The 115,000-nt window shown below is 28.2% G+C and overlaps 5 protein-coding genes, 1 long non-coding RNA gene and 2 other non-coding genes across 10 annotated transcripts; 5 read left to right on the forward strand and 3 right to left on the reverse strand.

Moving 5' to 3' along the window:
- Positions 1–10,916: 10,916 nt before the first annotated feature.
- LOC136086990 (uncharacterized) lies at positions 10,917–12,137 on the forward strand. Its single transcript, XM_065809492.1, has one exon. It carries the CDS (start codon positions 10,917–10,919, stop codon positions 12,135–12,137), a length of 1,221 nt encoding a protein of 406 aa, XP_065665564.1.
- Positions 12,138–16,524: 4,387 nt separating this feature from the next.
- Positions 16,525–54,153, forward strand: LOC100203159 (cilia- and flagella- associated protein 210). 2 transcript variants are annotated; one of them, XM_065810916.1, is made up of 15 exons: positions 16,526–16,679; positions 17,410–17,453; positions 20,012–20,167; positions 22,444–22,497; positions 22,828–22,947; positions 26,569–26,685; positions 27,614–27,702; positions 30,156–30,333; positions 30,815–30,889; positions 34,938–34,981; positions 39,426–39,546; positions 40,804–40,875; positions 47,526–47,609; positions 53,417–53,497; positions 53,648–54,153. In XM_065810916.1, exons 1-15 carry the CDS (start codon positions 16,634–16,636, stop codon positions 53,999–54,001), a joined length of 1,635 nt encoding a protein of 544 aa, XP_065666988.1. In that variant the 5' UTR covers positions 16,526–16,633; the 3' UTR covers positions 54,002–54,153. The 2 variants fall into 2 exon arrangements, with proteins under 2 accessions (XP_065666989.1, XP_065666988.1); XM_065810917.1 differs by lacking the exon at positions 53,417–53,497 and having other exon boundaries at positions 16,525–16,679; positions 53,648–54,119.
- A 5,322-nt stretch (positions 54,154–59,475) lies between these two features.
- Positions 59,476–62,469, reverse strand: LOC136087605 (alpha-crystallin A chain-like). Its single transcript, XM_065810919.1, has 3 exons — positions 62,315–62,469; positions 60,509–60,737; positions 59,476–60,100 (listed from the first exon to the last, which is right to left on the reverse strand). Exons 2-3 carry the CDS (start codon positions 60,723–60,725, stop codon positions 59,613–59,615), a joined length of 705 nt encoding a protein of 234 aa, XP_065666991.1. The 5' UTR covers positions 60,726–60,737; positions 62,315–62,469; the 3' UTR covers positions 59,476–59,612.
- A 2,925-nt stretch (positions 62,470–65,394) lies between these two features.
- LOC136087606 (uncharacterized) lies at positions 65,395–69,599 on the reverse strand. Its single transcript, XR_010641929.1, has 6 exons — positions 69,248–69,599; positions 69,033–69,162; positions 68,227–68,325; positions 66,168–66,326; positions 65,793–65,855; positions 65,395–65,707 (listed from the first exon to the last, which is right to left on the reverse strand). It is a non-coding gene; the product is annotated as an uncharacterized LOC136087606 (long non-coding RNA).
- A 930-nt stretch (positions 69,600–70,529) lies between these two features.
- On the forward strand, positions 70,530–82,790 carry LOC124813591 (alpha-crystallin B chain-like). 2 transcript variants are annotated; one of them, XM_065810921.1, is made up of 3 exons: positions 70,530–70,669; positions 81,530–81,757; positions 82,166–82,790. In XM_065810921.1, the coding sequence occupies exons 2-3, from the start codon at positions 81,541–81,543 to the stop codon at positions 82,651–82,653; spliced, it is 705 nt and encodes a 234-aa protein (XP_065666993.1). In that variant the 5' UTR covers positions 70,530–70,669; positions 81,530–81,540; the 3' UTR covers positions 82,654–82,790. The 2 variants fall into 2 exon arrangements, with proteins under 2 accessions (XP_065666993.1, XP_065666992.1); XM_065810920.1 differs by lacking the exon at positions 70,530–70,669 and adding an exon at positions 80,755–80,917.
- Positions 82,791–102,412: 19,622 nt separating this feature from the next.
- trnas-gcu (transfer RNA serine (anticodon GCU)) lies at positions 102,413–102,494 on the forward strand. Its single transcript has one exon. It is a non-coding gene; the product is annotated as a tRNA-Ser (tRNA).
- A 3,444-nt stretch (positions 102,495–105,938) lies between these two features.
- Positions 105,939–107,264, reverse strand: LOC136086991 (piggyBac transposable element-derived protein 4-like). The gene has a single exon (XM_065809493.1). The coding sequence runs from the start codon at positions 107,262–107,264 to the stop codon at positions 105,939–105,941; it is 1,326 nt and encodes a 441-aa protein (XP_065665565.1).
- A 1,331-nt stretch (positions 107,265–108,595) lies between these two features.
- Positions 108,596–108,667, forward strand: trnaq-uug (transfer RNA glutamine (anticodon UUG)). Its single transcript has one exon. It is a non-coding gene; the product is annotated as a tRNA-Gln (tRNA).
- Positions 108,668–115,000: the final 6,333 nt, after the last annotated feature.

The following is a 115,000-nucleotide window of genomic DNA, read 5'->3' on the forward strand; positions in this document are numbered from 1 at the left end:
CTACGATTTATTTTCTTTTCACTATCAAGCTCGCAAAAACACATCTGCTCATGAAGAAAGCATGCGGCAAAAAAAGTCTTGAAATAACGAAAGTTTAATGATAGATTTCACAAAATTGGAGAGAATTTTATCAAAACTTTTATTTTAGTAAAGACATTTTATAATTTACTTTTTTTTAAGATTTGATTTGTCCACATGCGTATTCAATCTTTTCAAATAAAAATCAAACCTTGTTATGCTCTATGGAACTTTTTAGCTAAGTTCGACCACGTATTAACAAAGAAGCTGACAAGTGAAGTTTATAAGTTTATACGCATATTAACAAAGAAGCTGGCCCTATACTTTTTTTATTTTACTCTATGATCTCTCTAGCCCTAGCAGTACATTTATTTGAAAATATTAAAGTGTAGTCTTAAAGAGTATGAATTAGGGTAACTTATAAATTTTGCATTCATTTGCAAAAAAAATCTTGGGGCCTTTCTGGGCCCTCAAGAAAAAAAAAAAATTTTTTTTTTTTTTTTGAGGGCTCGGAAATTTACTTACCACGGGGTAAATTTCCACGGGGTAAGATGGTACAAACTATAAAAATGATTATTGATGCACTATTAAGTGCAAAATGAATTGAAATTTTTTTACTATTAATTTTTGCAACAATTTTATCCCAAAATTTAATATTACTTTTACCTGGTACCAAATATTAGTCCGTATAAAAGCCAAAACATCAGCCCACATTTTATCTGTGAAAAAAAATACTAAAAAATTTTTTTTTTTAATTGTAAGAATAAATTTTTTCAATATTGTTAAAAATTGAAAAAAAAAAAACATAATTTTATAAAAATATTTTTTTCCATAGTAAATGTTAACTTACCCGTGGAAATTTTGCCAACTTACCCCGAAAACATTTTTTTCAATAAACAGTCTATAGATCCTGAAAAACGGCAACTTTGAAAAAAGTCTGACTGTATGTAGTAAAACAATTGTGACTGGAACTTTTACAATAATTTTTTTTCATACGACTTACTATTTTCTTTGTAAAGTAAAAAGGAAGCGATGTTCTAAAAGTTACGTGTTTGTTCAAAAAACGCATAAATCTCGATGTCTCCCATGCGCATGCGTGAATCCAGGCAATACTACAGTGAATGATGAAATGGTCAATAATGAAGTTTCTGTGTAATTTTTGTCACTTTCTAATGAAAGGCTCTGAAGATAAACGCAGTTCGTCAACTTACCCCTGTGGCCAGTTAGCCCCGGTCTCCCCTACATGATTTTTTTTAAACATATTTGAAAATATAGATAAGATAGAGATAAGGCAATAACTACTTATTGCCCTATCTCTATCTTATCTATAAACTTGTCACCATCTTTGAATAGTGGAATAACTTTAGCAATTTTCAATTAATCAGGAAAGACTTAATCAATTGATGATTGAAGGACTTTAAAAAGAATGTACTTTATTTATTCAAAGCAATCTATAGTTATGTTACCAGGTCCAACTAATTTTTTCTTTTAGAGTTTTGAAGGCTTTTTTGAACTCATCAAATAGTAATTCTTTAGATAACTCATCTGAGTGAATGCAATTATCCATCGGGACTAAGAAATCTTTATATGAGGCTTCAGTATTATGAATTAATTTAGATAGTTTACTGCCAATTTCAATAAAGTATTTATTAAATTCGTGGAATATTGTTTGAGAATTTTTTATATTATTGTAATCCACTTTAATCATGTGTGGCAGGGAACCTGAGCATAATTTTGATTTACTGGTAATTTATTTTATTATTTCTCAGGAGCGTTTACAATTATTTTTCTTAATTTTTAGCAAAAACAAAATTCACTGGACAATAGCTTTCAATTTCTCTTGGTAAATTGACTTTAGATGGAACTAGAGAGTATTAGTGTTTTAATGTACATTGAAAAAAATGAACGAGAAATGGGTATTACCAATCAACTTTTGCAATGGAATTCATTTTGCGGTATGTTATAAGAATAAAGGTTTAACAATTTAATGACGAAATAAATAAAAATGAAGAATCTTGTTTTAATCCTGATGGTGATAATGACAATGAAGAACAAAAGAATGAGAAAAGTATTAGTTCTGTTAATGAAGAAAAGTTTAATGAAGAATGTGTATAAGCATTATTATATCAAAGATTCATAAAACTGCTAAGCCGTTTAAAAAATTTTCGGCAGGAATATAATTTTGAAACCCCTTCAAAAGGCACCTAAAAATATTTATTTATTGGGATATTAAAACAATATTTGAGTATTGTAGCAAGATAAATAGTTAAACATTACACGTTTATTTATGATTATAAGCTTTTTCTTAACATTTTTAACTTTTTTAAATATGTAGTATAAATGATTTTTTCTTGTGAATTTTTACCAAAAATTATTTAGTTTATTCAAAAATATGAACTGAATAAAATGTGAGCAACAATAATATGAAGCTCAAAGTATGCTACGAGATATAAAAGTTTCCCCAATGACTGATCAAGGGAGATAATTTCGGCTAATAAATTGTTTTTATTTGACAGCATGTGCTTTCTCCGAAACTAATATGGAAATAAGCGTTTGGGATATTATGCAGGGGTGTGGAGTCGTAAAAAAAAAGTACCAACTCCAACTCCAATCATTGAAATTTTCAGAGTACGACTCCGACTCAAGAGCTAAACAAATATGGAACATATGAATATATGTAAAAATTTTTGAAAGTTAAATATTTTGTAGATGCATGTGTAATACCAAGAAGTTTTACAATTGGATTTGGAGTCGTGATTTTGTTTAGCGACTCCGACTCCGCTCAAAATGTCGTGACTACAACTCCACGACTCCGTCTCCGACTTCACAGCCCTGATATTATGTATAAAAGAAATTGATATTTGTAAATTGTTTATTTTCATTCAGTGCAAATAAACCATTTTTAGTTAACTATTATGGTAATACAATAATAACGAAATAGTAAAAAAGTGAACTCTGTGAAACTAAATAAAATAATAGCTCCCCACAATATAAATCACAAATGTTACATTTAACAAGATGTAAAATAAATGATATTCCTGTTTTGTCAAGAAAACGAGAGTATTCACAAGTTTAATTGTGCAACAGGGCGAGCAGAATAAGAATGGTTGGAGGGTTTTTTGAAACGTCATAATAAACTCTCTGTAAGTGTTTTTGAGTAAAACGTCATTGCATCGAGCCATTTGTTTTAATGGAATAAAAATTAATCGTTTTTATGATAAACTAGAAAAAAATAATGTTTAATGCCAATGAAAGGCAAATTATTCCACCATTAAAATTATTCAACGTAGACAAATCTGGACTATATATATGTCATAAACTAGGAAAAGTTATTGCCCTGAAGGGCAAACACAATGTTTGTCACAACATTGGTGGCAACAAGCTCCAAAAGAGGTAAAACAATTACTATAGTTTTTTGCCAATTAGCAAGCGGATTATTTGTCCCACCAATGTTGATTTATCCACGTATTCGAATGAGACCAAATTTTAGGATAAAGTTCAAATAGGTTCTATTTCTGGTAAAGCAAAAATGGCTGGGTAACAACTAAGTTGTTAAAAAATGGCTTGCTCATTGTTACTAGCAGTCCATCCACAGTCAAAAAACGAACCAGCTCTTTTAATTTTATATGGACATAAAATTTTTTTTTAATTTTATTAAAAAAGCTCGCCAGACAAATGTTACTATTTTATCACTTCCAACCCACTGCACGCACAAACTGCAACCGCTTGATGTTTCATTCTTTAAAAGCCTCAAAATATTCTATGATCAAGAAGTTGGTACTTGGCTTCTTCACCATCCAGTTTGCCCTGTAACTAAATTAGAGGTCAGTGAATTATTTAGAATAGCTTATGGGAAAACTGCAACTGTTTAAAATTGTCATTCAGAGTTAAAAAAAATGTAGAATATATCCATTTGATAGAAATGTGTTCAAAGAAGAAGATTTTGGCACAGCTAAGACTATTGATTACTTATATGCAGTATCGAATATTTTAAAATCAAATGTTACCTGTGAAGTACACCCTACACTTAACAAAGGTTTAAGCTTTTAATCAGATCATACTGATTTTGTCACAGATTGTGTTATTGTTATTCAAAAAGGTAAGTAATTTTAAAAGTTGAGTTATTTTACCATCTTTCACAATATATTTCAAACATAAATATTATTTCTTTTTTTACACTTCAGAAGTCATTAATTTTAACCACCCCTGATGAAACCTCACAAAAAAAACTGATAACCACATAAAAACTGTATTTAAAAAAATATACCTACATATCAAAGACGTGTTTGAATAACACTGGTGCTAAAGATGTGGTTGATAAACAACCAATACGTCAATACGTCAATACGTGCAATACGTCAATACAGCTACGGTGATCCTGCCGATCCTTATTAAAAGTATAATTGATAAAGCTGTAGATAGTGGCATGTGCTAAATGTGGTGTTTATGTTAAAAAAGCATTTACTTGTAATGTCTGTATAAAACACTAATGCTTTTAAAAACTATATTTCATATATTGATATACTGTTTTTGAACTTTCTAAAATAAATCTCTTGTTTAAAGTTTACTTTGAAATTTGTATTTGGTTTTTTAATATTTAATTTTCGAAGTTATGTAAAATAGTATTTTATGAATTACTTATGAGTTTATAAACATGAATTCTTATTTAGACAGAATTTAAAAATAATAATCATTGAAATCATAGAAATTAGCCTCATTTTATTTACAATTTTACTTTGGAAGCAAACTAAGGTTTTTGATTTATTAAAGTTATTGACCAAGTTGTTTGCAACATCCTTACTATGCCAATTAGGTGTAATAAATTCCATTTAAGAGACAATTACTTTATAGGATGCAGATTTATAGTTGTTTATGATATTTTAAATGCGTTTTTAATAAACGTCTGTCGAATTTACGCGTCATTGTGCCGAAATTACCATACTAGTTTCTGATTTTGTCATTTTTGAGTATTTTGTAAAACAAATTTTACATAAAACTTTAAAAGTTTGAAACAATTTAACTGTTATGTTATAGATATATCTGCAGGGCATCGATATGCATGATTTATAAACGGTATAAAAGCAATTATTGTCTATAAACAACAAAAAAGCTTAATACCCTTCAAAAAATTTGTAAATTAGAATTAGAGTGATATTAATAGTCTTTCTAACATTATTATCCTTGATGAAGTCTTTTGAAGATTAAATTTTTCTTTATCTGCATCAAGTGATCTTGTTTCTAATTATCGAACACTTGGCATGCTTCCACATATTTCAAGCTATTAGCATAGCAACCCATTTTTATACTTAGCTTTTTCCAATCTCAAACTCCTAAGTACTTCCTAATAACTTCTCTCACGCAAGTTTTTATTGAGTCCAAATTGTTGGAGAATAGAAATAGAAAAATAGCTATAGATAATCTATAGCTGTATACCCAGTTAACACGCGTTGTCCAGAAGACATCCGTCGTACGTTTTACGGACGTGCAGACGTCCCTAAAACGTCCGAAAGACGTGTTCCTGACGATGCATGACTACTGGTAGGTATGTTACATCCCGCGTTTTACGGAACCGATTTTTGTGCTAAAAAACTGTTCCACGTTTTTCAAACTTGGCGTTTAGGCAGTATGGTAGGATGATGTTTTGTAGCATATTTTTTTAGAATTTTATATTAACTTAGAAGTTTTTTTAAAAGTAGAATGGTTGAACTTTTTTAAAGAGTATTTTTTTATTATATTGACGAAAGTTAAAGTGTTATTTATTGATATCAAAAAGTGTGTTCTACTTCTTGTACTTAGTAAATGTTGAAGATATTATCTTTTTTTTTTCTATCCCATTCTTTTTTTTAAGTTTATACGTTTTCTATGCACATGCCAAATTTCAAGAATTTATTTTAACTAGCAGATACCCTATTTTTACCCTCACTTTTGGTACCTAAATTTTGTTTTTCCGTCTTCTGTTTGGGGGAGAAGGGGGGGTGGTACTGAAGGATATTGAATATTCCTTTTTAAAAGCCAATAATAATAATTATTAAAAAAATTTATGTGATTTTTCTATAAAGTGATTTTGTGATATAAGTACTAATATTACATTTATAAAGTATCAATGTCAAAATAGCATTTATTATATATTAAATCAATAATACATGTTTTTTGCTCAGTCCAATCATACTATTGCATTTTTAAAAAGCTTTATATCATATAATAATATAATATATTGCTTTTTTACGTATTTAGAATATATCATATATTAGTAATATACTAATATTTGTCTAAAAATATATAGACATATATAATATATTTATAGTATATTAAATTTAATATACTATTTATAGTATATTATATTTATACTATATTATATACTTAATATATACTATATTATAGTATATATTAAATATATACTATAATATAATATATATATATATATATATATATATATATATATATATATATATATATATATATATATATATATATATTTAATACATACTATATCAATAATAATTATGAATGATATGATTCCGATAGAGCAATGACAGTCTTGCACAATAGCAGAATACTAAAACTTAAAAAAAAACATAGAAAGGCTATTACTATTTCTTACTGGACTAGAAAAGAAAATGATTCTGAAACTGTTGATTATTATATGAAAAAGTTCCAGCTGGTTGCTGACATTGTAGTTGATGTTTTCATTGAGTTGATGTTTTCCTTATGTGAATATTTTGCCATTATTTTTTGATAATTGGACATGCATTTTATTATCTTACTACATGATTTTACTATTTTTCGACTATATATATATATATATATATATATATATATATATATATATATATATATATATATATATATATATATATATATATATATATATATATATATATATATATATATATATATATATATATATATATATATATATATATATATATATATATATATATATATATATATATATATATATATATATATATATATATATATATATATATATATATATATATATGTAAATTATGTTAGTGTATTTTACAAATAGAGTGTTCTTAAAGAGCAGAGCAATAATAAATTAGTAAAAAATACTTGTCTAAATTTTTCTTTAACTTGAAGCTTCACCAACTCCTCCTGATGATCCAGCAATGGTGAAACTTCAAGTTGAAGAAAAAGTTAGATAAGTGTTTTTTACTAATTTATATATATATATATATATATATATGTATATATATATATATATATATATATATATATATATATATATATATATATATATATATATATATATATGTATATATATATATATATATATATATATATATATATATATATATATATATATATATATATATATATATATATATATATATATATATATATATATATATATATATATATATATAGTATGCAGCAAGTAGTGGAACTTGCAAAAAAAATATACAGCGAGTATTCAAACTTGCAAAAAAAATTTACAGCGAGTAGTGGAACTTGCAAATAAAGTTACAGCGAGTAGTGGAACTTGCAAAAAAAATTATAGCGAGTAGTAGAACTTGCAAAAAAAATGTACAGTGAGTAGTGGAACTTGCAAAGATATGTACACGGAGTCGTGGAACTTGCAAAAAATATGTACAGCGGCTCGTGGAACTAGCAAAAAAAATTTACAGCGACTCGTGGAACTAGCACAAAAAAAATTACTGCGAGTAGTGGAACTTGTAAAAATATAAAGTGAGTAGTGGAACTTTTTTTTGATAGATGGATCTAGCTTACATTCACGTCGTGTCTATTGTTAACAATGATTATTATATAGTTTCATTAATGGAATTTAATATCTTAATCATTAACTAAAAGCCAAGATGTAAACTAATTAAAATAATATTATAAAATATTTTTTGTTTTTAAAAATTTTTTCAGGTCAGAGGGGGAACCATCTATAACTATCACTAAGCATTATGTGATGTATTTTGAATTTTGGTAAAAGATGTTTTTATATTAAAGTTTATTATTTTAATTACATTTAAATATTTTTTCGAATCTCATTAAAAATATAATTTTTTTTTAGGTTGTAAAAGAGGGGGGGGAGGGGGCGATGATACGTTCCTTCCCCATCTACACCCCTTGAAACAAAGGGTGCACTGCTAGTGATGTGAAGTAGTAAAATATAATTTTTGATTTAATACTAGATTTCTTTTTAATTATAAAGATTAATATTTATTAAAAAAAAGAGTCATTTTTGACAATAGGGTGTTTAAAACCATCACCCTTACATCCACCCAAAGACAATGATAAAACTTCTATATTTGACTGTGGTCGGATAGCTAATTACAAAACATCTTGTATATAAAAATTTATATTTTCATTAAAAAAAAACCACTTTTTTACGAATACTGTTAGTTTTTATTGCCGGTATTGATGGTGGTTTTGTGCCCCCTCTTGCCCCCGGATGCACCCGTAATCTAGAAACCTCTATAAATTTGTAGATAACTCTTGTATCCATCTTTTGATACCAAGATGTAAACTTTTGGATAAGAATTGATTAAGTTATAATAGTTTTAGTTAATAAAAACTTTATTTTGACCACAGTTTCTTCAACAAATCCTAATATCAAAAAATCGGTACTTAAAACGTCATAACTTTTTGTAGGGTGGTTTGATTTTGAAAATTTTTTCACTTTTGGAATAATGAAATAAAGCTCTTTTTAATGATATATAACAACCTAGAACTTTATGAATTTAAAAATTTCATGTAACATACCTACTACTGGGTAGGTACTTTTTCTAATAAAATAATGAATAAAATGTAATATATATAATAATGTATAAAATGTAACATATAATAATAAAAGAATAAATATGAAATAAATTATAGAGATATATAGATTTATATTTTATAAACAATTGATATACTCGTCAAACTTTTTATAGGTGAAAAGTAAACAATAAACTTAAACAGTACAATCTCTCTAATTCGAACTTTATGGAAAAAATGAAAGTTCTAATTAAAAAGATTTCCGAGTTGCTGAAAGTTGACTTTTTATGGTGTGATTTCACTTTGACTTTTAATCGAAATATGGAGGTGATATTTAATTGAAATATGGAGGCTTTCGAAATAAGGAGACTTGAACTGGAAAGATTTTACTGTATAGTGAAAGATAAAATTAGTTAAATAATTTCAGAAATAGTTTTACATATGTGTTGTATAATAATATATAACATATCGCAACGTTTAGTTATCTTGTCTATCTATATATCTCCACTTTTTGAAAAAATTAAGTTATTGATAGCAGAGCCGCCAAGAGAGGGGGACAATTGAAGTAATTTGCCACGGACATCACAGTGCATGGGGTATCACATATTCTTAAAAAAGAAAGAAGTTATAAATAGCTGATTAAAATTAAAAACTAACTATTTCGCAAACATTAGTAAAATTGTAAGTTTATGGTAAAACTATTTTACAAATAAAAAGTTTAGAAGATAACTTGATAATTAGGGGAGAACTTGCACCCTTGATCCGTAAGCACCTTTGATCCTATAGCCTTATCTCCTTACTTACATAACTTATTAAAGAGGGCTGATAACCAGCGTGTTATAAATATTGCATCTTCAAAATTAATTGTGTTTTGGTTAGAGAGTAGACCACTATTAAATTTATTTCTAAAGAGTTTGATTTTGACGATAAAAAGAATTTTTTTACTTTTACAAGGAACCCCACATCTTTAATATTATTTTGAGTTGAATAATTTTGCTTATGTCATTTTGTAACTAAATTATTCACCTCTTGTATGGTTGCTTTTGGTAAGCTATGGAAGCATCTAATATGACAAAAAAAGAATTTTTGTAAAAACTGAGCGGGTTAGCACCCTTGATCCTGATGCGTTTATGCACCTTTGATCCTATGATCAAAGGTGCATACACACACAAACAAAATGTTTAACCAATAAAGTAACATGTACAATATGTCATATTGTTTTTAAATAAATTTTTTTCTTCCAAAATGTAGCCTTAAAAGTAGATTTTATACTATTTTGTGTTTTTTTTGTCCTCCTAATACTCTTATATAATATAATTGTATTCATATATATATATGTATATATATATATATATATATATATATATATATATATATATATATATATATATATATATATATATATATATATATATTTACATATATATATATACATATATATATATATACATATATATATATATATATATATATATATATATATATATATATATATATATATATATATATGTATATATGTATATATATATATATATATATATATATATATATATATATATATATATATATATATATATCTGTGTGTGTGTGTGTGTGTGTGTGTGTGTTTGTTAATAAGGTAGATTCTAATAATTAAAAATCTTTATAAATGTTCTTCCAAAAATTAGGAATATAGCAAAACTATATAAATATTTTTCATTTTTTTACAGTTAAATATGGTGTATCATGAAAAAAGAAAAACCGATAGACCACCAAGAGGTAAAGTTAATGAAAATGAAATGCGAGCAGCTGTTAATGCAGTTCTTAATGGTTGTACAGTTTATCGTGTATCTAAAGAGAGGGGAATCAATTTAATGACACTTAAGAGATATGTAAGGAAATGTCAATTAAATCCAAGTACAGTCTGCAAACCTAACTTCATTACCATGCAAATCTTTACCAACGAAGAAGAAACATCTTTATCAGACTATCTTTTAAGGGCTTCAAAACTTCACTATGGATTGTCAACCAAAACAACACGAAAACTTGCCTATGAATTTGCAATGACTCTTTCTAAGCGCATTCCTAAATCCTAGAAAATTTTACAAATTGCTGGGAAACAGTGGCTTCGTGGTTTTATGTTACGTAGGAATGAGTTATCTTTACGAAATCCAGAAGCTACTAGTATGGCACGAGCAACTGCTTTTAATCGTTATACAGTCGGAGAATTTTTCACCAATCTAAAAGATGTTCGTCTGCGACACAAATTTCAGCCACAAAACATATATAATGTTGATGAGACAGGTCTTACAACCGTTCAAAAACCAGTTAAAGTAATTGCTGAAAAAGGAGATAAACAAGTTGGAAGGATAACTTCAGCAGAAAGAGGGACATTGGTAACAGTTTGTTGTGCAGTTAATGCAATAGGAAACTCAATCCCCCCATTTTTTATTTTTCCAAGAGTTCATTTCAAAGGAAGTATGTTAAATGGTGGTCCACCTGGATGTGTTGGGGTTGCAAACCCATCTGGCTGGATGAATTGTGCAATGTTTTTCGAGTGGATGAAACATTTTATTCAAAATGTGAAAAGTTCACCAGCTAATCCAGTGCTTTTACTTCTTGACAACCATGAGAGCCATGTTTCAATTGTGTGTTTAGATTTAGCTAAAAAAAACGGCATAACTATGCTGTCCTTTCCACCACATTGTAGTCACAAGCTGCAGCCATTAGATCGGTCAGTTTATGGGCCTTTGAAACGTTATTACAATACAGCCTGTGATGATTGGGTTGTATCTAATCCAAGACCGATGATCATATATGATATAGCTGCAGTTGTAAGGAAAGCTTATGCACAAGCTTTTACTTTGTCTAACATTTCTGCAGGATTTGCTGTGGCAGGAATTGAACCCTTTAATCCTAACATATTTTCTGATAATGAGTTTTTGGCTTCATATGTAACAGATCGTCCAGAACCTATTACTGCTAACCCATCTCCAGGTATTATTGATCCAGTTTCTGCTATTGTTCATGCCCCAGCTTTTAATCAATCATTGATGTCAAGTCTGTCATCAAGGCCAGCTTGTAGTGTATTGCCAATTCAGCCTATATCTGACCCTGTAAGTCAACTATCCAGTGTTTCTATTAATATCTCTCATCAAGCAAGTCTAGAAAAAATTAGGCCATTTCCGAAAGCTGGATCAAGGAAGTTCATTAAAGGACGTAAGCGTCAGCGTACCCGAATACTCACAGACACCCCTGTTCGAAATGAACTAAATAGGCTTCAGGAAATGAAAAAAAAGTCTCAGTCAAAAAAGAAAAAATATGAAAAGCAAAATAAGATCTTCATGACAAGGAAAAGAAAACTTGATCTTAAAAGTAATGAAAAAAAAAACGTTGAGTCTCAGTAAAAAACAACATTTTTTCCATTGATTTTTTCTTTTAAGAAAGATAAATTTGTAGTAAAATTAATAATAACTTTATTGGTATTTATTATAGACATACTTTTGAAGACTTAAAAATAATTCTTACACATTTATGGTATAAGTTTGATCTCAGAACATGTATACACACATAGGATCAAGGGTGCATATAGATAGGATCATGGGAGCATACTGGTATGCACCCAATCCCACATGATCCCAATTGAGGGTTCTTAGTTTTTATAATTTTAAATCTACTTAAAATATTCTGGTAAAAAAATGATTATTGAATTATAATAGGGTATAAAATTTGCTATTATGTACTGTTACTTTAGAGATCGAAATGAAAACATATATTCAGTAAATTGGCCTGATAGATTTTTAGGATCATGGGTGCATACTCTCCCCTACCAAGCTTTGGTGTAAATATTTTTTTTGATCGTTTAATTTAGCTAATCCTAGTCTTCAATCCAGCTTGTTGTTGTGTAATGGAGGCTTATATGGTTATAATAAATTATTGTTTGTAAATTGTAAGTCTTACTTTTTTCATTTTTGTTTGTTTTTTTTGTACAAAAATAGGAAGGGATACAACCTTATTGCGTTTGAATTAATTCCTCGCTACAAAAAAACATTAAAATATCATTTGCATCTAACTGCCAAGCACTAAGAAAAAGAAAAATGAGTATTAGCTCATTACTTTTCGAGAAAATGACATAATGAGTTTATCAAGAAGTGTGGCAAATTGGTGGTTCAAAAAGTTATTCGAGAAATTCAGAAATTGATATATTTTACCATCATTACATACGGCACTCCCGGTTTGTCCCACAGCAAATAAATTACTTTTATTTTTCGTTTTTTTACATTGCGAAAATAAACAGCTATGGGAGGTCAGAGAAAGTGCTATTATAAAATTGATACTAATTGTGTTAGAAGAGAATAAGCTTTACATTAAAAATTGTTGTGGTCAAACCTAAGACAACTGCACTAAGGAGGAGACATGCCTACCATCACATTTTTCTTTTACAGGATGTACCTCAAGGATTGACGCATTCAAGCCGCTTACAAAAAAGTTGAGAGGGATCATGAAAGCGTTACATCGTCTAAAAGATTTAAACCATCCAAATGCAAGTAATTATGAAGTGTATTATCTGATTAATTGGACGAATTTCTTTGAGTTATTTATTTATATATGCTATTATTACAACTTTTTGGTTAACGCTTGTTAACGTGTTAAGGACGGGAGTCTTCTTCAATCTATTCAATTCATTTTTCATGATTAAATAAAAAAAATTTGCAATTTAACGAAATCATGTTTGTTGAAAAGAGAATGCAAAAAAAATAAAGATAACTCCCTAATGAAACTGCGTGCTAAAACCACAATAAAGCATACAAAAGCTGTTAATGTATTGTGTTTAGTGTTGCACCGGTCATCTTACTTGTCAAATGAGAACAAGATTTTTAGTAATTCAGAAATATTTGACAGCAAATAAACTACGTTTAAAAGCTGAGAATCTTGCTAAATTTTACCCAGCAGATAAAGTAGAATTGAGTTTTCTGAGAAAGTTCGTTATTTTTTTTCCCGTTAGAAAAAAACATTCTAGCAATAGAAAACCTTGTTGAACTTTTAAATGAAATTTATGAAAAAGGACTACACTCAAAAATTCACAATGTTTGGTTTCACTTTAAATCTTTCTAAACTTTCCTGTTTCAACCACTGAAGGCAAAAGTTCTTTTAGCTGGCTTTTGTGAAAGACTATCTTTATTCTACAATTTTTCTGGAGCGATTATGCTATTCGATGATCCTTTGCATTGAATCAGATTTAGTTATTAGCTTGTAATACGAAAAAATTATTTCAAATTTTGCCTCTAAGAAGACCCTGAAAATGACAGTTACAGTAACGTCAATAAGATGTTAGATTTTTATAAAAAAAAAAAAAATAAGTATACTAATTTGTATGCTATTTATCATTTTAAGACTCTGAATATCATATGGCATCACAATAGCTTTGTGCCTGATTGATAGTATTATATACCTCAGAACAATGTTTTTCTATTTGTTTGAAACTTAAGTTATAAGTAAAAAAGTTGCCGAGAAAACACAAGTTATAAAAATGTTTATATATGCCGTCTCCTAAAGTTTTTATTTTATAAATCGTTTCATCCAAAACTCAAAAATGAATAAAATTAGTTTGATCTCCACCGGGCCCCTGACCTTTGTACCCTCTTTTCTGCCTAACTGGGTTGTGATTTTATTTAGTTACGCTCACTGAATAATTAGCGCGTACTCTAAAAGTAACCACATTCGCTTGCGAAGAAATAAAAAACAAATTAAATTTTACAACCCGGAGGTAACTTAGTGAAATATTTTATTTTCACCATCAATCGTCCACCTTGATATCTGGATAATGAAGTTTATAAATATTATTTCGCAACAGAAAGCAACTATCAGTTTGCAAGCCAACTAAATAAAAAAATCGAACATAAAAAAGTAGTTATAGAAAATAATTTCTACTCTCGATCAGGCTCTTAAGCAAGTTTAAATAAACGATTCTGGAGTAATGTTGTCAAAAACAAACCAACTTTGTCGCCAGAAATTGGTCAAGTCCTATTTGAGTTAAAGCAAACAATCACGCTTGAGAAAAATATAGAAATATTGGGTGCCCCTGAATCAGCTTATGCAGCAGATGTTGGTCAACAACTGCCAGCAGCGTTAAACAGCATCACAGAGGTCCTAAAAGTACTAAGCCTCAACAATGACAATCGTAATTTCTCCACACGTCTCAAGACAAAAAAAAATATCAAAATAGCTGACCTATTGAGGTAGAATTTAAGGATGTTGCCAAAAAAAAAATTAGATTCGCATACTCTTGCAAACTTACTGCACATGAAATCTTCAAAAAATATACAGCCTTTTCTGATTTATTGTCAGCTGAAAGAGAGCTTGAGTATCAACTTCGCAAAGACCACAAAGCTCGTAAAAACAAGCTTTACATCAACAACCCCAGTGCACCTTTTCAATAAGGTATCCGCTCAATCGCTACAAAACATCAAAACATCTGCTAACCATTAAGAACAACAATGCTTGTCAAACCCAAGCATTGGATAACGCTGTTTAATCAGAGTCTTATAAAAGAACGTCAGCTATTTTACATAGTCATTAAGCAGAGTGGAAAGTACTTGCATTTTGAAAAATCAAACTGATCCCCAAAAGAATACGTATATTGGTTATGTATAACTAACATTCTTCATAGCTGGCCTACATCCTGGACTGCAGCTTATTTAGTTAACTGTTGCCAAAAAGTAAAAAAAATTAATCACACTACTTCAGTTGAGTGATCACTTATTTTTACTCTTCGGCGATGTGTATATATTTCCAATCAGTGCACTGATTGGAGATAAAGTTCCATTCACCTTATCTCAATTCATTGTTGACAGTGTCGTACAGGTTAATGGTATAAAACTCAATAACTCAAACGTTAAGTCAGCAGAATTATTTCTTAGTGCTCTAATAACCATACTCTACCACGACCCATTCTCAATAGTACTGAGCTCGAAACTGTCAACAGCTACAAATACCTTGATATCCTGACTCAATGAGAATCTTGATTGGGATAAATAATAGATAAAAGTGCACAACACCATAAAATCAGTTTCATTTTTACTTAAGCGCCTTAAGCTAATGGATCTCAGATCAACCTTTTACTAGTTTACAGGACGTACCCTATAAGCCACATGATATATAGCGCTCCAGTTCTTACTTCATGTAGTCTTGCAGTAAAAAAAGAAGTTCAACATTTCCATAAAAATGTCTTACACATCATTCGAATCAACGCAACCAACTTGAGTCACTTCAATATTTGGTTTGATATTGAACTACTAGACAGAATCTGTATTCATAAACTACAAAGGATTCTTCCTTAAAAAAATCATCCAATAACCATCAAATTAACTCGCACCAATAGTTAAAACCCTGACACCACTACTATATATCAACAATCTTTTATTTAAAAATATCTCTGCATTTTTTGTAATGGTGTTAGTGACCTTAATATCCCTCGCAATGGTGAGAACTCTGCTGCTTTCTTAATGCGCAAATGAACTGTTTATTTACGTTACTTTTACATTTTTGCGGTTTTAGCTAATTAGAAACATATTTAGCATTAGAAGAAATTGTACAATTTATAATTTGTAGCATCAGTTTAAATAAAGATTTTTATATTTAAAATTAGAAAAATCAGAAAATAAAAAACAAAAAAAAGTTTTATTAAAATTTTTTATTAATAGAAACTGTTGGAGCTAGGTCTCATTTGTTGAGACGACCACTTGTTTTTATTGAAAACAAATGATTTGTTTCAGCTCAAAATTGTAACCTTGACGACGATAATATTTAAAAACCGTAAATATAATATGGCGAAAAAAATATGCGCAGTTGGTTACTATGTCGCTGAGTTTTTCTAAGCTAAGATGTGTTTATAATTAATATCATGTCATCTGTATTGTGTAGACAACGAAATTTGCCAGAATATACACGTAAGAATAAAATTAGGTTTGTCACATGCTAAGGGGTGTTAAATCTCCAAGAGTTGTTTTTAGTACTTTTTAAAGTTCTTCTTCAGATTTTTGCATATGTTGTTTTATTCATTTGAACAAATTTTCAATTTTTTGACATTTATTTTTTAAAACAAAAAGTCTTTTTTTACTTATAGACATTTTTATCTTCAAAATCTTTTTATCAAAATTTTTTGATAAATTTATATGTACACAAAAAGTACTACCAACTTAATTTTGTTTAAATAAAATAATTTTAAAATTGTATATAAAAAAAAATCCAAGACTAATAATAAAGTTACAGTCTTTATGAAACATCCAACATAAAATACAGCTTTTAAAAATGCCGCAAACATAAAAAATATAAAAAAGTAAAAAATGTAGTTATAGAGATTTTTAGGTCCTAAATTTTCTAATAGTAAAACATATGAAGGTTAAAGTCATGCTTATGTTTTATTCTAGTGGATAAAATAGCAAAAAAAAGTTGAAATTTTCATATTTTTATTAGGTTCATTTAGGCGATTTATTTTGTTGTCGTAGTTATGCTAATGTGCTAATGTGATCTAACTATGACAAAAAATTATGGACATTTTGTTGATATATATATATACTTTTTACCATAATTTAAATTTAGCCTGTGAAGTACTAAATTAGATAAAATAAAATGTCTGATTTATTCTAAATTTATAAATGAAGTTTTTTTAATATTTAGAGTTTTATAATCTTCCAAAATTAAGTGAAAATGGTTCCGAAAAGGTTAGTATTCATCTATTTGATTTTGGAAAGATCATATTGAATGTTTAATTTCCTTTTATTTACATTAAATTTATGAAAGGTTTTATTTAAAAAAAAAAGTTATTTGCCTGTTAAAAACACATGTTTTTTTGTGATAAACTATTTTGAAATAAAAAAGTTTATTATTTAAATTTTGAAATAGATTGGGTTTCAGACTAATGCAACCATTTTATTTGAAACAAATTAATTTAACAATTTTAAACTTATTAGATTTTTTGTTTATAAATTTTTTTTAAAACAAGACAGGATAACCAAAATCCAATTATTGTTTAGTAAGTTTTTATGTCGACAGTGTAAGCTTTTTCTGAATTCGTTTTTACCAGAGTAAAAATGTTTAATTTTTTTATTTTTAATAAAGTTATTTTTATCTTTATACATGTATGTATAAAAAGATATATAAGTTTTTATTTTTATTCCTAATAGGCAGAATAACAGATATATTAATCTATTTTTATCCAAAACACTTTTAATATTGTGTTAAATCTGTTACTACTAAATACTTAAATCTGTTAGATTTAAGTAATTTAAAAATCATTATCTGTTGAATTAAATTTTTATGAAACTAAAAGATTTTTGGTAGAGTGTTTGGTTGTTTTTTTTGGTAACATTGTGCTGGTAATATTTGTGTGGATGTGTTGGTGATATGGTATTTTTGTGTTTTGTCAACAACTTAATTGCATAGTAATTATTTAAATAATTTTATTATAAGAGTCATGAAGTTTATGATCGCAACAAAATAGATAAGCTAGAAATTTTTGTATATGCTTTTTTTACATGCTGTTTTTATAAACAAGTCTTTGCTTGTTATTATATTAAATTAAAATGATATAATAGTTAATTGAAGACATAAGTGCTGAAGGTATTAAGTTACTTTAATTAGGAGATATCTGGAGTTAAAGTTTTGATTACATTTTGTTCTAGATATTTTTCTGTATCAAAGTAATCAAAATAATATTACTGATAAATAAATATATGAAAGTCCTTTAGCACTTTTATCCATGTTATGTGTTGTTGTGGATGAATTAATGTGTAGTATAACTCCTTCACTGTGAAAATGGTATTTTAGCACATTTTTGTGCGGTGTTATTAAGTTGATGTGAAAGAACATTACTAAAAACATTTATCTGTGTAAAAAAGCAGAAACTTGTATATTTGCGATCTAACACCTTCAGCAATTTATGAAAGGAAATTAGCGTAGATTGTACATACATCAACTGAGATATGTAGAATATGTGAGAAGTGTACATCCATAGCCTAAAATATAAAGAACATACAAGTAGTGCACATACATAGAATTAAATAGGTAGAACATGCAAGGAGTGCTGCTACATTGACTGAGGGTTTTGGTTCGGACAGGCGATCTATCAATTATAAATAATTTATAATTGATAGATTGATATAGAAATGTTTTTAATCCCGATTTTCTAAATAAATTAGTTGATACAACAAAAATGAGTAACAATTAAAGAAAACAAATTAAATATTAAAAAAACAGTGAAAAAATAAGAATAAAAATATTTGATTTGATTAAAAAACAAAAAAACATTCTATTCTATTATATATAGCTGTGTTTTTGTGGTTTTTTAAAAAAAAAAAAAAGTTTTATTACTTTTGTCAATTCATTTAATGATTTTTACATAAACTTTACTTGATTTTGTCAACTTTAAACACAAAGAGTTGTTAAGAGCCTTATTATTTATATTGAAACAAATAAAATGTACTTTAAGTAAATGTTTACTTACTTAAGATTACTGAATTCAAACTATTGCTATAAATTGAGTAAGAAATTTTAGCTTTGAAGTAATCTAATTTTGTTATATAATATCAAAACTTTTTTAATTTAATTTATTTTGTAATATTATAGTATTCCATTTGTTTGTTAATTTAGTATATATTTTTTACTTTTAAAGTTAGCTACAGCTAATAACCCTTGTATAAACATTGCTTTTCTTAGCAAATTTAAAAAAAATGTAACTGAGCAAGATATAAAATCAACTTTTCATTCAAAGCTGTTTCATACAGTAAAAAAATTCACCCTACTCTCTTGTATTGTGACCAAAAAAAATCTGTATAATTCAGTCAGATCATCATGAAATGGGTTGAGGAGGATTAGTTAAATGTTAAAAATTAAAATCTAGTTACTGAAAAAAAAACATTATAAAATTAATTTTTAAGAGTTATTGCTTCAATCGTTATGTTGATAATCATACATTGGCGGTTGTTGCTTAATTTCTATATTTCTTGTAGTTTCTTAATTCTGCTATGTTTTGATTCTCATATTTACAGTCTGACATAATTTTTATAGTTTTTTAATTCTGCTATGGTTTAATTATCATGCTTATATTTTGTAAACAGATTCTTTTGTTGTTCTTTTATGACTGATGTAACATAGTTGCTGTTATTGATTAGTTAGAGGTGTGCTGTATAATATGTTTGTAATTAGTGATATGATATTATTATATATAATGTTTGCGCTATGCGACTTTATTGATTTACAATGTTTATACTGTATAATGTAGGTTGCAATAATCCAACAAAATGAATGGCAGAGAATAAGAGATAATGCATTAAATTTGAATACAGATAATGAAGTTTTTGCTAGACAGCAGAAAGAGAGAGAGGAGTTATATGCAAAATCTAAAGAGCTTGCAAAAAATTGGAACCATACTATTCAGGTGTTTTAAAAATTAATCTTGTGTTAATATAGCTTATATATGTGTATAAATTGAATTAATGAATTCAAATAAAAAGCATTGAATTAATGGGTTTAAATAAAATATAAATGGTAAAATTAATGCTATAAAAAATTAGTTAACAAAAATTATTAAATAATAACCTATACCATTCATAAAATTTGCAAACATAAAAAATTATAATACAAAATATAAGTTAATCATTCCTATTTACTTTTTATAGTTTTTTCCTTTTCAATAAGCCATAAAAGTGCATTTTAAATATTTTAAGAGACGTTATTAACTATGCAAACCTCTATGATGTCATCATATTCCATTTTCAATTTTTCAAAAACTGTTAAAGGTTTTATTCTAAAAAGCTTGCGTACTTATTTTATCACCGAAAGTTTTTTTGTTTTTTGAACACCTGATTCATATTAATTTAATAATGATCATATAAATTTGATTTGACATAAATTTTTATTCTATAACTTTTATTTTAGTATTTTAAGCTCTAAAACTGTTATCTTAGTATTTTAACTGTTATATCAGTATTCTTCTGTCATTATTTTAGTAACTACTGGCTTAGTGATTACTTGCAGTAGTTGATGTTGGTGAATAAGTTTTATATTGCCAATAAGTGATAAAAACTTCTTATTGACCTGAGAACAATCAGTTTAATGATAATGAATCAGTTATCAGATTTATATAAACCAGAAAATGAATTTGATAGAAGTATGATGTCTTTCCTGGTCACTGGCTAATGTGATATATGCGGTAAATTTGAGCTGATGTAGCTACTGATGTGCTTACAAGTAATAAAGGAACACATTGTTTTTAGTAAAATTGAATAAGAGTTTAAGTCTTATTTTGATTTTCTACAAAAGGATATTTAAAGTAGGGTTGTCCAATGCAAAGTCTGTGGGCCACAAAGTTGCCCTTAATGTCCTCAGACATGGCAGAACACATTCCAACATTTTGAAATTTTTTTATACATAGCTTTCAGCGTACCTAACTACTGTTATCCATATATTTTAATTTAAGTTAAAAGTTCGCATTTGGATATAAAAAAATGCACGTTATAAAACATTATATATTTCTATATTTTAAGTAGCAGTCAATAATGTTTATTTATGTGTCTCATTTGTCTGGAGAAAATTGCTGTGTGCAAATGTAAACAGAAACTATACTACAAAACATACCGCAAGTTGTGATAAATTTAAAGGTCAATTTTGTATTGACAAGATGGAGTTAATAAAAGATATTCTTAGGCAACAATCAGTGAAGAAAAGTTTTTTATTCCTAGCAAATATTGTAAAGAGTGGTAAACTTTTTTACTGGAAATTTGATTAAAAAAACTGTGTAAAGCTATTTGGTCTCAAAAAAACAAGTATGCTAAAACAGACTAGAGAAATATATTAAAAGATGTGCACCTTACTGATACTCTTTCAATTTTGTCATCCAGTATAAATACAATAAAATTTTATGCAAAAAAAAAAAAAATTTACAAGTTTAACATGAAATAATTTTTTGTAGTATGTTTAAATTTAAATAAAAGCTTAAAAGTCTAATTAATTAAATGTTTTGGAATATATATATTCTTGGCTTTCGTGTTGATGTCAGAATAAAATAATGTCTGTAAAAAGGTTGAACATCTCTTGTTTAAAGGGAAGTGCTAAGAATGTTTAGTTTTAAAGGAATAATCAATTTTTAATTAATAGATATTAGTTAACTTTTTAGGCTGGATGCATAAAAAAAGCAACTGCTTTTACTCAGCATTTCTGGAGTAATTGTTCAGCTTTCCATGAATAAAAATTTAAGCAAAATCGCTCAAATTTTTATTCATGTAAAGTTAAGCAATTTACTCTGAAAGTAAGCGCTGAGTAATTGCTCAGCTTTACGTGAATAAAAATTTGAACAAAATTGCTAAGGCTTTTATTCCCATAAAGCTGACCAATTACTGAGAAAAAGCAATTGCTTTTTTTTATTCACCCGGCTTATTGAATTTATTTCTCATTTGATTTGTTTTTCATTTTCAAAGTACTTAAATTTATTTAACACTTCAGTAACAACTTCAAAAACAAAAATTTACTTTATGTATGTAAATAATATGTATATAATTATCTCAAACACCCAGTTTTCAAGTGCAACGGTTAAGATAAATACTAAAAAATGTATATCATGCATGTCGGTATGGTATGGTAGTAAATGTAATTTATTTCCATCACAGCATGTATGATAACACCAAAAATCTAAAAGTGAATGTTTTTTATTGACAGGGCCAGCGATTTAAAAAGCTAGAAGAAAAAAAGTTCAGAGATGAGCAGGACGAGGTAATAAACATCAAACTACTTAACTCACCAAGCTACTTTTTATAAACAGCAAAAAAAGTTTCTTTTTTGTAATCAAAAAAAATCTCGATTACTATTCGTCAGTTTACAAAATTGATTTTTTTAACCAAACAAAAATTATATGCAAAATAAAAACTTCTTTACTCTTAACAACTTAATGAAATGAATAAAAAAGCTCTTGTGAGGTTTTAGAACAAAATTCAAAATTAATGTGACACTTGATTAAGGTTTTATTAAATATAAAATGTTTACTTAAATTGCTTGTTTTATGTTTTGTTTTTTTTTAATCCATACTTTTTTTCTATTGGTTAGATAAAAAAACAGCAGATAGATATTGAAGAAGAACAACTAAAGTCTCAGCAGAGGAAAGAAGCTATTGCACTTGCAAAACAACAGCAGTATTTTCAAACTGATAGAGTAAAGAAGTTTCATGTATGTTTTATATTATGATTTTACAACTTAAAAAAATATATATTCCATTTTATATGATAGTAAAGTTTAAATGATAGTAAAGAAACAAAAAAAACTTATGTGTTAAAATTAAGCACAGTATTGTATTAGAATAAAGAAAAAAATGAAAGTTTTGTATAATTATTATTTTAAAGTCTAGTTTAAATTTTATAAGCCTAAAATTAAGTTTTACAGTTGTAACTTTCGAAAATTTCCAAAAGTCACTGTTGTAATTACCCAAAAGTAACAAGTTCTGTTTTGCAGTAACATTTGATACCAATGGTTGAGTAGATTTTTTAAAGCATTTGTTAATGTGAATTAGACAAGCTTACTTTTGCTATGTATTAATTTATGTTTATGATTTATTTATGTTTATTAGATAAGATTTTTTATGCTATGTAATAATTGACATTGTTTGCTTCCAATTTTCTTGTTGAAAAAATTCAGATAGTAGTTGGCCAAGTACATATTGTTCTGGAAATTATTTATTGAGATAAAAAAAATTCTTGAAAAATTTATTTAATGTTTCAAAAAGTAAAGTGTAAAGTTTCAAAAAGTAGTGTGTAAACTGCCTATTTAATCTCTACCTAAGTACCTACTCTCTAATCCTGATATATGTCTAAGCTAATTACTTAAATCTGTTTTAATGCATAACACCACATACTCACATGACCATTTATTTTGTCTCCTTTATTCAAACAATGGCCACTGTCATACATAATCACATACATGATGTGATTAAGCACATGAATAGATATTTTTTTAAAATCAGATTCCTTTTTTAAGTAATGAAACAAGCATCGCCTTTATAACTGAAATAGATTACCTGGATACTTTTAACATTGCATGCTGGGTTCTATTTATAAAAAAAAATATAATTTAATAATGACTTCAAAGCAAAATCAATTTTTTAAAATTTTAATTTTTGTAAAAAGAATATTGGTTTGTGTGCAAGTTGTGAAATTCTCTATTATTACTGTTATTAATAAAACACGTTTGGTATTTCTAATTTCTATAATAATTTTTGTTGTCATTACTATTGCTTATTGTTATTTTTATAAATATTTACATTACTATTATTAAATACTTTTAACTATTATAACTAATATTAGTATTGTTATTATTATTATAGTAATTATTGTTGTTATTATTAGTGTATTGTTGTTATAATAATAATTATTTTTATTACTGTCATTATTGTTGTTGTTATATTATTATTCTTATATTTTTATATTATAACTTTTTATAATTACTTCTATTATTGATATCTATATTATATTTATTGTTGTTATTATTTGACAGGTATTTACTTAATAATAGTACTCATTACTATTTGTAAATATCCTTGATGTACAAAATTTTATTCAGAAATGTATTTGATTTGATTTGAAAATGACTTTTAACTTTAACTTAAATCTGTTTTTTAAATAATAAATTGAAAATATTGTTTTTTTCTCAATGCCATTATTATTTTTAAAATCTACAGCATGCAATAAAGGGTTGTGATGAAAAATGCCAAAATGCATGTTTTAAATTTTTAAATCTATCTATTTCAATATATGCAAAAAAATTTTTGCATAAAGTTGAAAATCTTAATTTTCATCAAATTTACCTTTTTTTAAAAAAACTGTTTAGTTCTGGCTTCATAGCAATACCCACAAAAATTGTTCTCAAAATAAAGATCCTGAATGACAGTAATTAATTTTTTGTCAGTCCTTCCTTCAGTTTAAATGAGTTATAATTAAAGATTTGTTAGTGTTCTTATTTGAGATGGGTTCATTGCAAAATGGTGTTGTGACACTGATTTTGAAAGGCAAATGCAATAACTGAGGTTTTATCTTTTATAGGTTAAATGATGAGATATCTTTTGATGAGATATCAAAATCTGATCCTTATCCAGGTTACAAAATTATCAAAGGAGAATACGTATGTGGGACATGTTCAAAAATGTCTTCACACAATTAAAGCTAACTATAAGGGAAAAAACTTGCTGATGGTAAAAGAATTGGAGGTGGGAAAGGAAGGCTAACTGAAAAAGTGATGAATACCTTGCAAAATCATTATAGTATGGCTATCAGGCAAAATACCAACAATTTATATGCTATGAAAAGCAATTGCTGCAGTTTTACACCATTTAAATGAGCATGATGATTCTGAAAAATGTTATCAGTATTGCCCTTGTACAGCTGAAACCTTGTGTATTAAAATTTAAAAGAAACAAAATTACTTGTAAAGCTTGTAAAGATAATATTAGTATTGACACAGCTGTCTCTGACATAGTCGAACCAGTATTTTCTTTTAAAGATCTTGGTTGTGATGAACTTTTGAAAAAATGTATGCATTGTAAATCTTAGAACGTTACTGCAACTCTCAATAATCCGATTTGGACAAAATGCTAGAAACAAGTTTATGTTGGGAACAGTACTTTAAAAATGTCTGTAGTTCTTGCTGTCATTAACTATAATGATGGTGCTGCAGGACTACTTCCTTTGTTTATCAAACTAGGTGTAAATTGTGGTTTTTATACTGCAGAGAGAAGTCACAATAGGACCAAATTAGAGAAGGTTGTGTTAAAAAAAAGACATAAAAAGCTCAGAATCATGAGAAAAGGGTATATGATAAAGATAAACTTGAAGGAGAGACATGGTTATGACCAATATTAAATAGTTACCAAATAATTACAATATTTTACTTTTTAAAACTTGTTTTAGCTTGTTTACTACTTTTTTTTTCTCACAAAATCTCAATTTTTAAAAAAAAATAACTTTTGATAGAAATAGATGAACTGAAATTTTGCAGGTTTTAAGATGAAAGTATTAGGAATGCGGTCTATAGATCAGAATTTTTTTTTTAAAAAAAAAGCTTTTAAAAATTTTTTAAATTTTTATCATGTTTCGGTCCTTAACTTCTCTTAATTTTTATATCTTAAAGTTTGAATGTCAACTTGGTAAATTTAAAAAAATTTAAAAAAATTCTATTCAATTGAAAATGTTCTAAACACATGTAAAAAAAATAATTCATGTTCAAATTTTCAAATAGTTTTGACAATTTTGGGAATAAAGTAACACTGATTATGTGCATAATTAATGATGTCATTACTAAAAAATTAATATTTTTTACTTTTTTTACTTTTTTTGTTCATTAATAGAAAAGCCAAAGATATATTAACAGTTTTAAATTTTTTGTTAAAAAAGTTGCCTTTACCCTGGTATAAACTTAACTGATATGTGTCAAAATAAAAGTGAACAGTTGGAGTAACATTAGCTAAATTGACGGTAATAATTAATACCAGCAGTAAAACTATAAAGCAATGTCAAATATAAGTTATATTAATAAATAAAATTAAAATTAAAGTACCAAAACAAAACTCATCACAAATCAGGTATAAATCATAAAGATTTTTATGCAAACAATTAAGACATATTTGTACATAAGATTATGATATGTATTATATGCAGTTATGTACTTGGACATATATGTACTGAGTTTCATGTCGAATGATAATTATTTTAGGTTTAGTTATAGTTCCATGTTTCTTTTTTGTTTTAATGAAAAAATGATAAAAGTATTTTTGAAAAGTATAATTTACATATTTTTAATTAGGGAGCCTTACAACTAACTGAAGTTTTGAAGGAAAGAGATGCTCAGTGCAAATTTAAACTTCAAAAACAAGAATGGGAAAAAAAAAGAAATGAGCATCTTTTGGAAATGGAAAAAAAGGTAGACTTAATTTTGTTTATGTCAATATAAATACTAATTTTTTGTAAGATAATGTGTCATTATTATCTAATTTGATTCTCAAGTAAAAGTAAAAACTATACAACGAGTAAAAGATTGTTTCCATGAGGTCCAATATATATAATGTGGTAGTGGTGTAGTGGTAGAGCGCTTGCTTCATAAACGAGAGATTCCAAGTTTGATCCCAGCCACGTCCCTGATAGTACCGCGCTCAACTCTATTTGTTAACTATTTGTCGTTATGAATAATAAATTTGTTAGTTGTTTATAAAAACTTTAATTTGAAATTTTTACAATTTAGCACTCTGAATAATTTTAAGCAAGTTTTCTGAACATTTCAAGTAAGAGTTTTTAACCAAGTATTCTGAATTTTTTTGTTTTTAGGCTTTTAACATGTGGAACTAGAAAATTCTATAAAAAAATTGTGTATTTCAAACTTAAGAATGTTTTATATATTTATTTAAAAAACTTAAGGGCTTAGGGTTTTTTGTAAAAAAAAAAAAAGATTTTGTGCATGGTTACAGTTCAATGAATATTACAAATTTAAATTAAAAAAAAATTATAGCAAATACAAAAATTTTTATTATTAAGTTCACCTCATGAATCTTGGAGCATGAGTTTCATTTAAACTAGGTAGTTAAGCTTTGCTTGCAGAGAGAATAGGTTAGTACAATATTTTCAGAAGTGTAGGTTGGATTTGAACCTCAAACCTCTTGATTGTCAAATGCTCAACCACTAGTCCAATTATAGAGATATCAAGGTTTTAAAACAATGATAAAATTTTTTTTTACATTATTTCATAAACATTTATAAACTGTTATGTATATTTCATATTTTTTTATATTTAACATAATATTCATAATTTCTATTACATTATTTTTAAAATATAAATCTTATTTGTTGTATTATAGAGTATTGAAGAAGCTGCTAAAAATGAAGAGAAAAAATTGGCTATTAAATTAAAGAAAGAACTTAATGTTGCTGACTTTCTTTTACTTCAGTAAGAATACACTTAAACTCATTAGTAAAGTTTCAGTTTTCTAAAACAATTTTCATTGTTTATTTGGACATTTTCTTGTTAGATAACAACTAAATAAATAAAATGAGATTATCAAAGTCATTTTTTTAAAACTGCTTTATTAAAGTCATCTTTGAAAGCTAGTCTTCTTAAATTTTAATAACTTCTTGGGTACCTCAATGTTCTATCCTCGATCCTGTTTTATTTCTTATCTACATTAATCATATTCCTGGAATACTGTTGTCATATTTGGGCTGTTTCTTTTAATGATATTCTTTCTCTTCTTGACAAGTTTTAAAAACGCATTTTAAACATAGTTGGACCTGCTCTATCTGCCAAGCTTGGCCTCTCTTCAATTGCCATAAAGTTGTGTTTCTGTCTCTTTTCTGCGAGTACTATCATGGTCGCTGCTCATATGAGCTATCATCTTTTGTTTCCCCAACCAAAACTAATTCACGCTTACTCTTCATTCAGCAAAGTCTCATTCATTTATTGTATCTGTCCCTGCATGTTCTAAAAACTTGGTCTTATTGGTCTAGTTTTTTTCCATGCACTTCAACCCTTTTGAATTCTCTTCATGTTTTCTTGACTCATACAACGTACAACTTTTCAAGTCTTCTTGCAACTGTTTCCTTGCTTTTTAACTCTATTCTTTGTTTTCTAGTAACTCTCGACTTAATAGTGGTTGGTTGCAGCCTTGTTGAAAGTAAATCAGAATTAGAAAAAAAAAAATGCTATTTAAATAAATCTAAGTTTTATGTTGTTTTCATTTTTGATGTATCATACTTGTTATAATTTTATTATTGATGTATCATGCTTTTTATAATTTCATTGTCATTCTATCATACTTGCTATAATTTCATTGTTGTTGTATCATACTTGCTATAATTTCATTGTTGTTATATCATACTTATTATAATTTCATTGTTGACTAATCATACTTTGTATAATTTCATCGTTGCTATATTGTGTTTTTTTGTAATTTCATTGTTGACATATCATAATGGGTGATGCGGAAGTTATCGGACAAATCTTAATTTCATTATTTGAGCATAATAATTAGTTTTTGTGGTTTTATGCGTAGGCATAAACGTTCTATAAAATATAAACTTTATTATTTGAAACACAATTATTTAAAATGAGGTTAAATGCAGCTGAACGAGAATATTTTCAAAAGCGACTAAAAATGTTTTTTGTAAATAAACCTAATATTAAAAAAAAGAAAATCATAAATCATTTTGAAAAGGAAGGATTTGCTCGAAGTACAATATATGATAACCTAAAAAGACTTGAAACTGTTCAATCGTTTTTTGATAGAAAGCACCCTGGTCGTCCGACTTCCTGGACTAGAGAAAAGAAAGCCGAATTAACGAGACTTGTCAACAATCGAAAAGGGGTCAGTCAGAAAAAAATAGGTATTAAATTCGGTGTAAATCAATCGGCAATTGGTCGTCAGTTAAAAAAAATGAATATTAAATATAGAAAACGTGAAAAGACTCCAAAATACACTATAGAACAACAAATAAAGGCAAAGAAAAGAAGCAGGAAACTAGTTAACCAACTCTATAACACAAAATCGCTTCTAGTCATTGATGACAAAAAATACTTTTGTTTTGCAGGGGACAACATGCCTGGAAATTCTGGATACTACACAAACAACAAAAAGACATGCCCAGAAAGTATTCGTTTTATAGAAAAAAAGAAATTTCCAAAAAAATTATTAATGTGGATAGCCATATCTGACCGTGGTATGCCCGAGCCATTTTTTTGCACTTCCAAGGCTGTAGCGATCAATTCATCAATCTATATTAATGAATGTTTAGAAAAATGACTTCTTCCATTTATTCACAAGTATCATGGAGACTTTGAATATTTATTTTGGCCAGATTTAGCAAGTTCTCATTATTCTAAAGATTCTCTAAATTGGATGGACCAATATGTCTATTACGTTGATAAAGAATCCAATCCCCCAAATGTACCTCAAGCACGACCAATTGAAAATTTTTGGGGACATTTGGCACAGAAGGTTTACGAGGGAGATTGGCAAGCTTCAACAGAGCAAGTTTTGATTGATCGCATTAAACTAAAACTACAAGAAATTGATTTAAACTTTTTACAGTCGCATATGAAAGGCGTCAGAGCAAAATTGAGATCAATTGCAGATGGTGGTGTTTTTTCATATAAAAAATAATATATTTTTATTAAAAGATAAATGCTTTATTTAAAAAAAATATAATAGTAGTTTGTTTTTTTATTTATAAATAAGTTATTGACGTTTTTATTTTGTCCGATAACTTTCGCATCACCCGTTACTTGTTTTAATATTATTGTTCAAATCATACTTGGTAGAACTAATTACAATTCCAAACTGTTCTAAAACAATCTGTATGTTAATTATTGGCATATTTTGAAACTTTTTGTGATCTTTTTTTAAGAATGAAAGATAAACATGAGAATCTCAAACAAGAAAAAGAAGTAGGTCTACAGGAAAGAAATACTCTCAAACAACAGTTTGACGAGTTTGAATCTGCTAATAAATCAAAAGAGTTATCTCAGTTTCACTCTAAGACTCAGTTAATTGATGAATATAAAAATGAAATCATTTTAAAAAAGGTGAGTGAATACTCTTGAAAGTTGTAGGATTTTTTTTTTTTCTTTAAACTTTCTCCCACATGTTTATCTTATGCATATACATTTTTAAAGATGTATAAGAAACTAAGCATGATAAGCAGGTAGGTCTTAAAATTTGCATATTTATGTAACAACTTCTAAAACAGTTTTTTTTTTATTGATAATGAAAACATTTTGTTAAAATATATTCTCATATGCCAAATATGGTTTAGTGCTACACATAACATATTTGACATCATAATAAAAAGGGTGTAGGAGAATAGTGTAAATGTATTGACTGATGTGCTTTGGTTAGTGTTGTATGTCTTATTAAAGTACATACATGTCATTTTTAATAAGAACATTTTATTTTAATAAAACTTGAAAATGACATATATTAAGATATTTTTGAAATATTTTCAAATATATTGAAAGATTTTTTTACAATATTTGGATATTAGTTGTTTGTTTTTTATTTTTGAAGATGCAACAAGAAAAAGAAAGATTAAGAAATGAAGTTGAAGATAGCAAAATTGAAAACTATGTTAAAGCTAAAAAGGTAAAACATTTGTTGTGTATCCTTGAAAATCATTTGTTATATATCTTTGAAAATCATTTGTTGTGTCTCCTTATGTCGTGTATCTTTATGTCATAAATCTTTAACAATGAAAAATGGAAGTCACCTTTTTTTCATTTGCTTATTGAAAAGTTGATGGTTTCTTAAAAAATTGTACAATTTAAAATAAAAAATTGTAAAGTGCACAATTTTTGTGGATTTAATAATTTTAAGTATAATTATTTTTGTTTACATCAAATTTATTAAAATATTACAACATTCAAGTTATTTATTTTTTTGTAAATTTCATGTCATCACTTCCTCAATTGATTTTTTCAGCACTACAGTTATTTATCGATAACTCAAACCTCCAAGGGACTAAGGAAAAAGGTTTGACTTAGCGAATGTCCAACTAACTTGGGTAATATGAGAAGTTACTTTAAGTTATCTGATTTTTCTTTATTCAATGCTAAAAGTATAAACATTTAGTATATACCATTATACTAAAAAAAATGTTTTAGTGAAAATTTTAAAATTAAAAAAAAATGTTCTAGTAAAAAAATATTTTAGGGAGAGAAGTTATATGTATTGTATTCATTCTGTATACTCAAAAAATAATTATATTTTTATAACTTTTTTCAATGTTATAACAACACAATGACTTTCTAATTGTTTGGTGATGAAATTGTGTGTAAAAGGTTATAGAATGTGTTATTTATTCATGAATAGCATGGAAATATTCAGGTTCTAAATTAATGCATTGTTTTTGGATTGACTCAATAACAGGTGCAATTTTGAACAACTTTCCATTATCTTCAGAAAAAGTCATGTTGTCTATAAATTTGTCTGCAAATAGAGGATATTGAAGAGAAGTGGATCAATAGCTACTGTAGGCAGGTAGTTTAACTAACCCCGTCAACATTTGCATCCCAATCAGCATATAAATTTTATCAAGAGTGGTATTGATGCACTTCCCTGATTTTTGTGTGCTGTACAAGTTTTTGCTTTCAACCATTAACTGCAATAACTCATTGGTAAGGAATTGTTTGAAATATTGAAGAAGTCAGCTTTTTTTATTTGATCCTTAAACTGATGTTCATTTCAACTCTCAAGATCTCTGAATTCAAGTCTTTTTTTTCCATTGCTACTCATGTTTTGCTTTTTTTAGAACAGCTAGCAGTATATGATTATCATCTTCATCATTATCATCATCGTCATTATTAACATCATCATCAACAGAAGTATAATTGTGTTGTCGTTCTCATTGACTAAAAACTCATCATCATCTGATAAATCTGATATATCTCCATTAGTTACAAAGTCACATAAGCAACTAAATATTTCTTTCGCTATGCCATATATATGTTTTAATATCTGTATAAAATCTTTTTTTTTTTCAAACTTATAAATTATATATGTATCTATAGTAATCATTGAAAAAAAATATTTACATATATTAACTAGTCAAATTAAAAAGAAAATATCACATTAAATAAAACTAATAAGTTCCAGTACATAGATTAAAATTGCAACTCGTTTGGGTCAATGATGCCATATTGCTTCATATATATTTAAAAATTTGTAATATATAAAATACTGATCACTTCTCAACTAAAATACCCTCAAATAAATCTTTATAATTTGTATTTTTAAATCATTTAATAAATCAATGTATAAATATGTTATATTGACACAAATTAAAAAAATACAAGTGAGATGTTTGATTTTTTACATCTTTCCTCCAATGCAACAATAAACCTCGTTTTTACTTCTTACAAAGTTTGTTTTACCATTATGAATAATTTTAGCGTTTATAGACCATGGTGATGAATAACAGCTCAAAGCCTTATCCTTCTTATAGGCTTTAGCAAGCTATAGAGGAACTCTTAAAATCAATGATGCCTTATTGCATCACTGGCCCATAAAGGGTTAACCAAAGTTCGACTTAACCAGAGAATTTTTATGGTAAACAATTCGACGATTTCAAGGGACCAAATAAAACAGTTTGAGATTCAATCTGACTGTTGTTCGACTTACCAGGAATTAATTCAATTTTCAAATTTGCCTCCTTTTTCTTATAACTCTCTATTACCTTTATCATCTCTATTATTTATTCTTATCGCCTTTTTCTTATTACTCTTATCAAAATTGGCCATTCAGATTCAACAACTTGCTGCTCAGTTAGATTCTATGACTTGCTGCTGGGATAAATCTATTGATTAGGATCTTTGGATGTTGACTTCATTTTTATTATAATACTCCAATTATTTTATTAGAATAGTATTATTGGAACAGTGGATTGATAATTAATGATGACAAAAATAATGTTGGTTGTTTGTGTTTTTTAATTAATGTGTAAAGAAATGTTTTCTTTTAGTATGCTTTCAAATTTTCCATTTTAATACTTATATATACGTGCATTTAAAGTTTATACTCAATTTCGTTATAACAATGTTGGATCTTAATGAGTTAAGTCGACCTGAAACTGATACTAAGAAGTGGACATCTTTCTTGTATTAGTCAGAATTTTTTTTTTTAAACATCTTCGCTTCCAACAAGGCTGCAAGCATCCACTAATTAAAGTTGGAAGTTACTGAAAGAGAAAAGATGAAGATTGTAGAGCAAGATAAGGATTGACGGACAACTTAAAAGATTGCAAATTATATGAATCAGGAAAGCAAGATGAAGGAAGAGAATTCCAAAGAACTGATGTTCGAGGAAAAAAGCTAGACAAATAAGCGTTTTTGGAGCACCTAGGAACAGTCACAGAAAAAGGATGACACTTTATTGAATGACGAGTAACACGAGAATGAATTTTAGTAGATGGCACAAGAGGCGCTAGCTCTTTAGAGCAGTGTCCATTATAGTATTTATAGAAAAGAGAAAGAGAAGCAACATTACGACGATGTGATAATGGTTAGAGGTTGGCTGCAAGAGCAGGTCCAACTATGTTTAAAATGCGTTTTTGCACCTTGTCTAAAAGAGAAAGGGCATCATTAGAAGATCCGCCCCAGATATGGCAACAGTATTCCATACAAGGCCGGATTTGAGATTTATAGAGATAGAGAATAGAATCCGAAGTAAGAAAGTGACGAGCTCTATAAAGAGATGCAACCTTAGCAGATGCTAATTTTGCAACAGATTTGATGTATGGTTTCCAAGAAAGATTGGAAGTAAAAGTTAATTAATAAATATAGGAAGATCTAAATTATTGCGATAACGATAATAGGGGGATTCAGGTGATGAAGAAGAATTAGATATTAGTTTTAAAGGGATCAAACTGTAATCAGAAGAACCTAAGGGTGAATGTGGAACCCTAAGCCGTAACAAAGGGCTCCGCAATGCACACCAAAAGTACAAACAGGGACACCATCCATGCGCAACATGGCACTGTTAATACTTTGATATTTTTCAGCTGTTGATGGAATCAGCCTCTCTGAGAGCTACCACAGAGTTCGAGAAACCTGACTACCAGCCGGCCTCAGAACCATAAAACTGAGTTTTGAAGCTGTACCCTCATTAGGAGATAATAGAATGAGTTGCCTAGTCATAAAAACAGAGACACAAGCAAAACCCATGCATTGAGTCAAGAAGATCCAGCATTCAACATCCTAAACTGGAAACAATGTATTAAAAATACATCTGCGCCAGCCTAATAGATGAAGAAGGGGTGCGAAACTGGTCAACAGATAGAATCTGTTTACCCCTTTAATTGAGTTAAGGCAAACAGTTGTAACATGATTATTTCAACAGTTGATTTCAGAGCTTTACATGCTTTCTAAGTTGTTTATCATTATCAATTATTTTCATTTAAAATTCAACTGATCATGGTAGTATAATGCTTTGCAGTTGTTTTACTTTGCTTAACTTGAACATTTTTTAATCAAACCGTTTTCCTTATTTCTTTTATGAGGTTTGAGTTTCCAGAATTTTACTGTAGATTTATAAAAAATCAAAAAGTTTAGAGAGCTTTTTAGTTTTGGGTTAGGTAATGTTTGCTGCTCAGTAAGGTGGTGAGAATAATTTTTTAAATATACTTTTATTATTTTAGAAATTGTCAAATGTTCGAAGACAAAAAGAAAAAGAATTATTTGAGTAATTATATTTATTTTGTATTAAAACTCAACAATGTAAAATAAAATTAATTTTATAAATTTTAGTAAATTTTTAATTTAATTACAACCGCTTCATCAACAATATTAGTTTTTTTTTTTTTTAATTAAATTTCTTTATACAAGTTTTTCATTGGTAATATTCTTGATTTCAGTACTTTTGCTTGCTCAATCTTTTATTTATTTTTATGAATCTTTTTTTTTTCTGTACATAATAATGTTGACATATCTGCACTAACTCTCATAAGAATATTTTTTCATTAGTATTATGACATTGTAAATTTTTTTCAACTTGTTTCTCCTTGTTTGCCAAGGTTTTTCCTTAGAGAGGGTTGTAACCACAATTAAAATTATCTCGATGTGGTCTTGGGTAGATGTATTAACATAAAACTTCTAGCTTTTTTTTGTGTTTTTTTTGACCTCCAAATTAATATTATGTTGGGTATCATGCATGATAAAGTAAAAATAACATCAGTATATGTACATTTTTTTTTAGAACAGATTTATGCTTAATCAGACTTTATTCTACTAGATAGATCTAGGACTAAATAGAATTAAAAAAAACTATTAACTAATCACCCAGATTGCTTAGATATTTTATTTCTATTGTATTTTCTTTATGTGAAGTTAGTAAGTCTGATATAGTTTATACTATACAGTCTTTTGAAAACAAAATTATTTTTAACTTGATATTTTTTTGAGTCATCATATGTTTGTCAGTATGTATTACACTTACTGCCTATTTTGTTTACTTTCTAATTTTCTTTAAATTCTCTGCATACTTATGTAGCATTCATTTTTCATTTAATAAATCATTTTTTACTTATTGTATACTGAGTTTTCTGGTTATCTCAAGTTATCGAATGATAATAACCTTACACTTTTTTTTTTGAAAGAAATTGTCCTTTAGATTTAACATGTCGCATTTTTGTACACATTAAAAACATGTGAACTATTTCATCTTTTAATAAAAGATGAAATTTATAATTTACTCATAATATAAGAGAATTTCAAATGTAAAAAAACACATGTTTAATTTTAAAACTTTCACTCGTCTTAAATAATCATATCTTTATTAATTCCTTGTTTATAAGTCTGTAACCAACTAATGTAAACTGTAACCAACTAAAGTAAACTCTATAAATGGTAAGTTATCTTAAATAACTATTTGCTATTAGCTTTTTTAGCTATATATATATGCTTTAGCTCTTTTTAACTATATATATATATATATATATATATATATATATATATATATATATATATATATATATATATATATATATATATAGATATATATATATATATATATATGCTGTATATATATATATGCTGTGTATATATATATATATATATATGCTGTATATATATATATATGCTGTATATAAATATATGCTGTATATATATATATATATATATATATATATATATATATATATATATATATATATATATATATATATATATATATATATATATATATAAACATCTATAAATTTATATACATATAAACTGTATATATATGCAGTTCTTGAAATTAGGATCAGCGTTCCACAATGTTGACAAATCAGCAAAAAATTGCGAACCTCAAATTTGTGTCAAATGTTTTCACTAACCTGATGCTGACCTGCTGACCTAATGGCAACCTCTAAAAGTTTAAGTTGGGCAATTTTTTGATGAACTAATTGTTCCTAATTCTGAGGGCTGTATATGTGTGTATATACTTATGTGTGAGTGTAGATATGTATAGTTGGGGTTATGACTTTTTGGTACCCTAAGTTGGCCCTATTAAAAAATAAATAAACTTTGGTTTGAAGGTAACTCAAAAATCATTGTTTTTATTTACTTTTTGAAAAAGATCACCCACCAGGGCACTTTATTTATACATATTTTACCCCCTCCCCCCTCCCTCATATTTTGCCATACACCTATTTATGTACCTTCCCTCTCCCTAAAAGTACCTTTGCTTTTAACCTACCTACCCAACATTTTTAATATTTTTTTTAGTTTATTGTCTCCATACTTTTATAATTAACCCACAGCCCCACATCTCATATACACCATTTGCAAACGCTTCTTTCACTCTGAGCATACATACTTTATGGACGATCTCTAAATAATACTCTTTGAATTTTGGTGTATTTGACAGAGACATACTGAATGCACTGCTGCACTATATACTCTTACACACCATTTTGGACAATGCTGAAAAAACTTTATAAACTTGGTTTTCTCTCCTGTTTTTAGAGTTTTTCATCAGAGCATAACTTCAATTATATAGCCATTTCTTTATTGATTAATCGAAGTGATTCTTAAAAAAACAAAAAACTTATAAAATCATTTAAAAAAAAAATATATATCTTTTGTAAATACAAAACATAGAAATCATGGACATTACAGCATAAACACAAAAGTTACACAAAACAGTAACAAAAAAATGAATAAATATATTTTGAATGATTATTTAAAAATATTTGCGGAAAAAAATGATTTTAGTGAGAATTTCAACTAACACTTACTAAATGCTGTAGTTTTATTAACTTTATATGGGTCACAACAATACCTTTGTGTAGTTGCATAACTTGTAGGGAACACCATAAAAATATATAGAGAAATGATCATTCAAAGCTCTATGCTATATCTAAGGAAAAAAAAAATTTTGTTCTTCAGGAAAGCTTTGAATAACTCTTTTGCAAACCATTTGAGTAAACAAAGTTTTATGACAACCATGACTTAGTGAAGCACCAATATTCTTTTTTTGTTTTTAGGTATTTAATATTAATTTATCTATGCATAAAAATGTTTATCATTTTATTTATCCTAATTAATGAAATATATTTGTATTATCTGTATTCAATAGCTAAAATGAAGATTGCATTATTCTTAAAAAAAATAATACTTGCCCAGGTCTTTTTTTAGCCACACTTAAAAATTATAAACTTTGAATTTCCTTGTTTAAATCAATTTCAAAAAGAAAAAAAAATCAAATTAAATTAAATGTTAATCCTTTTTAGAGATATTACCTATATAGCAAATTCAAAATGGCAGATTTTGCATTCTGAAAACCTATTTTGTTAGAAATGTTAATACATCTTAGCAATTAAAAGACCTCTTAAAACTATTTTTGCTGTATTTCTTTATCTTATATTAAAGATGCATTTAAAAAATTTCTTATATCGAAGATACAGATTAAAAATTTCAGGTTTTAAATTCACTATATGCCCAGTCAATTTTCAGTCCTTAAATAAACCTAATATTAATGTCTTAGGCTGGAAGCTTAAATTCTATAATTTTGAATCAAATGTCACAAAATTAATCAAAAATGATGCCTGCCTCTTTTTCACATATTTTCACAAAATGATATAGTTTTCTCATTCTCTTTTGCATTCAACTTTTATTTGCTGTAACAACATTGAAATTTTATCTTCAAATTGTTTTTGTTTTTTTCCAAAATGGTCAAAAAATATTTTTTTTTTTAAATAACTTTAACTTTACTGAATTTTAAGGTAGATTACTACTATCATATTGATTTTAAGGTATAATTAATAATGGATTTATTATTTTATTTATACGGCTTTAAGAATAAGACATTTTTGAATAAAATAATAAATTGCACAAAATAGTCTTAAATTTTTCATAGTGCCATAAATTTAGAATGTTTATAGATATAGAGTTGAAATTTAGAGGAAATCTATTTTTCCATCAAAACTACATGAGGTGTTAATTTCAAGAAAATATGAGATGGTTATCAAAAAAGGTTCAGTTCATTTTGTATGGAATAATACTCAATTCTAATTAACTACTATTACTATATAATACAATTGTTAAAGATAAGCGATTCAAGGTTCATATAATGCAACTATTATTTTCAAATTTTTATTTTTTTAGTTCAAAAAGCACCCATTTTTTCCGGCTAAAAAATGTAGATAAATCTTTACATGCGTTATAGTATTAACGTTTGAGTAAGATGCCATTAGCGCTTGTTTTGCTTAGCTCCTTATCATTTCTCAATTTAAAGCGAGTCTCACTACTCTTCTGAATATTGATTCTTATAGATTTTTACTTAATAACTACTCTAGGCTAGCATTAACTAAAGTGGCAAAAAAAAAAAACTTTTCGGGTGGCATCTAAAAATGATTAAAGATTGTTTTCAACTGCTGGGGATATATAATCTATACAAAAAACTGACTGCTTTCAAAAAATTCAGAATTTTTTTTAGAGAAAATATTCCTGTTTATGAGTTTTGTTATTACATTAAAAGTTGTTAGCTTATTGTTTTATTTTTGGAAGAAAAGTAATTAGAAATTTAAAAAGAAATTAGTTATCTAAAATTGTAATCTAGTATACATATAGTAATATGGATGGTGTTACTTTGTATATAATAATATGATTGCATATTATATTTTGCATCTATTAATGTACTTTAGTGCAAATGAACAGCGCAAGGAAAAAATACAAACCAAACTAAAGGAAATTTTAAAAAACAGAGTTGATAACGAAGATATCAGGCTTCTTAGTGCTGTGAATGAAAGAGAACGTCAGCGTCTGGTACAAAAATATTTTACACTATGTTTTTTTGAGCTAATAATATTTTCAGTTTTTCTATTTATCTATGATAAAAATTATTATTTGTTTTAAAGGTATGTTTTGAATAAATATGTATACACATATATATGTGTGTGTGTGTGTGTGTGTGTATCGAGCATTGTCCGGCACTTGTCTGCTAAAAAGCAACATCTATCAGTCATTTTATGTACATTTATTTAAAACCATTTTAATTGTTCCAAAATTAATAATAAATTCCGTATATAAACTTCATTTTTTGAATTTTTTATTTTTTATACAAAACAAAAATTGATGTTAAACACAGAACTACGTTCCTAAAATACGTCACTTTTTTGAGTTAATTCATTTTTTTTAAGACGCCAAAACATTACATTTTTTTGAATTAAGTAGCCCGGTTTTTTATCATTTATATTAAAATATTGCAATTATTTATTAATTTAAATTTATGGTTCAGTATTTATTTTGTTTTTTGTCCGAGTTTTTATAAATTTCAAACGATTATTTTAAAAACCCCTGTTAAAACACTTTTTAAATTTATTTTATAAAAATTTTAATCTAATAGTTATTTTAATGCATATAACTTTACTTACTTTTATGTACTTTTTCTTACACTATTAAATTTGAGTTGTTACGTAACATTTGTTTTCGTGCTAAAGTTTTTTGCTAATAAAATTTTGCTATTAATTTTGTGTTTATAAAATTAATCATAGAAAAAGTTTGAAAAGATTTACAAAAAAATACGACTATCTTATAGCCTGACTGTGTTTCATCGATAAAGACTCATCAGAAATCAATCAGATTTCTTATAAGTCTTCATTCATTAAACACAGTGTTAAATGAAAAAAAATTTTGTTAAGTGATTTTCTACTAATTTTTAATTGCTCGGTTTTTTTAAGAATATTGAGCACTCTATTTTGTAGAAACGATTTTAAAGTTATTTAAATATATATATATATATATATATATGTATATATATATATATATATATGTATATATATATATATATATATATATATATATATATATATATATATATATATATATATATATATATATATATATATATATATATGTTTTCATACTTCTTTATTTAGTTTGTTTTTTTGTTCTCAATATTCTTTATAGTTTTTCGTTTGTTTGTTTTTTTTAATTTTTATTGGTATGCTTATTTATTTTGCATGTTCTTTCTGTTTTTAACTGCACGTTTTATTATTCTCTTTTTCTTTTTCTTTTTATTAGGAAAAAGAGGAGAATGAAAGAATTAAAAGCAAAGAAATAGTTCAATCAATTAATCTTCATCGTGAGCATGTGGTATTGTTTATGAACTTTACTATTTTTTTTTTATATAGCTTATTAGTTCTATTAGTTTAAGTTATTATATAACTTATATTCAGATAGTATGTATCTTTGCTTTGTATCATATGTTCATACATAAATATATATACATACATACATACATACATACATACTTATCTCTCTCTCTCTCTCTCTCTCTCTCTCTCTCTCTCTATATATATATATATATATATATATATATATATATATATATATATATATATATATATATATATATATATATATATATATATATATATATATATATATATATATATATATATATATATATATATATATATATATTAGTAGTAGAAAATCACTTAACAAAATTTTTTTTTTTTTTTTCTGGAAATGGAAAAAAATTTTGTTAAGCGATTTTCTACTACTAATATAATTGCTCTGTTCTTTTAAGAACATTGAGCACTCTATTGTGTAGAATACTTCTTAAAGTTGTTTAAATATATATATATATATATATATATATATATATATATATATATATATATATATATATATATATATATATATATATATAGTTCTATAGTTTGTTGGCTTTAGGAAGAGCGGAAGGAAAAAAGTGATTCTTACGCCAACACATACGTCACTTTTAATTACTTTTGACTTTCGTCCAACATTTCCGTGTTGGACGAAAGTAAAAACCATTTATTTAATTACAAATTAATCGTTTTTTAAAAAAACCACAAAAACGCAAATTTAATTGACCAGAATGTTTTTAAAAACATTCTTAATGTTTTTATAACATTTTGAATGTTTTTAACAATATAAACAATGTTTTTATTTTTATTTTTTTTAATAAAATGTTTTTATTTTTATTTTTTTTAATAAAATGTTTTTTTTTTTATTTTTTTTACTGTAAATCATGCGCGGAGTGTTGCTACATCGACTATCTTATAGCCTGACTCGCAAGGGAGTGCTGCTACATTGACTGACAAATAGCCTGACTCGCAAGGGAGTGCTGCTACATCGACTGACAAATAGCCTGACTCGCAAGGGAGTGCTGCTACATCGACTGACAAATAGCCTGACCCGCAAGGGAGTGCTGCTACATCGACTGAGGGTTTGGTTGGGGCAGGCAGTCTATCATTATTAAAAAAAAAAAATTCCGGTCTTGCATTTTAATTTTTACTTTTTGTCAACAAAATATCGAAAAAACTCTCGCACAACATCTAAGGGTTATTTATATATCTATATATATATATATATATATCTATATATATATATATATATCTATATATATATATATCTATATATATATATATCTATATATATATATATATATCTATATCTATATATATATATGTATATATATATATGTATACATATATATATATATATATATATATATATATATATATATATATATATATATATATATATATATATATATATATATATATATTTATATATCACAATGACCTGTTGCCACATTTAAAAAACAAATCGGCAATTTCAAACAAATAACATATTATAAATTTAATGTATATGAAAAATTAATTTTCAGAAACATAGTTATCCTTTTAAATAAGTGCATTCACTCTAAGTATTTACATAAAAGATATAGTTCTGTTTGTAAACATAATCCTCTTTACTTTTGTTGCATTTATATTCGTAAGAATTCACCCATTTGTCGTGAAACTAGGTTTGAATCCACAGACTATTCTTTCATGTGCTTTCGTTTAGCACCACTTCACTCTATTGCCTTTCTCTTTGTTCTATATCGCTCTCCTTCAGCTGAAGACTGCACTCTTTTCAACGTTATTTCTGATCATATTGACCAAGCCCTCTCTCTTTATCCATCAGCTAATATAGTTTTTGTCGGTGACTTTAATGCTCACCACTCTGAATGGCTTGGTTCTAGTGTCAGTGACTCTGCAGGCATTAAAGCCCACAACTTTTGCCTTTCTCAATCCCTAACTCAAATAGTCAACTTTCCAACTCGCTTTCCTGACAACCCGAATCATCTACCTTCTCTACTCGACTTATGTCTTGTTTCTGATCCTAGTCAGTGCTCAGTTTCTCCGCATTCACCCTTAATTCTTCTGATCACAGTTTGATCTCTCTAAAACTAATATCTCTTCATCACCTGAATCCCCCTATTATCGAACCTCTTACAACTACAGTAAAGCTGACTGGGATTCTTTCCATGATTTTCTTCGTGATGGCCCTTGGGTAGAAATCTTTCGTCTTCCTGTCGACAAATGTGCTTCTTACATAACTTTGTGGATTCAGGCTGGAATGGAATCTTTTATTCCCTCTCGACGATTCCAGGTCAAGCCTCACTCTCCTCCATGGTTTTCCTCACACTGTGCTGCTGCGATTGCCAATCGAAACCGTTACTTCCATATTTATCAGCAAAACAATTCTTTAGAAAACAGGCGTCTGTTTATTACTGCTAGAAACAATTGTAAAAAGGTTTTGTCTAACGCCAAAACCTGCTATTCTTAAGTCATGAAATCTTGTATCTCTTCTCAAAAATTAGGCTCTTGTGACTTCTGGAGAATCTTTAATAATATCAATAATAAGGGCAAATCTATAATTCCACCTCTCTTGTATGGTTCAGACTTTGTCACCTCACCTAAAGACAAAGCTGAATTGTTTGCTTAAAACTTTTCATCAATATCATCTCTTGATTCCACTAGTTGCGTTCTACGTGATATTGCCAACAAACAGGTTGATCCATTGCTTGACATTCATATCACTCCAGCATCTGTATCTAAAGTGATTTCCTGCCTAGACTCTTCTACAGAAGAGTCTTTAAGAGTTTTTTTTTACTTTAGATACAGATGCTTTAGATACACTTGCAGAAGTGTTCTCCGGAGCTGTCGTCTATACTCTCAAAACTATTCAACAAGTGCTTATCAGAGTCTTGTTTTCCAGCCTGCTGAAAAGCGGCATCTGTTATCCCTATCTTCAAAAATTCTGGAGAGCAATCTGATTCGTCTAAATACCGTCCCATAAGTCTTCTTCCTATCTTAAGCAAGGTTTTTGAATCTTTAATTAACAAAAACTTAATTTCTCTTCTTGAATCTAATAACTTACTTTCTGACCATCAATATGGATTTCGATCTTCTCGTTCTACAGATGATTTGCTAACAGTAATAACTGACAGGTTTTATTGTGCATTAGATGAAGGTGGAGAGGTAAAGGTCATCGCTCTTGACATTTCTAAAGCTTTTGATAAAGTTTGGCATGCTGGTCTTCTCCATAAGCTTTCTTCTTATGGTGTATCCGGCAACATCTTTAAGATGATTGAATCCTTCCTTTCCAATCGTAGCATAAAAGTTGTCCTCGATGGACAACACTCTTCTTCTTATTCTGTAACTTTAGGGTTTCCTCAAGGTTCTATCCTTGGCCCTATACTCTTTTTAATTTACATTAACGATCTTCAAGATATTTTCACATCTAAGGTGGCATTATTTGCTAATGATACTACCATTTATTCTTGTCGTGATAAGAAACCAACACCCTCTGATTGCTTGGAGGGAGCATTTGAGCTTGAAAAAGATCTCACTTCTGCTACAGCATGGGGCTCACAGTGGCTGATGAACTTTAATTCAGATAAAACTCAATTTTTTCAGCCAATCGTTATCGCAATAATTTAGATCTTCCTATATTTATGAACGGTGATGTACTCGATGTGTCACCTACTCTTCATCTTCTAGGATTAACTTTTACTTCCAATCTTTCTTGGAAACCATATATCAAATCAGTTGCAAAATTAGCATCTGCTAAGGTTGCATCTCTTTATCGAACTCGTCACTTTCTTACTTCGGATTCTATTCTCTAACTCTATAAATCTCAAATCCAGCTTTGTATGGAATACTGATGCCATATCTGGGGCGGATCTTCTAATGATGCCCTTCTCTTTTAGACAAGGTGCAAAAACGCATTGTAAACATAGTTGGACCTGCTCTTGCAGCCAACCTCTAACCATTATCACATCGTCGTAATGTTGCTTCTCTTTCTCTTTTCTACAAATACTATAATGGGCACTGCTCTAAAGAGCTAGAGTCTCTTGTGCCATCTACTAAAATTCATTTTCGTGTTACTCATCATTCAATTAAGTGTCATCCTTTTTCTGTGACTGTTCCTAGGTGCTCCAAAAACGCTTATTTGTCTAGTTTTTTTCCTCAAACATCAGTTCTTTGGAATTCTCTTCCTTCATCTTGCTTTCCTGATTCATATAATTTGCAATCTTTTAAGTCGTCCGTCAATCCTTATCTTGCTCTACAATCTTAATCTTTTCTCTTTCAATAACTTCCAACTTTAATTAGTGGCTGCTTGCAGCCTTGTTGGAAGCAAAGATGTTTAAAAAAAAAAATGTTATATTGTCTTCCACAGGAAGACGTGCGATCCCACGTCATTATTTGACCAGGCAAATCACATTTTGCTTTGACAATTTGGCCGCGGTTATTTCAAAAAAAATTTTAAAATCATGCTGAATTAAAAATATTATGAATTATACCTTAGGTGAAATAAATTGTATCAAAACTTTTTTACAAACGTTTTTATATTAGCGAAACGCTTTTAAATAAAGTAAAGATTTACTGTTATTGATTTTTTTTAAAAGTATAATTGACAGTTGTATATAATTTTTTACATTTAAGTTAATACATTTAAAAAAAAAAGACAGATGTTTTAGAAAGCCGTTACAATTAAATAAGTTTGATCTTTAATGCTTTTTCATTATTGAAACTCTTGTTAATGAAGTAGCAAAACTCTCCTAATAAATTTATAATAAGTATTAATAAACTGTTGTTGTTTTATTTATACATCTATGTTTTTTTTATGATAAATGTTAATATTTTTAAACAAACAAACAAAAAAACAAAGTACAAATGTTAAAACAAAGAATGAAATAGTTTTTTAATGCGTAATAATTTACTTGTTTATATTTACATAGAAACTGATATATTTAAATTAATAAAAAAAACACAATAATTTAAATCAAGTGTGATTATATTTTAAACAATCATTAAAAGTAAATTGTTCTTTGTTCATTAATGTTTATTAATGTTCTAAACATTAATAAAGATTGAAAATTTTTCCGAATTTGATTAAAAACATGATTTATATAAACTAAGCATTTTAGTTATTTGAGTTTTGTTTCAGTAACTTCCAAAGCAGTTACTTTTAGTTACCAGTAACTGCGATAATTTGGGCATAACTTAGGGTAATTTGAGGGTAACTTATGGTAATATTGGTAAGTTATAATTTAAAAAAGGTAACTTTAATTTAAAAAATTGACTACTATTATTGATAGAATATGAGAAGAATTCTTACATTATCATTAACACTTGCGTAGATTTTATTTAAGTTGTTTGCGTACAAATATTTAAAAGTATTTTCAGTAAAAAAAATGGGACAAAATTAAAAGTTAGTCCCTTGCTAGAAATATATTTATTTTTTTACAAATTCAGTTAATTTTTGAAATTTCATGCAAAAACGTTTTGTTGGAACTATTAAGTTATTGAATGCCACATTTAGTTTTCATTTCAATTATTTTATTTCATTATTCTATTTAAAACCTCATTCTTATATTTTTCCTTAATTATTTTACAAAGTTAGCTCAGACTCTTTGAAAAATCTTTTTATACAAACATACTACAAACATTTTTTTTTAGATTTATTTAACAGTTTAACAAGAATTTTATTTGAGATTTTTAAGAACATGGGGCTGCATAAACTGTGTCACGCATATTTTTATTTTGTTTTATCACGATTCCTTAGGCGAAATAAAACTTAAAACTTAGAAGATTATTCTGGAATTAAAGCTGCCTGAAAAATAAACTTTTCCTGTAACTTTTGTTAATTTTTATTATAATTAATTATTAAGTATAAAAGAAATTAATAACAGTTATCGGTAACTAGAATTAAGTTACCGGTAAGTTATCAGTAACTTACCGTCAGTGACGTTACTGGTAATTAACTTGCCGAACCCTAAATCCATCCAAACTAGACTTAAAAATATATAGAATATTTTTGAGTTTTATATAGAAATATATAAAATATTTTTATTTATGAGCTGGGATAAAGTTAATCTATGTGTTGAATATCTTGCTAATAAAAATATCAAAATTAATGATTCAAAGTTGTTTGTATCAGCAAGTAGTTGATGAAAATCAATTTTATAACAAGTTGCTGGTTAATGAAAAAGGTACTAAAGATTTTGAAAGTTGCAAAACAACAGAATTTTTACTGCTAATTATTAAAATTGCTTAGTTTTACTTTATTATTATGTCCCATAATGCTAATATAGAATGTATTTTTTCATTGATGCAACCACAATGGTCAAAAAAAAGAGTTTACTTGGTGAATGCTATATTAACTAAACAATGCAATTATAATTATCTTTGATTTAGATAATTTCATAAAATAATTATGGATGATATTGCATTTTTTTTCTTTTAAATTTTATCAAAGCATGAGTCAAAAACCCCACATTAAGAATGGGTAATGGGACAAGTGAAAAGTAATTTTAAAAGTTAAAAGAAATGTCTGCAGTTTGGGTCCTGATCTTTGTGATCAACCTTTTACTCTAATGTAAGGTTTGTATATTTTTTATAAAATAATATTCAGTAAAGTTAAATTGTTCATTCTAGCTTGCAGAAGCCGATAAAGTTGCAAAAGAAACCAAACTGATAGACAAATTTGATCTTCAAAAGCGGGTAGAAGAAGACATAAGTGTATGTTGTTTTATCACTGCTTATTTCAAATATTAGTTAAACGTTAAAAAGGTATTTAACCAAATAATGTTGATTGATTTTCTTTGGGTGTATTTTCTTCCCTACATTATATATAAATATGTTTATAATGTAAGTTGATTTCAATAAAAAGACAGCATATAACTATTTTTAAGTATGATATAATAATATATTAATGATATTTCGCTGACCTATTGTGGTCATCAGGTAAAAATAAAACGTTACAAAATAACTTAAAACAAACCGTTTAAAAAGAAGACATTAAAAAGCGTCAAATATAAAAACGAATTAAATAATATAATAATGACGTCAGTTAAATTTTTGTCAATACTACATCTAATCAATTAGATAAACAGTTTATTAAACTACCTTGGATACCTGTTGTTGGCCCAAAACTTCAAAGAGAATTTGGAAAACAAAACATCAGAGTTGTATTTACATACCATTTTAAATAACATATTATGCAACAACAAAACAAAACTACTTCTAAACTCAAGTCTGGGAGTTTACCAACTTAAATGCTCATGCAGAAATATATATATATATATATATATTTGTGAGACCAAAAAGAAAATCATTTCAAGAAGTGCAGAACACCAAGGAGTTTGTAAAAATCAAAAATGGTCAAGTTCAGGAGCCACAGAACATTCTAGAACATGCCATGGTAACTTTGAGTTGGTTATTATCAGCCGTAAAATAATGCTATAAAAAAACTGTTGCAGAAGAAACCATCATAAAGTATTCTTAAAAAAGCAACTATTTTATAGTTTTTATAAATATTTTAATAAATGATTGCTAGCTTTTAGATGCAATTTTATTACGAAATAATAAGGAAGTCATTGTGTTGCTAAACTTTTTCAGTGTTATCTATGCTATCATGCTGTACAGTCAGTACATTGCGAATACAATTGTAACATATTTCACTGAAACATTTTTCAAACTTTTATTGATATAGTAGGCCGTGTGAATAAAAATGAGCATATATATATATATATATATATATATATACATATATACAAGGTGGCCCAAAAGTCACTTTATATTTTAGAAATTAAATAACTTTTTCTTAAATAACTTTTTTTTTTTTTTATTAAATTAATTGAAAGTCCAGTGGTTGTAAAGAATGCACTAATTTAACCTTGTAAGGATACATGCGCAAGTCTCTTTGAATGCGCTGCAGAGAACTCCGTGAGATGCCAAGCTCTTGAGAATGCCTTTGAGTGGATGTGTTTAGGTTCTCTTCAATGCTACAGCTCGTAGCTTCAGTATTTTCATGTGAACGTACTGAACAACCTCATCCACCTCTAGACCTATCACTTACAGAGCTATGCTCTTGAAAATGCATCACTAGATTCAATATTGCAGGCCTACTAGGGGGATGTTGAACATTGAAATGGCGCATATACGATCTTTGCGTTGCAACAATTGACCGTCTATTTTCAAAGTAAAATTCAGTGATCTTTATTTGTTGTTCTGTTGTAAACTTATCCATACCAAAGATCTCCAAGATTATATTTTTTAATTCTGAAAAGAGAAATAGAAATATATTAATAGAAAAAAGTTATTTATTTTTTAAAATGTAAAGTGACTTATGGGACACCTTGTATAAATGGCTGTCGACACCAGGAGCCAGAGGGCCATGGGGCTATGCCTCCTCTAACCCCACCTTACTATTATTCAAGGTAATGTTTTTCTTAAAAGCAATAAAACATCGACAATAGAAAAAGTGCACAAAAACATATTATTTGCTGCTGGTCTTAATTGTACTAAAGGCAGCTAGAGTAAGAATAAAATCTCAAATAAAATCTCTCACTATCCAAAAAAAACTTTGAAATATTTTTTTATGTTACAAAGTATTAGTTTATGCTATATAATTTGAAAGCCAGTTTAAAATTATTAGTATGCAAGTTAATTGAAATTAATAATACTGTAAAGGATATTATTTTCAAACACGTTTGAAAAGAAATAAAAAGATTTGTAATAAAGTTAAAGCAAGTATAAAGTTTTTTGAAATATTCACAAAAATTAAAAGAACTTTATTATTACTTTTTATTTTGATATTTGCCTTTGGAATTTACTTTTACTTAGAAAAATCATGGATTTTTGAATAATTTTTTTTAGGGGGGGGGGGGGGGAGGGGCAGGGGTATAGCCTGAAAAAGTTCTAGAATTTTGTAACCAAATATCCTTAATAAAAAGAAAAATGGTCCTGGAAAGATAGTAGTGCAAAATTATTCCTGTCAGTATAACTAGTTTGAAAATTACTCTTGGTTACATTATGACAATTAAAAGGATTATGTATTTTGTTTCTACTGTACGACACAAAAATTAAAATTAACAGCATATAAGAATAAAGAGCCAGCATACATATCAGTTGGCTTCAGAAATTAAAAAAAGCGCCAGATCTGAGATCACCAAAATAATAAATGCAACATGGGTGCATCTATATTTGAAATTGTTGTTCCTTCTTGTGGACTCATTAAGTCAAGATTCAAAGATCAACAATATCTTAAGGCAGTAATGGAGTGCATCAAATATCTTGTTTGCCAAGGGCTTTCTTTATGAGAATCTGATCATGTTAATGATAACCGCACGTTGTTGTTGATGTTGATAAATAAAGATAAACCATTGATATTTGAAAGATTTTTTTAAATGGCAACAAAAAAAGTTCAACCATCAAGCCTACCAAAATGAGCTTCTTACACGAATGGTAAATGAGGTCTCAAGGAATAAATTAAATTTTATAAAAGTTAATAAATTTTTTAGTGTAGTTTGCGATGAGTTACTGACAAATAAAGAATAGTTATCTTTTTGCATACGTTGGATAAACAAAAATCTTTGTGTAAGTAAAGATTTTTTAGGGTATTATGAGCTTCCAAACATTTAAAGCAATACGATTGTCTCAGTGATAAAGGGTTCCTTGGTCAGATTTGAGTTACTGATTCAAAGCCTCCGAGGACAATGATGGAGCAAGTAATATAATGGGGAAAATGAATGGAGTAGCACAACAGATTTTAAAAGAACATCCAAAAGCCCTTGCTATTTACTGTCAAGTTTATTGATAAAAGATGCAAATAAACTATGCAGAATTTTCAATGAAGTCATGGGAACCGTATGGGAGATTATAGTTCTCATTAAATTTTCCCCTAATGAGAAAGAATGCTTGGAGAAATCAATGAAAATATGAGTATTAAATGATGACAATAATGATGTTTTGGATAAAGCAAGTTCTCTATCAAAACTATCAGTTACTTGTTGAACATTTCGTGCAACTGTTTGTAGCAAAGTGTTTTTATTTTTACAAATCCAATTAACAAGGAAAGTGTAAAATTTAAATAAAGAAAATTAAGCACTTGAATTTATAATAAATAGAAAAGACATATTAGCTCATATTATGATTTCTTAAATTAGGTATGCTTAATTTTGAATAAGTTCTTGTATAGGCTTTACAGAACTACATGCAACTGATAGAAGTTTGGGGTAGCTGTCTTGACGAAAACGTAGAAGTTGATGTAAAATCTAGAATAATATAATGTAATGCTCAAATGGAGTCATTTAAATTCTTTTATGGTATCAAAATAGGACACAATTTATTTAGTTACAGACAACTTATCAAGAACAATCTAAGCAGAAAATATTTCAGCAATTGAAAGCCATAAAGTAGCTCAACTGACCATCAATATGTTTGAACAAATGAGAAAATCAAGATCTACTCGTTTATCTAATACGGTTGAACAAATAAGATCAAAAAGTCAAGCTGCGCTTTATAAAGCAAAATTTAAAGCTGAAAAATGCCACTATTTTAATTTACCATCTATTTCAAGAAAACTAAAAATGCTAAACTACAAAACGTGGAAGCTATATTTTAGTAGATTGATCAAAAGCTAATGCACATCACCAATTATGCCTAAAGGAACATTATTTTGTGATATTTTGAGATTTTTGATTCCATTAAGAGCAATCAAGGATAGATTTCACCAAACTAGTTTTGAAGCTTATCTGACGATGGAGTCATTTTTACTTATAGTGTTAAAAGTTAAAATATAAAAAACAATTTTCTCTAACTCGAAACCAACTTGTTTTAAAGACATATTTAAAGAGATTCAATCACTTTCAGAATGCAAAAAAAACATGATTCCGAATTTCTTTGTTATTTGTGACCTTTTCATTGTCATTCCTGTGAGCTGTGACTGTACAACTGAAGGATCTTTTTTACGGACACGACGGTTATAATCTTGGTTAAGAGGTACATTGACAAACATCATAAAACATTTACTGGCTAACTAGACATGTAAAATTGGTAACAAATTTGTGTCTAATCACGACAAACGCTTCTTCAAGTTTAAATGGTTTGTTAAAAAAGATTTAATATTTTTGAAATTAAAAGTAGTTTAAATTTATTTATTTTTTAAAGATTTTTAAATGTATATATTTTTTACGTTAAAATAAAACAATAGGTTTTTTATTTTATTAGGTTTTATTTTAACGTAAAAAATATGCACCTGTATTATACATTTATATTTAAAAACTAATTTTTATAATAAATAAAAGCAAAGGGTTTACATCACTAAACAACATTTTAAAAAATTTAGATTTAAAAATAATTCGCTTTTATTAAAAAAAATAACTGTTTTTCCAGTGTGATAAAATTATAAGACATTCTTGAAAAATATAAATATTCTTTTATAAAAAAAGACGTCTCAATTTGAAAAAATCAATAGAAGGTACTTTTACTATTTTTTTAACCATTGTAGAAGGTAAAGAATCGTACAACTTTTTTATGTACGAGATGGCAATTGCATCCCATGCATATGCGATGAAAGATTTCAAGCCAGCTAGTGAACTATATTGTTTACCACCTTTGAACACTATATGTGACAGCTGTCCCCAAGCATTCTCAATAATATTCAGGTCTAGGGATCTAGCTGGCAATTCAGTATTGCAATTACACTGTTGAAATAATCCTTTACTATCTTAGCTGTATGAACGCTACCATTATATTGCTCAAAAGCGAAGTTTTCACCACCAATGACAAATGCTTCACGTAGTAAAAATTCTTGAACAATTAAAGAGAGCTTTTAGTCTTCATTTTTCCGTGATATCCAATTTTGCAATTTACCTTAATACCATATTACGGTCACTTAATGTTAATGGATGTCCGGGACTTTTTTTTATTTCATACGTATCAGAACTATTAATGTAGTTTCTAATCACAGTTCAGCTGCGTCTAATGTCTCTAGCCATATAACTAATGGTATGACCTATTTTTGCTTAATTAGAGAGTATATTTTTTTCTAATTCGGATTCAACTGTGCAGAACGACCCATCATTATTTAATTTGTTATTATATACTTAATAAAAAAAACCTCAATTTTTTACAATTCAAACAGTTCACAGTTAAATAATTGTCTGTGGTGTTTGCATAAAAGTTTAGGTAAATTAAAAATGAATTTTTTAAAACTTCATTATTCCTGTATGGTCATAATGTATGGCTTCATTTGTATGGTCCAAGCGTTGTTATAACATTAAAATTATTTTATAAGTTCTCGTGAACAATTGCGTTTTTTAAAGTTTTGGGGGAACGCCTTATCATTTTGTCGCGCAGTGTGCATATATATATATATATATATATATATATATATATATATATATATATATATATATATATATATATATATATATATATATATACATATATGTATATATAAATATATATATATAAATATATATATATATATATATTATTTTTTTAATATATATGTATATTATTTTTATTTTTTTAATGTTTAGTTTCATAAAAAAATAGAGTTGGACAAACTTAATCGCCGTTCTCAGCTATTTAATATTCAATGTTACCAGAAATGCCAAATGGTATTGAGGCTTACTTTCCGAGTGTTATATCATTTATAAAATAAATTTTTATGTTGAAGTAGATTACTGTTTTAAAGAAGTTTTTTAAGAACTTTTTTAAACATTAACAAATGTTGTTTTTAATTTGTTTTGATTTATATATATTCACAGAACACTAAAGCATCTAATAACGAACGTGATATCGAAAATAACTTAAACCTCGACAAACAGTACGTAGAATCTTTTATCAAAGAAGAAGAATTATTTCAGGACTACGCTCAAAAAGTTATCGAAGGTGCTAAAAATGCTGGTAGAAATCCGATTAATCTTATAAAAGCTGCAAATGAAGGGTCAGGAGGTGGAAGAGGTCCAAAATTTGACAGCAAATCTGGCTTAAGACCTAGTTACATAGTTGCTGATGCTACTGGTGTTCAACTACCGCATTACTTTAAAGATCCCGCTGTTTATAATCTTTCTCACGGGCACGTTGGCACTTCTGGTAAACGTTTAGGGTTTACTTGGTAATTTTTGAGTTGCATAATTTTTATTATTGTATTAAATTAATGCTTAGATGCGTTATATAATGTGAGATACGCGTTATGAAATATGTGACGTGATTTTTTTTATCTAAATATTTTAAAGTTATTTATAGGTAATAATATATAAAGTATTTTATATATACAAAACCTTTTTTTCTTTCTAAAAAAGTATTTTATATATACAAAACCTTTTTTTCTTTCTAAAAAAGTATTTTATAAGAGCTGAAATGTTATATAAGAAACACGAGAAACATCTATTTTCATTCTGTTTTATATTTAGCTTCAAAAGCTTTGAAATTTTTTTAATTTTTATTAACTTATTGTTGTGAAATTTTTTAAAAATTTATCAGCTTATGACAAACACAATTACAAAATCCTAAACACGTTATAATTTCGAGATAATGCACACATAAACTATTTTTGCATCGTGCTTCATTATTTTTATGAACAAAGACATCTATTCTTTAAAAAGCAATCCTTAAGAAATTTAAAGCTTTCTAAATTACATATAATTTTTCTTTTTTTGTTTGTTTAAGAAAAACAGAATATTTTTTATTCTTGACACTTGTTTCGTAGTTTTATTCTACATGTTAAGAAGATTTAATTTACAACTAAAACTCTGGTATATAAAATTTTATTGAAATACTAACGAACAAATAAACTTGTAACAAAAAAAAAATTTCTTCAAATAATTTTTTAAATAGAACTAATTACGATTGTTTTAATATTTTGCATACTGTTCCTACAAAAAAACAAACAAATAAAATGCTTTATATTAAATGGGCAAATCCGTCTTTAAAAAAAAAAACATCAAATATATATATATATATTTATTTATTTAATAACTATATATAATAGCGCAGTGGTTAGTGCGCTTGCCTTTAGAAGCTAGAGATTCGCGATTCAACGCTGCACAAGTTTTATATCATCGGTAAAGAAGGAGGGGTGAACTTCCTTTCAAATGCTCTTCCGCGGTGCTCTGTGATAAGACAGTAAAGACTTCTTCAGGCTTCTAAAATAAAACATATATATTTTTCCAAAGTTTTTATTCAGCACAAAATGGGCAAACATTCTAATAAAAAAGACAATTTTTTTGATTTTTGTTAAAAATCATTTTATTTTCAAACTTATATTCGAAAATCACGCCGATGCATTCTTTGAGTATATCAACAATAAACATAGTTCTATTACTTTTACAATGGAAGAAGAAGTTAAATCAAAAACATCTTTTATGGACCTAACTCTAAATAAAACAAACAATTACCACTGTTTCACAATGTTATGTTTATTTGACAGTAATTTTGTATTGTAATATTTATTTAACTAAGTTTTATTTTTTTCAGATTTCTATTTATTAATATGTAATTAAAATCTGTCATAATGGAAACTAACATAATGATCGATATATACAAATGATATTAAAGAATACTCCTGGTATAAACGACAAGGAAATTAAGGCCAATAAAAAAGCAAGTAGTTTTTTGTCTGCTTGCAACCCCTGAGCATTTAACCTTTAATAATGCATCTCTTACAACTAAAAATGTTCATTATACAAAGATAAATATCCTTTACTATGTGGAAAAAACATGATGAATTTATGAATTTAATGAAATGCAACAATAACCGAAGAATTTTTTATCCCAGGAATCTAGAAATTTATGTCAACATTAAACTGAGGCTTAAACTTGAGTCTGAGCTGCTGGACACAGCTCAGTTCGCTTTGAAATTGAAAAGTGATGCAGAAGACAAATTAAATCTGGTGAACACATATTTGAGCCCCTGAGGTGCAAAGTGGTATAAGTCACTCATATCTAGTTTGGTATAAGTCTGACTAATATCACTATGGCTGTGAACAAAAACAGCTGTTTAGTGAGGAGCATAACAAAAAACAGTTCCAGCATCATTATCGATATCATTAGACTTATACCATTCTGCCATGTAATAGAATAAACAAAATGCTAACCATAGGTGACAATAACTCAAAATATTGAAAAAAGTGACTTATACCACTATGCATCTCATGAACTCATTTGTTCCTCATGATATTCTCAAGAATCCAAATGTTGTCGCCTGAAGCGTGAGAAATAACGTTAGTATTACTAAGATGAACCTATCCGTCATGATGTTTTTTATCTACCTCTTTTGGTATCTGGGGTCAATGGAGCTAAGTTTCTTGGTGTATTATTCCTTCCGAGTTTAACCTCAAAAACTTGTCTGAAACATTGTCGCTGTTGCTACATAAAATTTACTCTTAGATTGGAAATGTTACAAAAACATCAAAGGCATAGTCTTTGACAAAACATTCACGAATACAGGCTTCAACAAAGCAATTGTTAATTACATTTTGTGGTATATTATTAAAATTTTTTTTGCGTAAAATCTAGGATTAGAATTGAGGGGAAGACTTCAAGTAATGGCCTAAGTGTTATAATGCTATAAACTATAGGTTTTTCAAAGAATTAATTTATTAACTCTTTACACCACAGGACAGCACACTCCTGCAGTTGTCTGCCTTCAGAGGGAGCTAGTCACTTGTTGTAGTTTGCGTGTCTCAGGCATGTAGTAAAAGTCATTCTTAGCGACTGTTAGGATTAAAAATAACTTTTTTTCACACATTTTTTTAATAGAGATTTAATAAGTTAGGCAAATGTTGCAAAGGCAATAGTTCCTTGTTTTAAATCACTTCATATTCTAGAAACACCCGGTTAAAGCTAAATCATACTACAATGCATTTATGAAACTAAATCAAAATACAGACACACAACAAAAATACAGTTGTAAAAATAGGAACGTCGTCACACTTCAACCAAACATGAATACGGACAATTAAAATTGTTAAAAGCATGGCCTACATAAAGTATACAGTCTAATATTCCGCATACTTGCCGAAAAAATAGAAGGCCAGTTTAGTAAGCAGTTAAAGTTATTGAGTGTATACAAGTTGACGAGAGTTTCCACGTAAAAAACTATTTTTGTAATGGTCATAATTGTATATTAACTCGTAAAAGTATGTTTGAAAACTTTCCTGCCTATTTAAGAAGTCAAGCGGAATAAAATTTCTCAGTTTTCGAAGAACTTAAAAAATAAGATATCTAAAAAAACCAATGTACTCTGATAACCTAATTCGATATGCATTATTATTGTGCTATACATTAATGCAATCCTACAAAGTACTTTTGGAAGAATTTCAATTACCATCACTTTCTTTATTAAATAAAATTTGTTCTGGTAACATTGATGCTCTAAAAGCTGCAAAATTAATACTTGAAAATGGCAAAATGTCACAAGATTAAGGAAAACATCCCATACATTATAAAAGCTATTCCAGTTGTAAAAATTGATAGTGATTGGTTAAAAAATGAGATTCTTGAAACTTTGAATCTTTTGCTTAATAGTGGGTTTGTTGTGCGAGCTATTGTGCGATAATCATGCAAGCAATGTTTCTGCATTAAATTGTTATCAGAATACGAAAATGGCTTTGATAGCTTCTCAATTTTATATAACTGCAGAAAAGTTTATTTATTCTATGATGCAGTACATTTAATTAAAAATGTGAGAAACAACTTGTTAAATCGAAAAAGGTTTTTGTTTTCCCCATTTGACCAATTGAGTTTATTGGGTTTAAAGATGATATTGCAATTAAAGGTGGAGAAGTGTCTTGGAAACTGTTTCATGACGTCCATGAAAAAGATCTTGCTTTAGATGCAGATTTACATAAAGCTCCAAAACTAACAAATAAAGTGCTACACCCAGGAAAATATAAACAAAATGTTCAAATAGCTCTTGACTTGTTTAATGAAAGTATAATAGCTGGTTTGAAATTATACTTTCCTTTACGTGAGGATGCTGTTGGCTTTTTACGATTGTTTTATAAATGGTGGATTATTGCTAATAGTTAAAACCAGTTTTGTTCCAATAGCTATTTAGAAAATGCTGCTATCTTGCATGATTGATAATTGGGAAAAACAAATAATCTTGAACTGTGAGAAAATTTTTATGTCCACTCAAACTAGTTCAGCGTTTAAACAAACACTTAATTGTCATGCTTCTTTAATTGAAGATCTTTTAAACGATGGTTATAAATTTGTCATGGCTGCAAGATTTCAAAGTGATCCAATAAAAAGGTTTGGACAGTACAGACAGATAAGTGGTGGTACGTTTTTGGTGAGCTTAAAAGATGCTTTGTGTTCCGAGCGAATTATCAAATTTAAAAGTTTAGTTAATGAAAGCATTGACATCAACAATAGTGATTTCAAAATGACTAACGATCAAAAAAATATTTTAAACAATGTTTTGGAAACACTTCAGTGCACTTCTTTAAATAATTTGTCTTTGTCAGAAGATAGCAGAAAAGTTGCCTTTCATATTGCAGGTTATATTGCAAAAAAAATTTCAAAAAGATTTGGTAAATGCTATAATGAACTAATGATTAGAATAGATAAAATGATTCTCCAGATAAACAACATATTAAAATTTTATCAAGGGGAGGACTGACTATAACATCTACCGATCTGGGTAATTATACTTGTGGTGCTTTTGCAATTTTAGACTTTACTTTTGATCAACAACACCGATTTGCCATTAAAAACAACTGCTCAGTTTATTTTAAAAACATTTTTGTTCAAAAAAAATATCCTTTGTTCTGATCACCAAAAACTTGGGATAAATCTCATAAACAAAACAATCAGTAATATATTCTTCAATAATAAAAGAAAAATAATTACTAATGGAAATATTATGGACAATATAGTTAGTTTTAAAAAAAGGCAACGAAAAAAGCAAGATTAAACATAAATAAATGAAATTAACAAGTTTTTAATGAACAATATTTCTTTTTTTATTTCTCTAGAAAAATGTAAGAAATTATAAAAAATTCTTAAAAAAAAATTTTGTTGTTTTTGAAAATATTTTTGAGAATAAATGCATTTTGTTTGTTTATTTGCTTTGCTTTTTATAGCGCAATAATTATTTTTTAATAGCCTTCTATTTTTTCGGCAAATACGCGGAACAAACGGCCGTACACTTTATGTAGGACATGTTAAAATTATCAATTAGTTTCTTTTTCAACTGCATTTAATCACTGCAGTTACTTCAAAAGCATGTTTTAGACAACTTATATTTGTCACAGATTACATTCTGAAATGAACATATGTTATATGTCCAAGTATACTGCCCCACCGAGAGACTGAGAAACGCAATTTTTCAAAGAACTTAAAACTAATTTCCCTTTGAAACCTTTCTGGTTTCATTGCAATTATATGAGCAAATATAATTTAAAGCTCACAAATAATGACGCCGCGTGATACAATGCTCTAATTGCTATCGACTAAACGACCATCATGTGGGACTCGCTTCCTGCATTTCAACAGACAACTACTCTTATTTTAAGCCAAAAGTGGGCTTGCTTACTTTTGCCGTGACAGGGCAGTGCAACAATACTCGTCAATAAATAGAAATAAGTTAATAATTTACAGCGTTCATTTAAATAAATTACAAACAATTTACAGCATCTATTAAAATGCAAAAAAATATAAAAAGAATATAATTACATTTTACAATTTATAAAAATCTTTTTAACAAAAACGATTAAAAAAAGTTTACTCTTCCATTTTGATTTCAAGTTGGAGTGGAGCCTGAACTTGACTTCGCGGGGCTTCTATTGCTAACTTAAAGTCTTTAGTATAGCGAGAACTTAATTGAGACGGATCGACATCATCTGGTAAAGAGATGTTTCTGGTAAACTGCTTGTGGTGGAAACTCAAACCGTGTTCGCCACTGTTTTCAGTTTTGGTTTCACCATGAACAATTAAATCTCTACCTTTTACTTGAATCGAAATTTCTTCTGGCTTGAAACCTTTTACATCTAAAGTGCATTTAAATGTCTCTTTTGTTGATTCTCCAGAACCAGACGTTATATGTAGCTTTTTAGGAGCTTCTATATGCAAAATACCATCTTGACTAATGTTTGAAGTAAGTGCCGTAAGATCTACGTCATCTGGGATAGTATATTTTCGATGGAATTCACTGCAATCAAATCCATTTTCATTTTCGTTACGATGCTTTCCACTTACTTCAAGAGTTTGTCCTAAACATCGAGAAATAAAAATGAGAACAGAATAATAATGGGATGAAATACGTATTTAAGTAAATGGATGAAATACGTATTAAAGTATATATAAATAGCAAGTGCTAATTTATAAAAGCTATTTGATTTCATATTACTTTCTTTGAAAGCAGCATTTTTAACTGTTGTTTTGTAACAACAGTTAAAAATGCTGACAACATTCTCAAGTTACGCATAACTTGACAACATTCTCAAGTTAGGTATAATCTCTCATAATCAAAATCTCTCAGTTCTTATAACAATTATTATGGTAAGAGTGACATAAAATAAACAAACAAATAGAAAAAAAATAACGGAAGATCCAAAATGGATTTTGATGCAATATTATAACTTTTCACACTTGTATTAAATAGTTTTAGATTTAAATACCTTCTACTTTTAGAGTTACTTCCTCTGGCTTGTAGTGCTTTACATTAAGATTTACAACGAATCCGTTTTCCTTGTTAAAAGTCTTTTTCGTAAGAGCGCCCGCTCCAACATTAAATAATGGATAATATCTTAGGGGAGGAAAAGTAGTTTCCATTATATCTTCCAAAGATGGGTAGGAAGTAAAATGTTTATGAACAGGAATGTGCCACAAAGACATTTTTTTTTTCTTCTTAATAAAAAAGTAAAGAAACTTTGAATAAAAACTTTAAAAATAAGCTTAATATAAATTTAATAAAATAAACTTAATAAAAAAAAATAAATATTAAATACATTTGTTAAACCCTTTTGCATTATAAACAAGTTATTTCAGATCTAATCGTCGCATTTGTAGATAAAGGACGAAATGCAACAGTGCCCTCCCACTCCACGAAAAAAACCAGGCAATGATTCGCTCTACTCTCTAATCACATAAATCATATACAATTAGTGTAAAAATTTTACTTTATGAATACAATTAAAATGTTCTGGCCATTTTAATGCGTAAAAAAAAATCTTTCAAAAATAATCTTTGATTTTATATTGTTAAACAAAACAGAAGTCTTGAACTCTAACATAACCCTAAGCGTTGCGCCTCAAAAAACATTTGGTTAACGGGGTTTCTGAAATAACTGATTCAAGTACAATAATATGTTCATTGATACTAATCTAAACAAGAACAGCAGTAGATATGTAATAAATGTAACTTAAAATCCTTGAAAAGATATTAAGTTTTGCAAAAACAACAAACAAAAGCTATGTAAAAAAAATAATAATAAAAATAATAAATAATAATTATAAACAAGTTATTTCAGATCTGATCGTCGCATTTGTAGATAAAGGACGAAATGCAACAGTGCCTTCCCACTCCACGAAAAAAACCAGGCAATGATTCGCTCTACTCTCTAATCACATAAATCATATACAATTAGTGTAAAAATTTTACTTTATGAATACAATTAAAATGTTCTGGCCATTTTAATGCGTAAAAAAAAATCTTTCAAAAATAATCTTTGATTTTATATTGTTAAACAAAACAGAAGTCTTGAACTCTAACATAACCCTAAGCGTTGCGCCTCAAAAAACATTTGGTTAACGGGGTTTCTGAAATAACTGATTCAAGTACAATAATATGTTCATTGATACTAATCTAAACAAGAACAGCAGTAGATATGTAATAAATGTAACTTAAAATCCTTGAAAAGATATTAAGTTTTGCAAAAACAACAAACAAAAGCTATGTAAAAAAAATAATAATAAAAATAATAAATAATAATTATAAACAAGTTATTTCAGATCTGATCGTCGCATTTGTAGATAAAGGACGAAATGCAACAGTGCCTTCCCACTCCACGAAAAAAACCAGGCAATGATTCGCTCTACTCTCTAATCACATAAATCATATACAATTAGTGTAAAAATTTTACTTTATGAATACAATTAAAATGTTCTGGCCATTTTAATGCGTAAAAAAAAATCTTTCAAAAATAATCTTTGATTTTATATTGTTAAACAAAACAGAAGTCTTGAACTCTAACATAACCCTAAGCGTTGCGCCTCAAAAAACATTTGGTTAACGGGGTTTCTGAAATAACTGATTCAAGTACAATAATATGTTCATTGATACTAATCTAAACAAGAACAGCAGTAGATATGTAATAAATGTAACTTAAAATCCTTGAAAAGATATTAAGTTTTGCAAAAACAACAAACAAAAGCTATGTAAAAAAAATAATAATAATAATCACCGTGCTGCATAATGGTTCTTACCTATTCTGTATATTTATCTCTTCTTGAACACTGTTTATCTGCTTGCATGCGTTTTATAATCATCAACGCCAAATGTTGAAATTTATATCTTTTTTTAAATAACGTCTTTAAGTATCCTGCTATTTTAAGAAACATCCAGAAAGATTGGCAGCATTCTGCAATTTTCTAAGAATTTCTTACTCCGTCGTTGTGCTATTTAAACGCGGGAGCCTGAGACTAGTCAAAACCTGAGTGCGGAAAAATATTCATAAGGGCTGCTTTGTTTAGAAAAATTAAATTAACTTTGGGAACTTTTTCTACATTTTATATATTACTAGATTCTTATTTATTATAAGCCATACTGTTTAACTTATAACCAATAATATAAATAGCCATATGATGTTTTTTTTTTTTTTTGTTCAATACTTAAAGGTTGCGCTCTTGCGAATTATGTTTTGAAAATCTCAAAGGACAAACATAAGGTATCGTTTACCTCAAAATAGCATCACTTAAAATCAATATATCAATATCAGTTTTTGCAGATTGACATCTTTTGTTGGAAATTATCAAAAATAATTTACAATCAATAATAATTCTATGCTTCATTAACAAGCAGCATTTTGTAGTATATTTTAATTGTAGTGAAAATGTTTTGAATGGCTGTGTAAGAAATATTTATTCTTTACTGTTACAGAGGCACTCAAAAACTGGACTTTATAATATCGGCAAAGAAATATGAAATATTGGAAATTAAAGATGGAAGTGCTCCCCCAATAATTTCTAAAAAATCTGGTTATGTCAGGGGAACAGAGATACTAGAACCAGGTTCAAAATATGTTTTGGTGACTTACGCTAAGCAAAATTATTGTTTAAAACATTCTGCAGTTTGTTTTTTTGTTTTTTTAAAGTTCATTGTCGTATACAAGTAGGGGCTCGGGAGGATAGATATAGCCCCCATTCCTTTCACTTTTTGTTTTTGTTGCCTTTATTTTTGTTTTTGGTACTTTTGTTTTTTTACTTTTTGTGTGGTTGTTCTAGACCCAGTGGTTTAAAAAAAACACACATAAAAGTTATGCATATACAATTTTTGAAATCCATTTCGAAATCCATTTTGATTTATTTTAATTTACAATAAAAGATGGAAACAAACATATTCTTTTAAGGTAACAATTTTTGATTTGGATTTGTTTGATCCGAGGCTCCAATAACAGTAGCATTTTTTTAAGAACATCATTTGATACAAATATGAAGAAAAATAGCAAAGTTTGCATTTGAAATGACCTCATAGAGCAACAAAAATTACTTCACAATAACGTAAGTGTTAGCTTATCTATCGCAATCAGTAAAAAAATGATTAATATATTTCCAAAGTTAAAAATAAGTACTATATTTCTTAAATTAAAATAAGTACTATATTTCTTAAATTAAAAAGCCCAGTGTAAAAATTACCAATACTCTATTTGTACCAATGCTTAAAAATTTGTTTTGACCATGTTACTACAAAGGTAGCCAGTTTTTTATTTTATATAAGTTTGATTCTAAGCGTGGTTTGAAAATTGTTTTAAAATAATTTCTTCCAATCTTAGAACTCTTTTCGCTAATGATTTTTCTCCAAGACATATTTTCACAAGTAAAAATGTTTCTGCATGTACCATATTTTCGCAGTCCAAGTTTTTATCTTTTTATGCTGGTTGCACAGTGATTTTCAACATTTCCGAAAGTCTGGTATTTAATTTAATAATACAAATTTATTAAGTATGGAAAAAGAAAAAAGTTGTTTCTTACTAAATATAAAATTTTTTGGTTCAAAATCAACAATGCAAATATCTTTTTTGAGTATAATATATTCTATATTAATTTGTTATTATTTAATAAGTTATGAATTTTGTATTATAATATATATATATATATATATATATATATATATATATATATATATATATATATATATATATATATATATATATATATATATATATATATTACAATACAATATATAATACTTGTGTGGGTAGATTAGAAAAAGGTCTTGAAAAAGAGATTAGAACATATGAGGAAGGACTTTTATTAATTAGAAGAGGTGAAAATCTGTTTAAACAGGGTAATCAACTTATCCAGCAGGGTGAGCACAAATAAAAGAAGGTAAATTACTGCTTCATACTATACTGTACTGTATGCGGCAAAACCAATACAGATAATGTTGCTCGCAAAAAATTTTTAATAATCCGATTGTGACAGGGAGAATTTGAAACTTAGGTATCAGAATGATTAAGTTGTTTCGAGACTTACTAATGATACATTTTTAAAAACCAAAACCTTATCAAAATCTGTGCAAAGAATGATAGTTTATGGTAATTATTTTTTGAGGTATTTTTGGTATCTGATAGGTTCATCGTCTTAAAACCAGAAATAGAAAACCATAACTATACGAATTGTTCATGCGTTTCAAACCTTTTGTAGAAAACAAAGCATATTGAATCGGCGCAAATACTTTTAATAAGAAAAAACAAAAAAAATTTTTTTTTTATAAATAAATATGACCTCTACACCGCCACGTATAAAAATTGATCATAAAGAAAAAAAAATTATAGGAGGGGCATAAACTATTAAATAGCATAAGCTATTAAAAATATCTGTTAGAATAGAACGTTGAGAATATTATAAATACGATAACATAAATTAAATAGTGTTTCGAACCTTTCTATATAAGTTAAGTTACTAAACGGATTGGTAATACCCATTCCTTTTTTTCTCATAATTTCATGTATAGTTTCTATAAAACTTTATTATTTGAAAATGTTTGTTATGGTATGATCCCAGTAGGCACAGCGACGTGACAAAAACGTGACTTTCACGTTATTTTGGCACGTGACAATTAGGTGACTTTTTGGTCCCCATGAAATGACCAATTCACGTGATTTATGGACGTGTTTTTCACGTTACTTTTGGCACGTGATATTTAGGTGACTTTTTGGTCCCCATAAACTGTCCAAAAGACGTGCTTTTTACGTTAATTTTGGCACGTAATATTTAAGCAATAAGTATGCTTTATAATTACAATTATAAGTGTTTGGATTCGTGTAAAGAAAAAAAACTAATCGTCGAGGAAATATTTAATACGTATTAAATTACATGGTTTTATTAGTCAGTATATTAGTTCTCGACATAAAAATTTTTAATTTGTAATAAAAGCTGCACTTTTGTTAAAATATCCTCCTTATATCCAATAAGTAATAAGTACAAAGTCGTAGATCTGCAACTTACGAAGAGCACGCTTCAATCCACAAAGAGAACACTCCAAACTTATATATCTATTCTCCCATAAAAGCACGCTTCAAACATAATCTAACGAATCAGTCGATATTTTCTTCTATAAGAGCACGCATCAAACTTTATCTAATGAATCAGATTTAGCTGAAAAGAAACGAATAAAATCTTAAATAATAATATGATTATTTAATAATTATCTTAAATCACAAACTTTCAAAACAAATCTTACTTTGAGAGTTGCTACCTACTTTTGGCAACTAGATTTTTTAGGGTGTTATTTGTTTTCTTTTATCTAAATCATTAAATAATTTTAAGAAAACAATACTACATACAGTGTAAAAAAATAAAAGTCATTTGCCTTCTAATTTTATACTCTGATTGGTAAAAAAGTAAATAAGTATTTAATAAAAAAAGATGTAACAAAAAAGTCGACAAATGATTAAAAAAAAGAAGTACAAAATAAAAAATACAAGTTTAAAAAAATATTTTTTATCTATATATATATATATATATATCTAATATCTATCTATAGATTTATCTATATCTGTATCTATATATAAAGTTAATAACTGATATGCGTGATTAGAAAAAGACCTGTACTCACCTTATGTGATAACATCTGTGTACTATGTGATAACATGATAACTTGTTTTCTTTGTTTTCCATCTTCTTATATTTGCATCTGTTTCTGCATTAACTTGTTCATACATTAACTCACTAGATGCAAAGGTGACAGCCCACAAAGTTGCTTTAAATGAGTAATCTACAAAGTTTTGAACAGCATTAAATGTCATTTTAGAATGCACACAAAAATTAAAACAATTTATAAAAATGTAATAGTTATCACATAACCACACAGCATTATAGTGGGGATTTTATATCATGATTTTCCTTAGCCATGGTGAGATTTTCACCTTGAGGCTCCTTTTGCTGTGGAAACATTTACCACGGCTAAGGAGCCTCATCTATTAAGTATAAAACTAAAAATATGTATAATAAAGTATTGTCAAATTAGGTCACCAATAAATACAGAGTGCTGAAAATTCAACTCAGAATCAAGTTGCATTCTCCAACAAATATGAATTAAATCAAATTCTTACTACAGAGTGCGATCACAAAAGAAGACAAAGAGAGGGAAAAGTAAAATTTCTCAAACTTTAAAAGTTAAAAGGTTATTGGGTTTTACTACAGAATGATATTCCTAGGCAATAACATAACAATACCATTGGGTCTTCCTAGTCAATAATATTTTATGCAGAACTTATCATTTGTCATGTAGCTTAATAAATTTAATATTAAATAAGTTATAATAACTTATTTATTATCAAATTAATTACATCGACAAATTTGACAGTCTAAAATAATATACAATATCAGGGCTTGTGATGAAGAAAATCGTCAAGCGTGTTAAATCGCGCTTGTAAAATTAGAAAATGTTTTCATCGAGCGTGATTATGTGCGCTCGAAATAACGTCGGCGAGCGCGATCATGAAAATTGCTGAAGGCGATGCTCATAAAAAGCTTTTTATTTTTTTATATCTTTTTTTATTTGTTACATAATTCTTTCGTCAAAAAATGTTTGAATTAGTATTACACTCATGAAACTACTTCAACGAAGTAGATTTTTACACTTCCAAACTTCTTGTATATTGTCAGATCGCGATTTTATTTTTAACTATTTATATTAATAAAAAAATAATATCAAACAAAAACGCAACTTCTTATTGATTTAGTATTGAAGTACAATTTAGTGTTTTGATTCGTTGTTTTGATATATGCATTTTAAAATGTTACGCGGTAAACTTAATTAACGGTTAATGGTTTTTATATTTTTTGATATTTTTTATTCAAATTAATTATTTAATTTTTTTCTAAAATTTCTTTTTTAAATTACGTTTTTTTAACCTTAAAAAAATAACACAAGAATAGTTTGAAATAATAATAAATTAGAATAATAACTTTCCATTTAATAAATGTTGACGTTATTACTTTGTTTACTTTTCGAATGCGATTGCGAACATTCTAAACAACAGAATCGTTTTAAATTTGAGTTAAAATAAATAATAGTTAATAAAAAAACCTATACTATAAACAAAAACTAATTTTAAAAATTACTCTATTATTAATATTTATTTTTATTATAAACGACGTGTGGAATATTACAAACAATAAATCAAATAAATCTTACTTGATATTTTCACAAGATTAAAAATACTCTAAATAGATTAAAAATAAAGTTTTAATTTTCTTATAGTGGTTTTCTAATTTTCTATTCTTATTTTATTTGCGCATTTTTGTATTCACATTGTGTTTCCACGTGCACATTCCATAATAGAAATTAGTGACTATTAACGACTTCAAACTGCTCATTCATTACGTTAGTGCAAAAGAGAACGACGTAGTGCTTTTTATATTTTATATTAGTGCTTTGATAATAGTATATCTTTAATAAAAAATCTTTTTTAAATATTTTATGAAAATAAAAACTATTAAACCGAACTATTGGACGAGCGTTATTTTATACGCTCGTTATAAGCTGAACGAGCGTTGTTTATCGCGCCTAGAACGTTTGAAAATACCGTTTACGAGCGCGTTTTACGAGCGGAGCGCGATCGCGCTCGCTTCATCACAAGCCCTGCAATATGGTAGAAAAAAAAGTATACCTTGTAGTAGGGTTTTATCTTTTGCGTGTTGCAATATGTGAATTATCTGCCATAACGTTACACAATTTTGAAATAAGCTTTATAATATATTTATTAAACCTAAATTGATAAAACTTAGTTATAAGATAATATAATATGTTTGGATAAAATATTATATATGTGACATTTTATTTTTGTCAAAAATGCATTGCGACGTTATAAAATATCTTACGCCCTACTTTTTTAATTAATTATTACAATAAAATTACAATGCAAAGTAATTACATTATTATAAAAGTAAAATAAAAAGGAATTACAATAATGAATATATAAACTACATATTTCATTATATTTAAAATGTCTGGAAAATTGTTTACGGAAAATATCCTGAAAAAATTCAGAATATTTCCCCCCTCATTTTCCCCTTAATTTTGCATTCAGCCAAGTTGTTTCTCAATTTTTTAAAAACTTTTCTTAATTTTTGTATGAATGATGACTAAAACAACATAAAAACAAATAGATGAATAATATATACTTGTTATATATTGTAATATAAGTTGTATGTATGGAACTTGTAATATAAGTTGTATGTATGGAAAACTTTTCGGATATTTGGAAAAAGATAAATTTCAGAAAAATATCTGGTATTCTGGGAATATCCCGAATAAGATAATCCCTGAAACTAAATTATAAAAAAATAGTAAATAAAATAAAGAATATCTTTCCAAGTTTCTAATCACAGGTTTTTATTATGAATAAAAAAAGTTCCAAAATACACAATATTTTAACAATGTAACTTTCACGTTTTAATCAAGTAAAATTGTCACCTGGACAAGGTCACCTAAAATATACATGATTGAAACGTGAAGAAGGAAACGGGGTAAGAGCACGCATCAAACTTTATCTAATGAATAAGTCTATATTTTCTCCAATAATAGCTCACAACACCAAATTTAGCTAATAAGAAACAAATAAAAACTTAAATAATAATATGATTATTAAATAATCATCTTAAATCACAAATTTTTAACACAAATCTTACATGGTGAGTCACCAACTGTTTTGGCAACAAGATTTTCTGGTGTTGCTATTTCTTTGATCTAAATCATTAAACAATTTTTAAAAAAGCAATGCTATACTTGAGAGAAACTTGCTTTACATATTGGAAAGTCGTCAACATTGAAAGATAAGTAAAATGCAGTTTCAAATACAATAGCATCATAATCATCTTTTTGTGGGGAAAACATTGAACAAATCCGCGTTAATAACCTGTTTTATATTGTACATAATAACAATAGTAATAAAAGTCATATAATATATATAATAATAATTTCATATAGCTCGAATATGTATATATATATTAATCATATAACATTTAAATAATATAAAAAAAGGAAATAAATAAGTATTAACCTTTTTTAACAAGTAAAGCACGAGATCAAGATGTCATATATTATAAAAAAATAAAGTATTTAATAATAATATATGCATATATCAATAATAAATAACATAACACATTTATTTATTGATATTATCTTGGATAAATTCTTTAACCTTGTTGATAAAAACCAAATAAAGAAAGAAAATCTATTTTGGGTTTTTATCTAAACGACTCTTAAGTAATAATATATGCAGAAGTTCTAGAGACATTATTATTGCTCAAGAATCAAGAATAAGTTCTGCTAGAACTAATAATTTGTCCATGTAGCTTACTTAATTTAATATTAAATCGTTATAACATAACTTATTTCGTACTAAATTAAGTAAGCAAAATGGACAAATTCGCCAGTCTAAAATATTATATCATAAAGTAGAAAAAAAGCATACCTTGTATTTGAGTTTAATCTTATTTGTGTGGCAAATAGGGACGCTTGGTACTAATTTATTTAACTTAATTTGATATAATTTGGATATTAGATATTACAACTTAAAATATGTTGTTCTTTTTAGTTCTGTTTTAAATGCATTGCGTTATAAGATATTATATAGACCAATTTTTTTTTTTTAATTATGATAATACTACAATAAAAATTAATAATATTATCATAGCAGTAAATAATTATAACTAATATAATGAATACAAAAACTATACCATTAAAAAATAATTAATATAATAAAAAATATTATTTCACATATCTTATGCCAGGTTTTTTTGAGAATAAAAAAAGTTTCGAAAGACGAGATATTTTGGCACGTAACTTTCACGTGACTTTCACGTAAAATAGTAACCTGGACGAAGTCACCTAAAATACACGTGATTCAAACGTGAATAAAACGTTGCGTGCCTACTGGGATGTATGGTATGATGTATGATGTGATGTATGGTATGATGTATGGTTTGATGTATGGTATGATGTAAAATATGGCCTTCGAATATAATATTTTTAAATGCGTACGTGATGCGGAAAGTTGAAGAAAATAAGAAAAGAAAGCTTCTTGAGAACTTCACGGCCGTATAAAAGAGGTAATTCGTGGGGCAAGGGGAGCTATAGCCCCCTATCCCTTTCACTTTTATTTTTTTGTGTGCCTCATCAAATATATTTTTAACAATTTAAAAATGTTTAAAAAAACTTCCGTTTTTTTTAATATGCTAATAAAAATATTTCGTGATTAAACTAATAACCAAATTAAAAATAACGAAAATAATTGTAAATAACCGCAAATAAAAGTAAACGCATCGATTCTACACTATATTTACTATATAAAAAAAAATTTTTAAATTAGTTTGTATTTTTGTTTCTTGTTTTGAAGTTTATATCAAATTGCTTTTGGCTTAATAAAATTTCTTTGAAGAATTTATTATTTAAAATTATATATTATTGGATAATATTTATTAATCAGTTTGCATAAAAATATCGATGGCGGATTTGTTTTAGATACCTTTGTATTCATCATTTGAAGTTATTTAAATGCTATTTATGCGTTTCTAGTTTTAAATTTGATTTAAAAAAATATGACTAAAGGAAAGGCTGGAAGGAGTAGATACAAACCACACTTTATCACTTTTTTTTCATGTAAGAGCTGTTCTTTCATCAATTTCTTTTAGCACGGCATCTACTGTTAAGAATATACCTTATAGGATACTATTTAGATACTATTTAGATACTACTACACCTTTTTATGATTATATTTTTATGATTATGTTTTTTATGATTATGTCTTTACTAGTGCACCTCTTGCTGATTCTGTCACTTCTGCAACTAATTATTTTTCTGTTGGTATTGCATGTACTCGACAATTTTGAGTTTGCTATAATGTGTTATAAAGGTCTCATAATTAAGTGCACTGTCAAAAAAAAAATTAAATCTGATTTAGGCAATTAAATGCACAAGGATTTCAGAAATTTCAGAAATTATGATAGTTTTAACTACAAAGTTATATAAATATCGATAAATAAATGTAAATATAAATAGTCTAACTGACATCTTCGATACATCGAGCATATCTTTTCACAAAGTTGAAGCAGTCATTAGTTCAACACAACTAAAAAACACCAATATTAAAAACAAAGACGTGACAGGATATAGAACTATTGATTGTTCAACTTTGTCTGATGTTATTTAAGTTTTGAGCTGTCTAACTTGTCTCCAAACAACTTTAGCATAATTGAAAACAAAAGCAAAAAACAAGGAATTGCTTTTGAACTTTCTATTGTTTGTTCAAAGTGTAAAAATCAAAATGACTTTTATACTTCTAAATTAATTATTAAAAAAGAAAACTATGATATAAACACTATTAAACGAAATTAAAAGGTTTACAACCCAATGAACATACCAAAGCTAATGACGCAAAATAAGGGCTGATGCTGTATCTGATTTAAGAATACAGTGTCAAGACGATAATGATATTCTGGATATTGGTGTACTATGCGATGGCACTTGGCAGCGTAGGGTTTTTCCTCACTGAACGGTGTGTTTGCAGCACTTTCAACAGCCAATTTTAACATCGAAATGAAGTCTTCAATCTTAATTTATGAAAACTAAACATAGATCCAGGGTGTTACACAGTATATGGTTGTAACGCACAAATAAAACACATATTAAATGGTCGGTCCATAAATTAAACTTTTATAACAAGTTACATCGTCAAAAGTTAAGGGCTAAGAGACTAAAGAAAAATGACAAGTCCTCTAAAAAAGAAAGTAAAACATATAAAGCAGGAGGTTTTTAACTTTAAATATAGTCTAATATATATTGTTACGTATATTTGTAAATTTTTTATTATTTTGTTGCAGTTTTTATGCGGTTTCTCAGTTTGAAGTTTTTCAATATGCCGGCTAAAATTCCAAAGAACCGCTTCACAGTGGGCCAGTAGGTGGACAAAATGGGAAAAATTTTAGTTGTCTAATCTTGAAAACCTATTTAATTTTAGTATCTACATATATTAGGAGAAATCTATTCATAATTTATTTATATTAAATCCCTTAGTTACCAGGACTCTAAGCATTTGAATATTGAGATAAAATAAAAAAGTAAAAAAGTTATAAATAAGTAATTAACGGTGACATCAACGTTGTGTTATATTTCAATTACATCTACGTTTTTGAAACAAAAAATTAGTACATGTTATTCTAGAGTATTTAGAGATAAGAAAAACCAATGTGTGAAATAAATTTGTCATAGCATGTTATCTCAGTTATACTTTGAAAATCACAGATTAAAAAAAAAAATTTCTTAAGAAACTTATTTTTTGCCGCACAATAACTAATAATTACCACAATTTGCCATGTGTTGTCTTATATTTATTTGAGCTATATGATGCTTCAATCGAGTTTTAATTGATTGCTCGTCCCCTTAAATCCCCGTTCAGATTTTATGTATGTTTTAACTTGGTTGCTATGGTACTAAATTTTGCATAGCAACAACTCATTTTTACATTAACGTTGTTTTAACAGTATTTTACTTGCGCTAAATACACAATATTGGGGGTATGTATTAAAATGAGATTCAGAATTCTTATGAGGTTAACTTTTTTTGGTTACTATGGATACCTTACTTTGCATAACATAGCAACAACATATTTTCGGTAGTTGTTAGTAATTTAATTACTAACACTGACAGTAATTTAATTACTTTTAATTTTAATTACTAACACTTGTAGTAACTTAATTACTAACAAGTATTAGTAGTCCAGGCGGCATATATATTATAACATTTTACTTTTAAATACAAAATACTTGTTACAATAATTATTTAGATATCTTAGTATTTCAAAACAAAATATTACTGAAGATATATTAAAATTTATTCAGCCAAAATTTGCTGATTTTAAAGACGTTGATTTTAGACATGCTGTTCAACGATTTGTTTACTTGTATAAAAAAAAGTGGAAATCTGCAAACTATACTGTGAAAAATTTTGAAAAGAAGTTTGTGAACTGGCTTAATGAATATTTAATTGTCAGAAAAAAAGACAATAAACCAACTGCAAGTAGACGTGGTCGAAAACCAGTTGCATTTGATAATAGTTCTAATAAAACTAAAAAACGGCGTGTATCTTGTTTAATTGAATCTCATTCATCCAATGAATTATTTTTTGCTGCTAATAAAAAATTTAGAGATGAATCTGTTGTTATTGCTGCCAAGAATGTTTTAAATATATCAAATACAGATAAAGCAACTAAATATTCAGCAGACGAAGCACTGGCTTTAATAATTGATGCAAGTCTGACAAAAGCTTCCTATCAATTGATTAGAAGCGGAGCCTTGGAGAAAGAATATAACATCTACCCCGCTTACAATGATGTCAGAGATGCAAAATTGAAATGTTATCCTGCAAACATAACAGTGGAGGACTATTCAGCTTCAGTTCCTTTAAAAGATTTAATGACTCATACTTTGCAAAGAATCTGTGCAGTTCAGGAACCTGTGCTAAGGCACTTGATATTAAACGACAAAGCAATAAAAACAATGACACTAACGTGTAAGGCTGGTTTTGATGGTGCTACTGGCCAAAGCATTTATAAACAAGTTTTATCAGAACCCGACATTAACAGAGATTTAAAGCGTGAAGAATCATTATTTATTACTTGTCTTGTCCCATTGGATTTGACTGGATTTAACAACAGCAACGAAAAGGTGCCTATTTGGAGAAATCAAAAGTCGTCCTCCACAGCCTATTGTAGACCCATAAGATTTGCATACAAAATGGAATCCAAGGAATCTGTGATTGAAGAAAATCAGTACATTAAAAGTGAGATAGAAAGCTTGGGTATGATTTTATTAGAGGTTTGCGGATCTTCTATTGAAGTGAATTGTATTATTGAACTTACAATGATTGATGGGAAGGTTCAAACAATATTATCTGAAAAAAATAACTCATACCAATGCTGTTCAGTGTGTGGTGTCTCTCCAAAAAATATGAATAGTCTTGATATCCTTAATATAGATTATACTGTGATATCCTTAATATAGATTATACTGTAGCTAAACAAAAGATTCAGACTGATTTTATGAACAAAATGGGACTTGTTGTTGATTTCCCTAAAAGTGGTGGTTCTGGAACAAGTAATGATGGCAATACCTCAAGGCGTGCTTTTGCAGCATATGAACAAACAGCTGAAATTCTGGGTATTGACCAAAACCTTATATTCAGATTTTACATTATCTTGGTAACGCTCTCTTCAGGATATGAAATAGACTGCTTAAAGTTCAAGGATTATTGTTTTGACACTTTTAGACTATATGTGTCCCTTTATCCATGGTATTACATGGCTCAATCAGTTCACAAAATATTGATACATGGACATGACATAATTAAAAGCCTTACATTACCCATCGGACTTATGTCAGAGGAAGCTCAAGAGGCTAGAAATAAAGACTTTAAATCTTATCGCGAAAATTTCAGCCGAAAAACATCCAGAAAAGCAACAAATACTGATCTTATCAATAGACTCCTAGTTTCCAGTGATCCTGTTATTTCATCATTGCGTAAATCAACATCACACCAAACAAATCATAAAGCATTTCCTTCAGATGTTTTACAATTACTTAAACAATCTTCAAACGATATTATTGTTTTATAATTTTTTGATGTAATTTAAAATTGATAACGTTTTCTTGCACTATTTTTTGCTTTTGTTATTCCTAAAACATTATTTACCTAAATACTCAATTTTTATTCAATATAGGTGGGTCAAAAATCCGATAAGATATTCAAATATCAATTTACCACTTTGTAACTAAGGAAAGTATCCGGTAACTAAGCAATATAAGTATCCATAACAACTAAATTTAAAAAATTATCACTTTTGTAAGAAGTGTGATCTCATATTGGTACTCATGCCAAATTTAGTGAATATAGCACTTATAAAATACCTGCAGATAACAAAAGTAGGTTGTTGCTAAGCAAAATAAAGGTATCCATAGCAACGAAATAAAAAAATATTACCTTCATAAAAAGCGCAGACATCATATTAGTACTCATACTAATTTTAGTGAATATAGCTCTAATATTAAATTAGTTATGAATTTTGTCCAGTAAAAGTGCATTCTGGCCCACTGTGCGCTTGAGCGTTTTATTTGAAATTTTCAACAAATTTTTCTTATCATAAGAGCTGTGTTTTAAATGAAACAAAATTTTGAAATACAACAGTATGACCAATTTAATTTTTCAAAAAATGCACTTTTTTCTATTGTCAACTTTAGAGCACGAGTCTTCAGACCCAGAACTTAGAAAAAAAAGAAGTCGGTTTCGTTTTAAACACACATACATCTATTCTTAATGTGTTTTCAAAGTTTTATTTTGCCTTTTTTATTAGTTTTTGCTATGACTGGGCCAGCGCAAATCTTATTTTCTGCTTATTTTGGGTGTGTTTTGCGGTTACTGCAGCAGTCTTTAAGCTTCTCAAAAGCAAGCTTCGCTCACCGCTTTTTACTTATTTATTAACTTTCTTTAAACTTTTCTCTTCAAGTTTTCTTTACTTACTCGCTTTAACTTTCCACATCACGTTTGCATTTGAAAATATTTTATTTAAAGGCCATATTTTACCATAAAAAATATTTTTAAATTAAAAAGTTTTATAGAAAACATACGTGAAATAACGTGAAAAAAAGGAATCGGTACTAGCAATCCGTTAAATAACCTAACTTACATGGAAACGTTCCAAATACTATTCAATTAATGTTATCGTATTTATAATATTCTCAACGTTACATTCTAATAAATGTTTTTAATAGCTTATGCTACTTAATAGCTTACGCCCCTCCCATAACTTTTTTTTAACGACCGATTTTTATGCGGAGTGGCTAATGAGAGAGGTAGAGATCACATTTATATGTAAGGTTGTTTTTTTTAACTTTTTTTTTGTTAGAAGTATTTGCGCCGATTGCTTGAAATTACGTTTTTCGACCAAATTTAGACAAGCATTGGCGCAAAAAGATTCTAATGTCGAATTTATTTAATTCTTTCAACGACATTTTTTTTCTGTGTTCTTGTAAGAAAAAAACATTGGGCTTTTTAATTTAAGAAATATATTACTTATTTTTTGATTTAGGAAATATAGCACTTATTTTTAATTTAAGAAATATAGTACATAGTTTCTTCATATTTGTATCAAATGATGTTCTTAAAAAAAAGCTAGGGGAGAGTGAGGCACCATGACACATGGGGCACCATGAAACAAAGTAGTTATACAGCGATATAAAAGTATAGTGAAAAAATCCTATTGATTTGTAATCGGTTTCTACTAGATGTATTGTTCAACGTATAATTCAAATCAGAATATGTCAATAATATCGAAAGAAGTTCAAATTAGTGTTTTTTCCGTTGCAAAGTAATATTAAATTTTTTGGAGTTGTTGCGTTTTACGATGTTATAATTCACTGTATTCTTCTGAAACTGCTTATATTTTGTTAGCTATATTTCATGAGCTCTTCAGTGTGACAAAGAAATTTAATAAAATAATTTTTTGAAAAACAAAAACCAGTCATCTTATTCTATCAGAATGTATGGCGTACCATGAAACAGTGTTAGTGGGAAACCATGAAACTAAACAAATGTACCGTTTTGTAAATTACTCTATAGTCAAGCATACTAAAATTAATTGCCGGCGGGAAATATTGACTTCTATACTTTAATGTTTCACCTAACTTGGTAAAAAAAATTGGTGAACCATTAAATCAAGTTTATGTAGTAAAAATAAATGTTATGTTATTCAGTATTTATGCATGTAGTATGATGATGTACTTATATTGTAATAAAATTAATTTTGTCACATAAACAGTTACACAAGTTTATATAAACATAAGTTTGCTTTATTATACTTATATCAAGGTATTTATGAACACTTTTTTGATGAGGATTAACATTAATTTATTTTATGTTTTTATACTGGTTTCTGTTAATATATAAAATTTATAGATGTAAATTAAAGCTTAGCGTGGTATGAAATTATGATATGACCATGAAATGAATTTTTAAACAATGTAAAGCCTCTTTGTTATTGAAATAGTATTAAAGGAACCTTCTCGAGTAGTTTAATGAAGGTAGCTGTTGATTTAGTTCTAACAGGAGGGTGTTCATTTAACAATAAACAGAAGGGTGTTCATCAAATGCTGCAGAAAAATTTGATCTTAATCACAGCACCTTTTGCTGGTAATTTATGCTCGTTTATTCTGCACCAATAAGTATTTGTCCTACTTAGTAAATGAAATTTGTATAATTTTGTGACTAAAAGCAAATTCTAAATGTGTGTTTTAATGTATACAGATATGTTAAAAAGAAAAAAGGAATAAAAGAAGGACAATTCATTACTATGAAATGCAATTTTTTTACAAGAAGAGCATTTACTAAAGAGCAAGAAAATCTTTTGAAGCAGTAAATTGTCACCTGCGCTCAAATGTATTATGGATACATGTTGTAAATTTAAGATCTATAAGCAACATATACTTAATTATACACCATTTGGATCTCTTGGTCTTGCAAATCTAACTGGATGGATGAATACAGAGTTATTTGTAGAAGTAGTTCAACATTTTATATAAAAAAATTCTCGTTAAAGAAAAATCTCAACTTATATTTGATAATTACGAGAGCCACTTATCTAAAAATGCTCTTGATCTTGCTAAATGTAACAGTGTTACTAATCTTACTATACTACCACATAGAAGTCACAAAGTTGAGCCCCTAGATGTTTCTGTATTTGCTCCATTTAAAGTTTATTATAATGAAACAGTAAAACCTTGGCTTCTAAATTATCCTGGAGTGTCACTGTGAGTGTTCTAAATCATCCATGGAGAATCACTATTTACAAAATTGCATCTTGTGTTAGTATAGCATATGAAAAAAGTTTTACTATCACAAAAATTCAAAATGGATTTAGGAAAACTGGAATATTTCCTTTTGACAAGAATGTATATTCAGAAGCAAATTTTTTATGTGTTGTTACTGATAGAAACAATCCAAATATATATCAAACAAACACTGGAAAAACTCTGATCACCAACAACTTGTTACTCTCACCAGATAAACTTTAGAAGACTTTTGTCAGTTCCGAGTCAAGTACAAGTCAAGCCAATGACTCTGAAAATATTAACTTTTTTAAGCCCTTCTCAATTTAAAGAATTTCTGAAGGCCGCTAAGAGAAAAAAGAAAAGAAAACCTCGTGAGAAAGCTAGAAGTATAACAGCAACAGATGAACCAACAATGTAATGAAGTAAAGAAAAGAAAAGGAAAATAAAGAAACAAGTATTTCATCAGAAAAATAAAAATAAAAATTTTGTTTCCGAAAGTGATTTATTAAGTGATGATCATAATTCTTATTCTTAATTTTAAAAATTTATGAGTTTTTAGGAAACATTGCTTCTTTTTTTTTATATAATTTTTTGGATTGTTTTCCTACCTTTTATAACTTTTTTGTTATCCTGTTTCATGGTGCCCCATAGACTGTATCAAGGTACCCCAAGGGTGGAGTACCTTGATACAAAATTCAACTTTTTCTCAATAAGTTTTTACTCTTCGACCTCTTTTATTTTGGTAATTTAAGAATTTAATTTTGAAGTTATGTTTATCTACAAATTGCACTAATCGCTAAAAATTTAAGTGTTTAACTAGTAAATCAAAAAAAAAAATCTTTTTTCAAATCCATGCTTTATGCAAGCAGAATCCTATTGGGCCTAGAAATTCTTTTAAAGCATGGAAAAAACAATAGGTTTTGAATCGCTGCGCTTTAATGTCTTCGAAACTGCAAATAATTTGCAAATCAATGATTTTTGTGACGTAATACGCAATTCATATCAAATAAATAAAATGTATGGGGAAATACAAATTAAATTTTTATTAACTTAATTAACTTTTTTTGGTCAAATTTTTCCATTTCCTTGTATTGTCATCGAAAATGATTAAGTGTGCAAAATTTGAGCAAAATTGGTTGAGAAAAAAGCTTTCAAAAATTGATTTCAAATTTTGTGACACACAAACATATATATATATAGAAAAGAACCTTATATAAAGCATAGAAAAAATTAGTTACAAAGCAAAAATCAAAAGTGTATCATGGTGTCCCACTCTTCCCTACATTTATTGGAGCCTCGGATCAAACAAATCCAAATCAAAAATTGTTACCTTAAAAGAATATGTTTGTTTCCATCTTTTATTGTAAATTAAAATAAATCAAAATGGATTTCAAAATGGATTTCAAAAATTGTATATACATAACTTTTATGTGTGTTTTTTTTTAAACCACTGGGTCTAGAACAACCACACAAAAAACAAAAAGTAAAAAAACAAAAGTACCAAAACAAAAATAAAGGCAACAAAAACAAAAAGTGAAAGGAATGGGGGCTATATCTATCCTCCCGAGCCCCTACTTGTATACGACAATGAACTTTAAAAAAAAGAAACAAACAAACAGCAGAATGTTTTAAATAATAATTTTACTTAGCGTAAGTCACCAAAACATATTTTGAACCTGGTTCTAGTATCACTGTTCCCCTGACATAACCAGATTTTTTAGAAATTATTGGGGGAGCACTTTCATCTTTAATTTCCAATATTTCATATTTCTTTGCCGATATTATAAAGTCCAGTTTTTGAGTGCCTCTGTAACAGTAAAGAATAAATATTTCTTACACAGCCATTCAAAACATTTTCACTACAATTAAAATTTACTACAAAATGCTGCTTGTTAATGAAGGATAAAATTAATATTGATTGTAAATTATTTTTGATAATTTCCAACAAAAGATGTCAATCTGCAAAAACTGATATTGATATATTGATTTTAAGTGACGCTATTTTGAGGTAAACGATACCTTATGTTTGTCCTTTGAGATTTTCAAAACATAATTCAGAAGAGCGCAACCTTTAAGTATTAAAAAAAAACAAAAAAAAACATCATTTGGCTATTTATATTATTGGCTATAAGTTAAACAGTATGGCTTATAATAAATAAGAATCTAGTAATATATAAAACGTAGAAATAGTTTCCCAAAGTTAATTTAACTTTTCTAAACAAAGCAGCCCTTATGAATATTTTTCCGCACTCAGGTTTTGACTAGTCTCAGCCTCCCGCGTTTAAATAGCACAACGACGGAGTGAGAAATTCTTAGAAAATTGCAGAATGCTGCCAATCTTTCTGGATGTTTCTTAAAATAGCAGGATACTTATAGACGTTATTTAAAAAAAGATATAAATTTCAACATTTGGCGTTGATGATTATAAAACGAAAGCAAGCAGATAAACAGTGTTCAAGAAGAGATAAATATACAGAATAGGTAAGAACCATTATGCAGCACGGTGATTATTATTATTTTTTTTACATAGCTTTTGTTTGTTGTTTTTGCAAAACTTAATATCTTTTCAAGGATTTTAAGTTACATTTATTACATATCTACTGCTGTTCTTGTTTAGATTAGTATCAATGAACATATTATTGTACTTGAATCAGTTATTTCAGAAACCCCGTTAACCAAATGTTTTTTGAGGCGCAACGCTTAGGGTTATGTTAGAGTTCAAGACTTCTGTTTTGTTTAACAATCTAAAATCAAAGATTATTTTTTAAAGATTTTTTTTTACGCATTAAAATGGCCAGAACATTTTAATTGTATTCATAAAGTAAAATTTTTACACTAATTGTATATGATTTATGTGATTAGAGAGTAGAGCGAATCATTGCCTGGTTTTTTTCGTGGAGTGGGAGGGCACTGTTGCATTTCGTCCTTTATCTACAAATGCGACGATCAGATCTGAAATAACTTGTTTATAATGCAAAAGGGTTTAACAAATGTATTTAATATTTTTTTTTTTTTATTAAGTTTATTTTATTAAATTTATATTAAGCTTATTTTTAAAGTTTTTATTCAAAGTTTCTTTACTTTTTTATTAAGAAGAAAAAAAAATGTCTTTGTGGCACATTCCTGTTCATAAACATTTTACTTCCTACCCATCTTTGGAAGATATAATGGAAACTACTTTTCCTCCCCTAAGATATTATCCATTATTTAATGTTGGAGCGGGCGCTCTTACGAAAAAGACTTTTAACAAGGAAAACGGATTCGTTGTAAATCTTAATGTAAAGCACTACAAGCCAGAGGAAGTAACTCTAAAAGTAGAAGGTATTTAAATCTAAAACTATTTAATACAAATGTGAAAAGTTATAATGTTGCATCAAAATCCATTTTGGATCTTCCGTTATTTATTTGCTATTTGTTTGTTTATTTTATGTTACTCTTACCATAATAATTGTTATAAGAACTGAGAGATTATGATTATGAGAGATTATACCTAACTTGAGAATGTTGTCAAGTTATGCGTAACTTGAGAATGTTGTCAGCATTTTTAACTGTTGTTACAAAACAACAGTTAAAAATGCTGCTTTCAAAGAAAGTAATATGAAATCAAATAGCTTTTATAAATTAGCACTTGCTATTTATATATACTTAAATACGTATTTCATCCATTTACTTAAATACGTATTTCATCCCATTATTGTTCTGTTCTCATTTTTATTTCTCGATGTTTAGGACAAACTCTTGAAGTAAGTGGAAAGCATCGTAACGAAAATGAAAATGGATTTGATTGCAGTGAATTCCATCGAAAATATACTATCCCAGATGACGTAGATCTTACGGCTCTTACTTCAAACATTAGTCAAGATGGTATTTTGCATATAGAAGCTCCTAAAAAGCTACATATAACGTCTGGTTCTGGAGAATCAACAAAAGAGACATTTAAATGCACTTTAGATGTAAAAGGTTTCAAGCCAGAAGAAATTTCGATTCAAGTAAAAGGTAGAGATTTAATTGTTCATGGTGAAACTAAAACTGAAAACAGTGGCGAACACGGTTTGAGTTTCCACCACAAGCAGTTTACCAGAAACATCTCTTTACCAGATGATGTCGATCTGTCTCAATTAAGTTCTCGCTATACTAAAGACTTTAAGTTAGCAATAGAAGCCCCGCGAAGTCAAGTTCAGGCTCCACTCCAACTTGAAATCAAAATGGAAGAATAAACTTTTTTCAATCGTTTTTGTTAAAAAGATTTTTATAAATTGTAAAATGTAATTATATTCTTTTTATATTTTTTTGCATTTTAATAGATGCTGTAAATTGTTTGTAATTTATTTAAATAAACGCTGTAAATTATTAACTTATTTCTATTTATTGACGAGTATTGTTGCACTGCCCTGTCACGGCAAAAGTAAGCAAGCCCACTTTTGGCTTAAAATAAGAGTAGTTGTCTGTTGAAATGCAGGAAGCGAGTCCCACATGATATAATATAAATATATATACATATAAATAGTTTGGTTTTACTCTGCATAGTTTCTACGTATAACCAATAGCAACAGAAATCATGTTCCAGCACTAATAGCAAAAAATAAGGCTAAAAAGAAAATGTCGTTTAGTCGAAATTTTTTGAAAAATTGCGTTTCTCGGTCTCTCGGTGGGGCAGTATACTTGGACATATAACTTATGCTCTTATGTTCTTACATATATCGTTTTCTAAAACATGCTCTATATTTAATTAATAGAATGTATGCGAAATTATTGACTAAAACATACAGAATGTATTAATGGTCGAGTTAGATCTGAATAACGAAATCTCACGTTTTAATACCGCGTAGATTTAGTAAACTTGTTAAAAGCGTAGGTTTTAATTAGTTTTCAAGTATACTTGCTTAACAGGTGAGCTACACTCAGAACAGCGTGAGAACTCCTCAAATTAATCTTTCATAATGCCAAAATGTATAAATATAAAAAATTTAAGGTCGTTAGATGTCTGTTTGTTTTTAGCTGAACTGCCAATATAATTAACTGCTTTGTTCAACTTTTTAGCACTTGTACTATTAGTACTACTAAACATATTTGAATAAGAAGCACTTTCAGGTGAAATGCTTTGTTGATCAGACATTTTATGTTGATTTCCATGAAAATAATTTTTTTTTATTCTTTTGCTATTTTTTTTATTTCACATTTAAGAATAAAGCAATAAAATGTGAAAAATAAATGCAATAAGTTCAATAAAATAATCATAACAAGCTGTTATTGATACACTGTTATAAATTCACTTCCTTCTTACTATACAATTTAATTTAATATTATTAATGGAATTAACGTATTTGCAAAGTTGATATAAAGCAAAGGAGATATTGTTTGATGAAATTTATGGAAAGTTAGCCTAAAAAAAAGCATTGTTCATTGTTGCTATGCGGTCGCTGAGGGCTTCTTTTTGAGATCATATTACCAAATTAACATTTTCTGTCACTAAATTACTTAAAAACATAGTAAAACTATACATTTTTGAAATCTACAATAATTCTATTTTTCAAATTTAGAAAAAAAAAATTTGAAAATTTTGAAATTTATCGGGCTAGTACCACCTTAAGCAAGTTTTTTATACACAAATTAAACCAAATTTGGCAAAGTTAAGATAATGAAGCTTTTTCGTTATTTATCATAACTTTTTGTTTCAAACAATTTTAATACAAATTTCTGAGCAGTTTACATAAAACTTTAACAAATGATTCCAAACCTCTTTTAAATAAAGTTTTTTTCTCAAAGTTGCTCGATTAATACGTATCATGATGGTATATCAAAAATAAAAGCATCACCGATGCACGTGTGGGGATATAGGGTAGGGTGGGGCAAGATGCCCCCCTTAACAAACTTTAGCGTATATAACAAATACTTTTACATTTTCTTGTAATTTTTCTTTTTAATATCAAAGTCTACTTATAAGAGAAGACATTGGTAAGATAAAATAACTACTTTATTACTGGTGATAAACTTTAAAATTAAAAAAACTAATAATTGTGCAAGGAGACATCTTGCCCCAGCCGTGGGGCAAGATGCTCCAAAGAGTGCATCTTGCCCCAAACCTTTTAACAGTTGTTAAAAATAACTATCAGTTAAAAAAAAAGCTATTAATAGTTCTTTATTAAAACTCTTTACATTTTATTAAAATAAATGAAATATAAACACTGCAATTATTCTATGCAATTGTCTTGAAGATAAATAACTTTTTTTAATTTTTATCACTAACATAAATGTTCAAATAACATATACATGATTATGATTCACAGTAGTAGCATAAGTCTGAATCATCTGGACCACATGAAAAGTGGTACCATGATGTACATTTACTACATTGTGTCCAATCATCAAATGGTGGCACATTGTATGGACAAGAGCATATGGTGCATAGAGTTGTATCAGTGATAAAAATTTCAGAGGCAGAAACCATATCTTTCTTCTTTTTCATTTGTTTCTTTATGCCATTAGGTCTTTCTGCTTTCTGCTTTTCAGGCTTTTTCACCTTTTTTGTCTTCAAATTTATTGATTTCATTTTTTGCTTGATCACCTTATTAAGTGCAGCTTTTTCTTTACGCAATATGATTGCTTGTTGCTTTTTTTTTACATTGTTTTCATGCTCTTCTAGTCGCTTCTTGAAAGGTGAAGAAGTAAGGTTTTCAGCTGACTCTGTCTTTCTCTTTCGTTGTCTTAAAACAGGAATTTTGGGACGTGGAGAAATCTTTTCCAAAATGTTTAAGGGAGAATTAAGGCCAAGATACTCATCAACAATTGGCAAAACTGCATCATCAACAACCTTCAATTTTGCAGCAGTAGTTGTTGTGCTCATGACATTTGCCAACTGTATAGGTGCAACAAGAGGCAAATTAGGCAATTCACTAGATTGCTGACAGATTTTCAATGGCTCAGCTTCATTAGTGAGCAAAGTTGCTTCAAAGGCTTCATCATTAAAAATAAGGTCATTTATTGGGTACAAACCAGAGCATCTAAAACCATTGATTGCTTTGTCAATGTTTGCAGTAAAGTTGTAGGCAGTTGCAAAAATACCTGCCATGTCAAAAAATGAAATTCTACGCCCCTGATGTGATAACATCCAGTTGCTTGCTGCTGTATTGTAGCCAACTTTTAATGGTTTAAAAAATGTGTTAACCATTCAATGAATAAAGATGAATCAGTCCATCCACTGGAGCTAACTCTAATAATTGAGCCTGAAGGTGCACCAACAGCCAGCCTATCAGTCATTCGCTTACGGGGAAATATAAATAAGGGTGGGACATAAGTGCCACTTGCACTCATTGCACACACAACTGTCACAGTAGCACCTCTTTCTCCACTAGTTATTTTCGAAACTTGTCGTTTGCCTTTCGTTGTAATTATTTTTCCTGGCTTATGGACATTTGTGATTCCAGTTTCATCCATATGCCAGAGCTGTTTGGCTGAAAACTTATGTTCCTCAAATAATGACTTGTATACTGAAAAAAACTGATTTACTTTTGGTTTATTGAAGCCAATGGCTCTGCTTATACTGGTGGCTTGTGGAGTTCGAATAGAAAGTTGTGGATTGCGAGACATGAATCCTCGCAGCCAATCCACTCCTGCCATTTTTGACTCTTTATTAAAAGGATTATCGATTCCCATTTGCTTAGCAAAATCATATGCTAGGCGACGCACATCTATTGTTGTCAAGCCAAATGATGCTGTTTCCATAATCTGAACTTGTGTAACAATCTTTAATTCAAATTCTTTACTAAAAACAGGAAATTTTCCACCCAGAGACAAACCACCAGCTACTTTTACTTTTCCATCTCGATTGTAATGTTTTTTTATTAATACTAAATTCTGATGCAACATTCTTTAGACTGCAGCCCATCTTTTTACATCTAATGCTGACTTTATTCTATCATTTGTTGCACCTCTCTGTGTTTTTCGCACAAAATTTCTCACCATTATTTGTAATATTTAAATATGTATCTAAAGAAATATTAAAACCTTAAAATTTTAATTATATAAACATACCAACACATACACAGTATTATATAATTATTCAATACATTATTATTTTATAGATTACATAACATCTATAAATTAACTCTCTTTGAGTTAAATAAGAACTTACTAAAGTTACATGTACATACAAAATTACTCAAGATTATTAACAATAACACGATGTTGCAATTATTAATGATGTTGCATGCTAAACACAGCTCCTTTTAGTAGAAATTGTATTATGCGCATGTAATAATATATGAAGTTGTATTAATACAACTTCATTCAACTGAATGCAATGCATATTTGTAAAACTTTTACAAATATGTATTGAATTGCAGCAATAGCATGTGATACAGCTTCAATTTACTTAGCATATACATTATAACATTTACTTAATATATAAAATTATTTTAAAAAGCTATTTATAAATATGTATAATAGTTATCAACATATAAACCAACATATAAACATTGTCAATAACTAAATTAGTAAACGTTTTTATGTTCTAAGAGTCATTTTTTGTAAGAATCAGGCAGTCAATGGAAGTGACCTCCTCCAAATTGCTTGAATTTTTTATATATTGATCAGAATATAGAAAAAACCTGTTGGGGAAAAAAAAAATTTTCAAAAATGTTTCGTTCACTCGGAATCTGGGCTTAAATTTTTGAGATTTTTTAAAAAATTTTTAGAAATTTAGTTTTTGCCACCTTTGAACCCATTTTTTTGGCAAGGCAAAAAGTTGCACATTGCTTTTGTAGTTAATATCAGACGTAACCCAAAAGCTCTCTCCAAAAAATATAAAAAAGTTGCGTGACACTGTGCGGTTGGCTAATTATCATAGTTCAAAAGTACAAAATCAATCACTTTTGTCAATTCTTAATCGGAGTTAATTCTAGCGGCGAAGTGTTGCACACAATTTTTCTTTTAGGATTTGAAATTATCAAAGGTATTGAGTCTAAAAATGCAAAGAAAGTTATGTGATACCTAAGGCCTATTAATATATTAAGGCTTGAAATTGGAAAAAAATGTTTTAGTATACTTACAAAATGAACCATTACGGCAGAGGCGCTTAGTTTTGTAAAAATGTAAACATATCCAACTGTCAATACAAAAAGGTCCTAACATAATAATAAAAAAAATTCGTGTGATCTTTAGATATTAAGTTAAAAATAAAGGTACAAATTGTTAAAAATGATTAAGTACGAAGAGATATTTTTTTGGACACACAGATGAGGTTTTCGCTCACAATAAAATTTCTATCATCCAAAATTAGCATTTAGCATTACACAAAACATTGCACGTAATGTTAAGAAAAAATTTAAGCGTCTCTGACTATGATATAGAAATCATAACAATTGAAATAAATAATAATAAAAAACAATACATGATCAGAAGTGAATTATTTAAATTTACGTCATAACCAAATAACTTGTGGTGATCGAATGGAAGAAGAATCGCTGATATCACGATTGTGGAGAAACAAGTTAGTGGGCGGTTGTTTACTTTACCATAAAAATTTCTTAACTTTATTTTAACGATCTTTAAAGTTTGCATAAATAGAGTAGATATTTTATCATTGCTATTGAGAAATAGGTACTGCATAAATAGAACTTGTTTTTAGTTGAGTATGAAACAAAACAAATATTTTTATGAAAACTGTTGTTGCTTTTCAAAAGGAAATTGTGGATCATTCAAAAAACATAAAATTATAAACAAAATGTTTTACATTCATCAGCTGGGAGATGTTGATGTTAAGAAACACCTCATCAACTTAAAGGTAATTATGTATTTTAAATTTACGCAGACTGTAATATAATTTTTATAATTACATACTTTATAACTTCTCTGCAATAAGATTTTGAGACAAAGTTCTTTAAACAAAAAAAATAGCTCTTTTAATTAATTCCTCACTCTTTTAATAAATAATCACTAAATTAATCACACTCTTGCAATATTGTATTTTAATAATAACAACAATGTATTTCAAACTTGTAAACATTTTTCGTGAAGAGTCAGATTATAAACAATGCTTTAAATGACACACTTAATAATTGTTTAAAAAATTGTTTTTAGGTCATGCGATTAAACGATAATAATATTTGGGAAGAAAATGGACTTATTGCAAATAGACTTAAAAGAAATCTTGAAAAGGATGAACAAATATGTGCTTTTCACCGGTACACGTTTGGTATTGCATGGAGTCCTCCAAAAACATGCTTTCATCTTCACCATCTAAATATAAAAGGAAAAAAATCTCCCGCTTTAAGGGCGTCACCAATGCATGTCGTCATATCAATGTCAAAGCGATACAATGAAGTATTTTCAGTTCGTGCAATGCTGTGTTTTACCCATTTAAAGCAAGAAACTGCTTTATCTAGAGTCAACGAAAACACCAATTTATGTACAGAAACACAAACACAACAAGAACAAACATATATGACACCTGCTACTCCAGATGAAGAATTTGATCCCGGTGAAATTAATGTTTCACAGGAGATTTTGGACGAATCTCTAAGAAGCCGTGAGAGTGTAACTGAGGTTCTTAATGCAAGTCCAATAAAATTTAGATTAAAAAGGAAGTTCGAATATCTGGAAGATACTACTAAAGATAAGTTAAAACGCAAGTATGTTCGCCTAGAAAACTTATTAAAGAAAAAATTTGCGGAAGCTGTTGCTCCTGGACAAGAGGAAATACTTATAGATTTTCTTAACAGTAAAAATGTTGATGAAATAAATAGCCCTCTCCCAATTGAAATTATTCGTGCTCAGAAAGTATATAAGCAAAGTGATTCCATGAGAAAGTTAGTTATCCTCTCATTATTAGACCATACCAAGTATACCAAAAAGTTTATAATGAACACATTTGAGTGTACCAAACATCGTATAGAAACAGCAAGAAAATGGCATGCATCTCATAAAGGGTTGGCATTTCCAGAGAAGAAAGTATTCGTCCGATCTAGTCTTGATCAAACAAAGTGTGAACATTTCTTAGACTTTATATTTACAAGCGGTATTTTGCATGATGTTGCTTATGGAATAACCAAATTAAAATACGACAGCGGTGAAGAACAAAAGATAGTGCATGCAATACTGACGACAAAATATAGCCACGCTATCATGTTCTATCGAAAAAGTTGTAGTGAAAACAATTATATACCATTATCTGATTCAAGTTTGTGGAAAGTCTTGCATGCAATAAAACCTTCAAGTCAAAAAAGCTTAGCTGGATTAGATGATGTTACTGCTTCAGGCATGAATGGTTTTCAAGCATTACAAAAATTGGCACAAAGATTTAGTTCTAAATCTCTCGAAGCTGCCCTTGAAAAAGGAAAAAGGTATTTGAAAACAAGTTATCAAACCAATTGTAGTGTCAATGACTCAAACATTTCTTCTCATAGCTCAAAACATGCCTTATCAGATCCATCTGAAAAAAATCTTCAATCCAACACAGAGATATCAGAAGTGGTATGTGCCGATTGCTATGATTTGTGCAAAGCTATCGAGATGATCAAAGAACTAACAATTCAAAATTCTGACGATGCTGATTCTATTTATGATTTGGAAATTGCTGTAAAGGATGTATTCAACTACATAAAACACCTGATGAGAGATTCTCAACAGAAAAAGGCAAAAATCGAAGCTTTTAAGCAATTAAACGATGAAACTGCTTTCTGGCTTAAAGATTTTTGTCAAAAAATTCTTCCGGTTCGATACAGAGAGGGCCAAAGAGAGTATTTTGGCAAGAAAGGAATGAGTTTACATGTGGATATGTTCTTCATAAAAATAGCAGGAAAGTTATTCAAACGTGTTTACTTTACTTCAATGTATAGGTGTGATCAGGGAATAGGTGATGTTGTTTCGTTAGCCACTGCAGTTTTAGACCAATACAGAATTGATCAACCGCATATCAAGAAAATGTTTACCAAATCTGATAATGCCGGCTGCTATCAGGGAAATCTTTCAGCTGAAGCAATCTACAATGTATGCAAAGAGAGAGATATAAAGTTGCTGAGATATGATTATAATGAACCCTGTTGTGGAAAAGATCAATGTGACAGGGAGAGTGCAGTTGTAAAGACAATTTTAAGGAGTTACGTTGACTCTGGTAATAATCTTTTGACTGCTGAAGATATACACAAGGCTATGCATTATAGTTTTGGCGCTAAAGATGCAAAAGTAGCAGTTGCTCAAATTAGCAATGATAAAACTGTAGTTACTGGACCAAAGATTAAGAACATTAGCAACTATCACTCATTTGAGTTTGGTGAGAAAAGTATGAAGATGTGGCGTTATTTCAATATCGGTGAGGGAATTGAACAAGAGTATGGAAATCTTAAAATTCAACCCTCGATTAAGTTGTTGTTGCCATATAGCAAAACAGATAATTCAATTAAGCGTAACAAGTCACTTAAGGAAAAACAGAAAAGAAGTGACAGGCAATTATAATCATTAAGATTTTGCACTGAAATGAATTGTACTTTATCATTTGAAAGCGATGCTGAGTTAGAAGAACACATGCTATCCGGTCTTCATACAGTTCCGAAATCATTAACATCATTGGATAAAGTTCGCAACTCGTTTGTTCATAAGATGAAAATTACTTCACAACTAAATATGCCAATTTCTTCATCCTCTAACAGTGCTTCCGTAAAAGACAAACCACATTGCATGAACATTTTTCTATTGCAAGGTTGGGCATTACCAGTTCGAAGTTCTTTTAGATTTTCAAATCAGCAGAAAGAACTGTTGTATAAATACTTTATTCGTGGAGAAGAATCAGGTAATAAAATGAGCCCTGAGCAGGTTCACATGCAGCTGAGGAGAGAACTTCCGCCTGATCAATATGTAACTAGCCAACAGATAAGATCTTTATTTTCAAGGTAGGCATTGTTGCTATCAAAACTTTTGCAAATTAGATTATGTTTCTGACTGTTAAATAGTTCTTTTACAAATATGAAATTAAAATTTAGGTGAAAGTTATAATTTTGTGTGTTTGTTTACATATGTTTAAAAATATGTACAATTGATATTGTTATAGATTTAGTAACCTGAAAAGAAAAGGTAAGCTGGTAGAACCGACAACAGAAAATAATGAAAATAGTCAGGTTAACGATAACAAAGAAGTTTATGGCGAAAATGATGACTTTAATCTGGCAGGAGACAATGAAGATGATAATAAATATGAGGAAGACATCGCCAATCTTGCAAAAGAAATTTGTCTTGTATGGAAAGTGAATGATTGGGTTGCTGTTGCATATGAAAAACAATGGAATATTGGATATATTGTGGAGGTAATATTATTCAAAGTATATATTAGTTTCAAGTTTTTATTTTGTTTTACAAGACAGTGCTCTAAAATAAAAGGAATATAAATAAAATGTAAAAATAATTTCAGAATGACATTATATAAGACTTTACAAGTTTTATTGAATGTAAGCAAAATTAAACAAATCATAAACTCTTTATTATATTATTTTAAATGTTGCGCTAATACTTTTAGGTATCTATAACTGGGATCAGAGTTAATTGTATGATTAACGGGCAAGAGAAGAATACTTTTCGCTGGCCAGTTACTACCGAGGAGATAAATAACCAAACTGATAAAATTATCTGTTTAGTAAATGCTCCTTTTCTAATCAGTGGTTGTGGCGATTATTCATTATCCGAAGAAGACTATAATACAGTCATATCATTATTCTTAGAGAAACTTACTGCAGCAGAGTAGAAATTATGTGTGATGTGGTGGAAAATGTGTGTAAATGACTCTAATAATAAATGAAAAACTAATTTTTAAATGGAAAAACATTTAAATGTTTGATTTATGTTTTATTTAATTAGCAATATAGTTATCTTGATGTTAGATTTTTGTTCAGTTTTTAATTCATGTTATATCATGCGTGTGACAAAATTACACGAATTTTTTTTATTATTATGTTAGGACCTTTTTGTATTGACAGTTGGAAATGTTTACATTTTTACAAAACTAAGCGCCTCTGCCGTAATGGTTCATTTTGTAAGTATACTAAAACATTTTTTTCCAATTTCAAGCCTTAATATATTAATAGGCCTTAGGTATCACATAACTTTCTTTGCATTTTTAGACTCAATACCTAAATTTGATAATTTCATATCCTAAAAAAAAAATTGTGTGCAACACTTCGCCGCTAGAATTAACTCCGAATAAAAGTTGACAAAACTGATTGATTTTGTACTTTTAAACTATGATAATTAGCCAACCGCACAGTGTCACGCAACTTTTTTATATTTTTTGGAGAGAGCTTTTGGGTTACGTCTGATATTAACTATAAAAGCTATGTGCAACTTTTTGCCTTGCCAAAAAAATGGGTTCAAAGGTGGCAAAAACTAAATTTCTAAAAAATTTTAAAAAAATCTTAAAAATTTAAGCCCAGATTCCGAGTGAACGAAACATTTTTGAAATTTTTTTTTTTCCCTAACAGGTTTTCTCTATATTCTGATCAATATATAAAAAATTCAAGCAATTTGGAGGAGGTCACTTCCACAGTTTCAGGAATTTGCCTGATTCTTAGAAAAAACGGCTCCTAAACACACTTTAAAAATGGTAGAAATTCCGTAAAACCACGACGCAAGAAGCCCTTTGAGGGCATCTTACCCCACGTCACCGAGGACATCTTGCCATATCTGTAGTGAGTGCAAGTTTAATACAAATAAAATTAATTTTATTGCTAAGTTATAAAATTTCTTGACTATATATTATTGTGGGATAAATTCTCTATAAAACAACACATTTCTTACCTTAATCGCATAAGTATTGCCAATCCAATAAACATTCAAAATTAGAAGCAACTTACTAACAAAATACTCCAAAAAGTAATAAACAATTTAAACCTCACCTACCAGCAATATTAAAAACATTTTTTATTCCACGATTTTATTTTTAACTTTATGAATAGTATTATAGAGGGATAAAACATTACCGTCTTATGATACTCTCACATAAGCAAAAAGACTTCTTGCCCCACGGGTCATCTTGCCCCACCCTACCCTACAGCGCATATTTATGTAAAATAAAAAATTCAATAACTGTTTTCCCAGAATTTTGATTTTTTTTGATTTAGTGTTTCTAATTTTTAAATCAATTAAATATTTTAATGAAAAGTCAACTTTTTTTCTTCAATAGCAATTGCCTTTTGTTTTGGAGGTTTATTGCTATTGAATTTTTTAAAAACTAACAATTTGTTGCATTCATATTTTAAAAATACAAATTTTGAGATCACAAATTTTATTAGCTTTATATAACTAAGTACCTATACGATTCATGAATCTTTTTGCTTTTTTAATTTTAAGAGATTCGGGTGGAGTAAAACAGTCCGCGTATTTACTCTTAAACAATTATATATTTATAAGTTACCATATGTTTAAAAATCTTTATAATCAACACTTTTTAACTCCATTCCATTTTTTTTTAACTTCATTCCGTTTTCGACACATTTACAACTTACCCTAAAAGGTAAGTTTCTTTTTGATTTTTTAAACAAACACCGCTATATTGTTACTTTAATTCAAGATATTGCTGTTTTAATAATATAAAAACGGTTCTAACAAAAATAGTTATTCCAGCTCGTTCCTAGAAAACTTTCCCGCAACTTTGACGAGAAATAACGATAAAAACTGTAAGCCTCCCAGTGGGCACAGTACGTTTTTAAAACGTTCTTTGGACGTTTTTATTAGGTTTAAACCTTATAAAAACGTCTGAAAAACGTTTTAAAAACGTTTTAAAACGTACCGTGCCCACTGGGCTGGACAGTTTTTACAACCCGTCAGTCACAACCCGTCAGTCACAGCTCATCAGTTTTTACAACCCGATTGTTTTTAAACTGAACAACCTACCTGGTAGTATATCAAAATAAAAGCAAGTGTACATTAAATTAATAAAAAAAATCAAGTATAATAATTAAATTATAAGACTAAAAAATTTGAAAATATTCAAATAAAACGAATAACAATGAAAACAATTAGTAAAAACAACACAAATAACAGCATAAATAATAACAAATTTTAAGCAAACAAAAAGGCAAACTTGACCTTCAAGAAAAAAATAATAAGTTTTTGTTATTTTTGGCAGGAAAAAGAGAGGTGCAAAAATAAGGTTCTGATTAATTTTTATGTTTTAACTAGTTTTTTTTTATTATTTATTCAAACATTTTTAGAACTTTTTTTATTTGAATACTAAACTTTTTTTTTAAATTTATCTATCACAGACGGATGCTAAGAGCAGTAAGTCTTTCTAGTTACAAAAAATTTGTAGCACTAAGTCAACTTATAAACTTTTTTCAGAAATTTTATCGATAAATTTAAATTATTTTAATATCGATAAATTTAATTATTTTAACATCGATAAAGTAAAATCGATATGATAAAATTATTTATCAATTTAATATTATTTTCGATATAAAATTATTTTATCGATATGATAAAACTATTTTAATATCGATAAATTTAAATTATTTAAATTTAATAAATTAGAAAGATGTTGCGTAAGCAATAGTTCTTTGTTTTAAATCACTTTTTGTTCTAGAAACAGCCGATTATATCATACTACATCGCATTTATGATTGTAAATCAAAATACGAAAACAAAACAAAAATACGGTTGTAAAATTATAAGACCTTTCCTACTTTTCTGCAAACTCAACTACGGACGGATAATTATATTTGTTAATAAAATTGGTTAGTTACTTTTTCAACTAGTTGTAAGCTCTATAGAGCTTACAACTAGTTGAAAGATTTATTTGAGGAGTTCTCACGCTGTTCTGAGTGTAGCTCACCTGTTAAGCTTACACATAATAAAAATGAACACAAAGGGTTTTCACTTAAATTATGTATAAAATATAGTGTTTGTTCAGCATGCAGATTTTCTTATTCTTCTCCTCAATATATACCTTTACAAAAAAGTAAAACTGTAAAAAAAGCACATAAAATTAACTATCGCACAGTTATGGCTTTTCGCGAGATAGGCAAAGGTCATGCTGGAATTGAAACATTTACAACAATGATGAATATGCCATTTTCTATTGCATTTACTACTTATAAAAAAATTAATAAGACTCTTTATTGTGCATATGAAAAATCTGCTGAAAAAAGTACCCAAAAAGCTGCTCATGAAGTGCGTCAAATGATTAACATCAATGCGTGTAGCAATGATATTGTTGACTGTCATATTTCTATTGATGGAACATGGAAAAAAAGGGGTTATTCATCCCTGAATGGCGTGGTATCTGCAATTTCAAAGGATAATAAAAAGGTCTTAGACTATTACCCTATGTCAAAATTTTGTAAATCTTGTGAGATTTGGTAAAAAAAAAAAGGATCAGCTGGTTATGAACTATGGAAAACAAGACATAAGTGTGCAATTAATCATCACGAATCATCTGGTGCTATGGAGTCCGCTGGTGCTATTTCAATTTTTTGTTCTTCGTTAAGTAAGTTTAACTTAAGGTACAGTCATTACATAGGAGATGGGGACACTAAAGCATACAGCAAAGTAAGGGAAGCAAGACCTTATGGAGAAACGTTGGTACTAGAAAAACTAGAGTGTCTCGGTCATGTTCAAAAGAGACTTGGAACAAGACTTCGGAATTTACGTGCAATAAAAAAAAAAGAAAAGTTGAATGACAGTAAAACTTTCTCAGGTAAAGAAAGACTAACTGATGCAAGTATTAACTTAATGCAGAATTACTTTGGTATGGCTATTCGTCATGAATGAACTCTACCCTATGAAAAAAGCTGTACTTGCAGTTTTATGGCACTGCTGCGAAGGTGATGCAGCTACGCATCATCAATTTTGTCCCAGAACCAATACTAGCTGGTGCAAATGGCAAAGGGATAAGATTACAGGACAATGCACTTATAAAAACAAGTTAAACTTACCAGTTGCTATAAAAGACCTATTACACCCAATATTTATGGAACTTAGTTCGGACAATCTTTTGTCAAAATGTTTACACAGCTATACCCAAAATCCTAATGAGTCTTTTAATCAAATAATCTGGGAAAAATGCCCCAAAACACATTTTGTTTCAAAAAATGTTTTAGAGTTAGCTGTTTTCTCTGCAGTTATATCTTTTAATGGAGGTTACGTTTCCCATAAAGAAACATTTAAGCAACTTGGATTTCATTGTGGAAAATATTTCCTTCTCGGTGCAATTAAAAAAGACAAAAACCGCGTCATTCATATGGAAAGGAAGAAAAAAGAAGTGACAAAATCAAGAAGGAAAAAATTAAGAGGTATAAAAAAAGAATTTAGCAAGGATGACTCCTATGTGTCTGGAAATTTTTAAAGATATATATTGTTAAAGTTGATTTATTTTGTTTTCTTGCGTTTTCTATGTTAACAGATTTTTTTAACTTTGAACAAGAATATCTTTTGAACTACTTGGAGATTATGGCTAAAATTTTCACTGATTGTTCATCAGGTTATTGTGAAGGGATTTGACCAAAAAGAGACTTTTATAGTTAACTGTTGTCGAGATATTGACATTAGCAGCACAAATTTTACATAAAAATTAAAAATTATTTTTTAAAGTGCAGCCATTTTGATTCTGTAAAAGTTCTGATGGTGATTCTGATCAAATCAGCATGTTGTTAACCTTTTTGCAAAATTTTAGCTTCACACGCCGACTATTTCATGAGAAATCCTTGTTTAAAAATGTAGTTAAAATTGTATATTTTTTCCTGACTCAGCATGTTTTCGAGTATACTAATACTTTTTATTATATTTACTCTAAATAATTTTTTAATGCACATAGTTTAAAAAAAAAATTGCATCAAAGTTAGATAAATTGACTGTTTTAATTTGGGCTAGTACCATCTTAAATACGTCACAACACGTATGTTTGCTTTTTTTTATCGCAATTAACACGACTTAGAAACACGCCTCAAACCCACCCAGTGGGCACGCGTTGTCTGAAGGACGTCCGCTGGACGTCACAAGGACTTCCATACGTCCGTAAGACATCCGACGGATGTAACATACCAAATATGTTTGTGACATACCAAATATGTTTGATCTGTCACAAACCGTTCAAACATATTTTAAAACTAGCTCAAAACTAGCTTGAAAGCAGGTAAAAAGTAGCTGACAAATTAATAATTAGATGAATAAAATTTCAAGAATACTGTTGTTTTTTTGAGATTATTTCAAATATTCTTTTTTGTTTAAATTTGGTAAATTATTTTGTTATCAATAATGTCGGCCGATGGCTTAGATTGGTATGAGCTCTTAAATCTTAATCATATACAGTTTGCTAATTATAGATTTAATAATCATAGATCATTTATAATTATAGATTTCATATCAATAATCGATATCATATCAATAATTATAGATTTAAAAACTATAGATCATTTCATAATTTTAACGACGTCGCCAAATTTCATAATTGATGGTATAGGTAAACCTTCCCATTGTGATGTGGGCACCGTGTGGGACCCGTACAGGATGTCAAACGGGAACCGTACGAGATTTGTCCCCGGATCTATATGGGCCAAATAAAAAAAGACAAGAGTTTATCCGCTGCTTTTTTTTTGCGTATTGACACCATAATTTTACCGGATATACTTTTTTATTTTTTACTATGCATAACTTTTTTTTATACCTTAAATTAACGACAATTTGTTTAAAGCAATTTTTTTCATTTTAAACAAATTAAATGATTAATTTATTTATGATAATTTTTTATAAAAGTTTGAAAAGCTAAATGTTTTATATGCCAATTAAAAACAGAAGGACCTATAAATGTATGTTTTATTAAATAGAATAAACTGTTATTATATATGTATCATAAAATGGAAAAAATTGCTTTAAACAAATTGTCGTTATTTTAAGGTATAAAATATCTAAGTTATACTTAATAAAAAATAAAAATATATATCTGGAAAGTTCTGGGGTCAATACGAGAAAAATAAAAGCAGCCGATAAATTTTTCGTTTTTTTATTTGTCACGTATGGTACCCATGGTACCATACGTGATGTGTACCATACGACTTCCAACGACGGACCTCTTGGTTCTGAGCCAGAAATCTAACCACGGCTGCACTAGTAATATTTGCAGAATCACATCCAATTTTTTCTAAACACATCTTAGCTTTTGCATGATTTTCTTTAGAAAAATATTTATCATCTTTAATATCATTAAGTCAAAATGTTGCATTTCATATTGGTCTGATGCAGCTAAAATTTCATATTGTTCTGTGTTTGTTATTATCATGCCAAAAAATAAACAAAATGAAAGCACGGTATGCTTTGCAATTATACGAAAATGGACTCTTTAGATTCATTTAATCATTTCATCATTTTATTGGATTCATTCATAATCATTTCATCATTTCATTGGATTCATTGGATTTTCAGGGTGATTTTTATTGTAATTCTCAATAAAATTGTTTCATATTTTGCAAAGCTTAACAAAAAATAATTGACACAAAATTTGCTTTTTACACATAAAACTGGCTTTTATTCCTCATGTTCAATATGTAAGCCCAAATTTAGCAAACATACATGTACTGTGTACAATTTACTCATTGTGCCTATTTTTCAGTATTTGGTTGCACCACCTTTGGCTTTCATAAGCGCTGCAATTCTATTTGGCATACTTGCATAGTATTTGAAAATTAACTGTGGTAATTTCCAAATACTAATACGGGTAATTTCCAAATACTAATACGGGTTGTGAAACCCGGATATTACGCTCTAAACCATCACTTTAGTCGGATGTTTGACCTTCTGCACCAGACAATGCGGAAGAAATTCTTTTCCTAGTCTTCTTCTTACATAGCGGCAAATTTTGTTCAATATTTCCAGTGTTGATTCATCAGAAAAACATACCTTAAACACACACATACACATATACTGTGGATTACACAGACTGTGTATGTGTGTTGTAGACATACAGTTTTTACAATTAATCTTATTCTAGTAACTTAAATTAAGTTTAATTTAATTTATTTGTCGCTAATTAAATTTAAAAACTATTTTTCTGGACAGTATAGAAGTAATCAAAGATTTAGACAACTCACAATTTTCCAGTCCTCCACTGTCCACGTGGCAAATTGTTCGGCCCATAATAATCTTTTCTTCATCATTGCAGTGGTCAATTTCGGTTTCTTACTTGTTCGATATGCCCTAAAACCAGCTTCTATTAATCTTCGTCGCACAGTCCTACAACTCATTTGAATACCTAAAATGTTCATTTCAACAATCAATTTTGCGGTTAAATTTAGAGAGTCTCGCCAAAACTTGGTCACCTTGTTGCGAAGATATCTGCTTTCTTCCGCATTTTCCTTTACGTTTTGGAGCATCAGTTGAGCTATGCTGAATATTTTTTTTTTATGCTCTTAGTCACCCCACATTTGAAGGCTATCTGGCATTGAGTAAGCTCTGTATTCTACAAGAAAACCTTAATCTGACCCCTTTTACAGGAAGATGTCACTTTTTTCACATTGCTACTAAAGTGAATAAATAAAACAATTAAACAATGAAAACAATGTTAATTTTGTACATGAAATTGATGGTCTGGTTTCAGGACCTCAAATTGAGTTATTTTTGGTGGCCTGACTGCTTGCAAAATAATCCCTATTTTTTAAATTTTCAACGTTCAAAATCTAACATGCAGGCACTAAAATCCCTCAGACATGTCCCAGGAATGATATAAAGTATAATACTTGTTTACTATAATGCATTGTAATGACAAAAAGTACAAGTAAAGTCTAATTTTGGAATTTTTTTCAAATATCGTAACAATTTGGCTAGTACTGTACTCGATACAATTGTAATATGTTTACAATGTTATCAAATATGTTACTAAAATAATTAGTATATTAAATATTTTAAGTTGCAACTTGTTGACATTTTGGATTTTAATTAAAAAACTAAAACTTATTAAAATATAAAAATTACAATTTTTAAATTTCTTTTTCACAGCTACACAGTTTTGAGATCATATAAAAAAAAAGATACTGTTAATCATATTTTTTGGTCTTAAAAAAAAATTATTACTCAAAATCTGAACATCGTGTGAACTTGAAATTTGGAAAAAATAATAGATTAAAAGAAAATTAATAAGAACAAAATTACATTTTAGAAATATGCATAAATTAAATATACTAAAAAAAACAAAAAAAAAAACTTAATTAACAATAACAAAAAGGTTAGCAGTGTGTAGTGCATTATTAAGTAACAATATTTAAAAAGAACTTTAGAGTTAACAGATTTTTTAATGTGTTTACTCATGACGATGTTGTAGTTATTCTATAGAGTGAGTTATATTTATGCTTTTCTACATGCCATCTATTATACAACAATGGTACAAGGGACTATCCAGTTTATTACTTATGCATTCTTGAAGATCGTCTATTATACTATTTATTGCACCACTCATGTAAATTTATCTTTTTGCATGGTACTTTTGAAATTACGTCAACTATTGGACTTAATTAATTAAGTCCAATAAAACATTGCAAAGTGTGCTTGAATGATCTTCAAATCGAAAAGAATAACTAACTTAAATAAATTATCTTGAATAAAAAATAAAGTTTTTTGAAAACGCTTAACAAAAACGTAAACGTGATACTTCAATTTGAAACCAAAAGAATGACAAAAAAAAAAAAAATTGACTTTTTAAATCTAAATTGACAAAATATTGTTATAAAAATCACCAAAAGATGATTTTTATAAACATATGAAGATATTTTAAAATGTACGCTGAATGTAACGTTAATAACGATTATTATGACAGTTATTATATACAATTAATTCATTACTATTTATATAATTTATAAGGGTCTGCGTCTAGTAAAAAAATTTATTTCAATACCAATACCAAGACAATTCCATTACAGTCTTGAAATGTTTCAAGACATACTAATACTTTTTCAAAGTGGTCTTGTTACATAAAAATAATTTCAAGAAAATCAAGACTTGACAAGACTTTTTAAGACCAAAAATTAAGTCTTGAAATTGCTTTCTAAATTACAAGACTTCAAGTGCATTTTTTTTTTTAAATTTGGAAAGGAACTATTTTTTTCTCAAAAAATTTATTTATCATAATTTTTCACAAAAAAATCATAAAACTGTTTTCAGTATGTTAATGTTCAGTTTTAACTTGAACTGATTAACATTCCATATCACCGGTTAATGCTTGATGAATCAGTACTTTACCCAGGGATGACATTATCTTCATTTATTTGATATTTGCTCCCACAAAATTCCAGTGAGTTGTAAACAAACTAATTATAATGTATAGATATTTTACGCAGCGGTTCTTGATGACAAGACCTGAAGTCTTCTGCAAGTCTTCGCGCTCCTTTTTTTGATTCGTTTTATAAAATACTTGTATATTTTTATTACTTTTTACTTATCTCTTTTTCAATTATCTCTTTTTTATTGTATCTTTTATCTTAATATTTTAATTTATCGAACAGAATTAAAATAAAAAATTCTTTGTTTATTACGGCGTAAAATAATATCTCTTTGCTTTTTTGTTCTCGTCCGTAGAGACTTTTTTGATTTCTTTTTTGTTTTTAAAATGTTTATAGGATGTTTAGAAAACGTTTCTTTTAATAGTATTTTAAGTTCTATGTTTACTTAAGAAATAACAATGTTTACTATTTAATTCGTATAAATTAAAATGTTTTCAAATTTCACTTCATCACCTTAGAGCTATTCAAATTAATAAACTAAACTGTTTTACGCATTATGAACTAGTTACGACAAAAATTATCACTGTTTTATTCTGCGTGCACGGTCAATGCCAAAATCACTTTGAAAGAGTTTTTTTACAAGTTTTTATTTAAGTATTTATTTAACTAGTTAAGTACTCTAATAAATTTTATATATAAAATTTATTAGAATACTTAATTATTATTATAATTATATTATTACTTTATTTTAATACTTAAAGTTAGATAATTTAAACTTTAACGCAGACTGAAATGCGACGAGGTGGCCGAGTGGTTAAGGCGATGGACTGCTAATCCATTGGGCTCTGCCCGCGTGGGTTCGAATCCCATCTTCGTCGAAATGAATTTTTAATTTTGAAATGAGGATTTATTACATGGTTATAATCAGGTTTGTGGAAAGAGCCGGAGCCGCAGAGCTGTTAGCTTTTGTTATAGCCGAATTCGTAAAATCGTGCGGCTCTCAAATATATATTTTTTGCCATAACTACTTTTGACTGCAAACTGCAAGATGAGTTGTGTAACATCTTGAAAATAGCGCCATCATTTCTGTTATACGCCCAAAAGAATCATAAATAAAGATATTACTTAAAATTTGTTGATTTGTAGTTGTAATATTAAAAAAAGAACATAATTGTTGGTTATTATTTTTCTTGGTTTCTGTAAGTTCTGCAAAAAAAATTCAATAAAATAGTAATAATAAAAAAGCTATTTCCGGTCACCTTTGTATTATTCAACTGTTCCGTTAAAAAGCAACGAATAGCATTCCGTTCTGGTGTCAAGGTCAAGTTGTTCGAATTTCAATCCCAAAACCACTTACGTCGTTAACAAAAACAGTCGTTTCTGTGAAACGATTATTTTTCGAATATCAGTTTCACACTGCCGCTTAGAAAAAGTGTTTAATATGGTGACACCTTCTTTGATGTGCACCTAAGGAAATCCTAATTTTAAAATTAAAAAAAAAAAAGATGAAAGCTCTTATCTTTTTCGTCTTAGTAAAAATATAGTTGTCAACCACAGATGTAACTAAAGATGTTTCTGGATGAGTTGTAATGTTTTTTTCTTAGTAAGAAAGACAGTGCATTTATTTGTTAAGTTCCCGGGAAAGAGCTGGGAAAGTGTGTGGCGCGCAAGTTAAAATGCTGATGGATGGAAAATGAGTAAAGTAGCCGACCTCAAACATGAAACAACACATTAAAAAATGACACGGAACACTTTACAAGAAAAAAACTGAAACAAGAAAAAGAAGAGTCATACACAATTGATCAGCAAATGTTTCCGACGGTATTTTCTCAGAAAATTGGAATCTTCTTTGCATAACAATTGAAGTGCTTAGTGCTAAATGTATTTAAGTAATACAATAAATGTTTTGAGAAAATCTTCTTTAAGAAGCCATTTTAAATTTTCATTTTAAAGTATTAAATCTCTGATCAAAGGAGATTTTTTCAAAACATTTATTTTGTGACTTAAGTACTTTTAGCTAACTAAGCCCTTCAATTAGTTCTTGACAATTTTTACAAAAATATTAAGATTACAATCTCCAAAACCGAGTTCAAGAAAGCTTTGAATATTTTAATACTTTAAGTTAGGCTAAAGAAATTTAAGTTGTCCTTGAATTCGCTCTTGATAAATTTGGCATTCATGAAGAACTTTTACATAAAGTTCAAAACTTGGTCAGAAATTCTTGATGGTGAACACATTAATATGTTTTGATCAACATAGAAAAACTAATATATTTAAATAGACGGATAAAATATTTTTAAATTTAAAATCTGGGCCCTTAAATACACCTGGGCCCCAGAATAATGACTCTTAATTCTCCTCCACAGTCATTCACATCTTTCTCTACAAACATATACATATGTTAGAGCAGTTTCTCCAGTAGTGTAGTTGCCCCAGGATTTATATTTGTTTATTTATATTAATATGTGACTTTATCTAAATAGTTATAATAACTGATTTTATTTAAAAAAATTAGTAATACTATTAGTAATACTGAGTATTGTAACTACGATACTCAAGTCTTTGCAAGATTGTAAGGATTTATTTTTCTAATTTTTTTTAGACAATTAGGATTGATCACAAAATAGTTAGATTTGTTTTTTTATTGATATATGGTAGGCCAGAAGTTGCTATATAATATATAACAAGCTAAAATATTAAAGAGGTTCAAACATTGCATGATTTTTTAATAATAATATTTTGGTCAAAGGAACAACGCACATTGGTCAAAGGTACAACGTACGTGTTGTACCTTCGACAAATTGACTTCTTTTTTAAAACGCAGGAAAAAGATACTTCTTGGTTGAATGAAAAAAAGTCCTAAGTATAATTTTTGACCAAAATATGAGATAATATTATATAGTTTGAATGGTTTAAATTTACTCAATAGACTACGCAAAAAAAGCTTTAAAGCAAAAAGTGATCAAAGGTACAACAGGTTCCCCTACAGGTTGCTTTTAAAAGTATTTTTTTTGTAGATCTCTTGCTTTATCTTTGATAATTTAAGAATGTTATTCGCCATCGAGGGGTTATGCACATTTTATGGTTTTTTTAATTTTAGGGAAAGCTTTGTCATATTGCTTGGTAAAAATTAAAAAACCATATGCTTTTCATGGTCAACTTGCTTTACGGAAGACCGGGGCTAGTTGGCTCGGTTTTTACACTATGAGCTCTGTAGCCGTCACAGCACATTTTTTTGAAAATATTTAAGTGTAGTCTCAAAGAGTATGAATTTGGGTAACGGATAAAATGTGCATTCATTTACAAAAAATAATTCTTGGGGCCTTCCAGGGCCCTCAAAAAAAAAAAAAAAATTGCGCCAACTTACCCCACTACGGGGTAAGTTAGCGCAAACTATAAAAATGATTAATAATGTATTATTAAGTGCAAAATTAATAGAAATTTTTTTACTATTAATTTTGGCAACAAACTTAAGCCAAAAATTTAATATTAGTTTTAGCTGGTACCAAATATTAGTACGTATAACAGCCAAAACAGTAGCCCACCTTTTATCTGTGAAAAAAAAACTAAAAAATAACTCTTTGTTAAGAGTAAGTTTTTTCAATATTGTTAAAAATTAAAAAAAAAAAAGATTAATTTTATAAAAATATGTATTTTTTTCCATTGTATTTTCCATAGTTCTTTCCATGGTAAATGCTATGAGCCAACTTACCCCGTGAAAATTTTGTCAACTTACCCCGAAAGCCCTTTTTTTCAATAAACAGTCTATAGATCTTGAAAAACGGCAACTTTGAAAAAAAGTCTGACTGTTTATAGTAAACCAATTGTGATTGGAACTTCTACAACCATTTTTTTTTCATACGACTAACTATTTTCTTTGTAAAGTTTAAGGAAGCGATGTTCCAAAAGTTACGTTTTTGTCCATAAAACACATAAATTTTAGTTTTTCCCATGCGCATGCGCGAATCCTGACAATACTAAAGTGAATGATGGAATGGTCAATTAGGAAGGTTCTGTGTCATTTTTTTCAATTTCTGATAAAAGGCTCTAAAGATAAACGCAATTCGTCAACTTACCCCTGCAGCCAACTATCACCGGTCGCCTCTATATATTTTGTTAAGGTTTTTTTTATTATAGTTATGAGCATTTGTTGTTAAAGAAAATAAGGAAACGGGAATCTAAAAATATAGGTTTTTATACAAAATATGTTGAACTTTTTAAATAAAAATGCGTGCTTTTAACAAAATATCAATTTTCTCAATTTTTTTTAAATAAAAGTGATATTTGAGACAATTTATTCAAATAAAAACAAAATATATCTTCTATATGAGGCAACTATTGCAAACAATTTTGCTATGAGCCTTGCAAACAGAATGGCTACATGATGCACATTGCAGACGGGTTTTTCTGTCATGAACACGAGGACACATATAGCATCTTTTTATATTCTGCTCTTGTATTGGTTGACCTTGATTTAAAAGGCTATTTTGTGCAATTACTTGGCGAAGATTATTATTTTCAACTATTTGTGGAAGATTGTCATTTGCATCAAATTTTTTAATAAGACTTTTTGATAATTCTTTTAAAAATTCTCTTCTTCTATGAGAAGCCCCATTTTTATAATTTGGGTGAATTGATAAGAATAAAATCAAAGCATTGTATGCTGCAATATCCAAAATATTACAAAACATTGTAAATGGCCATCGGTTACTCTTTTGGCGACTCGAGTAGCACCTGACAACCTGGTCTAATGTGTCAACTCCACCTTTATATTTGTTGTAATCTAGAATAATACGAGGTTTTTCATTATGGTCCACAACAATGTCATTATTGTAAGGGAAGGCTGATAATAATATTACTGCTTTGTTTTTCTTAGGTACATAAGAAACTATAGTAGAGTCATTTTGAAAACCGAAAATGCTAGAGTAAACTGGTCGATGTAAGGCTGGCAATAACTTTTTTGGTATTTCTTCTTTATTTTTTTTAATGGTGCCAGTGTATGTCATTTTACGTCCTAGCAATGCACGTGCAAGATGAATGTTTGTAAAATTATTAGCTGTTATGCTACCACTTCCATTTAAGTGATCAGTTAGTTCAAGAACTAGTCGTGTACCTTGTCCAACATCACGTGCTCCATTTACTCTACCAACATATGGTTGCAAGTTTATGCAGTAAGAGGTTTCAGCATCCCATAATATCGATATCTTCATTCCATACTTTCCTGGCTTAGTAGGTATAAACATCTTAAGTGGACAACGTCCTCTAAATGTAACTAGTTGCTCATCGACAGTGAGATATGCACTTGGATTGTAGTTGCTCTTACATTTAGTAATAAACATTTCCATTATATTTCTTAAAGGTGCAAATTTGTCTTCAAACCGTCTTTGATTTCTTGTTTCTCTCTCATCAAACCGAATGCATCGCCGCAAGTTAACAAATCGATCTCTTTGCATTGAAGCCGAAAATATTGGTATGCCATCTAATCTACTCCAAAGTTCTTTTATGCTTTGATTTTTAGAATGGAACACTCCAACTAGAAGAAGAACTCCAATAAACTCATAAAGTTCATTTACTGTCGTGTCAATCCATCTTTCTAGTCTTATTCTACGAGCTTCAGCATTAGTGCAGTTGACAATAATTCTAATCATTTCTGGTGTTATAAAGAGTTTAAAGGCAGTATCCTCACTTTGGCCGCAAACCTGAGGTGCAAACCTTGTTGGGCCAGTTGGTTGTCGAATAATATTGTGTGCGCCTGGCTGAGCAGCATCTACATATGGAAGTTTACTTCAAATTTCCTCACCATTCTTTGAAATCATGTTTTGATTTAATATGTGATTTTCCTGAACAACTTCTTCATCACTTTCATCAAAGATAATAGCATCTGATTCATCGTCAGCTGTAATAATATCTTCTTCATCATCTGTAAGATTCTCGTCAGCTGAGTCATCACTTGAAGATAATTCATTTAAACTAAAAATTATATTATTAGCCTCGACTGCAGCATTTCTTCTTGGGCGACTCATTATATTAGTTTTATTTATTCTAAAAAATAGTTTCAGTGTTTATCAAACAAAATATGTGAAAAATATATAAGAAATTCTTTAGACATTATTATTTTGTATCAATAATATAAATATTTTTGACATAAAAACAAAATATATGCAACATGAGTACACTATTGTTGTTACAGTGATTGAATATATATAATGCATATATGGTATAATTTACTCATAAAAAAGATAAATAACACCCCATACCTATTAAAAAATAACTAAAACACAAACAAGTATTAAACTAAACATGATTCATATAACTATTTATTGACTCACTAACTAAAACATGGAAAAACTTGCATGGGGAATAAAAATACCCCAACCGTCTTTAACGTAACTAAATTTTTAACAAACAATATTATTGTCAATTAATTAGTAAAACAAAAGCATTTTACACTAACAACTTCCTTAAATGATAATAAAAGATGTTCTGAAGTGGCAGTTCAAATAGTCAAAATTTGTTGATGTGGCAGTTAAAAACAAACTCTTCTGGGGTAGTAAAATACCCCGCCGTCCTTTAAGGGTTAAGTAGTTCAAATTGTTTGTAATTGCCAACCTCGCCATGATATCTCGACCTCAATTTTGAAAAATCGGAAATAAAAAACTCATAAAAGAAACTTAATACTTGACATTTTATATCCCAAAGTACCAAAAAGATAATGAAGTTTGCCTGTTTTAAAATCAATCTGACCTTTTAGTACAATCTTTTAGTACAATCTGACCATATGGACAATTAATGACAACCTATTTTGAATGAGTCTATTAAGTTAAGTTAAAATGGATAACATTGTTAACACTTTACTTAAATTGTTTTGGTAAACAAAAAAATATATATTTTGCTTTTAGTCGATAATTCTGGTAATTTAACATAATAGTCGTAAGTTTAGTAAGTTTTATAATAATGCTTGACTTAGGGAATGAGCAAGGGTTCTATGGTGTAATGGTTAGCACTCTGGACTTTGAATCCAGCGATCCGAGTTCAAATCTCGGTAGGACCTTGCTTTTTGTAGCATCTAACGCTATTTGAAACTATCTCATGTAATTTAATCGGTTATTTGTATAATTTATTACATTAATATTTTTTATAAAAATATATTGAAAGTAAAACAGTTTACAATTGAAGTTTATGTTAAAATAGAAATTAAATAAAAATAAAGAACGTAGAAACTCAAAGAAGAATTAAAGGTCTTGTCATGAAAACCGCTAAAGTTTTTTTTTGTAATGTAAAATGAAAACAAAACAAATACCATAAGTTAGAGCTAAAGATTAACAGTAAAAAAATAACAAAATTATTGTAATAATATTATTAGTCGAAAACTTATGCAACTTTTAAACCACAAAACTTAAGATTTTTTTTTGTATGACTTTTGAGGTATTAAGCGATCTAACGTTTTTAAGAATCGCATCGACGCTTCCGTTCTTTTACAAAAGTAACAATAAAAAAGACCGTTATTATTCAAACTAAGAATATAAAACCAATAAAAACTATGTAAATGAAATTTTAATGACTAGGAAACAACCCACCTTCAACATAATAAATCTGTGACACAGTACTTTTTTTAAATATTTTATTTTAATGGTAATGGAAAAACGGTTTTCCGAGACAATAAACTAATTTTAAATACTAAGTTTCCGTTATGAAAATTGACGAATTGAGCCTTGAAAATTGACAAGTGCTAAAAAAAATTTTTTTCAAAGATAACTTTTCGGTGGCAATCATATTTTTTTGGGTGATCAACGCTTGCTATTCAAAAATATGCACACTATTAGGGTAATATAATGCTATCATTGATTTTGTCATTAAATCAAAAAAATAAATTACTTTCAAAAATATTTGGGTTACTAAATGACCTTAATTTTTGAATCAAATCATCTCCTAAAATAAAATTTTTAAGCTGAGTTTCTACTTTTTGCAATAAACAAATAAAAAGCTATTGTATTTTAAGCCATCGGTTGAACGATTTTAAGTCATCGGTTGAACATACACCTTAAACTATTTTGTCGGCATAAAAGCTCAGATCTTTTTTCTTTAGCCGTGTTTTATCGATTCTCGATATTATGCGATCCGATGTTGACGTGCCTAGCTAAAGTTTTAAGAATCTAACTTTTGATTTTTAATTAATAAAGTAACTAAATTACTTTTGCTTTTATTAGTTATATTAATAATCTATATTGTATATATAGTTTATAAGTTATCGTAAAAAAAAAAAGAAAATTCTTAACTACCGAAATCGGTAGTTAAGATGTAAAATTATAAACTTAATTAAAAAAAACAACTATTAATGAACAGAAAAAAAATTACATTTATAACAATAAAAAAATAATAACAATAATAAAATAAAGTCATAATAATATAATAATAAAACTATAATAATTATTTACATCAAGGGTGATTTGGATGGGTTTTCCCTTGACGTTATTTTTTATTTTTATTCTTAAAAATAAAGACACTTACTAACTTGTAACCCAAGATGTAGGTCTCGAGACCTACATTGAGACTCATATTTAACTGTCTTGGTCTTGAAACCTAAAGTCTTGGTCTTAGTCTTGGTCTTGAAAGCCTAGGTTATTAGTCTTGGACCACTACTGTCTTTTACTTTCTTGATTCTTACAAAAATTTCAACTCAATGAATGGATTAGTTATTAACAATAAACCGAAGATCGCCGCAACTTCCCCATCTCAATGAGAGTTTGTCGCGTTAGTTTGACAAGGTTCAAACTGAAATTTTTTATGTTGGGAGAACACGGCGATCTACGTTTGGAAGTGAAACATTAAAACTCGAAGTTTGAATTGTTTTAACTACATGATCCGCAAATTACACATATTTTAAATAAGAATAATTTCGCGCAAAGCATTAATTCAACGCGTTGAATTAATGCTTAAAATAATTTTTGCTTTGCGCAAATAGGATTCTTATTTATCTATAATACTTAGTTAACATACTATAATACTTATTTTTATATATCTATAATACTTTTTGTACAGGTTCACGGGTTTCTTTCATCTTTTATATTATGCAGTTTTGTTTAATTTATGGTTTTTTGCTTCTAAAAAGAATAACTATTTACACCACGTTTGCTAATAACTCATCATCGTCATCAGTTTTTATGCTAAAAAACTATAAGAGTTAATTTTTATAATAACTTGTTAAGTAATTTTTGTAAAGACTCTATTCTTAAAAACATTATCTTTAAAAAAGAAAAAGAACTTCTTTGTTTGTTTCCGAATCTCATTTTCCATCACATTTTGAAATATTAGATACAAACTTCGTGAACTAAAAAACCAAGGCAGTTAAAACACGCGTTTTGGAATGTAGCATCTAGCTGACTTTATTCATCAGCATCGATTTTATTCAATTGCTGAGTAACACCACGGTACAAGTTAAAATAAGACTTTTCCACATGCGCTATATTGCCACGAAAGGTTGGTGACTTCACAATTTTATATTTACAATTGTTTGCTGTTTTGGTTACAATTGTTTTAAAATAAATTACATCAAAATCTGCACAAGATATGACATCTCTTATTTCATAATAAATGTCACATATCTTAAGAAAATCGCGATCTTGAATATTTTGGTATTTTTGAACAGATGCAAAATTTTTGTTTAGATCTAGACTGACAACTCCAATACCTCTTTTGTGTATATATAAGTGAGGTGTAATGCTGAGTTGGAGGTTATAGGGATAATATTCGTTTGTCCATTCTGGAACATTGTTATCTTCGTCAAGGCCGCCACACACAAAAAAAACTACCATTTTTTCACCACATTCTTCATATATTGGTAGTACAAGAGCCACTTTCAAAAAAACAATGTTTGTTATCATCAAATAAAATAATTTTTGAATCTAACAAATTATACCAAGGAGTAATAAGTGAAACATCGTTTGATTTATGTACTTTTATAATTGCTTCTGTACTCAAAATTCTAACAACACGCTTTAAAGATTTAAGACAAAAAATAGCAGTTGATTCTTTGGTATTCTTACCTTTGGTACCTTGACATTTTTCAGTGGGTGCATCGAATTGTCTACCATAAACCCACGTAAATGAAAGTTTAGGGACATGCGATAATGTTACTTTTCTGTGATGTGGAGTAGCCAGATTTTAATGTGTTGTTTTCATTTCTTTTTCACTCGCTTTTCGATGTTCCTTGTAGCACAATCAAAAAAGTTTATGTGCAGATCAGACATTTAACTAGAGGCTATAAAAAAATGTTACGTTTATTGAAAAACACCTTTTGTACCTAACAATGTGTATTTGTTGTTGTTATAACAGATTTCATATACATTTTAAAAATAAAAGATTCTTTATAATAATTTGAAAACATCAGGCGATTCCACATATTCTATATTTTAGAACAAGTTATTACTTAATAATATATATGTTTGAGTAATAACTTGTTCCACATTGTAACCACAATTAAAAAAAGAAAAGTAGCTTCCTCAACTGAAGTGGCCCCTTGGGGAGGTGAGTAATATATATATATATATATATATATATATATATATATATATATATATATATATATATATATATATATATATATATATATATATATATATATATATATATATATATATATATATATATATATATATATATATATATGTATATATATATATATATATATATATATATATATGTATATATATATTTATATATATATGTATATATATATATATATATATATATATATATATATATATATATATATATTAGGGTAGGTCGATTTTTCCCTTTTTTTTTTACATCGTAACGGCTAAGGTACTGAAAGTTGTATTTATATATATAAAGCAAAAAAATAAAAAGTTGAAGGTGTTTAGTCGAACGGCTTGCGGATTAGCGATCAAAATTTAGAAGTACCCTCATCAACATTTGGAATAAAAATAATAACATTTTGCTTATGGTTTCATACTTTTCAATACGTGCAGACAAAATTTCAATCAAAAAAGTTTGACACACCATTTAAAATCATTTATACGTTTTATCGTTTCGTTTTATTAAGCAAAAATGTTACAAGTCCAATTCATATTTAAGTATTAATTTTTTACTTGTAGTATCACATCGATTATCTCATTAAATGCTCAATAAAATCCAATAAATAATCATTATTAGTTTAATAAATTATTTAAAAAACAATATTAAACTTTAAAAAAATTATTTCAAGAATGTAACAAGTAAGTTAAGCAGATAAATCATCGTACGACTGAGAATATCGACCTTTTGATAAAAACCTTTAACGCATTTTTCTGCTAAGTAGTTTTGTTAGTATAGATTTATGCTTGGCTTTAAATCCATACACGGTGTTAGAAGCTTCAGAAACTAATTTGACACATCTCTCAACGCTCTGGGAATGAGAGGGGAGGTCTTGAATATTAGGCTTTATTTTATTTTTAATGAATGTGTAAATATCTTCCTCGAAAAACTCTTTTGTAGTTAGTGGCTCCATTTCGATATAAGCAAGATCAGCAATATCAATAAGAGATATCCAGCTCGTAGCATTTTATTTGAGGGATTTTCTTTTCTATTCTATAACTGCTTTTGTTTCTAAAAATAAAAACATTGTTACTTTCAAAAAACTTGTTTCCTGTAAGTGAGTATTGTCTCAAATCCGAGAGTTCTGATCTGTTCATCATTATTTTTAACCATTGCGTAGTGAAAATTTGCAGGTATCAAACAGAAAGCATTACCTTGAATGTTTTTTTTACAATTCTTTTTACATCATCAAACTTAATAAGATTCAATTGAATAATAGTGAAAAACAGAATCTGGGGGGAATCTTGCAATTTGGAAGATTTCTTTATTTGAAACCATGATAGAGGATAAACTTTAACTATATAATGGGTTAGCTTTTTTAGATTGCGTTTGGAGAAATATCTCGAGTGTATAAACAAAGATGTCGTATAGAAAGGGTTAACCATCGAGCATGATTCATTGGACCTATTATTTTACAATTAGCCCATTTGTCGTCTACTTTACCTAATCCAATACCTTTACAATATTCGTAAAGAAGCCTTTGATCATGACTAATATCTTTTAATATCTCATGTGAAATATATCCTTCAGTGATAGAAGTTTGAATTGCTTCTAACTCTACTTGAGGTTGTCTACGAATTTCTTCAGAGTATCTTTTCCCAATTGGTCCGCTAAAATTTTGTGGACCGGTTGTTTTTCCATCTAATTTTTTAAAAAAGGCTTTTAGTGGGAGTTCATTCTGATGAAGGCTACAACCTATTGTGTGAAGTTTACCTCCTATCAACTCTTCTAGATTAACCACCAAGCCACTCCTCCAACCTGTTTTTGATGCAGTATTGTCTAAAAGAATAGCACGGATCCTCTTCAGACTGTCATATTCTTCAAGTACACTAAATGTCTCAAGAGCAAGAACATCTCCAGTAGCACCAACAACGGGAATTGTTCTCCTCATGTGTAAAAGTAAGGTGATGTTCTGCAGCAAAACATTTTGTTATGAAATTTTTTCCTTCAGAACTAATTGTTTTTAAGTACATTTTTGTGTTCTTATCTATCTTTCCATCTAAACCAATGCAAAATAGTTGTGTCTTCTCTTCTGAATCTGCGTTTTTTGAAATTATTTTTACTTTTGACTTAGCTCTGTCTAATTTACACTTATCTATTAGAATATTATTGATGTCAACTTCCGGTAGCAATAGATGCTTGATATCATGGAGTAAGGCGTTTCCTAGAGCTGCGCCGAGATTTGAAGACCAGCTCCATTGCATATCTTTGAAACTTTTGAATACTATAACCTGCCAGTGTTCTTTTACTTGGTTTCCATTCATCCTGTTCCTTAAGTAAAAAATTTAAAATACTTATGATAAGTGATTTTATTACTAATAAGCGTTAAATATATACTAAACAAAAAAAAATACGTGAGATGTTATTATTTCAGATATACATTATGGGGAACTGGTAACAAACTTGAAAGGTCATTATTAATATGTTTGTGATGTGACATATTTCATTCCTTCTCTTTAATCCTGTTGTTTTGTTTTAAAGCAGATGTATCTACCGAAGACAACTGAAACAGCCCTTTTGGTCCTGTTTTTAAACGCTGGTCCCGTATATAAGCTCTTTCTTCTATTGGGACTTTTGCTTCTTTAGGGAATATGCAAATAATGTGTTCCATTTTGCATTTTTCTTTTTTGCACTTTACATAAACATTGTTACATGACACAATATCCAATGAAAGCAACAAGCAGATATGTCAAAAAGTTTGTCTAGTTTAGAATCTAGGTTTCGTTTGATATTTCCGTGTTTGCGGTTTATGTTTTTTACAGTTGCAAATAGATTTTTAATTTTTGTTTCA

This window comes from Hydra vulgaris, chromosome 11, assembly GCF_038396675.1.
Source record: "Hydra vulgaris chromosome 11, alternate assembly HydraT2T_AEP".
In the NCBI taxonomy this organism is placed as follows: Eukaryota; Metazoa; Cnidaria; class Hydrozoa; order Anthoathecata; family Hydridae; genus Hydra; species Hydra vulgaris.

Bases quoted from the DNA above. Each gene is read 5' to 3' on its own strand.
- LOC136086990 (XM_065809492.1), top strand. From the start codon at position 10,917: ATGGCACGAGCAACTGCTTTTAATCGTTATACAGTCGGAGAATTTTTC.
- LOC100203159 (XM_065810916.1), top strand. From the start codon at position 16,634: ATGTCATCTGTATTGTGTAGACAACGAAATTTGCCAGAATATACAC. The intron at 30,890-34,937 runs GTAAAACATTTG...TTATTATTTTAG, and splicing joins ACTATGTTAAAGCTAAAAAG to AAATTGTCAAATGTTCGAAG. The intron at 34,982-39,425 runs GTAATTATATTT...AATGTACTTTAG, and splicing joins AAAGAAAAAGAATTATTTGA to TGCAAATGAACAGCGCAAGG.
- LOC136087605 (XM_065810919.1), bottom strand. From the start codon at position 60,725: ATGTCTTTGTGGCACATTCCTGTTCATAAACATTTTACTTCCTACCCA. The intron at 60,101-60,508 runs GTATTTAAATCT...CTCGATGTTTAG, and splicing joins AGTAACTCTAAAAGTAGAAG to GACAAACTCTTGAAGTAAGT.
- LOC124813591 (XM_065810921.1), top strand. From the start codon at position 81,541: ATGTCTTTGTGGCACATTCCTGTTCATAAACATTTTACTTCCTACCCA. The intron at 81,758-82,165 runs GTATTTAAATCT...CTCGATGTTTAG, and splicing joins AGTAACTCTAAAAGTAGAAG to GACAAACTCTTGAAGTAAGT.
- LOC136086991 (XM_065809493.1), bottom strand. From the start codon at position 107,264: ATGATTAGAATTATTGTCAACTGCACTAATGCTGAAGCTCGTAGAATA.